This window comes from Phyllobates terribilis, unplaced genomic scaffold (genome assembly GCF_046119375.1).
Source record: "Phyllobates terribilis strain yellow unplaced genomic scaffold, ASM4611937v1 Scaffold_5__5_contigs__length_657084704, whole genome shotgun sequence".
NCBI lineage: Eukaryota > Metazoa > Chordata > Amphibia > Anura > Dendrobatidae > Phyllobates > Phyllobates terribilis.
This window is the reverse complement of record NW_027362765.1, coordinates 468,444,748-468,588,926: the sequence shown is the minus strand read 5'-3', so window position 1 is coordinate 468,588,926 and position 144,179 is coordinate 468,444,748. Positions and strand designations below refer to the sequence as shown.

At 44.5% G+C, this 144,179-nt stretch overlaps 1 protein-coding gene across 4 annotated transcripts; it reads right to left on the bottom strand.

Moving 5' to 3' along the window:
• Nucleotides 1-50,900: 50,900 nt before the first annotated feature.
• On the bottom strand, nucleotides 50,901-121,405 carry RHOBTB1 (Rho related BTB domain containing 1). Of its 4 annotated transcripts, XM_073685414.1 has the most exons (11): nucleotides 121,287-121,405; nucleotides 114,790-114,895; nucleotides 77,769-77,970; nucleotides 76,100-76,203; nucleotides 66,761-66,946; nucleotides 63,331-64,292; nucleotides 60,514-60,632; nucleotides 58,692-58,842; nucleotides 58,140-58,228; nucleotides 57,024-57,129; nucleotides 50,901-53,748 (listed from the first exon to the last, which is right to left on the bottom strand). In XM_073685414.1, exons 3-11 carry the CDS (start codon nucleotides 77,958-77,960, stop codon nucleotides 53,576-53,578), a joined length of 2,082 nt encoding a protein of 693 aa, XP_073541515.1. In that variant the 5' UTR covers nucleotides 77,961-77,970; nucleotides 114,790-114,895; nucleotides 121,287-121,405; the 3' UTR covers nucleotides 50,901-53,575. The 4 variants fall into 4 exon arrangements, with proteins under 4 accessions (XP_073541515.1, XP_073541517.1, XP_073541518.1 ...); XM_073685416.1 differs by lacking the exons at nucleotides 114,790-114,895; nucleotides 121,287-121,405 and adding an exon at nucleotides 91,748-92,318; XM_073685417.1 differs by lacking the exons at nucleotides 114,790-114,895; nucleotides 121,287-121,405 and adding an exon at nucleotides 86,530-86,730.
• Nucleotides 121,406-144,179: the final 22,774 nt, after the last annotated feature.

Below are 144,179 nucleotides of genomic sequence, written 5' to 3'. Positions count from 1 at the left end.
TGCAGCACAGGGATAGGATAACTCCCCACGGGAAGAGTGTAGCCTCAGGGCAGTGTAACAGGATGCTGGGGGTAATGGTGCAGGCGCAGCAGAAATCACACAGAGTCCAATAATGCAGTCCAGGGTCTTTTACTGCAGATGTTATCACTGACCCACCAGGAGTACAGGGTAGGAATGGGCCTGGGTGTCTGAGGGCATTCGGGCGGACCCCACTGGTCAGGGTGAGTGGGTAGGTCTACCGTTCCCTCTCTGCCCTTGCTGACTATCCCCCTTTTCGTGGTGTGATAGCCCATGTCCCTGAGCTGGCCGTGTACTACGCCTGTATGGCTTGCGACTCGGGCCTTAGGTACCTGTGGCTTCTCCGTGCTGTACCGGTCCCTCTGTGTGGCGAAGCCTGCAGGCTTCTCTGGCCAAGGGACCTGAAATCCCTCGCGGGTTCGTTATCTGCTGCCAGGCTTGCAACCCTGACAGCCTCGGACCCCAGTGTCCGGTTCTGTAGTTCTCTTTCTCAGCCAGGACCGGCTCTCGTCGCCTCTGTCCCTGGCATGCAGTTCCTCCTATGCCTCCCGGACTCCTCAGCTGCCGCTGACCTGTCCCTCTCCTCTAGGAACCCTTCTGAATGATTTTGAAGTGGGTCCTGGTCTCTCTAACCCTGCCCTCAGTTCCAGCTTTTATAGGGGCAGCCTGCTCCCCCTACTGGCCTGGGACAGAAGGTGCGGCATGCTAATTGTCCCTGACTAGGGAACCTCCCTCCTGCTCTCAGACACAGCCTTTAATACCTGTGGCATCCAGGCCTGGGGTGACACATTCCCCCCTAGTAAAATTTAGTACTCCGGGACTAAACAGGAAACACAAATACAGGGTATAAATGCATGACCAAAACACAACAGGGAAAGAAATAACAAACAACACCACATATTGAGTTCTTTAGGTCACAATGTGGTCTGTGACCGGGTGTCCATATCACCAAATAAGGCGCAGTTTTAAACGGTGCAGGGACCTGTCCAAAGCAAACCCCAAGCGTTGGCCCTGGGCGTGGCTGCAAGGCAAAGCTATCTACTTTAGACCACACGGGGCCACGCCAGACAGGTTTTTCTTCCGTGGCCATCTTCGCAAGAGGCACCATGTGCAACTATTTACAATGTAGTTCCGGTTATTCAGCGTCTATAACCTGTTAGTCCATGAGCTAGAAAAACTAGAAAAACATAATTAATAACCAGGGTACAGCATAGCACATTAAATATATACATTATCCATGTAGATCTTCCAGCGAGCTGGCATTTGACCCCTAGTGCTCCGGGTCGACCTCCGTAACCCACTGTCTGGTGGTGGTCTACCCTGGCTTTCCCCACTATCATTAAGGGTACAACTACTAGCTGGATTCACAGGCAGGGCAGGCAGCTGTCTGCAGGTTCTTTGCCTTACCGCAGGCATGGCAGGCTCACTGTCAGCAGAGGGTTGACTCTCCTGGCATGGGTTCTTCTGTCTCCGGGGCTGCTTGTTCTTCTTGTTCTTCCTGCTCTCCTGTAGGCTCCTGCTGGGTAGGTTGAAGGAAGTGTAGGACGGGTACCACTATCGCGTCGTTTATCTGAGTCCAGGTCCGGGGGAACTCTACGAGAACTGTGCTGATCATTACTTCCTTGTCCTCTGCGGGTTCAAGGTCATCTTGATCTTCACTTGGACTCTGCAGTTGCTCGGGGCACCGTTTTAGGTGGTCTCTGGAGACGGTGCTAGTGGTTTCTCCTCCATCCTTGGTAATCACACATACCTTCGGGTTATCGTGGTCGGACTGCAGTACTGTGTACGGGTCTCTCTCCCACTGGTCGTCCAGCTTGTGAAGCCTTCTATTCCGCTTCAGGACCTGCTCACCAGGATCCAGGGGACCAGTAGGGGCGTGTTGGTTGAAGAGCTTCTCTTGCTTTTCTCTCGCTTGAGCCAGACTCTTCTCCACACTCTCCTGTACCTTCTTGTACAGTAGCCGCCATTCCGAATCCCAGTCCACGTCTGGGGAGGTGTCCTCAGGTGTCAGGACTCCCATTTCCAGGTCGATCGGCAGCTTACCTGGTCTTGCTCGCATCAGGAAAGCCAGGGTGCAATTTGTAGTATTCACCGGGATATGGTTGTACAAGTCAATCAGGTCTGGCAGCTTCTCCGGCCACAGGCTGCGTTCTTCCAGGGGCAACGTCTTGAGGAGATCAATGACGATATTGTTCATCTTCTCACACAGCCCGTTGGTTTGCGGGTGGTAAGGCGTTGTCCGAATCTTCCTACAGCCGTCGAGGTTGCAGAACTCCTGGAATACTTCAGCTTCAAACACTGGACCTTGATCTGTCAAGACCTGTTCCGGATACCCGTGTGGACAACAGAAGTGTTGCTGGAAGGCTCTGGCCGCTGTTTGGGCTGGCAGGTCTTTAACGGAAACCACCACCAGGAACCGGGAGTAATGGTCCACAATTGTCAGGGCATAGACGTAGCCCGACGGACTTGGAGCCAATTTCACATGGTCCAGAGCTACCAGCTCAAGAGGCTGCCTGTGACGATAGGCCTCAAGGGTGTCTTCTGGCTGGTATGGTCCTTCCTTCTGAGGTGACATGGGCCGCAGTCCCTGCTCCACTTCTCTATGGCCCTTCTCATGCCGACCCAGTAGAACCGTTCTCTCAGTAGGAACTCCAGTTTCTTCCACCCGAAGTGTCCCGCTCTGTCATGCTAGGCCTTCAGGACCATTGCTGCATCTCGTCTTGGGACCACTACCTGCCAGGTCAGCTCGTGCGTCCGGTGGTTGACAAGCCTTCTGCACAGCTTACCCTCGTAGAGGAATAGCCTGCTTTTCTCCTTCCATATCTGCTTGGCTTCCTCTGGAGCGTCCGGGCCAGGGCTGGCGTCTGCCTGGGTCAACAGGTCTTTCACCAGGCGAATTGCAGGGTCACAATCTTGCGTTTTGGCCCAGCCGTGGTGGGGTAAGGAGTTAAACATGACGGTGGTTAGGTCTTTGTCTCTTACTCGGTGAGAGTACTGAGTGGCCCCACACCGGTGGAACGCAGGGAGCTCCACTTCCTCCAGCTCTTCCGAGTCTTCTTCTCCTTCGGGTAGGTGAGGCGTTCTTGATAGAGCGTATGCGTTGGCGTTGGTTCTGCCCGCCCGGTACTTGATTGTGAAGTCATAATTGGATAGCCGGGCCATCCACCGCTGTTCTAGGGCACCTAGTCTTGCATTGTCCAGGTGTGTCAGCGGGTTGTTGTCCGTGTACACAGTGAACTTTGCGGAGGCCAGGTAATGCTTAAACCATTCTGTGACGGCCCACACCACTGCCAAGAATTCTAGCTTGAAGGAGCTGTAATTCTTCGAGTTTCTTTCAGTGGGCCTCAGCTTCCAGCTGGCGTACGCGATCACCCTTTCTCTGCCCTGTTGGTTTTGGGACAGTACGGCTCCCAGCCCCACATTACTGGGGTCTGTGTGGAGGATAAAATCATAATCGGGGTAGGCCAGGATCTCATCCCCCGTGAGGGCCATCTTCAACTGGCGGAAGGACTCCTCTTCCGGCTTGTCCCACTTGAAGGGTGGCTTTTGGCTTCTGGATTTAGACTGGCCTATCAGGAGGTCCTGCACTGGAGCTGCTATCTTTGTGAACCCGGGGATGAACCTTCGGTAGTAGCCGACCAACCCGAGGAATTGCCTCACTTCTTTGATGTTAGAGGGGCTTGGCCAGCTCTTGATGGCTGTAACTTTGTCGGGGTTGGGGGCTACTCCCTCTGCACTCACCACGTGTCCTAGGTACTGGACCTTCGGTTTCAACAGGTGACACTTTGAGGGTTTCACCTTCAGGCCATAGCCTGCCAGGGCTTCGAACACCTCGGCCAGGTGCTGTAGATGGTCCTTGTAAGTCTTCGAATAGACATTCACGTCGTCCAGGTAAAGTAGGACCATCTCGAATTTTCGGTGCCCTAGACAACATTCCATCAGCCTCTGGAAGGTCCCTGGTGCGTTGCAGAGCCCGAATAGCATACAGTTGAATTCGCTCAATCCCACCGGGGTAGTGAAGGCAGTCTTCTCCTTGTCAGCCTCTGCCACAGGAACCTGCCAGTACCCGCTAGGAAGATCCAAAGTAGAGATGAAGTTAGCTTATTTTAGTGCGGCTAAAGACTCCTCTATCCTAGGTAACGGGTACGCGTCTTTATGAGTGAATCGATTGACCTTTCTATAGTCCACGCACATTCTCATGGTACCCTCTTTCTTTTTTACCAAAACTAAGGGAGCTGCCCAGGGGCTACAGCTATCTCTAATGACCCCAGCTTCTTTCATTTCTCTCAGCATGCCCTTTGCATTCTGATAATGTGCAGGGGGTACAGGTCGGTGTCTCTCTTTTATTGGTGGGTGGCTCCCCGTGGGAATGTGGTGTTCTACTCCCTTTACTCGGCCGAAGTCTAGCGGGTGCTTACTAAAAATTTTCTCGTACTCCTGAACCACCCGGTAGACTCCTTGTTTTTGGTGCAGGGGAGTGGAGTCAGCACCCACATGGAGTTTCTGGCACCAGTCCTCCTTGTGTTTCTGGGAGCCATTACCCTCCACCGGGGGAGATGGAGGCAAGGGTTCCACGACCCTGATAGCATTGTGTTGGACGGCAAACAATTTGGCTAGTGTAGCGTACCAGGGCAAGTATACTTCCCTTTCCCCGATATTTAATATCCGGACGGGCACCCTTCCATGGTGGACATCAACCACCCCCCTGGCTGTCAAAATGGTGGGCCTGCTGTCTGAGTACACGGGTTCTACCATGGCCTGGTAGTCTCTTCTTCTTAACCCGATCGCAGTCCGACACCAGATCATCATTTCACTTTTGGGAGGCATGGCTCATCCTCACTCTACCGATCTCACCACCAGACAGTTCTACCTGTTGCCGTCTCACCAGGGCCCTTATCTCCTTCTGGAGGACTCTCTGTTGGCTGGAGCTAGCATTCATCGCCACCTGCTGCAAAATCACAATTACTTCTGCAAGACAATTTTCAATGAGTGACTTTCACGGCGATCAATGTCCACAATGATCACTCCCTGTGTCGGCAGTTCAACCTTACCAATCTTGATGGTCATCGCTCTGAACCCCACCTGCGGCACGGGTTGGCCATTGCTGGAGATGATGCTTAAGTCATCGTCTGGATAGCGGGTTCTATCTGCGTCACTCCAGTACCGCTTGAAAAGTACGTAGGGGATGGTAGTCACTTGAGACCCGGTGTCCAGCAGTGCACTCATGGGGATACCGTCCAGCACTACGGGTAAGACCGGGCGTCCCCCCACGTACTTATTGCGCCAATTAGACAGGCCTGATGACCTTATGCCTGGGGGTTGGCCCTCTGCCCCAGGTCGGACCCATTTAAAGTACAGTACCTTGCTATGTGTCCTGGCTGACTGCAACGGCGGCAAATCGGCTGTCCATCCTCAGTGTAACGGTCTGCGGGCCTCCCTCTGAACGACGGGATCCTCCTCTGTCGACGCCACGGGACATCCTCCGGACTGGAAGCCAGCTTGATGGGTCCTGACGGGTCCACCTGTAACAACTGTACGGTCCTGGTCAATGCAGCAACACTCCTGGTTAGTTCCTGGACCTGATGGTGCAGGTCTGCAGGCGGGGATGGGCTTGAGACCTGCGCATCAGCCCCCACAAGGTCTGTAGGGTAGGGCGCCGCCCCCTGGTGGTAAGTGATGGCAGGGCACCGGGAAGCTACAGCGCCACTTGGTGCGGGTTCTCGGAGCACCCGGATGGCCCTATCCTTGAACTGCGCAAAAGTCAAATCGGGGTTCTGTAGGGCCATGAGGCGCAGCTGGGTTCTGTGGGTGCTGGACAGCAGACCTTCTATGAACTGGTCAGTTAACAGCTTATCGGTGTCCTGCATGCTACCAGGGTCAACTTGTTTGATAGCTCTCAGGGCTTCTTGCAGGTTCAAGGCATAGTCTCTGATACTATCCTGGGCTCGGTGCTTACAGCCATAGAACCGCATTTTTATTTCTGCTGAGGTACGAGTATCAAAGATACTCCGCAGGCGGGTCAGAATGTCCTTTAGAGTCCTTTTCTCCTCATCTGACCATGATTTCATTTCCCGCTGGGCTGCACGGGTGAGCTGCCCTGTCAGAATGCTCACTTTCTGTTCCTCTGTCAGGGGATAAACTTTAAATAAACTGTGCAGTCTTTCCTTAAAGTTAGTCAATGTATGGGATTCTCCTGAGTATTGGGGCAGCCAGGCTGCTCCGGGGATGTAGGGCATGGAGAACGGCATCACCGCTGCTGTAGCCACGCTGGTGGTAGAGGGTCCCTCCGCGTCCGTCATCTTCCTCCCCCCTAGTTAACCATGGCCTACCTTCCGTTGATCCTCTTCCATAGGCCGTGGCTCCGCTGGTGCTGCTCCGGGCGAGGACCTTGCGTCGCGTCCTGGTGACGTCAGCGTCGCTCTCTCTCCTTCCAGGACCTTGCGCAGCGTCAGTGCGTAGGGCGGGGCTTCAGGTCTCGCGTGGTTTGGATGTCCACGCCCCTCTTCTTCCCGTGCGGCGTCCCGAAGATGGCGTCCGATGGCGGGAAAGCGACTGAAGATGGCGGGAAACGGCTGAAGATGGCGGGAAACGGCTCCGAATGGCGGGAAATCTCTTTTTAAGGTACGCACACAGTCTTTTCAGGCGCGCAATACCCGTTTGTGGCGGGTTGGTCACAATCCTGTCGACTACGCCAAAGCTGACTCGTCCCCTGGGTCGTGGGGCACTCGGAACCGGGCTTCAGTGCGATGTTGGGGGGTAGTAGTTGCAACCCGATCCCATGGCTCAGGGTGGTCAGACCAAATGCTGTGGCAGTCTATTTGTAGGGTTTTAAATGTCCGACTACGCCACCCGTGGATTGCGGTCAGGGAGGACCGCCGCTGCAAGGCAGACCGCTGAGGCTGATGTAGATATGCAGCACAGGGATAGGATAACTCCCCACGGGAAGAGTGTAGCCTCAGGGCAGTGCTATAGGATGCTGGGGGTGATGGTGCAGGCGCAGCAGAAATCACACAGAGTCCAATAATACAGTCCAGGGTCTTTTACTGCAGATGTTATCACTGACCCACCAGGAGTACAGGGTAGGAATGGGCCTGGGTGTCTGAGGGCATTCGGGCAGACCCCACTGGTCAGGGTGAGTGGGTAGGCCTACCGTTCCCTCTCTGCCCTTGCTGACTATCCCCCTTTTCATGGTGTGATAGCCCACGTCCCTGAGCTGGCCCTGTACTACGCCTGTATGGCTTGCGACTCGGGCCCTAGGTACCTGTGGCTTCTCCGTGCTGTACCGGTCCCTCTGTGTGGCGGAGCCTCCAGGCTTCTCTGGCCAAGGGACCTGAAATCCCGGGCTTGCAACCCTGACAGCCTCGGACCCCAGTGTCCGGTTCTGTAGTTCTCGCTTTCAGCCAGGACCGGCTCTCGTCACCTCTGTCCCTGGCTTGCTGTTCCTCCTATGCCTCCCGGACTCCTCAGCTGCCGCTGACCTGTCCCTCTCCTCTGGGAACACTTCTGGATGCTTCAGAAGTGGGTCCTGGTCTCTCTAACCCTGCCCTCAGTTCCAGCTTTTATAGGGGCAGCCAGCTCCCCCTACTGGCCTGGGACAGGAGGTGCTGCATGCTAATTGTCCCTGACTAGGGAACCTCCCTCCTGCTCTCAGACACAGCCTTTAATACCTGTGGCATCCAGGCCTGGGGTGACACAAATAATCTTGCACTCACCTTGTCTGGTTGTGCAAGGCAAGCGCAAAACTCTGTAGACCAGAGTTAATTCCTCCAAATGGCTGCTGCTGCGACTGCTCGTTCCTGGACTCGAAAATGCCGGAACTGAAGACCATTGATTTCCAGAAAAATCAAGCGGCTCTACACTGTGTTCCAAATTATTATGCAAATAATATTTTCTCAGATTTTCCCAAATTACCTATATGAATTGCAGTCATTGTAATTTTCCAGTCAAATAACTATTAGAGTACAATTGAAAGGTTTTTGTACAAACTGCCTATGATAACAGTATATTTTTAAAAAAATAAAAAACTCAAACTGCACTCAAAATGCATGTTTCAAATTATTATGCACAGCAGAGTTTTCAACCTTTTCATTTTAATAAAGAACAAAAAAATGAAATTTTTGAAATTATAAGCATTAGCAGGTTATTACAAACTGAAATCAAGCAGTTTTCAACTCAAAACTTTATTCTAGGTGATGTTACATTTGCATATAGGACCGCTTGTTCGAAAGGAGCTTCTGAACTTTCTCGTCCATTGAATTTGTCAGGTTTTGGATGGTTTCTGCTTTAATTGTTTTGCATGAGGACAGAATACCCTCCCAGAGCTGTTGCTTAGATGTGAACTGCCTCCCGCCATCATAGACACTCCTTTTGATGATGCTCCAGAGGTTCTCAATGGGGTTGAGGTCAGGGGAGCATGGGTGCCACACCATAAGTTTGTCCCCTTTTATGCCCATAGCAGCCAGAGATGTAAATGTGTTATGTGCAGCATGAGACGGGGCATTATCATGCATGAAATGATCTCAATGGTCCAGACGGATGGAGTGGAGGATGGCTGGTTGATGGACACCCCATGCAAACACGGCTATGGCGCCAACAAGGAGGAGGTGGTGTAATGTTTTGGGCTGGAATCATGGGGAGAGAGATTGTCGGCCCTTTTAGGATCCCTGAAGGGGTAAAGATGAACTCCATAATGTATGTTGAGTTTCTCAAACAGCACTTCCTTCCATGGTTCAAGAAGAAGAACCGTGCATTCCGCAGCAAGATCATTTTCATGCATGATAATTCCCCGTCTCATGCTGCACATAACACATCTGCATTTCTGGCTGCTATGGGCATAAAAGGGGACAAACTTATGGTGTGGCACCCATGCTCCACTGACCTCAACCCCATTGAGAACCTCTGGAGCATCATCAAAAGGAGTGTCTATGATGGGGGGAGGCAGTTCACATCTAAGCAACAGCTCTGGGAGGGTATTCTGTCCTCATGCTAAACAATTAAAGCAGAAACCATCCAAAACCTGACAAATTCAATGGACGAGAGAGTTCAGAAGCTCCTTTCGAACAAGGGGTCCTATGTGCAAATGTAACATCACCTAGAACAGGGGTCCTCAGACTTTTTAAACAGGGGGCCATGTCACGGTCCCTCAGACCATTGGAGGGCCGGAATATAGTTTTAAAAAAAAAACTATGAACAAATTCCTATGCACACTGCACATATCTTATTTTGTAGTAAAAAAAACAATACAAGTTAAATCAACCGGTATTTCAATAGGTAGGTAACTGTACCCAATAGACAGCATAGGTCCTCAATAGGCAGGTAAATGTCCCCAATAGGCAGCATAGGTCCTCAATAGGCAGGTAAATATCCCCAATAGGCAGGTAAATGTCCCCAATAGGCAGGTAAATATCCTCAATAGGCAGCATAGGTCCCCAATAGGCAGGTAAATGTACCCAATAGGCAGCATAGGTCCCCAATAGGCAGGTAAATGTACCTAATAGGCAGCATAGGTCCCCAATAGGCAGGTAAATGTACCCAATAGGCAGCATAGGTCCCCAATTGGCAGGTAAATGTCCCAAATAGGCAGGTAAATGTCCCAAATAGGCAGGTAAATATCCCCAATAGGCAAGTAAATGTCCCCAATAGGCAGGTAAATATCCCCAATAGGCAGCATCGGTCCCCAATAGGCAGGTAAATGTACCCAATAGGCAGCATAGGTCCCCAATAGGCCGGTAAATATACCCAATAGGCAGCATAGGTCCCCAATAGGCAGGTAAATGTACCCAATAGGCAGCATAGGTCCCCAATAGGCAGGTAAATGTACCCAATAGGCAGGTAAATGTTTCCAATAGGCAGCATAGGTCCCCAATTGGCAGGTAAATGTCCCAAATAGGCAGGTAAATGTCCCAAATAGGCAGCATAGGTCCCCAATAGGCAGGTAAATATCCTCAATAGGCAAGTAAATGTCCCCAATAGGCAGGTAAATGTCCCCAATAGGCAGCAAAGGTCCTCAATAGGCAGGCTGTTTCCCCCTTATAATGCCATATGCAGGCTGTCCCCCCCTTATTATGCCCCATGCAGGATTTTCCTTTCTCCCACCATATAATGCCCCGTGCAAGATATCACTCCCCTGTCTTTATAATGCCTCATTCAGGATGTCACCCCCCCATATAATGCCCCATTCAGGATGTCACCCCCCTCCATATAATGACACATGCAGGATATCACGCCCCTGTCTTTATAATGCCCCATGCAGCACGTCACCCCCCCCATATAATGCCCCATGCTGGATGTCACCCCCCATATAATGTCCCATGCAGCATGTCACCCCCCCATATAATGCCCCATTCAGGATGTCACCCCCCCATATAATGACCCATGCAGGATATCACTCCCCTGTCTTTATAATGCCCCATTCAGGATGTCACCCCCCCCCCCATATAATGCCCCATGCTGGATGTCACCCCCCATATAATGCCCCATGCAGCATGTCACCTCCCCATCTAATGCCCCATTCAGGATGTCACCCCCCCATATAATGCCCCATGCTGGATGTCACCCCCCATATAATGCCCCATGCAGCATGTCACCCCCCCATATAATGCCCCATTCAGGATGTCACCCCCCCATATAATGCCCCATTCAGGATGTCACCCCCCCATATAATGCCCCATTCAGGATGTCACCCCCCCATATAATGCCCCATTCAGGATGTCACCCCCCCCCCATATAATGCCCCATTCAGGATGTCACCCCTAATATTATGTCCCATGCCTCCATACATTTAAAAAAAAAAAAATCCAATACTCACCTCCTTCCTTGCCTGCTGCCGCTGCTCAGGTCCGGACTCCAGTGTCTCCGGCGTTGTCCCTCTCTGCGCTGTCTGTGACGGCTCAGGGGAGGGCGCGGTGTAAAGACGTCACCGCACCCTCAGACCTGAGACGTCACAGGGAGCGCAGACCAGGAAGACAGCGGATCTGCGATGGCACGGGGAGAGGTAAGTATCAGGCTGCCGGGGCTCTGAGAAAGCGGGGGGAAGGGCGGGCGCTGACAACGCTCTCCTCTGCTCACAGCCCGGCGGGCCGGATAAAAGTCCTCCGCGGGCCGCATGTGGCCCGCGGGCCGTAGTTTGAGGACCCCTGACCTAGAATAAAGTTTTGAGTTGAAAACTGTTTGATTTCTGTTTGTAATAACCTGCTAATGCTTATAATTTCAAAAATGACCATTTTTTTGCTCTTTATTAAAATGAAAAGGTTGAAAACTCTGCTGTGCATAATAATTTGGAACATGCATTTTGAGTGCAGTTTGGGTTTTTTATTTTTTTAAACATATACTGTTATCATAGGCAGTTTGTACAAAAACCTTTCAATTGTACTCTAATAGTTATTTGACTGGAAAATTACAATGACTGCAATTCATATAGGTAATTTGGGAAAATCAGAGAAAATATTATTTGAATAATAATTTGGAACACAGTGTAGTGAGTGCTACTGTGGTACCCCAGGGGTCTGGTTACCACAGTAATAGAAATATTACGTCTGAGAGCACGTGGGAGGTTTCTCTGGTCAGGAGCCCTTAAGCAGCAACACCTTCTGCCCAGACCTGGGAGGGGAGGAATCTGCCCTTATAAACTGGGTCTGGGGCGGGATTAGTAGAGTCAGAGCCTGGAGAGGGAAAGTTACAGCAGGAGCTCTGTAGGAGCTAGGAGCAGAAGACCAGGGGCTGGAAGCTAAGCAGAGATATAGCTCGCCCTGGCAGAAGAACCTAATAACCGGACACCGGAGTCCGAGGCTGTGGGGGCGGATATTCACCCAGCAGCAGAAACCAGCCGGCAGGGGATTCCAGGTCCTCTGGCCATAGAAGCCCGGAGGCTCAGTCACAAGGAAGGGACCAGCACCGCCATCCAGGAGCGGAGGCTAACAGAAGGCCCCAAGTCACCGGCCATACGGGTGAGCACCACACGGTATACTCAGGGACGTGGGCTACTTCTACCCGCTTACAGCAAGGTAGCCAGAAAGAGTGCAGATAGACGGGGAGGCCTACAACTCCACCTGGCCAGGGGAACTCCTACTTGCTCGCAGACTGACCAGGCCCCTTATGCTAGCCACTACTCCCGGGAGGGTCTGCCTTAATATCACCAGTAAAGACCCTGAACTGCACTGCAAAGACTCTGAGTCGTTCCTGCTTCATCGTTGCACCAGCACTACTAGTGCTGGGACTCCCGTGCACTATCACCCCCACCATCAACTACACTGCCCTGGGGCTGCACTCTTCCCGTGGGGAGTCACACTACCTCAGCTGCATACACCATTAGCCCCAGCGGTCTGCCTTGCAGCAGCGGTCCGCACTGACCGCAATCCACGGGTGGCGTAGTCGGACAATTAACCTAAAACCCCCCACAAAATACCGCCATTGGCCTGACCACCCTGAGCCACAAGACCGGGTCACTGCCACGGATACTACAACCCCCAGAAGCCCGGTTCCTGGTGCCCCTCGGCCCAGGGGGCGAGTCACTACCAAGGATGTAGGAGATCTGGAGGAAATACGGTAGAAAACTGTATTAAAACATCTGCTACGCGTTAGGGAGTTGGTCCAACTCCTTCATCAGGCATATAATAACAGTGCGTCACCTCTGACCCTTATATAAGTCAGTGGTGACGTGATCAATCAGATACGGGGGAAATGCAATAAGTCAATATAATCCTCACTCATATATTACTGGTTAGATAAGCTAAACTATAAGAAAAATAGGAATAAATCACACAGTATCAACTTTCCATTAAAACAATAAAAAGATATATAACATCAAGTACATCCCATTAATTCCAATGGATCAACATTGTTTAAGTTTGACCATGTTGCCTAGGGTTCTCAATACATTTGTTTAAACCATCCGGTGCTAAAGTAGATAGTTTAAAAATCTAATAAGATTCTCTAATAATTAATTTCTTTAACCTACTTGGGGTATTTGTTTTAATATTATTAGTTATAAATCACTGGGATCTTTTTGATGTTTTGTTGAAAAATATTTGGAAAGACTGTGGTTAATGACTCCATTGCGGACATTGTATCTGTGTTTGTTCATACGATAGTGGGTGGGTTGGGTAGTTCTCCCCATGTTTTGAAAGTTACAGTTACACTGTAATAAATAAACCACATAGCAAGTGTCACAGTTTAAAAACTGAGAAATACCAAAGCTTTCTCCTGTGACTGTAGATTCATATGTTTTAGACCAATGTTTCATCATATCACAGCATTGGAATTTGTAGCCTCCACAACAGAAGGATCCATTTATCTAAAATGAAGACAAGTGCCCAATCTATTTCTTATTAAGGGATCCAGTGGATCTAATCCAACAAGGTGCAATGTCGTTTTTAAGATTCATATTTCTTCTGAAAATAATAATTGGTTTATCAGGTAATACAGTGGTGGCCAAAAGTATTGGCACCCCTGCAATTCTGTCAGATAATACTCAGTTTCTTCCTGAAAATGATTGCAATCACAAATTCTTTGGTATTATTATCTTCATTTAATTTGCTTGCAAGGAAAAAACACAAAAGAGAATGAAGCAAAAATCAAATCATTGATCATTTCACACAAAACTCCAAAAATGGGCCAGACAAAAGTATTGGCACCCTCAGCCTAATACTTGGTTGCACAACCTTTAGCCAAAATAACTGCGAACAACTGCTTCCGGTAACCATCAATGAGTTTCTTACAATGCTCTGCTAGAATTGTAGACCATTCTTCTTTGGCAAACTGCTCCAGGTCCCTGATATTTGAAGGGTGCCTTCTCCAAACTGCCATTTTGAGATCTCTCCACAGGTGTTCTATGGAATTCAGGTCTGGACTCATTGCTGGCCACCTTAGAAGTCTCCAGTGCTTTCTCTCAAACCATTTTATAGTGCTTTTGGAAGTGTGTTTTGGGTCATTGTCCTGCTGGAAGACCCATGACCTCTGAGGGAGACCCAGCTTTCTCACACTGGGCCCTACATTATGTTGCAAAATTTGTTGGTTGTCTTCAGTCTTCATAATGCCATGCACACTGTCAAGCAGTCCAGTGCCAGAGGCAGCAAAGCAACACCAAAACATCAGGGAACCTTCGCCATGTTTGACTGTAGGGACCGTGTTCTTTTCTTTGAATTCCTCTTTTTTTTCCCTGTACACTCTATGTTGATGCTTTTTGCCAAAAAGCTCTACTTTTGTCTCATCTGACCAGAGAACATTCTTCCAAAACATTTTAGGCTTTCTTAGGTAAGTTTTGGCAAACTCCAGCCTGGCTTTTTTATGTCTCGGGGTAAGAAGTGGGGTCTTCCTGGGTATCCTACCATACAGTCCCTTTTCATTCAGACGCCGATGGATAGTACGGGTTGACACAGTTGTACCCTTGCACTGCAGGGCAGCTTGAACTTGTTTGGATGTTAGTCAAGGTTCTTTATCCACCATCCGCACAATGTTGCGTCAATTTTTCTTTTCGGTCCACATCTAGGGAGGTTAGCCACAGTGCCATGGGCTTTAAACTTCTTGATGACACTGCGCACGGAAGACACAGGAACATTCAGGTCTTTGGAGATGGACTTGTAGCCTTGAGATTGCTCATGCTTCCTCACAATTTGGTTTCTCAAGTCCTTAGACAGTTCTTTGGTCTTCTTTCTTTTCTCCATGCTCAATGTGGTGCACACAAGGACACAGGACAGAGGTTGAATCAACTTTAATCCATGTTAACTGGCTGCAAGTGTGATTTAGTTATTGCCAACACCTGTTAGGTGACACAGGTAAGTTACAGGTGCTGTTAATTACACGAATTAGAGAAGCATCACATGATTTTTCAAACATTGCCAATACTTTTGTCCACCCCCTGTTTTAGGTTTGGTGTGGAATTGTATCCAATTTGGCTTTAGGACAATTCTTTCTGTGTTTTTTCATTGAAGACAAATTAAATGAAGAAAATAATACCAAGCAATTTGTGATTGCAATCATTTTCAGGAAGAAACTGAGTATTATCTGACAGAATTGCAGGAGTGCCAATACTTTTGGCCACCACTGTACATCTGATAAAATCAGATCATTTTTGACTCTTGGCCAGTACTTCATCAAAATATTCCTTATATTCTTGTCGGATTGGCTAAAAGTAGTAATGAAACTGTACTTAATTTTGCTTTCATTATTTGATTTACCTCCCATTGGTTTATTTTTTCTTTCTTTCGTTAATCGATTTGTTTCAATTCTTTTATTCGTTTGTACGCATCATTCAGAATTTCTTTGAATTATGTTTTTGTTGGCATATGCAACAGATTAGGACTTATTGTAAGTGAAAGGAGGACTTTATACTAACCAGACAGCCGATGGCGTAATTGTGTAAAGTTATATGCTTGCTGTAATGTGGGGAGGGAAGATCTCAATTGTTGGTTGTTTTTACTTCCTGTGTTTTTTTTTCCTGTATGTGTTATGTCAGCAGCACACGGACTGTGTGACACTGAATTGTATCTCATGTTTATCCAGTATGAAGTAAATACTGTTTACTCAAGATATCTTGCTGATTGAAGCTCTCGTAAGTACAGTGGTGACTGTAAGAAGATGCACTCTGTGACAGGTTATGGGCCCAGACACTACAGGCCCGCACTACAAGCCCAGGCAGCAGGATCCCGGTTTATAACCCCAGATAATGGAGCACACAGATAAGCTCTGTAAACAGAAGGAAATAAATCCAGATACAGAGTGACAAAGGAATTCATGATCCCAGGAGCTGGATATAATTACAAAGAATTCAACACAGGCAGGACATACAGGAACTATCAGCAAGAAAAAAAAACCAGGAGAATATCTTCAGTACAACTCTCTAAACAAGTAAGACTATATAAAGATGATGAGTAACACAGAACTGAAATTCACAGTAGCTAAACTGAATAGTGAAAATGATCAGTTATGGAAATTCAAAGTAGAGATGTTGTTATGTAAGGATGATTTATGGGAAGTAATTGTTACAGAAAGACCAGATCAAGATAATCAGACATGGGATAAGAAGAAAAGACAAGCGAGAGCCTCCATTAGCTTATTAGTGGATGATGCTCAATTAATACATATAAGAAATGAAGAAACAGCGAAAGGAATGTGGGAAGCATTAAGAAAACTGTATGAAAGACCTAGCTTGAATCACAAGTTATTTTTATTAAGAAAGCTTTACAGTATGAGATTGAGTGCAAATGACGACATGCAGAAGCACATATTCTCAATGATGGAAATTATATCACAGCTAAGATCTATTGGTGAAGACATTAAAGAAAGTCATGTAGCAGCTATATTATTGTGCAGTTTACCAGATTCGTATACAGCCTTGATAAATGCCCTTGAGATGAGACCAGAAACTGACATTACATTAGATTTTGTGAAAACAAGATTAATAGATGAATATCAGAGAAGAAAAGAACAAAGAATTGATTCTTCTACTGAAAAGGACAGTGAAATGCTCTTAAAGCTACAGAACTTAAAAAACCCTATAATAAAGAGACAAGAGAATGCTTCAGATGTAAGAAAAAAGGTCATTTAAAGAAAGACTGTACCATATGGAAAGCAGAACAACAAAAATTACAACATAAAAAGCATACACAGAAAGTAAAAAACACAATTTTCGATTCATGTGAGAATAATTGGAATGGCACATTTAAAGTAACAGACAAGAAATCGTCACTTGGTTGGTTTATTGATTCAGGAGCAACGAGTCATATGACAAGTGACAAGAATTTCTTTACTGATCTTGATTTAGATAAGAAAGAAGCCATTTATCTTGCAGATGGAAGCAAAATAACCGCAGAAGGTATCGGACAAGGTATGCTAATTTGTTCAAACAAGTTCGGACAAGATTCAAAGATACTTGTACAGGATGTGTTGTATGTTCCAAAATTGGAAGGCGGATTATTATCTGTGAAACGTTTAACAGCAAAAGAACTTACAGTAAAATTCAAAGACAATGAGTGTGTAATTATTGCAGGAAACAAGGTGATAACCAAAGTCAAGGCAGATGAACAATTATATCATTTTGACACACCAAAGGAACAGATGAAGGTATGTACACATGATCACAAAAACTGTATTCACATGTGGCATAGACGTCTAGGACATAGACACCCTGACAGTATAAGGGAACTACAGAGAAAAGAATTGACAAAAGATTGAAAGATATCAGATTGCTCAATTACCGTAAGATGTGAATGTTGTATAAAATCCAAAGCCACAAGGATATCTATTCCAAAAGAAAGTGAGATGAAAAGCGAAAGACCACTTGATTTGGTGCATACTGACGTATGTGGAGCCATGAAAGTGACTACATCAGGAGGCAATAGATACATGTTGACTTTTATAGATGACTACTCAAGATACACAGTCACATACTTAATTAAGAACAAAAGTGAAGTTTTTGATAAACTTGTAGACTATGTAACAAGATCAAGTAACAAATTTCAAAGGAAGCCAATTGTCATCAGAAGTGATAATGGAGATGAATTTACAGGTCACAGAATAGAAGACTACTTAAGACAAAATGGAATAGAACACCAGAAAACTGTTCCATACACACCTGAACAAAATGGAGTAGCAGAAAGGAAAAACAGAACTCTAACAGAAATGATAAGATGTATGCTGACGGATTCCAAACTACCAGAGAAATATTGGGGTGAGGCAGCAATGACAGCTACATATCTACAGAACCGACTTTTTTCGAGAAAACTGTCGAAAACTCCATATGAACTGTGGCAAGGTATGAAACCAAGTGTCAATCATTTAAAAGTTTTTAGATGTAAAGTTTTTATATTCATTCCAACAGAAAAACGTTCCAAACAGATCCATGGAAGGAATATTCGTTGGATATAGTGAAAATTGTAAAGGATATAGAATCCTATATGCCAAAACAGACAGAGTTACGGTGAATAACAGTGTGACATTCATTGAAGATTTAAATGAAGACATTATGATTTCAGTTGAAACAAAAAATGAGAAAAACAATAGTGACATAACTGAAGAAATATCTGATGAGAAAAAAGTAGAAATCTAGCGACCGTTACAAGACCAGACATCGCAGCAGCAGTAGGAATCCTGAGTAGAAAGGTATCAAAACCAAATAAAGCTGATTGGTATGCCGTGAAGAGAGTAATGCGTTATTTGAAAGGAACTAGCAATGTTAAGCTGAAATTACCCACAAGTGATAATTGCATTTTAACAGGATATGTTGATACAGATTGGGCTGAAGATCCAACTGACAGAAGATCTACCAGTGGACATATTTTTTTTCTCTCAGGTGGACCAATAAGTTGGACAAGTAAGAAACAGTCAATTGTGACACTGTCTTCAACAGAAGCAGAATATGTTGCTGCAGCACATGCGAGTCAAGAAGAACTGTGGTTAAGACAATTGTTGACAGACTTAGGACAACCACAGTTGAAACCAACAAAACTGAAAGAGGACAATCAAGGATGTCTTGTTCTTGCTCAGATGGAAAGAATCAATCCAAGAACCAAGCATATTGATGTGAAATATCATTTCTTGAGAGATCATCAGGAACAAGGAGTCTTGAAGTTAGAGTATTGTCCTACTAAAGAAATGACAGCAGACATCTTCATGAAGGCGTTGAATGCTGATAAACACCAGAGACTAATAAAAAAGTTGGGTTTAATTGAATAAGTCCTTACTGTTGAGAAAGGGTGTTGGCATATGCAACAGATTAGGACTTATTATAAGTGAAAGGAGGACTTTATACTAACCAGACAGCAGATGGCGATAGTGTGTAAAGTTATATGCTTGCTGTAATGTGGGGAGGGAAGCTCTCAATTGTTGGTTGTTTTTACTTCCTGTTTTTTTTTCCCTGTATGTGTTATGTCAGCAGCAAACGGACTGTGTGATACTGAATTGTATCTCATGTTTATCCAGTATGAAGTAAATACTGTTTACTCAAGATATCTTGCTGATTGAAGCGCTCGTAAGTACAGTGGTGACTGTAAGAAGATGCACTCTGCGACAGTTTTATCCTCAACTCTTTTCTGCAAGACACGTGATTCTTTGTTGAAATTCCAATCGTGTGTTTAGTTCTTTCAAATGCGCCAACATTGGCCCTATGGTCTATTTTTTTATCCACTTCGGGGAGTGTCCAGTAGAAAATTCCAAATAACTGTTCACATCTACATTCTTAAAATGTGTGTTGATGTAAATCTCATCCTGTTCATTTTTAGAGATTATTAAGTCTAAAAATTCAATACACGTTTCAAAATAAGAAAAGGAGAATTCCAATCCCCACTGATTGTTGAGTTGGTCTTCAAGTATTTTCGTCTCACTGGTGGTCCCTGTCCAAATGAAAAAAAAGATCACTGATGAATCTTTTGAAGAAAAAGATGTGACCCACCAGTAGGGAAAACTAAGAGTTTCTGCACAGTTTTTTCTCCAAAAACTTCTTAAAAAACCCAGTGTAAACATAACCCAAGAGCTTCTAATAAATGATTTTTTATTATGTGCTGATTTAAAAAATTATAGTATTTGAAGAGGGTGTACTTACAATTACATACTCCGCACAGTTCATCAGGAAGCAAATCTCCCGCTTTGGAAAATGTTCAGTAAAGATATTGTGGAGAAATGTGGACAGTAACATTTGGAAGTTAGCGCGCTCATTAAAGTCCATTGCATGCATTATCTGCTTTCACAATGCTGTTCCTTATGCCGTCTCTATTTTCCGCTCCAGCTTAAAGCTTTCACTGTAATGAGGTCAGTGAGTAAGAGAGTACAGTGCTGTCTGAGTAATTACTCGTAACTGCTGAGGATCAGCCAAATATGGAACAATCTATACTGCCAAAAGTGAATGTATGAGGATATTGCTGAATGCATATAGGCGTCTTATTTATACAGTGCCTATATTAAGTATTCACACCCACCTTTCCCCCCGGACATACACAGATCATCAGAAAAAGACTCTTTAATGTCAGTGGTAAAGCAAACATCTACAGAACTATTCACACTGATTACAATTATTACACCAAATTGATTGACTTGAGAATTTTTCGCCTCTGTCATTTTGTAACAATGTAAGAATTTTACCTATTGCTTATAAAGAGCCAACCTATGCCAATGCACAGCACAAAGAAGAGATTGTCAACCTTCATATCACTCCCATCAAATAAAATATCCCCATCTGGGGTAAGTTACATGGAAAGTAAATTATAGCAGTTGTCCGGGCATATAATAGTGATGTCATCAATATCAGATCGATGGGGGTCTGACACTTGGCAATCCCACTGGTCAGCTATTATCAGCTCTGGTGGAAGTCAGATATTGAAATTGAACAGAGTTGAACTTCAGGAGACTAGAAGCTGATCTGCAGTACCTGGCAGCGGCCACTACACATTAAACAGAGCTGTACATTGCGGCAAGGCAAATAGCTGATCGGTCGGGGTGCTGGCTGTCAGACCCCCGTCAATTTAATATTGATTATCAATAGGAGATAGATGATCAATGTCATATGCCCATAGAGCTCCTTTAACCTATCAGTATGTTTTTTGAGTTTTGGGGGAAACAGCAGCATCCGAGGAAACCCACACAATCTCTGGAGGAAGTCACAAACTCAATACAAATGTTGTTCTTGTTCAGAATACTATTAATATTAAATACTAAGCTGCATTGCTGACCTGGAACAAATGAGTGGTTTAGGCTAAGGGTATCTTGTGGTTTAAATAACTTCCATAGAACAGCTTATTTAACCTTTTAAGAACCTGGACATTTTTCATTTGTGTGCTTTTGATTTTTACTTCCATTCTTCCAAGAGTGATAACTTTTTTTATTTTCCATCGACATAACTGTATGAAGATTTGATACGTGCGAGACAAGTTGTGGTTGTGAATGACAGCATTCATTTTACCATATAATAGGAAAAAAAATGGAAAGTATACAATTAGATTAGAATATCCATATTACTCAGGTGAGGAGAGCTAGGCTCCTGCTCTCCTCTGTTCCTGGAACAGAACTTTTCAAGTCACGCAATCCAGATGGTTCCATAATTCCAGCCTAGACAGAAAACACAACCCACATTCCAAAAATACCCATTTATTAAACCTTATAATTTACTTAATGAAGCACTGCTAGAAAACTTTTCATTGGCTAAACCTGTGTAAATGTAGTGTAGTGTAGGTGCATTAATGTACACATAGATCACTGTCTTCCAGAGTTTCCAGCACCGATCCGGTCCTCTTTTGGGTCAAGTGATGGCTATTCTGACTTCCCAGATCACATTGGGCTCTATGTGCGAACTGAAAGTTGCTTTTCAATGTAAACCTATAGAACCTTGTTCTGAAGCTCCATAGGCTTACATTGTGAAAGCACTTCCGGCTAACATGTGCACCAGCAAATCAGAAGAGCTGTCATGTGACCCAGAAGAGGACCGGAGCGGCGCTCTAAACCAGGGAAGCGACAAATGAAACATTGCTCAGTGAAGGTGATATCGCAATTGGTTTTCACTTTTCTGAGAGCTGGACTTAAAAAGAATGTGCACATAGAGTCATTTACAGTGGCTCATCATATGCTTTATTTTTAAACCATTTTCAACCTCACCTCTTAGTAGAATTTTAAGTCAGGAATAGCACAAAACACTGTAAAACTAGAATACAAATGTTTAGTATGATTATATAGAACATTTTCATATAATAGTGGTGGTGGTGGGAGACTCACTACTGAGAGGAACAGAAGCAGCTATCTGCAGACCGGACATAACCGCAAGAGAAGTATGCTGCCTCCCAGGGGCGAAGATCAAGGATGTTACCGATAGGATACCGAAGCTCATCAGTTCCAAGGATGTCCACCCATTTCTTCTGATACATGTTGGCACCAATGACACGCCAAAGAAGGACCTACCGACAATCTGCAAGGACTTTGAAGCATTGGGGAAGAAAGTAAAAGAACTGGATGCGCAGGTAGTTTTTTCTTCTATCCTTCCAGTAGACGGGCATGGCGTCAGGAGATGGAGCAGGATCCTTGATGTGAACAACTGGCTGAGACGATGGTGCAGACAACAAGGATTTGGATTCCTGGACCACGGTGTGAATTACCTCTATGACGGACTCCTTGCCAGAGACGGACTACACCTCAACCAACCCGGGAAACACACATTCGCCAGGAGACTCGCAACACTCATCAGGAGGGCGTTAAACTAGAAGAAGAGGGGATGGGAAGAAAAACGCCGGACACGAACATGCAACCAGAGAACATACTAATGAAAGATATGAAGTGTGACAAAGAAGGTCCAAGACAAGATACTTGGAAGGGAGGTAAGAAAATTTCTAATACAATCCACAGGGAGAAGATTGGAACAAAACAAAATCGTGTAAACTGCGTGCTAGCAAATGCCAGAAGCCTGACAAGCAAGATGGATGAACTGGAAGCAGAAATATCTACAGGTAACTATGACATAGTGGGAATAACCGAGACATGGTTAGATGAAAGCTATGACTGGGCAGTTAACTTACAGGGTTACAGTCTGTTTAGAAGGGATCGAAGAAATCGGAAAGGGGGTGGAGTCTGTCTATATGTAAAGACGTGTCTAAAGCCTACAATACGGGAGGATGTATGGGAGGGAAATGAGGAGGTCGAGTCCTTATGGGTGGAGATACATGGGGCAAAAAACAATGATAAAATTATCATAGGAGTCTGTTATAAACCACCAAATATAGCAGAAGCCACGGAAAGTCTATTAATGAGACAAATAGATGAAGTAGCAAAAAATAACGAGGTGATTATTATGGGGGACTTCAACTACCCCGATATAGACTGGGAAACCGAAAGCTGTAGATCTCAGAAAAGAAACAGGTTTCTGTCAATTATCAAAGACAATTATTTGTCACAACTTGTGCAGGAACCAACTAGAGGGACGGCCCTTTTAGACTTAATATTAACTAACAGGCCAGACAGAATAACTGAGGTGCAGGTCGGGGGGCACCTGGGAAATAGTGACCACAACATTATACAATTCCACATGTGCTTCAGTAGGGTGCCCAGCAAGGGAGTCACAAAAACACTGAACTTCAGGAGGGCAAAGTTTGATCAGCTAAGAGATGCCCTTCACCTTATAGACTGGGATAGTATCTTTAGTAATAGGCGCACGGATAGAAAATGGGAAATTTTCAAAACAGTCCTACATAGTCACTGTAGAAGGTACATACCTTATGGGAATAAAAGGGCTAGGAACAGGAGGAAGCCAATGTGGCTAAATAAGGAAGTCAAGAGGGCAATGAAAAACAAAAAAAGGGCTTTCGGTAAACTTAAACAAGAAGGCAGCGAGGAAGCGCTAATATCTTATAGGGAAAAAAACAAAATCTGTAAGAAACAAATAAGAATAGCAAAAGAGGAGACAGAGAGACTAATTGCCAAGGAAAGTAAAACTGTTCTTTAACTATATAAACAGTAAAAGGATTAAAACTGATGGCGTTGACCCATTGAAAAATAACCTGGGTAAAATCATAGAGGGCGATGAGGGTAAAGCAAACCTACTCAATAGCTTCTTCTCCACTGTTTTCACAAAAGAAAACAATTTATCGGAGGAAATGCAGAGTGATAAAGTAAACCTTCCGCTAAATATCATCCACCTAACCCAGGAGGAAGTTCAGAAACGCCTAAATAATATCAAAATAGACAAGTCACCAGGCCCAGATGACATACACCCCCGGGTACTAAAAGAATTAAGTAATGTGATAGACAGGCCGCTGTATCTTATATTCAAGCACTCTTTATGGACAGGGACTGTCCCACTAGACTGGCGCCAAGCAAATGTGGTACCAATATTCAAAAAGGGGTCTAAAAGTGACCCTGGGAACTATAGACCAGTCAGCTTAACGTCTGTTGTGGGTAAATTGTTTGAAGGATTTCTTAGAGATGCTATTGTAGAATATCTTAATGATAATAACTGTCTAACTCCATATCAACATGGATTCATGAGGGATCGATCGCTCCTGCCAAACAAACCTGATCGCCTTCTACGAGGTTGTGAGCTCACAGCTGGACCGGGAAGAGTCAGTGGATGTTGTATACCTTGACTTCTCCAAAGCATTTGATACCGTGCCACACAAAAGGTTGGTATATAAAATGAGAATGCTTGGTCTGGGGGATAATGTGTGCAAGTGGGTAAATAGCTGGCTGAGTGATAGAAAGCAGAGGGTGGTTATCAATGGAGTAAGCTCAGGGTGTGTCAGGGTTACTAGCGGGGTGCCTCAAGGGTCTGTCTTGGGCCCTATATTATTTAATATATTTATTAATGATCTAGTGGAAGGGTTGCATAGTAAAATAGCAATATTTGCAGATGATACTAAACTTTGTAAAGTAGTTAATACAGATGAGGATAGGGCACAGCTACAGGAGGATTTAGATAAATTGGGGAGTTGGGCCAAAAAATGGCAAATGGGGTTCAATGCCGATAAATGTAAGGTCATGCACATGGGAAAGAAAAACAGCAGTCACCCATACATAATAAATGGGAAACCGTTGGGGAAATCTGACATGGAGAAGGACCTGGGCGTCTTGGTTAATAGCAAATTAAATTGGAGTGCCCAGTGTCAGGCAGCAGCTGCGAAGGCAAATAGAGTCATGGCATGCATCAGAAGAGGAATAGGGGCATATGATGAGAACATTGTTCTTCCTCTGTATAAAGCGCTGGTAAGGCCGCACTTAGAATATTGTGCACAGTTCTGGGCTCCGGTGCTCAGGAAAGACATATTGGAGCTAGAGAGGGTACAAAGGAGGGCGACTAAGGTAATAAAGGGAATGGAGGGACTAGAATACCCAGAGAGGTTGTCAAAATTAGGCCTATTTACATTGGAAAAGAGAAGGCTTAGGGGAGACCTCATAAACATGTATAAATACATCAGGGGGCAGTACAGAGATCTCTCCCATGACCTGTTTATACCAAGGATGGTGACAAAGACGAGGGGGCACACTATGCGTCTGGAGGAAAGGAGGTTCCTGCACCAGCATAGAAGGGGATTCTTTACGGACAGAGCCGTGAGACTCTGGAACTCTCTGGGAGAGGAAGTGGTGATGTCCAACTCACTTAATGAGTTCAAGAGAGGCCTGGACGCCTTTCTTGAGAACAATAAAATTACATCTTATGCTTAGTTAATTAATCCAGGGATTTAATCTGATTGCCAGATTGGTGTCGGGAAGTGAATTTTTCCTCAATGATGTAAATTGGCCTATACCGCATGGTTTTTTGTTGCCTTCCCCTGGATCAACGCTGCGGAATAGCTGCAGTGCACAAGAAATAGGCTGAACTGGATGGACGCTTGTCTTTTTTTGGCCTTATAAACTATGTAACTATGTAATTACATTTTTGTAACAGATTCCAAATGCTGTAAAAATGGGTCACACCTGTCTTTATTCTAGCTATTTTCCAGCCTACACACAGGGTGCACTTTATCAAGTGCGATAAAATAGCCATAAAAAATTACACACACAGCCTCACACAACATTCAGATAAATAGTACATATAGCGCCCAGATAGCCAGTGTCATACAGTGACCAGATACATCTTGTTGTACAAGGTCCAGATAACAAGTCTATATGATAACCACAGTTAGGTCCAGAAATATTTGGACAGTGACACAAGTTTTGGCATTGTAGCTGTTTACAAAAACATATTCAAGATACAGTTATATAATCAATATGGGCTTAAAGTATGGACTCTCAGCTTTAATTTTGATGGTATTCACATCCTATTTGGAGTAAGGGTTTAGGAATTACAGCTTTTTAATATGTAGCTGCCTATTTTTAAAGGGACTAAAAGTAATTGGACAGTTATCTCAAAAGCTCTTTATTGGGCAGCATGGGCTATTATTACCTCATTAATCTATCATCAGTTAAGCAGATAAAAGGTCTGGAGCTGACTCCAGGTGTGGCATTTGCATTTGGAAGCTGTTGCCGTGAACCCACAACATGCGGTCAAAGGAGCTCTCAATGGAAGAGAAACAGACCATCATTAGGCTGAAAAAAAAGAAGAAATACATCAGACAGATAGCAGAAATATTAATATTATTTGTGGCCAAATCCACAGTACGGTAAATCCTGCAAAAAAAAAGAGGAACAACTGAAGTCAGCTGCAGTAAAGGCCTGGCAAAAGCATCACAAAGGAGGAAACCCAGCGTTTGGTGACGACCATGGCTTCCAGACTTCAGGCAGTCATTGCCTGCAAAGGATTTTATACATAGTATTAAAAATGAATATTTTATTTATGATAAAGTTAATTTGTCCAATTACTTTTGAGCCCCTCAAACGAGGAGGTTTTGTAGAAAAATGGTTGCAATTCCTAAACATTTCACATGATATTTTTATTCATTCCCTTTAATTAAACCTGAAAGTCTACACTTCAATTGCATCTCAGTTGTTTCATTTGAAATATAAAATAGTGGCCTACAGAATCCAAATCACGAAGATTCGATCACTGTCCAAATATTTCTGGGCCTAATGGTATACGTTAGTGTATTCAGCGACTAAGTTACCGAATGAGGACCTACAATCAACAAGTCCACTGATTATAAAATATAAATAAGGGGTTTGAGTGGACTATCTAGATAAAATATAACTTGTATTAACAATACTAAAAATGTCTATATCCCAATGTAAGTCTATCCAGCAACTGCAATTAGCACCCTGGGATGCCATATTATTGTTGATTCCTGGATACTAATATGGCAATTTACAGTTACCAGACATATAGTTAATAGCAATAATTCTTGCCAATTTTTAAGATTTGTATATTATTATGACCATATATTGTACTATCACTAATATCTTCTATAACTGTCCCCCATATCAGCAGCATCTTATAATATTAATAGCAGCAGAGGTTTCTTCAAAAAGTCTCAGCATAAATAAATTGCAACTATTGCACCAGGGATTTACTATATTAGTATCCAAACTCCTATTTGTAAATACAATGTTACAATTATGAAACCTCGGTAGCTTGTAGGAGGGATCAGATATTGTCTTTATTTCCTACATCCACACTTGCTACCACCAGGTTTATGTTTCAGCCTGCACCTGCTGGTACCAGTATCACATATTGATTCATTGCCTTTAAATCTAACTCATGATTGTAGAAATCATTAGAACATTGTGTTTCTGAATTCTCATGACTGTCTATCTCTAGTCTCAACACGTTTTGGCCACCCACTTATTGGTGGGCACATCAGGAGACTGACACTGTATTTTGGCACCAGAGAATATGAAAAAACTTTTGCCGGTCACGATTTGAGCCACTGCAGTATTGACTATGAAATCAGTAGCGGACATACACAGTAGAGGGTCCCTGTGCAAGCACAGCATATGGGCCCCTTGCAGTCCAATAGTTCCTTCTTTGACAGAAGCTGTGTGCTGCTTTGGAGGTGGAAGTGGGCCCCTTTACCTGTTGGGCCCCGGTATACGCTGCACAGGTTGCATCAATGATATGTCCTCTCCCGTATGAAATATTGACATGTCTCATCTTCAAAAAAAGAGACCATTTTTCATTACTATATCCAGTTTGGGCCATTTTATCATCTGCTTATCATATGTTTTAATCATATGCAAAAAATAATAATAAAAAACTGATGGAGGTTTCTTATGCCTTCCCGCTGCCAATCAGTGAAAAATGGACAGGGCACTGATACAGTTCGGATAGCATCAGTGTGCTGTCTATTTTTTTGATCCCATTCACTTGATTGGGCGAGGTTGGTCCACAAATCTGACCAAAGTAGGATGTCTTCATTTTTTTTATTTGGGCCATTGGCCAGGAAAAACAAACTGGCATGTGAAAAGTCCAATGTCCAATGGAATATAATGTGTCAGCATGCTGTCTGAGAAAAGCACAAGTACGACAATAACAGACATATGAATGAGGCCTATGGTGTATATAGCATCTATAGAGGAGTATTTTTTCTTCTTTTTTTCCATAAAAATGAGACCAGTTTATGGTAAAAAGCAAGAGATCTAGCAGTCACATCAAAGAAACTCGACCATGGACAACATGAAGTCTGTATGCTCTTTGTGTGGATTTCCTTTTCTTACTTCTATTTCCTCCCACACTCCAAAAAAATACTAACTAGAGAGAGTATGAATTGATTTTCAGGACCTGGTTCACTGTTCACGTCAGTAATCTGTGGCTGCTGGACAGGAGCCCAGCCAAAATCTGCCCATATCCATCGCTCTTCTTTTGATGAGCCAGCTAATATATTATTTTGACTCCCTACTGGAGACAGAGAGTAATGACAATGTCTCTACAAGGCTGCAGATTATACAGTTGTGCTCAAAAGTTTATATACCCCGGAAGAATTTTTCCTTTCTTGGCCTTGTTTCAGAGAATATGAATGATAACCAAAAAATTTTTTCTCCACTCATGGTTATTGGTTGGGTGAAGCCATTTATTATCAAACTAATGTGTTTTCTCTTTTTAAATTTTAATGACAACCAAAAACATCCAAATGACCCTGATAAAAAGTTCACATACCCTGGTGATTTTGGCCTGAGAACATGCACAGAATTTGACACAAATGGGTTTGAATGGCTACTAAAGGTAACATCCTCACCTGTTTGCTTGTAATCAGTGTGTGTGCATAATAGCTGAGTGAGTTTCTGGGATCCAGACAGACTCTTGCATCTTTCATCCAGCCACTGACGTTTCTGGATTGTGAGTCTTGGGAAAGCCAATGAATTGTCAATGTCAATGGATCTATGGGAAAAGGTAGTTGAACTGTATAAGGCAGGAAAGGGATACAAAAAACTATCCAAGGAATTGATAATGCCAGTCAGCAGCATTCAAACTGTGATTAACAAATGGAAAATCAGGGGCTTTATAAAAACCAAACCACGATCAGGTAGACCAAAAATTTCGGCCACAACTGCCAGGAAAGTTGTTCGGGATGCAAAGAAAAACCCACAAATAACATCAGCTGAAATTCAGGACTCTCTGAAAACTAACGGTGTGTCTGTTTCAAGATGCACAATAAGGAGGCACTAGAAGAAAAGTGGGCTGCATGGTCGAGTCACCATTAGAAAGCCATTACTGCACAAATGCCACAGAGTATCTCTCTTACAATACCCCAAACAGCACAGAGACAAGCCTCAAAACTTCTGGAACAAGGTAATTTGGAGTGATGAGACCAAAATTGAACCTTTTGGCCACAACCATAAACATTACATTTGCAGAGAGGTGAACAAGGCCTATGATGAAAGGAACACCATTCTTACAGTAAAGCATGGAGGTGGATCGCTGATGTTTTGGGGATGTGTGATCTACAAAGGCACAGGAAACTTGATAAAAGTTGAAGGAAAGATGAATGCAGCATGTTATCAGCAAATACTGGAGGCAAATTTGCACTCATCAGCCCGGAAGCTGTGCATGGGACGAACTTGGACGTTTCAACATGACAACGATCCAAAACACAAGGCCAAGTCGACCTGTCATTGGCTACAGCAGAACAAAGTGAAGGTTCTGGAGTGGCCATCTCAGTCTCCTGACCTCAATATAATTGAGCCACTCTGGGGAGATCTCAAGCTCAGTTCATGCTAGACAGCCCAGGAATTTACAGAAACTGGAGGCTTTTTGCCAAGAAGAATGAGTAGCTTTACCATCTGAGAAAATAAAGAACCTCATCCACAACTACCACAAAAGACTTCAAGCTGTCATTGATGTTAGAGGGGGTAATACACGGTATTAAGAAATGGAGTATGTGAAGTTTTGATCAGGGTCATTTGGATGTTTTTGGTTGTCATTAAGATTTAAAAAGAGAAAACACAGTAGTATGACAATAAATGGCTTCACCCAACCAATAACCATGAGTGGAGAAAAAGTTTTTTGGTTATCATTCATATTCTCTGAAACAAGGCCAAGAAAGGAAAAATTCTGCCGGGGTATGTAAACTTTTGAGCACATCTGTATTGGCGCGATAAAAGCATCAGAAACAAATGAAAAATAATTAAAATTATTATTCAAATAAATAGGAGCTAATCTACAGTATCCGGGAGCGGCAACTAAACATTGTGTCAGAACGGTGGTTTGTGCACTGTTTACATCCGGCCAATGCTGGAGCTAGTAATAACTTATCAGAAAGGGTGTCAAGCATTGGGCCACCGCGATCTGATATAGATAGTTTATCCTAAGGACTGGTCTTCAGTATCAATGTATTAGAAAACCAATTTTATACTGTATATAAAAGTCCCAACAGGTAAAGGGTCATTCAGACGTCCGTGCAAATCAGTCCGCACTGCACGGACTGGCCACGAGTCTCCTGTCCTGAGCGTGATAGCCTGAAAGAAATACATGAAACTGTCACGCTCAGGTTTGGAGACTCTCAGCCAGTCCGTGCATTAGCGGACCTTACTCGGAACGTTTTGCACGGACGTCTAAATGAGCCCTAAGGGTAAATAGATGACGGGAGCTGTATAAAGTGTAATGTAACATTACACCTGCTCCTATTCATGTACTCAATTCTCCTAAGAATTTCCATTTCAGCTTATCTAAAATATTGTATATACTGCACGGGGGCGGCAAGGTTATTTCTTTGTTTTCAAGGTTGATGTATCACCTGTACAAAATAAAATACTTTACCCTGTCTAGATAGAACATTAACTAGATCACAAACAATTTACTGGCAATCCAGCGTGATGCCAAAACGTGGCCCATCTAGTGTTTAATAAACAGCAGCTCCACGGTCAGCTGAGAGCAATTCACAAGGCTCCAATATACCTGCTTTCAAAACAAACTTTCAAATGAGCTTGAACTTAGATAAATCTTGCGTAAGTGTTATGGGTTACCCAAGAGGAAGGTTTGATAGGGATGAAGAAAAAAAAAATATATAGCAGATACAATTTTATTGTAAATATGATGTATGTGCCATTTTCAGCCCGGTATCATTTTGCTGCCATATAAATGTGTCTGATATCGAATGAACTTGGTCAGTGTCTGAAGTTTCTTTGTTTTTGATTTTGAGCATACAGACTCCACGCAGAGTACACAATCTTCCTATTATACTGTGAGTTTATCGAGGGTGAACACCATAGTTGCCAACTCTTCTGGAACATCCAGGAGGCTCCTAGAAAAAAGAAAGAACTCTCGGAACTCCAAGATGAAATGGCAAATCTCATGATGTCAGCAAAAGCCTCATGGAACCTCCTGGAAAGAAGCGCTTACAAAAGGTTTGGTCCGTGGTGAGACAGTGCCCTGGTGTCCAATCTCACTTTCAGGGGTAGTGCATAGGATGGGGAGGAGTGCTAAAAGGCCGTGGCCTGGAAAAAAAATGGACAAGACAATGAAAAATACTTTTTAGCAGCATGCACCTCCTAGAATGCAATGAAAAAAACTTGTTAGCAGCATGCACCTCCCTGAATTCTATCACTCAAACTGGCCAAGTATGGTGAACACAAATACTTATAATATTTAAAGGGGCTCTGTCACTAACATTGTTGGCTTATCTTTGAATAGGCCATCAATGTTTAATTGGGGGTGGTACAACCTCTGAGACCCGTGGGTTATGGAGGTTAGACAACCGTCAGTGAGACATTGATGACCTATCCTAAATTTTATGCTTTCCAATGTTATCAAAATGGAGAAAATTGATTTGTGCAAAATTAATTTTCTGGATGGACCATATGAGCCACCTTGACTGTTGTGGAGGCCGAATCAATAGGTTGAAATTAATTAGGCTCAATATTAACATATTAATTATAATAATTAATATGAATTGTATCACTTAATATTGAGCAGAAATACTTATGCTGACACCCCCTATATACCGTATGAGCCCTCACACAGCCCCCTATATACAGTATGACTCTACACACAGCCCCCTATATTCTGTATGAGCCCTCATACATAACCCCTCCTACAGTATGAGCCCTCAAATAACCCCCTATACAGTATGAGCCCTCTATATACAGTATTAGCCCCCACTTAGCCTCTCTATAAACAGTATGATCCCCACATAGTCTCCCTATAAATACTATGACCCTCTCACAGACCTCCTTTATACAGTAGGAGCCCCCACATAGCTACCTATATACAGTATGAGCCCCCATATAACCTCCCTATAAACAGTATAAGCTCCCACAAAGTACATCCATATACAATGTGAACCCCCACATAGCCTCCCTATATACAGTATGAGCCCTCACATAGCTCTCGTACATATACACACATCCCACACATATTCACAAGTAAAAAAAACACATACTCAACTTGTTCCCGTTCCCCCGGTGCTCTGCTCCTGTCTTTGCTGTGTGCATTGATGCTCCACTCAGCAGACGCGATGTAGTGATGTCATCACGGCTGGTGTCTCAGTCGCACATGACGCGCCCCCTGGGCCGTGTGTGCACGAGTGTGGGTTACCCGGAGCCGGGTCTCTGGGGGTTGTAGTCTCCGTGGCGGTGACCCGGTCCCATGGCTCAGGGTGGTCAAACCAGTGGCAGTCTTTTATAGGGTTTTTGTGGTTTAATGTCCGACTACGCCACCCGTGGATTGCGGTCAGGGTGTACCGCCGCTGCGAGGCAGACCGCTGAGGCTGGTGTGGTGTGTGCAGCAAAGGATGGGATAACTCCCCACGGGAAGAGTATAGCCTCAGGGCAGGGAATGTGGATGATGGGAGTGATGGTGCACGGGCGCAGCAGGAACGACTCAGAGTCTTTGCAGTGCAGTTCAGGGTCTTTACTGGTGATAATAAGGCAGACCCTCCCGGGAGTACTGGCTAGCATAAGGGGCCTGGTCAGTCTGCGAGCAAACAGAAGTTCCCCTGACCAGGTGGAGTTGTAGGCCTCCCCGTCTATCTGCACTCTTCCTGGCTACCTTGCTGTAAGCGAGTGGAAGTAGCCCACGTCCCTGAGTGTACCGTGTGGTGCTCACCCATATGGCTGGTGACTTGGGGCCTTCTGATAGCCTCCGCTCCTCGATGGCGATGCTGGTCCCTTGCTTGTGACTGAGCCTCCGGGCTTCTATGGCCAGAGGACCTGGAATCCCCTGCCGGCTGGTTTCTGCTGCTGGACTTAAAGATCCTTGCAGCCTCGGACTCCGGTGTCCGGTTCTTAGATTCTTCTGCCAGGACGAACTCCGCTTAGCTCTAGTCCCTGGTCTTCAGCTCCTGCTCCTACAGAGCTCCTAGCTGTTACTTTCCCTGTGTCTGGAACTAACTCCAGGCTCTGACTCCACTAACCCCGCCCCAGATCCAGTTTATATAGGGCAGGTTCCTCCCCTATCTGGTCTGGGACAGGAGGTGTTGCATGTTTAAGGGCTCCTGACCAGGAAACCTCCCACTTGCTCTCAGACGTAATATTTCTATTACTGTGGTAATCAGACCCCTGGGGTGCCACATTCCCCCCTAGTAAATTTTAGTACTCCGGGACAAAACACATTTTTAAGAAAACACAAATACAGGGTATAACAATAGCATAACATATGTACAAGGACATTTTGTCTTTAAGGTCACGGCATTTCCGTAACCGGGTGTCCATATCACCCAAGGTGAAGTTTTAGAACAGAGTAGGGGACCTGTCCAAAGCAAACCCCAAACGTTGGCCCTGGGCGTGGCTGCAAGGCGAAGCTAATTACTTTGGACCACACGGGACCACGCCAGACAGGTTTTTCTTCCGTGGCCGTCTTCCCAAGAGGCATAAAGTGCAACTATTTACAATGTAGTTCCGGTTACTCAGCGTCCATAACCTGTCAGTCCATATAAACCTGAAGGGTAACTAGAGAAACATAATTAATAAACAGGTAGCAAATATAAACCATTTTCAACATTTGCAGTTTACAGGTAAATTCACATTACAGTTTAGATTCTCCAGCGAGCGGGCATCTGTCCTCTAGTGCTCCTGGTGGACCTACGTAACCCACTATCTGGTTCTGCACTACAGTGTATAGGAGGTGTTGCGGGTAGGCCTGGCAGCTTTCTGTGTACTCTTTGGCTTACTAGGGGCACAGCAGGCTCACTACTAGCAGAGGGTTGATTCTCCTGGGCTGCTGGTATGGATTCTTCTGCCTCCTGGGCCGGCTGCTCTTCTGACACTCCCTGTTCTTCTGTAGGCCCTTGAGGGGCTGGCTGGAGAAAGGTGAGGACGGGTACCACGACTGCGTTGTTGATTTGAGTCCAGGACCGGGGAAAGTCTCCGGGTACGGTACTGATCATTTCTTCCCTTTCCTCTGCGGGTTGAGGGTTCTCTTGATCTTTGTCAGGGCTTTGCAGCTGCCCGGGACACCTTTTCAGGTGGTCTCTGGAGACAATGGCTGTTGTCTCTCCTCCATCCTTACTGATTACACAGACTTTTGGATTATCATGACTTGAAGGCAGTACTGTGTACGGGTCCTTCTCCCATTGGTCGTCCAACTTGTGGAGCCGCCTCTTTCTCTTCAAGACCTGCTCTCCAGGTACCAGGGGAACAGCGGGAGCATGCTGGTTATAAGTCTTCTCTTGCCTTTCTCTTGCTTGAGGCAGACTTCGCTCGACGCTCTACTGTACTTTCCGATACTGCTGCTGCCATTCTGTATCCCAGTCTGCCTCTGGCGAGGTGTCCTCAGGTGTCAGGACTCCCATATCCAGGTCAATAGGCAGCTTACCAGGTCTTGCTCTCATTAGGTAAGCCGGGGTACAGTTGGTGGAACCTACGGGGATGTGATTATACAAGTCCACCAATTCAGGCAGTTTTTCAGGCCACAGACTGCGTTCTTCCAGGGGCAACGTTTTTAGCAAGTCTATCACCACCTGGTTCATTTTCTCACATAGTCCGTTGGTCTGAGGGTGATAGGGCATTGTTCTTATCTTCCTGCAGCCATACAGATTGCAGATCTCTTGGAAGACCTCCGCTTCGAAGGCTGGCCCTTGGTCAGTCAACACTTGCTCCGGATACCCGTGTGGACGGCAGAAGTGCTGCTGGAAGGCTCTAGCTGCTGTTTGAGCCGTTAAGTCCTTGACAGGGACCACCACCTGAAACCGGGAGTAGTGATCTACGATGGTAAGGGCGTAGACGTACCCAGATTTGCTTGGAGCCAGTTTCACATGGTCCAGGGCTACCAGTTCCAGTGGCTGCCTGGTGATGATGGGCTGCAGGGGAGTCTTCTGGCCGGCACGGTCTCTTCTCCTTAGGCTGCACGGGCCACAGTCTCTGCACCACCTCTCGATGGCTCCTCTCATGCCTACCCAGTAGAACCGTCCACGCAACAAGAACTCCAGCTTCTTCCATCCGAAGTGTCCTGCTCCGTCGTGGTATGCCTCCAGAACCATAGCCGCGTCTCGTCTTGGGACCACTACCTGCCAGGTCAGCTCATGTGTTCTAGAGTTGACCATTCTCCGGCACAGCTTCTCCTTGTAAAGAAACAGTTTACTTTTCTCCTTCCACAGTTGCTTGGTCTCCTCCGGAGCGTCTGGGTCAAGATGGGCATCAGCCTGTGTCAGCATTTCCTTCACCTGTCCCTTACATGGTGGGAATACAGGGTAATCCCATGACAGTGGAACGCAGGGAGTTCGACTTCTTCCAGTTCTTCTGGATCTTCCCCTACGTTCGGTAAGTTTGGCATCCTGGACAGGGCATCCGCGTTGGCATTTGAGCGTCCCGCCCGGTATTTGATGGTGAATTCATAGTTGGACAGGCAGGCCATCCATCTCTGCTCCAGGGCACCAAGTTTTGCAGTGTCCAGGTGTGTCAATGGGTTGTTATCCGTGTACACGGTGAACTTGGAAGAGGCAAGGTAATGCTTGAAACGTTCGGTCACTGCCCACACCACTGCCAGGAACTCTAGCTTGAATGAGCTATAATTCTCAGGGTTTCTCTCTGTGGGCCGTAGTTTTCGGCTGGCGTAAGCGATTACCCGTTCTTTCCCCTGCTGGATCTGGGACAGCACAGCTCCTAGCCCGATGTTGCTCGCGTCCGTGTGGAGGATAAAGGGCTGGCTGTAGTCAGGGCACTCCAGGATTTCATCCCCCGTGAGGGCCATCTTCAGCTAGCGGAAGGACTCCTCTTCCAGCTTTTCCCACCTGAAGGGCGGCTTCTGGTTTTTGGCCTTCCTGGATTGACCTATCAGGAGGTTCTGCATAGGAGCTGCCATTTTGGGGAAACCGGGAATGAATCTTCGGTAGTAGCCTACCAACCCGAGGAACTGCCGCACTTCCTTTATGCTGGAGGGTCTTGGCCAGTCTTTAATCACGGTGATCTTATCGGGGTCGGGAGCCACTCCGTCAGCACTCACCACGTGTCCCAGGTACTGCACCTTTGGTTTCAGCAGGTGACACTTGGAGGGTTTCACCTTTAGGCCGTAGCTTGCCAGGGCGTCAAACACTTCTGCCAGGTGTTTCAGATGGTCCTCGTAGGTTTTGGAATAAACGATGACATCGTCCAGGTATAACAAGACCGTCTCGAAATTCCGGTGTCCCAGACAGCATTCCATCAACCGCTGGAAGGTTCCTGGTGCGTTGCAGAGCCCGAACGGCATACAGTTGAATTCGCTGAGACCCATCGGGGTGGTGAATGCAGTCTTCTCCTTGTCTGCCTCTGCTACAGGAACCTGCCAGTACCCGCTAGTAAGATATAAAGTGGAGAAGAAGTTAGCAGATTTTAATGCAGCTAAAGATTCTTCTATTCTAGGTAACGGGTACGCATCTTTGTGTGTGATACGGTTGACCTTTCTGTAGTCTACACACATTCTCATTGTGTTGTCCTTCTTTTTCACTAGAACTAGTGGAGCTGCCCAGGGGCTACAGCTGTTCCTGATTACCCCAGCCTCCTTCATGTCCCGCAACATCCCCTTTGCATGCTGATAGTGTGCAGGGGGTACAGGTCGGTATCTTTCCTTGATGGGTGGATGGTCTCCTGTGGGGATGTGATGTTCTACCCCCTTTACTCGCCCGAAGTCTAGCGAGTGTTTACTAAAGACTCTTTCGTACTCCTGAACCACCCGTTAGACTCCCTGTTTTTGGTGTGAGGGAGTGGAGTCAGTACCCAAATGTAGCTGCTGACACCAGTCCTCCATTTGTTTCTTAGAGCCGTTACCTTCCTCTGGTTGAGATGGAGGCAAGGGTTTTATGGCCTTTACAGAATTTTTGTTTATGGTGAACAATTTGGCTAGCGTGGCATACCGGGGCAGGTATACTTCTCTCTCCCCGAAAATTTATGATGCGGACGGGCACCCTCCCATGGCGTACATCGACCACCCCCCGTGCTGTCAAAATGGTGGACCTTCTGTCCGAGTAGACGGGTTCTACAATTGCTTGGTAGTCTCTACCTCTTAGACCAATAGCTGCCCGGCACCAGATCATCATCTCGCTTTTCGGGGGCATGGCAATAGGGAACGGGTCACACATTCTCACGCTACCAATCTCACCACCAGATAGTTCCACTTGTTGCCGTTTCATCAGTGCCCGGATCTCTTTTTGGAGAACATGAAGCTGGCTGGAACTGGCGTTCTTGGCAACCTGCTGTAAAATGAGAATTATCTCTGCAAGACAATTTTCAATCACGTTAGTTCCCAAGGTTATTTTAGGGTGACTCTCATGACGGTCAATGTCCACAATAATCAGTCCTTGTGCCGCCAGTTCGACTTTACCGATTTTAATGGTCACCTCTTTGAATCCCACCTGCGGCACGGGCTGACCATTGCTGGCGATGATACTCAGGTCGTCATCTGGGTAGCGGGTTATTTCCGAGTCATTCCAGTATCGCTTAAAGAGCACGTATGGGATGGTAGTCACCTGTGACCCAGTTTCTAGTAGGGCACTCATAGGAATGCCATCCAGTACCACAGGCAAGATCGGACGTCCCCCTATGTATTTATCATGCCAGTTCGATGGGCCTAATGATCTTATGCCTGGAGGTTGGCCCTCTATCCCAGGTTGTGCCCGTTTAAATGACAGTACCTTGCCATATATCCGGGTTGATTGCAGCGGCGGGAGATGGGCTGTCCGTCCTTGTTGTAGCGGTCGCTGGGTCTTCCTCTGGACGGCGGGATCCTCCTCTGTCGGCGCCACGGGACGTCCTCCGGTCCGGACGCCAGCTGGATCTTTCCTGGAAAGGATACCTGTAACGACTGCACAGTCCCGGTTAATGCGGCAACCCTTTTGGTCAGTTCTTGGACCTGATGGTGCAAGTCTGTAGCCGGGTCTTTATCCAAAGCCAGCGCACCAGCTCCCACAGGCTCTGCAGACAAGGACGCCGCTTCCTAGTGATAGGCAATAGCAGGGCGCCGGTGGGCTACAGCGCTACCCGGTGCCGGTTCTCGGAGCACCCGGATGGCCCTGTCTTTGATCTTTGTAAAGTCTAAACCAGGGTTCTGCAAGGCCATTGCACGTAACTGGGTTCGGTGGGCGTTGGACAGCAGACCCTCAATGAATTGCTCAGTTAACAGTTCATCTGCATTCCACACACTGTCAGGGTCTGCCTGTTTGATGGCTCCCAGGGCCTCTTGCAAACTCAAAGCATAGTGTCTTATACTGTCTTGGGCCCGCTGCTTGCACCCATAAGGTGCTTGTATCAAAAGTGTCCTTCAGATGGGCCAAGATCTCCTTTACGGTCTCCTTGTCCCTGACTGACCAGGATTTTACTTCGCGTTGGGCTGCGCCGGTTAGCTGGCCTATCAATATGCTCACTTTCTGGCCCTCCGTCAGGGGGTATACCTTAAATAGGCTGTACAGTCTCTCTTTAAAGTCGCTTATGGTATGCGACTCCCCTGAGTATTGGGGCAGCCAGGCCGTTCCGGGGATGTAAGGCATTGTGAACGGCATTACTGCGGCAGCGGCCGCTCTGGTGGTAGAGGATCTCTCCGTGTCCGTCATCTTCCTCCCCCCTAGTTAAGTGTGGCCTACCTTCCGACGATCCTCTTCTGTAGGCCGCGGCTCCGCTGGTGCTGCTCCGGATGAGGACCTTGCGTCGCGTCCTGGTGACGTCAGCGTCGCTCTCTCTCCCTTCCAGGACCTTGCGCAACGTCGGTGCGTGGGGCGGACCTTCGGATCTCGCGTTGTTTGGACGTCCACGCCCCTCTTCTTCCCGCGCAGCGTCCTGAAGATGGCGTCCTATGGCGGAAAAACGGCTGAAGACGGCGGGAAACGACTGAAGATGGCGGGAGACGACTGAAGATGGCGGGAAACGGCTCCGGCTGGTGGGAAACTTCACCCAGGTAAGTGCAAAGTCTTTTTCAGGCACACATTACCCGTTTGTGGCGGGTTGGTCACTATCCTGCCGACTATGCTAAAGTTGACGCGCCCCCTGGGCCGTGTGTGCACGAGTGTGGGTTACCCGGAGCCGGGTCTCTGGGGGTTGTAGTCTCCGTGGCGGTGACCCGGTCCCGTGGCTCAGGGTGGTCAAACCAGTGGCAGTCTTTTATAGGGTTTTTGTGGTTTAATGTCCGACTACGCCACCCGTGGATTGCGGTCAGGGTGTATGATCCCCACATAGTCTCCCTATAAATACTATGACCCTCTCACAGACCTCCTTTATACAGTAGGAGCCCCCACATAGCTACCTATATATAGTATGAGCCCCCATATAACCTCCCTATAAACAGTATAAGCTCCCACAAAGTACATCCATATACAATGTGAACCCCCACATAGCCTCCCTATATACAGTATGAGCCCTCACATAGCTCTCGTACATATACACACATCCCACACATATTCACAAGTAAAAAAACCACATACTCAACTTGTTCCCGTTCCCCCGGTGCTCTGCTCCAGTCTTTGCTGTGTGCATTGATGCTCCACTCAGCAGACGCGATGTAGTGATGTCATCACGGCTGGTGTCTCAGTCGCACATGACGCGCCCCCTGGGCCGTGTGTGCACGAGTGTGGGTTACCCGGAACCGGGTCTCTGGGGGTTGTAGTCTCCGTGGCGGTGACCCGGTCCCGTGGCTCAGGGTGGTCAAACCAGTGGCAGTCTTTTATAGGGTTTTTGTGGTTTAATGTCCGACTACGCCACCTGTGGATTGCGGTCAGGGTGTACCGCCGCTGCGAGGCAGACCGCTGAGGCTGGTGTGGTGTGCGCAGCAAAGGATGGGATAACTCCCCACGGGAAGAGTATAGCCTCAGGGCAGGGAATGTGGATGATGGGAGTGATGGTGCACGGGCGCAGCAGGAGCGACTCAGAGTCTTTGCAGTGCAGTTCAGGGTCTTTACTGGTGATAATAAGGCAGACCCTCCCGGGAGTACTGGCTAGCATAAGGGGCCTGGTCAGTCTGCGAGCAAACAGAAGTTCCCCTGACCAGGTGGAGTTGTAGGCCTCCCCGTCTATCTGCACTCTTCCTGGCTACCTTGCTGTAAGCGAGTGGAAGTAGCCCACGTCCCTGAGTGTACCGTGTGGTGCTCACCCATATGGCTGGTGACTTGGGGCCTTCTGATAGCCTCCGCTCCTCGATGGCGGTGCTGGTCCCTTGCTTGTGACTGAGCCTCCGGGCTTCTATGGCCAGAGGACCTGGAATCCCCTGCCGGCTGGTTTCTGCTGCTGGACTTAAAGATCCTTGCAGCCTCGGACTCCGGTGTCCGGTTCTTAGATTCTTCTGCCAGGACGAACTCCGCTTAGCTCTAGTCCCTGGTCTTCAGCTCCTGCTCCTACAGAGCTCCTAGCTGTTACTTTCCCTGTGTCTGGAACTAACTCCAGGCTCTGACTCCACTAACCCCGCCCCAGATCCAATTTATATAAGGCAGGTTCCTCCCCTATCTGGTCTGGGACAGGAGGTGTTGCATGTTTAAGGGCTCCTGACCAGGAAACCTCCCACTTGCTCTCAGACGTAATATTTCTATTACTGTGGTAACCAGACCCCTGGGGTGCCACACACACTATGAATGGTGGAAGGAGCCGGGGGCTTCCTCCTCCACCATTATATTCACCACTATTTGCATTCTAAGGATGCAGATAGCCATGAAATCGAGATGCCAAGCGGGGGAGGGCGGCCACATAGACCAATGCTAGCTTAGGGCCGCACTATCTTCTTGATATAGTTTTTTTCCTGGAAACTGTCAGAAGATAATCTCTGTTAACTATTGTCTAAATCTCATCAAGAAACACTGCTATATCCATATGAGGATTTTTGCACTGTCGCCAGCTAAAATACCAAATCTGTACCAAAGCAATAACAACACAGGGTATCAAGTGCCAAATCTAGCTATGTTTTTCAATTACAATTCACTTGGGACTTTATCCCACAATTTCTGCATCTCCCTGGCAGGAAAAACGCATGTGGATTGTACATGCGTTTTTCCTGCCAGGTAGAAGCGTTTGTCAAGCGTTTTTGCATGCATTTTCGCATGCGGGTTATCAAGTGCTTTTCCAAGCGCCTTTAGCATCACTTGGAAAAGTGCTTGACAACTTGGTCACACTACATAAATCCATGCAACCGGCATGGATTTATATAGTGTGACCAAGTTAATAGTAAAAAAAAAGAATAAAAATGGTAAAAAATAATAATAAAAAATTATACTCACCTTCCGATGGCCCCTGGTCTCCTTCTCTGGTGTCTTGGGCGGCTCGCGGTGGTGTAAAAGGACCTTCCATGACGTAATTTAGTCATGTGACAGGTCACGCGACCGTCGACGTCAGTGGTCGCGTGACCTGTCACATGACTAAATTACGTCATGGTAGGTCCTTTTACACCATCTTGAGACAGGACGCACCGGAGAGAAGACCGCGGGCCATCAGAAGGTGAGTATAATGTTTATTTTTTATTTTAAATTCTTTTTTTTTTACAGGTACTATGGTACCCGGGTCTGGAGGAGAGTCTCCTCTTCTCTAGACCCGGGTACCATCCGCACATTGAATCGCTTAATATCCACATGTGCACATGTACTCATGAGGATATTATGCGATTCAATGCAAGTCAATGGCGGCAATTACGTCGCGTTTCCGCCAAAATAATGGACATGCTGCGGATTTTTCCGCAATGATAATCCGCAGTGGAAATTTCAGCAGCATGTGCACAGCACGTGCGGATTATCATTGGGGACCATGGTCACGTATTACCAAACGTTTTTTAAGCATTTTCGCTGCGGAAATTCCGTGGCAAAAACGCTTGAAAAACGCATAGTGGGCACGCAGCCTAAGACAAGGTGGACAGAGATTGATTTCAAACATCCCAAAAAATTATACAGCTATTCTGATGTGGATTATCAAAATAAGTACACCAGCCTTACGAATTCCTTAAAATCTATTAGATCTATTTGATGCATGAAATTTGTATTATGAAATCTGCTGACAGATCCAGTGTAATAAATGTTATTGAAATCATAAGAAACGAATAGAGTAGAAGCAGATGCAAGTGTAATCCATGAGAAGAAGTATTGGTAGATTGCCAAATAATTCTGTCTTATTCAGCTTAACGGGATCATTAATGACCATAAATCCACATTTTCCTGCAGAGCTTTCTCGGCAGTTTTCTGCTGCAGTGTTTTTACCGCAGTATCCAGCTCTGTATTATGTATTCCCAGGCATATATTGTATTATTTATCGCTGTTCTTTGAAGTAGCAAGTTCTAGAGGTATCAAATTTGAGATTTGTTTTTTTTTATATTAGATACTGAATATGTAGTAACAGCTTTGGTAACATTTCCCCCAATATTGCAATAAGAGGCAAATAGAATAATTACTTAGTAGCAATACGACATTTTAAAAAACAGTGACGCCATCCAATCCAACCCTGAAGAGGTTCTGGTACAATAATAGACTTCTTTAAATAAACTTATTAAAAAGATTGCCTAATAGAATTACACAAGTGGAAGTAACTGTACCCAAAAAATAGTATGGGGGTGTTATAGTTTCATGCGAAAGAGCTGAATATTCTAATATTATAAAGAAAGGGGTCAGTATGTTCTAAAGATCCCTTTTGGTGCTGCTGAATGGTATAGAACAGACCTGGGCAAAGTGCAGCCCACAGGCAGGATTTAAACAGCCACAGGGCTGGATGTGACCGAGACAGCTGATGTGCTGAAAACAGTGGCCCACGGGCCGCTACATGCCCTCCCCACCCGTGTCCCAATATTACCACTATCAGCAGATAGCATTGAATACATTGCTGGTGGACAGAGCTCACACTCTATATAGGGAAGCTATGTGAGGGCTCACACTGTATATAGGGGGCTATGTGGAGGCTCATACTGTGTATAGGAGGCTATGTAAGGGCTTATACTTTACATAGGGATACTATGTGTAGGCTCATACGATATATAGGGGGAGTGTCAGCATGCTTAATTCTTCTCAATATTAACTGATATTAATTATAATTATTATTTTATATCATATGTTAATATTAATATTGAGCAGAATTAATTTCAGCCTATTGGTTCAGCCTCCAAAACAGTCACAATTGGCCCGTCAGGAAAATGAATTGCTCACCCCTGGTATAGAGTCAACCGAGAGGGCAGCAGAGTCCTGCGGAGCATACAGTGAGGACACTCTGTAGGTTCTGATCACATTGACACCATGTCCCATCAATAGAATGGTGTTTATATGGCAATAATGGTGTAGTCTGCTCCACTTTCTTGATGTCAAAAGCATTGCAGCCTGAATGTTGGCCTAACAGATCCTTAATGTAAGTGTATACTAGGATCCGTCAGGATTCATATGATCTGCTTGTCATTGCTACATTAAAGAGGTTTTCTGGAACGATTATAAAATTATTGGTAGACTTTTAAGTCAGAGATTTGTAATAATATACAGTACAGACCAAAAGTTTGGACACACCTTCTCATTTAAAGATTTTTCTGTATTTTCCGGACTATGAAAATTGTACATTCACACTGAAGGCATCAAAACTATGAATTAACACATGTGGAATTATATACTTAACAAAAAAGTGTGAAACAACTGAAAATATGTCTTATATTCTAGGTTCTTCAAAGTAGCCACCTTTTGCTTTGATGACTGCTTTGCACACTCTTGATGAGCTTCAAGAGGTAGTCACCGGAAATGGTCTTCCAACAATCTTGAAGGAGTTCCCAGAGATGCTTAGCACTTGTTGGCCCTTTTGCCTTCACTCTCGGTCCAGCTCACCCCAAACCATCTCTATTGGGTTCAGGCCTGGTGACTGTGGAGGTCAGGTCATCTGGCGTAGCACCCCATCACTGTCCTTCTTGGTCAAATAGCCCTTACACAGCCTGGAGGTGTGTTTGGGGTCATTGTCCTGTTGAAAAATAAATGATGGTCCAACTAAACGCAAACCGGATGGAATAGCATGCCGCTGCAAGATGCTGTGGTAGCTATGCTCGTTCAGTATGCCTTCAATTTTGAATAAATCCCCAACAGTGCCACCAGCAAAGCACCCCCACACCACTTCCTCCATGCTTCATGGTGGGAACCAGGCATGTAGAGTCCATCTGTTCACCTTTTCTGCGTCACACAAAGACATGGTGGTTGGAACCAAAGATCTCAAATTTGGCCTCATCAGACCAAAGCACAGATTTCCACTGGTCTAATGTCCATTCCTTGTGTTCTTTAGCCCAAACAAGTCTCTTCTGCTTGTTGCCTGTCCTTAGCAGTGGTTTCCTAGCAGCTATTTTACCATGAAGGCCTGCTGCACAAAGTCTTTTCTTAACAGTTGTTGAAGAGATGTGTCTGCTGCTAGAACTCTGTGTGGCATTGACCTGGTCTCTAATCTGAGCTGCTGTTAACCTGCGATTTCTGAGGCTGGTGACTCTGATAAACTTATCCTCAGAAGCAGAGGTGACTCTTGGTCTTCCTTTCCAGGGGCGGTCCTCATGTGAACCAGTTTCTTTGTAGCGCTTGTTGTTTTTTGCAACTGCACTTGGGGACACTTTCAAAGTTTTGCCAATTTTTTGAACTGACTGACCTTCATTTATTTAAAGTAATGATGGCCACTCATTTTACTTTACTTAGAATTTGTATTATGGAAAGAAAAAAGCAGCTAACAGTCTTTTCAGTAGGACTATCAGCTGTGTATCCACCAGACTTCTGCACAACACAACTGATGGTCCCAACCCCATTTTTAAGGCAAGAAATCCCACTTATTAAACCTGACAGGGCACACCTGTGAAGTGAAAACCATTTCCGGTGACTACCTCTTGAAGCTCATCAAGAGAATGCCAAGAGTGTGCAAAGCAGTCATCAAAGCAAAAGGTGGCTACTGTGAAGAACCTAGAATATAAGACATATTTTCAGTTGTTTCACACTTTTTTTGTTAAGTATATAATTCCACATGTGTTAATTCATAGTTTTGATGCTTTCAGTGTGAATGTACAATTTTCAAAGTCATGAAAATACAGAAAAATCTTTAAATGAGAAGGTGTGTCCAAACTTTTGGTCTGTACTGTATATTGTGAGGTTAGTGTGGATGAAGAAGAGCAGGGTTACCTCGGAGCATGTGCATTGGCCATTTAGCACAGCGCCTAGAATGAGGGAAACTGAATGGGAGTGCTAGGATGGAGCTAGGAGGTAGAGTGGGCGGCATGATACAATAAGAGGAGAGTATGCTAGGGCAGGGCAAGCGCTGGCTTCTCAGACATGATGGTAAATGTGATAAAATGTGGTGCATTGAAATTTTGTGCTTGTAAGCAAACAGGTAAATGCTGCGGACATCTAAATTTTCAATATGAACATGAAAAAAGTATTAAAAACTAGAAAAAAAGTAGCATGTGGAGAGACAATAAGGCAACGTTCACATGTTCAGTATTTGGTGAGTTTTTTTACCTCAGTATTTGTAAGCCAAAACCAGGAGTTGGTGATAAATACAGAAGTGGTGACGTGTTTCTATTATACTTTTCCTCTGATTGTCCCACTTCTAGTTTAGGCTTACAAATACTGAGGTAAAAACAACGTGTGAACAAGGCATAAGGAGGAATTAAAAGTGGAGAGGCTTATTTATAAAAAACGCATTGGCTTATGGAAAACATTTGAAGGGTAGGCATCCGAGAAAAAACATCCAATTATTAAGTCTCTTATCAGAGTTTGATCAGAGAGTTATCAGTTTTTCTAGGATGTGGAGATAAAAAAAAAAAAAAAAAAGGTTCCTCCACCTTCTCCATTTTGTCAGTCTGTGAAAATCGGACCCTATTTGTATGTCATCCAAGTGCGGTCCAAATTTTTTCAATGACCCATAGATGTGCGATGCCGATTTTGATTCGAAACTCCGATCAAAATCGGACAGGTCTCCGATTTTTTCTGTGGACCACTTGGTCCGAGGAAAAAAAAAATCGGACATGGGCACAGCCCCATAGAATAACATAGGTTCAAGTGCTATCTGTGAAAACCACGGATAGCCATCATCCGAGAAAAACTGATGTGTTCATGAGCCCTAAGAATAATAATCGTGACACAAGAATGCTGTAAAATTCATCAAACAGCTCCTAGGTGTCACTATATGTTCCATCTATGTATGAATATCTGATTTTATTTTTCGTTCAAGATATGCATGCACATTTCTCAGCAGCAATCTAAAAATCTACATAAAAATCTTACAAACCACAGAAAACAATCATTTTATATTTAAACAAGTTTATTGATATTTTCTTTAGTTGTTTTATTTTTATTTTTTTTTTGCAAAATTAAAAACATAAAATAACCACAAAGATAAAGGCCATAGGCTGTCTTAACCAAATGAACCAGCCACTTGGTTAAATAAAACTGACATTTAAGATTACAACTGGATATTATTGCATATACCCCAGGTGCGTTCATAGAGTTGTAACATTTGGCAAGTTTACAAACTGAGCTTTGGTTGTGTAAAATCGACGACTGTTACTTTATTCCTAAGGGTGACGGCAGACATGAAGGTGTGGATTTAGGTGACCAGTCCTATATTTCAATAAGTCCCGGATCTCACGTAGCCTACATGAACATATATCCTTTTCTCAGTTCACTAACAGCCACGTCTTTCTGACACTCTGCGGAGCGCACGTTTTGTTGGTTATGTTTGCTGGTATGTTACAACAGGGTTATCCCATTTTGATAGCACCCGTATCTACAATGCTGAATGGTAATGGCATTGCCAACATTGAATCCCTGTCGAGAACCTGAATTTAATTAATGTTATGGCTTTCTGCAACTCTGGGGTAAGTAATGGATTTAGATTTCATCAGGCCTAACTTACAAGTCGGTACATCATTTTTCACCTGCTACAAATTGGTGCCAAAATTAAATTCTTCACAGGCAATCTGTCATGGTGAGACCCATTTACTGCTGCAGTATGTCCTATCATCATTCAGGACTTCACGCCATGGACACTAGACCTCCGGGTCCTCTTTCCGTGTACCATACCAGTAAGGTGGATGAACAATACAAAGGTCAGACATTTGTACATGGTCGTGAGGTCTGCAGCTATGAACCATGGTGGTATCAGGAGTTATCCAGCCATGGTCCATTATGTCCTTACATGACAGATTGTCAATACACATTGATACAGATATTTACCATATTTTTCACATGAGCATTTAAATTTTCACAAATGATTTATGCCATCTATAAAATTATTTACCGCCATTGACACAGCGACCAATCAGCAATAAACATTTAATGGCCTACTGCTAATTTAAAGGGATTGGCCAATACTTTTTTTTTATTGATGGTCTATGCTTAAGGTAGGCCATCAATATCTAATCAGTGGGGGCGCAACACTTGGTACCCCCACCGATCAGCTGTTACCGGCACAGGCCAAAAGTAAAGTTCTCAGATGTTGCCAGGAGCCGGCTAGTTCGTAATTTCTATTGTAGCTGTGGCCAAGTAGAGCAGTATCAACCCCTAAACAAGTGAACAGGGAGAGGATCGGTAGTACAATGCCAAAGCCATTATATGAATAAGGGAGCTGCTGTGTTCTGGCAGCATTCAAGAACTTCCAGCCGGTAAAGGGTAACAGCTGATCGGCGGGGGTGCCACATGTCACACCCTAGCTGAACAGATATTGATGGTCTATCCTTAGGCTAGGGTCGCACCACTGTATTTTCTCTTATCCAAGATAATTGGGTCGATTATGCTAATCACACTCTGATTAGAGTGTGATCATAGTGTGATCCGATTTTCTCGGATGAGAAGATGGAAAAAAAAATTTCTCACTCTTCTCCATTTTGTCAGTCTGTGGAAATCAGACCACACTCAGATGTCATCCGAGCACAGTCCAATGGTTTTCACTCGCTCATTGACTTGTATGGAAGAGTGTGATCCGAATATTGGATGCAAATCGGGTATGGTGTGATTTCTCCTTCAGATAGATTCGGTCCGAGGGAAAAATTGGACATGTGCATGGCCCCATAGAATAACATTGGTCCAAGTGTGATCCGATGTTTTATCGGATCGCACTTGGACTGAAAATATGCTTGCCTAAACCTGCCCTTAGGATCAATAAAAAAAGCAGTGGCCAACCTCTTTAAGACTTTTAAAGCATATTTCTGATTGATTGTTGTGGCTTAGCAGAACGCTAGTACATGACTGCAATGTCTATCATATATCTACATCAATAGGCGCACCGTCTAAAGAGAGAAACCTCATCCAGTCTACAGTGTAACTTGCAATTAATTTATAATATAATGCAAAGCTAGTCAAAATATTCCTGACCATGCAGCCCATAGAAATAATTTTATAGAGACATTTCAGATTAGTGTTTGTATTATTTTAGGTTTTCAAGTACACTTGTGATTAAGTCATAGTCTGCAAAGACTAGGGACATTTTTTTGTATATATAAAAGGCCACTAAGCCTAAAATACTTTACATTATATACAGAAGAAATGCTCATAACATTCGCAAACACATGGGAAATTGTCAGGAACCTGACAGATGCCCGTCAACTGCTATATATGTAGATTTAGGTTATGTTTGGAAGTTCCTGGAAAAAATAGGCACAATATTACAAATCTCAAGGTCCATAATTGTATGGGTGCGGGTAAATAATTGTATTTTGAGAATGTTAGCAGTGGTCTTTCCGTATAGGACTTGTATTTTAGGTTTACAATCTCCTTTTAGTGCCTCTCCACAATGGTGGTCCACCTTTCTATCAGGTTCTGTGGGGCTTCCATGACTATTGTGTAACACTTCTGACGATATGTTTCATGATATAGTGGACCGGGAGCAGCGTAGATCCTCAATAGTAATATATAGAATTAACACTGAAAATTCACACAACAACCAATTTAAATAAGTGAAGAAGAGAGAAGATAAGGAAATACTGATACGCGGGAAGCATATTCACTAGGTAATAAAGGGAAGGTTCATTTGCCCGTCCTGGGCACAGTGTCTCAACGAAATGCTATGAAATCCACTCGGCTACAATGTAAGTGACATCCCAGCATTTTGACTGAAAAAAAAAAAACACTCAGAATTTATAGTGAACCTGACAACAGTGGCCTAATGTAGCCACTTAATTAGGGATCTAATACAAGAAGAATGTACAGTACAGACCAAAAGTTTGGACACACCGTCTCATTTAAAGATTTTTCTGTATTTTCATGACTCTGAAAATTGTACATTCACACCGAAGGCATCAGAACTATGAATTAACACATGTGGAATTATATACTTAACAAAAAAAGTGTAAAACAACTGAAAATATGTCTTATATTCTAGGTTCTTCAAAGTAGCCACCTTTTGCTTTGATAACTGCTTTGCACACTCTTGGCATTCTCATGATGAGCTTCAAGAGGTAGTCACCGGAAATGGGCTTCCAACAATCTTGAAGGAGTTCCCAGAGATGCTTAGCACTTGTTGGCCCTTTGGCCTTCACTCTGCGGTCCAGCTCACCCCAAACCATCTCGATTGGTTCAGGTCTGGTGACTGTGGAGGCCAGGTCATCTGGCGTAGCACCCCATCACTCTCCTTCTTGGTCAAATAGCCCTTACACAGCCTGGAGGTGTGTTTGTGGTCATTGTCCTGTTGAAAAATAAATGATGGTCCAACTAAACGCAAACTGAATGGAATAGCATGCAGCTGCAAGATACTGCGGTAGCCATGCTGGTTTAGTATGCCTTCAATTTTGAATAAATCCCCAACAGTGTCACCAGCAAAGCACCCCCACACCATCACACCTCCTCCTCCATGCTTCACGGTGGGAACCAGGCATGTAGAGTCCATCCGTTCACCTTTTCTGCGTTGCACAAAGACACGGTGGTTGGAACCAAAGATCTCAAATTTGGACTCATCAGACCAAAGCACAGATTTCCTCTGGTCTAATGTCCATTTCTTATGTTCTTTAGCCCAAACAAGTCTCTTCAACTTGTTGCCTGTCCTTAGCAGTGGTTTCCTAGCAGCTATTTTACCATGAAGGCCTGCTGCACAAAGTCTCCTCTTAACAGTTGTTGAAGAGATGTGTCTGCTGCTAGAACTCTGTGTGGCATTGACCTGGTCTCTAATCTGAGCTGCTGTTAACCTGCGATTTCTGAGGCTGGTGACTCAGAAAAACTTATCCAAAGAAGCAGAGATGACTCTTTGTCTTCCTTTCCTGGGGCGGTCCTCGTGTGAGCCAGTTTCTTTGTAGCGCTTGATGGTTTTTGCAACTGCACTTGGGGACACTTTCAAAGTTTTCCCAATTTTTTGGACTGACTGACCTTCATTTCTTAAAGTAATGATGGCCACTCGTTTTTCTTTACTTAGCTGCTTTTTTCTTGCCATAATACAAATTCTAACAGTCTATTCAGTAGGACTATCAGCTGTGTATCCACCAGATATCTGCACAACACAACTGATGGTCCCAACCCCACTTATAAGGCAAGAAATCCCACTTATTAAACCTGACAGGGCACACCTGTGAAGTGAAAACCATTTCCGGTGACTACCTCTTGAAGCTCATCAAGAGAATGCCAAGAGTGTGCAAAGCAGTCATCAAAGCAAAAGGTGGCTACTTTGAAATACCTAGAATATAAGACATATTTTCAGTTGTTTCACACTTTTTTGTTAAGTATATAATTCCACATGTGTTAATTCATAATTTTGATGCCTTCAGTGTGAATGTACAATTTTCATAGTCATGAAAATACAGAAAAATCTTTAAATGAGAAGGTGTGTCCAAACTTTTGGTCTGTATTGTACATTATTTCACCATATATATTTTTATCTGTTTTTATAGTAAGAAATGACATCACTGAGACTGGAAGTGATATCATAAGTTTCAAACCAACAGATTGGCTGCACTTTTAAAAAGTTTGTCCACTACTTTTGCATCCCCGCGATAGGTCATCAATGTCTGATCGGAAGTTATCAGTGTTGGGGGTCATCTGCTGGACGTACTCACTTGCGGAGCTTGGCCGTCTACTTGTAGTGGCCACCGCAGAGTACTACACATCCGCCTCCTATTGATTTGAATAGGAGACGGATGTGCAGTACCAAGCCTTGGCCACTACAAGTAGACGGAGCAACTCGGCAAGTGAGTACTTCCTGCTGGTGACCGCCAACACCGGTGGGGGTGCTGGGTGTCAGACCCCGGCCGATCAGACATTGATGACCTATTGTAAGGATGTAAACGTAGTGGACAACCTCTTTAAGTTAAATTTACCAGGTAAATTAAATAACGCGTAGATTGGGAATGATCCAAGTCACAAGAGAACGTAAGATGAGATGATCCGACATTCCCTGTGTTTTTCATATTCACAGTATACATATATTATACAGTACGATTCTGTACAGGTTCACAATAAAACCACCACGAGACCGCACTGAAGGTGGAAGACCACTGTGTGATAAATGGATGGTATCACATGAGAGAAGTACATATTGTAGGTCACAACAACAGGAACACATTTTCTTGCAAGTAGGGTGTATAACGTACCCTGCATATCCCTGTGAATAAAGCCCTTCTATGTCGAATAGTCTAACCTAGCGTAGGCATTTCACATACAGAATAAAGTTAGATTCCAAGTAAGAGTATAAAAATGGTTCCCCATGAAGATGGAAACCAGATCACTGCTGAGTTGTAGTGTCTCTAGAGTAATTATTGACATTTTTCTAAGGTATCTTTACATTAGGAATATATGATTTTTTCTTTATTTTTCTTTGCTAAATTAATTATTTATGATCAGTTTTGATGTTAACGGCATCAACGATTCCTAATTGGATATACTTTTAGCCAGCGAGGATTGTTAACTTATGCAAAGCCACATTTTTTTTGTGTCTATTCATTAACCATTATTTTCGAGGTATAGCACAAAAAAGTTGAAACTTTAGGTTTGACTACAGTTAACTTGAAAATCCCCCTCCTTTCCAACTCACACTTTTAAAGGTGGATTTTAGGACATGCTCACACAGATTCTGCTCCAAAGTTCACATGAAGGAAAAAAAAACACTATATTAATAAGCATATTATTCATTTCAATAGGAAAATACCCCACATGGAAAAACATGCAACATGTCAATTCTTAAAGCATTTCTGCTTGAAAAAGCTGCTCAAAATTTGACATTTGAATCAACTGGAGCAGAAAACGCCCCGTACACAAAAAAACATGAAAAATAAAACACTCAAAGCTTAATTTTTTGAAGCATTTTTTTTTGTAAACTTGGATTTTTTTTTAGCCCCAAAAAATCCATGTAAAAAAAAAAACCTCCATGTGAACATGCTCTAAGACGTTCAGATACTGCTAGTAAAGCGGGAAGCACTTAATAGCGCCACTCTACACAAGCCAAGTGGAAGTATTGGGCCATATACGACCAACTTCAACCTCCAAGATCCCTTTAAATGTGACATAGTTGAATACTGAGGTTAACTGCAGTCAACTACATTTTATTTTTAAGGTTCAATATTAAAGGGGTTTTGGAAAAAAAACAAAACATTGCTACTTCCAGAAACAGCGCCTCATCTGTCTGTATGCTGTGTCTGGTATTACAGCCTACAGATAGGACAGAGCTGCAGTACCATACACAACCTGCGGACAGTTGTAGCGCTGTTTATGGCACAAAGCTATGTTTTTTTTTAATCTTCTACAATCCTTGTTTAGCTATAGGCTCTAGAGGAGTAAGGACTGGGCATCTGTTACTACAAGCGATAAAAATCGTGTCTGCCTTCTGCATTGCTTTGACAGATTTTTATAAAGATCCTGCAAATCATTAATTAAAAAAATACCTGAATCTGAAGAATTTCTGGTTTTCCACAAGTTTTACGCAGAAACGTATGCACAGACGGTTAGGTTTAAACATGATTGTCGAGCTTTCCACGACGTAGGTTAGCTTGACACTAGCCCGGATGCTACACAATGTTGATCCCGAGTTTTTTTTAAAAAAACACAGTACTAGCAGAGGTGATGGCGCTTGTGCTCTACAACATACTGTTACTGTGTGCGAGCACTCGGCCATGTATTGGCTTCGTCTAACCAAAAAACGAGACAGATCCCCGTATTGAAAACCACGTATGTCTCCTTAGATATGCTTACGGTGATCACAATGACCTTGCCAACCAATGCCAATGCGTTAAACCCTCTCCTGCTATACACGAGGGTCAGCACAGACCCTTGCCAGCTATAGCTAATAAGCTTTTTTTTTTTTGACCTGCTTGAAGTGAAATTGTGCTTTGATCTTATAAAAAAACAATAAATGCACACATGTGGATTCATATCAGTGCTTCGAAAGGTAACTACTGTACAGCTTATTTTTTTAACATTAAGACAATATTCATTTACATGTGTTTTCAAGTCATTGCTTAGGCGAAGGCCGCTGACGAGGAGTTCCAGAAGCACCACTTGCGCTTAGAGCGATGTTTGTTAAGGATGTGGTCTTCCTTTTCCCGCTCCTTCTTCACCCTCTGGTAGTGGTCTTCTTCTTTTAAGTACCAAACTGGAGGCCAACGATGTCTTTCGAAATACTCCTGGTTTTCTGGAGGAAGAGAATATTAAGACATGGCTTGTTAGAATATAAAAGGGCATAGTCAATTAGTCATGTGTCTTTAAAAAATGGCTGAGAGCTTGTAACTTCACTCTTCTACTTGTATGATCCTGCTATGAAAGGAAACTCCAGAGAAAAGGTGATCGGTTCATATAACTAATCCAGCCAAAGAGTATATTCACATCTCAGAAAGTGACGGCATAATTCCAGGATATCCCATTACGTAATGATCGCCGGAGTCCAACCGCTTTGGAGCCCCACCAATCTTGAGAATGAAGGCGCCACCACACTGTATCTGCTCCACGGCGGCACTTCCAACTACATGTCTCTGCAAGGAACCACAGCCAGTGCCACTTGCTTAAAGAAGTACTCCTCCCATCAAAGTTTTTATCCTCTTAATATATTGCAGTCATCATATTATATAGCTCTGTGTACTTACAATTGTTAATTTTGCCCTTTTACCCAGCTAATTCTTCTCTTTTCCATTAGGTCTAAGCTCTATGTAGAAACAGGAGTTACATTTTCCCTGTATAAGTCATAAGTCACTGCAAAAGTCCCTGGCAGGGGGAGGAGGTAGCAGCTGGGTCAGGAGTTGAAGAGGGAAAGGATAACTGCAGGGACAACAGACTTCCTGTTTCTACATAGAGCAGAGAAAAGAGAGGAATTTACTGGGCAGAAAGGCAAAATGAGCAATTGTAACTACATATTATACACTGCTCAAAAAATAAAGGGAACACTCAAATAACACATCCTAGATCTGAATGAATGAAATATTCTCATTGAATACTTTGTTCTGTACAAAGTTGAATGTGCTGACAACAAAATCACACAAAAATCATTAATGGAAATCAAATTTATTAACCAATGGAGGCCTGGATTTGGAGTCACCCCCAAAATTAAAGTGGAAAAACATACTACAGGCTGATCCAACTTTGATGTAATGTCCTTAAAACAAGTCAAAATGAGGCTCAGTATTGTGTGTGGCCTCCACGTGCCTGTATGGCCTCCCTACAACGCCTGGGCATGCTCCTGATGAGGTTGCGGATGGTCTCCTGTGGGATCTCTTCCCAGACCTGGACTAAAGCATCCGCCAACTCCTGGACAGTCTGTGGTGCAACGTGACGTTGATGCATGGAGCAAGACATGATGTCCCAGATGTGCTCAATCGGATTCAGGTCTGGGGAACGGGCGGGCCAGTCCATAGCTTCAATGCCTTCATCTTGCAGGAACTGCTGACACACTCCAGCCACATGAGGTCTGGCATTGTCCTGCATTAAGAGGAACCCAGGACCAACCGCACCAGCATATGGTCTCACAAGGGGTCTGAGGATCTCATCTCGGTACCTAATGGCAGTCAGGCTACCTCTGGCGAGCACATGGAGGGCTGTGCGGCCCCCCAAAGAAATGCCACCACACACCATTACTGACCCACTGCCAAACCGGTCATGCTGAAGGATGTTGCAGGCAGCAGATCGCTCTCCACGGCATCTCCAGACTCTGTCACGTCTGTGACATGTGCTCAGTGTGAACCTGCTTTCATCTGTGAAGAGCACAGGGCGCCAGTGGCGACTTTGCCAATCCTGGTGTTCTGTGGCAAATGCCAAGCGTCCTGCACGATGTTGGGCTGTGAGCACAACCCCCATCTGTGGACGCCGGGCCCTCATACCACCCTCATGGAGTCGGTTTCTAACCGTTTGTGCAGACACATGCACATTTGTGGCCTGCTGGAGGTCATTTTGCAGGGCTCTGGCAGTGCTCCTCCTGTTCCTCCTTGCACAAAGGCAGAGGTAGCAGTCCTCCTGCTGGATTGTTGCCCTCCTACTGCCCCCTCTACGTCTCCTGGTGTACTGGCCTGTCTCCTGGTAGCGCCTCCAGCCTCTGGACACTATGCTGACAGACATAGAAAACCTTCTTGCCACAGCTTGCATTGATGTGCCATCCTGGATGAGCTGCACTACCTGAGCAACTTCTGTGGGTTGTAGAGTCCGTCTCATGCTGCCACGAGTGTGAAAGCATAACCAACATTCAAAAGTGACCAAAACATCAGCCAGAAAGCATTGGTACTGAGATGTGGTCTGAGGTCCCCACCTGCAGAACCACTCCTTTATTGAGGGTGTCTTGATAATTGCTAATAATTTCCATCTATTGTCTATTCCATTTGCACAACAGCATGTGAAATTGATTGTCAATCAGTGTTGCTTCCTAAGTGGACAGTTTGATTTCACAGAAGTTTGATTTACGTGGGAGCTAATTCTGTTGTTTAAGTGTTCCCTTTATTTTTTTGAGCAGTGTATACAATTTGATGATTGCAATATATTAAGGGGATAAAAACTTTGATGGGAGGAGTGCTTCTTTAAATACATCTTTGTTGCAGTAGATGGCCGGGAATGCCCATGTGCAAACTGTGACGAGGCTGTGGCACCATTTTAACGGAGATAAGAGTGCTCCTTTAAACTTGATCTTTAATAAAATACTTATTTTCCAATATACTTTATCCATCTAAAAGTTTTCAAGACAATCATGGTTTCACTGTACAGGTCATGTGATGGATGCACAGATACCAGGATGATTATGCTCTGATGACAGTAATCTGACGAGTCCTGCTTCTCCGCGTCAATTACATGACACACTGAATAACTGGGAGGAATTGATGCCGAAAATATATTGGAAAACTACATACCATACACAATGAAATATCAAATCAGCACCTGCGACTGGTAAGGGTATGTTCACAAAGAGTATTTTGATGCTGATTTTTAACTGGATCCGCTCCGTGTGGACATACACTTAAACTTCTACTTTTCAGTCCTCTTTCCACCTGCCAAAGGCCTGATCATTTTTAAATGAAAAGTAAAGGGTTAAACAATTGCCACTAGATTGTCCATCATGTCTTCTTTATAGACTGAGCGCATTTGGTCATCTGATATTCCCAGACATGGCCCTGATAGTTGCAATGAGCAGAAATATCAGAAAGTGTGTCGCTAGCTTTATGGCACCAGATGTTGTGAGAGTGAAGAAAAATGAGTACGCTGAAAATGAAAACCATCGAAAATAGTGGAGAAATCACCTTGACAGATGGATGTTTGCAGGAGATGTTAAAAATAGAAATGATAGCTCGTCTACTGTGGGAAGTAGAGCAAAAATGATCCAAAACAACCGATCACAAGAAATAAACATATGAGCAAAAAAGATACAAAGTTACCAATATTATTTTGTGCACCATGTACTCTATACACCAAGAAGCATCTACGCGGAGAAGTACCTACCTGCTGATTTCGATTTGATTTCTTTTCTGAATTTCGAGCAGACACTGTTGTAATTGGTGCAGATGTGGTGCAGGCACCATGCCGCCAGCTGATGTGCATTGTGAAACTGTAAGAAAAAATGCCGCCAAGTCATAAAAGTGTGTACCATAAATTATTATTTGTTGTGAAATATACTGTAAACCACACAATCCATTACATGGGATCTGCATTAAACAGTTCAAAAGAAATGTGTCATCAGAAAATGAAATCAGCTTTTTATGTTAAATTAAATATAGATTTTTTTAATTTTTTTTTTTTTCTTGTCACTACATAAAAAAAAAAGATCTTGCAATTTTCACACTGGACACTAAGCTCAATACCAGACTCATACTTTCTATTCTTTTCAGCAGCAAAGTTTACCAAGGCATCAATACTCTGGTGGAGACTTGTTGAGTGAACTGGACAAGGACCATTGTGAAGGGAAGGGGAGGAGGTAACTTGTCACAACACCTTTTGTGCTTGGTGGATCCTGTGTTATCTACTGTATGTAGAGGTGTTATCAGTGATTGTACAGGAGGAGGAGGAGGTGAGCTGTGACATCACATATGGTGAATGGTGGATCCTGTCTTATTTATTATATATACATATATATATATATATATATATATATATATATATATATATATATATATATATATATATATATATATATACGTTTTTATCTGTCATAGTAATGATAATGGCACTGCAGAAAAGTCATCTGTGCAGATCAGGAAGTGTGAGTCTAGTATTGGGCTTAGTGAACACTGCAACATTTCTGATTTTTTTTATAGACAGTGATATGTAAAAAAAACCCATTATCAAATATGTTTTAAAAATACATTGAACATAAAAAGCTGAATGATTTTTACGGGTTACAGCGCACTCACATAAAAGCAAGATTTAACATCATGTCTGTGCCTGTTATGAATATCTATGTCTCTCTCATCCGATCAACACAATTCCAGGACTGCCTGATCTTTAGCCAAGATAATCTCTGCTGAAAGCTAACGCCATTACATCTGCTCTCCTCTCCCTGCCCTGCCGCTTGTACAGTAATATCCTGTGTGCTTGATGGAACAGAACCAGAATACAAACCTGAGCAATTTCCAGATAGGTCAGCACTTCCTGATCAATATCCACCCCGTTCACCGCAGCCTTGGTCAGCTCCTGCACAGCATGTTGTTCTGCAGGACAAAGCACATTTTACACTCGGTGACAACCATTATAAATAACAGAAATTCTTCTGGCCATGGAGAAATACATGCAAAGCAGATTTTATTAATACTCAACATGCAATATGACTTTAAAATTCACTAGAATTAAAATACGGCTATGCATTAAATAATATAGAACTGTGGAACCGGGTGGGTTAATTGTGGCACTGTAGCTGCACAGTTGGCTGGGAGTTGTAGTTCATTTTTATGTATATATTGCCAGTTCAATAAAAAAAAGTATCTATTGATGGGGTTGCCTAGTGTTGGACCCCCACCAATTTGATAATCTATTCTAAAGATAAGTCATCCATAGCCCCTATAACATTTCACTTTACTGCACTGAATTCCTACAGCCTATTATTGAAGCATTACAGTACAAATGGGAAATGCAGCTAAGTAGGTAGCCAACGTAATCAATCCTGAACCCCCTTACCAGTGAGAGCCACCAAACGTGGAAGGCAGATTCTGTTTGCCAGTGCAATCAGCTCCAGTGGGTCCATGTCCGATGTGCACGATAGCAGCTTGGTGTAGAGATAGTCTAACACAGATTGCATTGAAGATTTGCTTACATTAGGTAGGATGACCTGCAAACAAACACAAAACTCTCAATAAGCAACCATCCGATCAGAATAAATTACTGTACGCCAAGAATGTAATATTATACCCCTCTCAGTGGTCTGGAGTCACATGTAAATTTTAATGGGGAGCCTATCTGTACAAAATGACTGTTCACACCAAGCACAGGAGCTCAGTTCACTTTTGCTGTAGCCCAACAGTTCAGCGCACCTTCCCATCCATGAGAGCCCAACAGTTCAGTGCACCTTCCCACCTATGGGTGCGCACAGTTCAGCGCACCTTCCCACCTAGGAGAGCACACAGTTCAGCATACCTTCCCACCTATTGGAGTGCACCTTCACACCTATGGGAACGCACAGTTCAGTGCACCTTCCCACCTAGGGGAGTGCACAGTTCAGCGCACCTTCCCACCTATGGGAGCACATAGTTCAGTGCACCTTCCCACCTATGAGAGCACACAGTTCAGTGCACCGTCCCACCTATGGGAGAGCACCTTCCCACCTATGGGAACGCACAGTTCAGTGCACCTTCCCACCTAGGGGAGCACACAGTTCAGTACACCTTCCCACCCAGGGGAGCACATAGTTCAGTGAACCTTCCCACCTTTGAGAGCGCACAGCTCAGCGCACCTTCCCACCTATGGGAGAGCACAGTTCAGTGCACCTTCCCATCTATGGGAGTGCACAGTTCAGCTCACCTTCCCACCTACATATTTTACATCTATCTCTGTCCAATTACTCTTTAACAGACTTACATGAGCAAGAGAAGGGAGAAAACAAATGGAAAACAAGTGATTGGGAAAAGGTGGTGAACTGCTCGGTTGGCCACAACAAAGGTGCCCCAAGTGCCTGTGCTTGGTTTGAACAGTCATTTTGAAAGCAGGTCTCATAGGGTCTTAGTGTTTGCTTCTTCCTCTGCCCCTTTTGACACTTGGGCCACTTCCTTTAACTATTACTTGGTAACAATTCAGTTCCTCTGCAGAGAGGAGTCTCATGCTATGCAACAGCCAAAGGGCTGACCTCATATTTCCATGGGCCCCATGGCAGATGCCAATAGTATAGATACTTTTACCTCCGTGTATAGTATTATGCATTGGCACAGAATATGCATACATTGGCACAGAATATGCATACATCTATTAAAGGGGATGTCCCAAGATGAAAAGTGTAAGTCCCACCACTGAACCCCCTCACTAATCAAGTGTCCCCCACACAAATGGAGTAGTGCTTGCACAAAGTCTACAATACTGACGGAGAAAGTGACTATAGCACTGGTCTATCTTTGTCAGTGTCAAGATATTGAGTGGAAAACCAGCACACGGCACAGCTCTCCATTCAGGTGGTGGAACGCCGGACCTCCATGTTCATGATCGATGAGGGTTCCTGCAGTAGATACCATAATACCTATCGTGTGGAGATCTGGTGTCAACTCCTTTAAAAATAGATGTATTTTCTCTGTGAAAGTGGTTTCCATGTTAGTTTACTGGTCTTGTTTCTGACCTCCTGAACCCTGACACTTATAAATGGGGCCCATGTAATTTTTTTGCAGGCATCAGAGACTTTGTTGCAGAAAGTTACAGTTTAATAATACAATGAAGATATTCCAGGGGGTGCATAACTATTCAGCAAGCAAAAAGCTCCTATAGGAAGAGCTGAACACCCCCTAATAAATGTATATACCTCATTATTTGCACTTTCCACAAATGAACCTCCAAACATTGCAGCCATCCATTCACAGCTACAGATTAGGAGCGGCTTATGGGCATTGATGCTTCCATCATCCAATTTAAATGTCACATCTGGAACCAAATATAGAAAGATGATCACTAAGCCTGTAGCGACACGGCTTCCAGGAACACAGGGAACGGTGTCAGAATAAGAGCAAAGGCGGACAGACCGTGCTACCATTTCACAACGCTCCTGGGCATTAATTAAACTGAGCAGAAGCCCCGAGAGGTGTCAGAAAATCATCATCCCCCTGTTTATGCCTTTCATAATTAGCACGCAAAATGGAAACGGCTATATTTAACACTATATCCTAGCGAGGGGAGTAAGGACTAGTCTGTATATAATGAATGTAAATGTAGAGCAGCTTTTACTGGACACGTCACTTATGTACCAAGCTGCTGGTTACTACTATAGATATAGAATAGAAGGTGTACAGTATGATAGCTATTACACTCAACAGCGCCCCGGTTCCCGCCTGTTCATAGACCCGTATTGCATGCTAATCACCTCATCCTCTTTGTCTGACTGACTGACCGAAATGTTGAGAATTCACACATATTATATGTATAAAAGGTGATACACGTAGGACTAAAGTCAACCGATACTAGCGTAACCAGGCACCATCTAGTGTATAGTGAGGCCTTCCATGTTGTCAGGGACAAGAAGGATTGTGTTACACTCTCCCTATTAAAAACACATGTACTGTATATTGAGCCGAGCAGAGAATTCATGTGTATTGGAGATTGAGCGGATTCATGTGTATGGGTGCCTTGAAGTTAATGTGTGGGATAATATTGATAACAATTGCTCTACAGCCCCTTCACACTGGCAGATCCAGGTCATTAAATGACCGCCGATCTGGCCTCTGTAGACAAGGCATCAAACAATCTACACACACAGAACGATCGTCAATAAGATCATTCTGTGCCTATAGGACGCCGTATTATTGGCAACACATCATCTCTTCACATGGGGTGATGCGCAGCAGATGACGATGATTTTTAACCCTGATCAAACGACATCGCACCCGAGAAACGAGCCTTTTGCTTGTTCTTCCGGTGAACCTGTCGATAAGACACTTGTTTGCCGATAAATGGGTCATCCAAATGTATTAGACACACTGTCATTGTCTGGACTAAAGTTCACTTTGTTTGAAAAATGTTAATTTGTTAACTGAATGAAAGAGCTCTCAGTCACAAATGATCATTTTCTTTTAAAGAACATTCCCATTAAAGGGAATCTGTCAGCAGGCTTTTGCTACCTTATCTGAGAGCAGCATAATGTAGGAAAAGAGACCCCGATTCAAGCGATGTATCACTTAGTTTACTGGGTGCAGCCGTTCTGACACAGACTTCTTGAAGCAGAGCTGAGAAAGCAAACCCCGCCCACACCACAGCTCTCTGTGCACATTGTCTACAGACAGTGAGCTGTTTATCACAGGAAGGGGCGGAGTTGGACCAGTGCTCACAAGGCAGCTAGTCATAGCAATGATAATGTACTAGTGATAAAACATTTGCTGTAAGTAAACAACAGCACACAGCCTAATAAGTGACACATTGCTGAATTCTGTGATTTAACCCCTACCCCATGCTGTCCTCAGATTACATAGCAAAAACCTGCTTATAGATTCCCTTCAAGACAGTTTGTCCTTTTGCTCAGTGTCGTTGGATTAAATTGTGAACAACATCTGTGTAAAGATCATTCACCAGACTATAGTGTAACTGCTGCTCAGCCATAGACATCAGGTATGAATGATAAGTGTATGATTCCTATTGGTCAACCAGCCAGGGGGATACTCTAAAATAGTAAATTCCACTCAAAGTAGCACCAATGGTCACTGCTTGGATTCTCTAGTTTAAAAGAAACGGCAGATTTCCTTTAAGAAGATCTGTCACTTTCCATATACATGTAATAGCGCTATCTGGTGTAAATGCCACTGTTTTCCTGAATTTGCCATTCTTTTTTTGTATTGCTGGGCCTCCGTTTCTGACCTATGGCTCCATCTTCCTTATATGTAACTTTAGTCATTAGCCAAGGGGCCATTGTACTCAGCTCTTCTCTGTGGTCCTTTTCTAGTGGATGATGCCTCCTTGGATTATAAGACTAGATTTATATGTAAGGAAGGGGGGCCTTATTTCAGGAATGGTTGGTGCAAGTGCAGAATGAAGGCTACTTTTTAAAGAATCTATGTTGGCTAGATAAGAGCAGAGACAGTGATTGAATGGAGGAAGTTGCAATAACCTAAATTGTCAGTGGCTTCTTGGCTAGTTAATTGGTTCCCTCTAACTTACAAACAGAGTAAATCTGACAATGGGTATACAATAGGGAATATAGTTCCTCAGCATAAAAGTGTACAGGTAATGTATTCTATTCTTCCAATATTTTAACAGTAGTCTACTAAAATTTGTCTAAAACATAATTTACTATTTGTATTGTATATTTAAGATTGCAACTAGACACTATTCCATGTGTAGTGCTTGCAGTAAGACGTGTTCTTTTTTTAGTGGTTAATGACCTACGAGCATATGCCTTGAAAGATAATTAAAATACTCTGGAGGAAAGGGATTTGCAGTTTCAAGATAAATTATAAGCAGATATGAGTAAAAAGTGGGGTTGAAAAGGTGACAGAGCTGAAAAGAGGTCATCAGTGCCGCAAGGGCCTAAAAACGTGACCAGCACATGTACCAGATCTACAATTCCAGTGCTTGAAGAAGTGTTTTGCAAAAGGCACGGATGAATGGAAATCTAATCAAAAGAGAATCTGCTCACCAGAAAAGGTTGACTTGGAGAGACATTCTTTGATTCGATTTGCTTTCCTGACGTGAAACGCTTTTGTAATCTCCTGGTTCATAAAGGCTTCTTTGTTTGTGATGTTCTCTACCATCATTCGCAAATCAAACACTTCTAGAATTTCAGCAATTTGTGCTACTCGCATCAAACCTTTTTCATTTTCATCTAGCTGTCCTGTGTACAGAAAGCGCAATACAGTTTTAAAAGGCCCATATTGAACAGAGGAATCCATTCGGACCACAGTCATCAAACAAGTCCTATTAGAGACTGGGTTGACCATCAGTTCTTGGTGCATACTATGAAAGCCTTTGCTCCAAGACGATAAAGCAACGCAACCTTCCTCGTCGCAATCTGAAGTTAGTAAGGTATCATCGCTTCTTGAAATCCGAAGACAGGCATTTGATGGTTTCAAGGAAGCTCCATCGGTGTCCTCGTCTGTATCGAGGCTTAATGTCCGCAATAACAAATCTTTTGTAGGCTTTTCTTTCTTGCAGAACCTTTCCACGGGGTTCTGAGACTCTTCATGTTCCATTAAAAAGAGGTCATAAAATTTTGAAGAGGAGGTAGCTAAGTAAATTTTATGAGCAAAGACCTGTTTTTGGTCCTGGAGGACAAAAATGACATCTGCACACAGAGGATTGTCCAGTAAATCCCCAGCATCATTAATGTTAGACTCAGTGGACTCGGGTATCTTTATAACTGGCGGTGGGGATTTAGGGGGAAGGAATGGAGCTTGTAGCAATGGTCTCTGGACTCTCTTCAGATGGGACTTCCAAAACTGAAGATGTCTCCTCGAGATCAAAGCAGCCCTGATTGCATTGTCAAACACATCCTTTATCCCAAATTGGTCAAAAACACTGGTTTCATAATATGGAATCCCAAGTTCCTTTGCAACTTCTCTTCCTCTTTCTGGCGGCAAAATGTCTCCTCTTTTTATTGGTCTATAATAGAAATGAAAAATAACAATGAATGTAGTGTTAGAAAACTCCTCTCCTGAACCCTCCAGCATTAACATGTGCATTTACAAAGGCTTAAATTACAATGGACATTGTTCTGAAGTTTTTATTTTCTTAGGGTATGTTCACACGGACCCACCTGTGGCACTAAATGATTGCCGATCGGTAACCATTTAATAGCCGGTTTACAGAGGCATACAACGGTACACAACGCGCAGTGAGAAATATGTAATAAATCGTTCAATGCGCACAGGCTACCATGGTTCTCAGAAGTGCGAGTCCTCTATACACAACCCTGAACGATGATTTTTTGCGCTGCACAAAAGATCACTACACCTAAGGAGCAGTTTACTCATTCATTGAGTAATCAGAAACCTGCCTACACTAAAAGATTATGGTAAAATGAGCGTTCTTCACGATAATCCCACTATATAAATGCAGCTTTAGATCTATGCATCATGCCATTCCTAATGCAAATGCAAGAATATACTGACAGCTAGATGATGTATTCATATACATTGTGACTCTGTGGCAGCCAGACCAAGGCAGTGTGAACTTCCTCGTCCATCTCTTGAATGACGGCATTCTGGGCGCTTCTTGCCATTAGTAAGCCTCCGCATTTTTATGAGGTCACGGTAATGATTTTGCATGGGGCCTAGTGATGGGGTCTCACATGATGATGTAATGACATTGAGGGGGCCTAGTAATCGCAAGAGGCGCCCAGGATGCCTACATTTGAGTGCTAGTCGAGGATGTTCATACTTGCCTGGTACCGAAATGAACGCCAAATCAGGAAAGTGCATACATGTCAAACTCCGGCCAGTGGGCCAAATTTGGCCCACAGGGTGGTTATATTTGGCCCGTGACACCAGAACTGCAACCCCTATGTGGGGCCATTATTCTGTATGGTGGACTATGTGAGGCCCATTATTCTGTATGGAGGACTATGTGGGGCCCATTATTCTGTATGGAGGACTATGTGAGGTTCATTACTCTGTATGGAGGACTATGTGAGGCTCATTACTCTGTATGGAGGACTATGTGAGGCCCATTATTCTGTATGGAGGATTATGTGGGGCCCATTATTCTGTATGGGGAATTATGTGGGGCCCATTATTCTGTATGGAGGACTATGTGGGGCCCATTATTCTGTATGGAGGACTATGTGGGGCCCATTATTCTGTATGGAGGACTATGTGGGGCCCATTATTCTGTATGGAGGACTATGTGGGGCCCATTATTCTGTATGGAGGACTATGTGGGGCCCATTATTCTGTATGGAGGACTATTTGGGGCCCATTATTCTGCATGGAGGACTATGTGGGGCCCATTATTCTGCATGGAGGACTATGTGGGACCCATTATCCTGTATGGAGGACTATGTGAGGCCAATTATCCTGTATAGAGGACTATGTGGGGCCCATTATCCTGTATGGAGGACTATGTGGGGCCCATTATTCTGTATGGAGGACTATGTGGGGCCCATTATTCTGTATGGAGGACTATTTGGGGCCCATTATTCTGTATGGAGGACTATGTGGGGCCCATTATTCTGTATGGAGGACTATGTGGGGCCCATTATTCTGTATGGAGGACTATATGGGGCCCATTATTCTGTATTGAGGACTATTTGGGGCCCATTATTCTGCATGGAGGACTATGTGGGGCCCATTATTCTGTATGGAGGACTATGTGGGGCCCATTATCCTGTATGGAGGACTATGTGGGGCCCATTATCCTGTATGGAGGACTATGTGGGGCCCATTATTCTGTATGGAGGACTATGTGGAGCCCATTATTCTGTATGGAGGACTATGTGAGGCCCACTATTCTGTATGGAGGACTATGTGAGGCCCACTATTCTGTATGGAGGACTATGTGAGGCCCACTATTCTGCATAGAGAACTAAGTGGGGCCCATTATTCTTTTTCCTTTTGGCCCTCTTGTGTGTTTACATTTGACAACCCTGGACTAGTATGAATATTTTTGCTCTTCTCTAGTAAACAGCATTTACAAATATGCATTACAGTGCTCACATGGACCATAGACAGGAATAGACAGGCTCTGGTTCATTGGCTTCTTGGCAAATGCAGGGAGAAGGGGAGATGTAACTATCAGGTATTGTGAATATATAGATATACAGTATATAGATATTATCTGCCATAATTCTGCCTAATGATAACAAGATGATCTCTACAGAACAGGAAGTATAACTAATATTAGGCTTCAAGTTTCAGGATTTTTTTTAATATACATAGCAATATCAGAAATTAAATCATTATCAAAACTTTTCGAAAAAAAATAAGCTTAATATAAACACTTGGCTTAATCAATCGGTCATTTTCTGATGACACATTCCCTTTAAGAGAAAATAGAAATCAATATCAGCTCATGATTACGTAGTGTATACATCACCTCTTTAACAATGGGCTAAAATAAAGTATATAACTCACCTGGCTAGTGGTCGCCTTGCCCTGTTCACAGCTTCAAGATCGGCATAACGCAGGTCCAGCTGGCAGCCAACAAGAATGACAGGTGTGCGGGGGCAAAAATGCTTGATCTCCTGAGTCCACATTGTTTTCACATGGTTTAAGGAATTTGGATTTGCAATTGAGAAACACAGGACAACAACATCGGATCTGGAAAAGAAAGCACCATCGAATTAGAAATGTAAAACAATAAATCATTAAATTCGCTAACAAAAGGTAAGTCTATGAGCAGAAATCAGTTTTTAATATATTCGTAAGGCAAGCGAGAAGTCCAAAATCTCTATGAAGATCAATGTTCCCCAACTCCAGTCCTCAAGAACCACCAACAGGTCATGTTTTCAGGATTTCCTTAGTATTGCCCAGGTGATGGAATTATTACTTGTGCAATACTAAGGAAATCCTGAAAACATGATCTGTTGGTGGGCCTTGAGGACTGGAGTTGGGGAACACTGATGTAGACCAAAGTTTCTACACCAAGTTCCCAGTGGTTACCCAGAAGACAGCGGTAGCAAGAGCCATCACTTCTGCCGTACAGAGGACATATTTATTTTAGCCTTATAGATTCTTGACAAAAAATCAATATAGAATTAGTTTTTTCCTGGTGTGAATGCAACTGTTTTTATTTTATTCCTCTCCATTCCTGAGATATACCCCTTTTCCCTTGTATATAAATCTAATCTTTTTAGCCCAGTGGGTGTGACCCTCAACTCTTTATGGGAGTTTTCTTGTGAACTACACCCAGTTGGCTAAAAAGACTACACTTATACACAGGAAAGGGGGAGCCATATCTCAGGAACGGAATGGCGCAGGAACAAAAAATAAGCAACGCCAGATTCAGGAGAACAGCGGCATTTATGCTAAGTTAAAATATACATATTTATGGCAAATAACACGTCCATTTTAACTAAAGGAGTTGCCTTGTAAGGACAACCCCTGTCCATACGATTTATTGGAGCATATGGATTTCATAGATGGGGCCCCCTGACCTGAGTCAGAACAGGACCTGACTCTTGTGTTACTTAAATAGCCACCATGCAATGTTACATTACTTCCGCCTGGGGATTGTTTCCCGACTTCCGCCAGGGTGTAAAGAAACTGGACCTGTTGTCTCACTTTCAAAATTGGGTTTTCTCCAAGATAACCTCTTTATAATGCTGATTTCTTATAAGACCAGTAAAATGGTTTACATAGTCATTACTCACACTACATGCAAAAACAGACAAACGCCTATTAAAGGGACATATTATTATTATCCAGTCCTACTTGGGTCTGTATATTCTGATCCTGGCAAATAACATCCAGCATAAATAAGGATGTGTTATATTCCTATACAGAATTAAATCTATAAAATACAGTCATTTGGAGCTATTCTCAGCCTCCGCCACCGACAAGCTATAGTTATTAACAGTAGCACATTTTTTTTATTTTAATCTGGTTATCACCCCAATACTGTACCAGTTAATACATGCACAACACATCGAAGAACTAATTGCCTCGTGATCACACACCTTCATGTTCTTTTTCTAGATCTCAACAGAATGGCATGAAGATCACGCCAGACACAGTTTCTAAAAATAATATGCTAATACACCAACACTGCAGGTTTCTCCTTGTTAGAATGAAAAAAAATGTGTATATTTAGGCAAAATATAAAATATCTGAAGTCTCGCTGCTTGGGTTGCTTGCTAAGAGGGCACAACCTAACTAATTACAGGTTTTTACAGCAATAATTACCCTCTTAAATATAATAATGAAATGCCTTTGGCAAGGGTTGATGATTACAAATTTCTTATAGTCACCTAAATGGATGTTAAGAATATGAATATGGCTACAGAGCGGACCCCCAGCTATGGAGTAGGCCCCTCATTTAATATTATTTAGGTGATCAGCACAATCCATGTTCTGGGCTGGGAGGTGACGTAAGCGTGCCCATTACTAGCCCATATCACATGACCCCCGCTAGAACATAAGCGCTGATCTCTACAGCCCATTGCTAATAATCTACGTCATTTCATCCTCTATAATGGTAATTATAGGGAGTTGGGATCAGTAATACAAACCATTCATTCATGGCTGAATGCAAAGTTATTTAACTGCTCTATCGTCATAGAGTCAAGTATAAGTTGCAAAATATAAGAAAAAAAAATCTGGCACAATGATTTTCAATAAAAAGTGATTAGTCAGATTGTATGAAAAATCAGATCTGGTAAAAAGCAGGAGAAGATGAGACTAATAGTTGGTTTTCTAGGAAAAGATTCAAAACTTGTATTTTATTCTTTGAAATCACTAACATTTCTATGCTTGGAGTCTAAGGAGAGGCCCTACTCAGTGATTGACAGCTATCTCTATGCACAGTCATACAAGGAAAGCTGGGAATTTGTGTGTAGGACCGCCCACTGGACTCCTAAACATAAAAAAGCTTTGTACTTTATGACATGCATCCTGCAGATCAGGCACCATATTTAACATCACAGGATCTCTTTAAAGGAGTTGTCCACCACTTTAGATTATCCCCCAATGTATCCCCCCAGGGCCCGCAAGACATTTTGTAAATACCTTCCGTTGCAGATACTGCCTGTGAGCGACGCTATCACTGGCCGCTCACAGGCATCACGTGACCCCCGGCTGCAGCCGACTCTGACATCTGCTGATGTCACAAGTGCTGGCAGCAGCCGGGGGTCTTTGTCTTCCACGTTCCACGGTGGCTGCTGGGTTGTGGGCAGGGTTATCCCTGCGCGTCATACCCGGCATCCACCGTGCGCTCTGCCTCTCCCCATTCATTGGGAAAGTGCGCGGTGGATGCTGGGTGTGACGCGGGGGTTAACCCCACCCACAACCCAGCAGCCACCGCAGGGACCCCAGCGCTGAGTCACACCTCACTTGTCGTGACTTCAGTGCGGGGTCACATGATGCCTGTGAGCGGCCACCGATCGAGCCGCTCACAGGCAGTATCTGCAACGGAAGGTATTTACAAAAAGTCTTAGGGGCCCTGGGTGGATTCCTTGGGGGGGGGGGGGTAATATAAAGTACTGTACAACTTCTTTAAGAGCTAGCTAAAAGAAACTACAAAACTACTGTACAGTAGTTCTCACTCTACGTCACTCTTCTTATGTATGTCTCAACTAATTTCTGAAATATAAACTATTATTATGTGAGTATTTGATTTGACAAATATCCACCTCTTTCCTTGATAACTGGAGAATACAGAATCATAGAATTATATTATGCAAGAACACTCCGGCCCTCCAGCAAAGCTGCTCCAGAGGTCCCACTGCTCTTGTTGATTTGTTCTGCAGTGATGATGCATCCACCATATGCACGTGACTGCGGCAGCCAGTCACAGGCCTCAGCAGTCTTGTGCATCATCAGACTCTCGCCTACTGTGCAAACCTTCAAAAGGAATCTGAAGACCCACCTCTCCCGACGCGCATACTACCTGCAACAACCTTCGTTTCACCATACCGCTGCACAACCAACTCTACCCCCACCTACTGTATCCTCATCCATCCCTTCTAGACTGTGAGCTCTCGCGGGCAGGGTCCTCGCTCCTCCTGTACCAATCGCTGACTTGTATTGTTTATGATCATTGTACTTGGTTTTTATTATGTATACCCCTTTTCACATGTAAAACACCATGGAATAAATGGCGCTATAATAATAAATAAAATAATAAAAATGGTCGGTACATGATCACTGCATTAAAAGTCAGCAAGACTAACAGGACTAGAGGGACTACACTTTTATATTCTGCACTTCTTTCATATATTAATATAGTGTATTTCCTGCAGTTAAGCCTCCTTTTCTTTTAGCTTCCATTTTCATTCTCAGATTTCACCCTGCATTTTATTCATGCTATAAATCACAAGATGCATTAGCACATCATTACATGGGCAGCTAGAGACAGTACCATGTCTTCTTGCTGGGGGGTACAATTATTATCCTTCCCTCTATATTTAGGAGAATATAGAGGGAAGGATAATCATATAATTCCCTCTATATTCTCCTAAATTAGTTCATATATTATAAGTCAGGAGTCTGAATTGTCATCTCTTACATTGTATCCAATTCATGTAATAAGAGCTGAGTAATCATCATCAGTGACTGTGAAGAAGGTTTGTGTTACAGTCCATGCAATTTCATCACAAAGAAACAGACAGACAACATGAAGGTGTAATTGTTATGTTCTGCTACCAGAGCTAAGGAAAGAGAGGAGATCTGTCCCTACGATAGAACTCAGCTTAATCCCTACGATGTAACAGGGGACCTGATCCTGCGATCAGACCTGCTAAAGTCCTAAGCTAGTCTGTACGGAGACCTATAGATGTGGGGAAGGAATCCCTACAAGTACTAAGGACTGGGAGGAAAATGGGACACCTCCTAACAGAAATAGTAGCAGACAGACGAACAAACAAAATATGTAGAACATAGAGGTCCGTAGACCAAGCAAACTAACAGAGTTAGATACAGAGCACAGGCTAGCTAGAAAGTAGTTAAACAATGAAGTCCAGCAAAGCCAGAAGGGCGGAGCAGGATAAAATAGGCCAACAAGGTCATGTGACCAGCAAAGGAAAAAACCTAAGAACAAGGTTCTAACAGTAATTCCCAGGGGGTCACCATGAGATCACAGAACCCAACTGAGAAGAAATCCATTAATTTTCAGACAGACAGGGATGACTATATAGGATAATATTAGCTTAATTAAGTATATTGGGGAACTAGTTATAGAATGAATAAAAAATAAATAAATCACTGGACATCTTCTTTATGGTGGCACGCCATCACTGCTCCACACACACATTATATCTGTCCTTGGTTTTGTGACAAGCTCTATGTAAGCCACAATAAAGAATCACAAAATAAAGTGCTTTATATAACTGCTCTACATATTTCTATCCTCAACATAAAAAAGACTTCTAAAGCTATAAATATCAAACCCAGGCACTGCTCCAAGTGTCTAGGAGATATCCAATAACTTTTTTTTAATAAAAAAAAAACTTCAATCCAAGACTTTGCCCGGGGCTAAGTACTGATTAAGCCAGAAAGTGCAGAGAAAAGTACTTAAAAGACAAGTGCAATAAAGAAAGCCAACCTTTTTTGTATCCTTTGCTTGTAAATATTATCATGAGCCATCATAATATAAACCGCACAAGTTATTGCTTTGCCATCTCCCTACAAAAATGCAATGCATGTGCATATTGATGCTTTTTGATCCAGGTTATTTAATCCACATGCATTTTCCACTGATGGTAGGACGCTGTAGTCAGTCACGTACAACCATAGTCATCAAATGATGCTAAAACACGTATTAATAGACTGTAATCCTCATCATTGTCATAAACACCCCAAACATGAGTCAATGCTCCACTGAGCTAATAGTGTAACATAGAACAAAGCTTGGAAGATTAGGTTGAGAATGGACTCGACACTAATTGAATAGGTGGAACCGAAAGTCATTGTGACAAAGTGCTATTATGGGAGAAGAAAGATGCAAGAAAGTACAGCCACCACCCCTATGTGTATGACCATCGGTCTGGCTTCACTAACCCTTGGTGAATTATTTTAAAGCCTTCTTTGGCAAACAGCTTTTATGCAGTTTTATACTAAAGAATGGATAACCATGAATTGCATCAGCATGAAAAGTCAACCTGAGTGATGCTTGGTGTGTGTGTGTGTGTGTGTGTGTGTGTGTGTGTGTGTGTGTGTGTGTGTGTGTGTGTGTGTGTGTATATTATATTATATATATATATATATATATATATATATCCATGCAAAAATGGAGGCAGCACACAAAGTAGAATGCAGTGATAAGGTTTAATAGCCCATGTGGCAACGTTCACGTCCAAAATTATGGACCTTTCTCAAGCTTGAGAAACTATTGAGGGCTATTAAATCTCATCACTGTATTCTACTTTGTGTGCTGCCTCCATTTTTGCATGGATATCTAAAGGACTAGTATGTACCTGGGGGGCTTTTTTGCACCAAAAATGCTTTTTGTGCTGTTTCATATTTATATATATATATATATATATATATATATATATATATATATATATATATATATATATATAAACAATTTCTGGGCACCAGTTGCAATGCAAACGCAAGGTCCTAAAATATATATGCTGACATATATAGGAAATGGGATTGTCCTTGCGATACCCACAGATACTTCTTGTCGTTTTCTCTGGAAGATTCATGTTACTAGTGAAACTGAATGTTCAACATCAAAATTGAAGAATGAGTTAATCAAAATGCTTTATTAACCAAATACATTCCCGGGCCCTGTAAATGTATGGTGCTTTTCAGTTCTAGGACATTGTATATTCATTACTTGTTTACTTGGTATCAACTGTCGGCGTCTATCTCGGAGTCAGAGGTTACTACAAACATAAATGAAATGTGAAATACCCTATTTTTTACATGTTGTAAATCAGCTTCAAAGGTTACAGGGACAACGTTGCCCTTAGAGGGTGTCAAAGTACTTGCTTACGTTGCCTACAAAATAATATGATCACCAATGTCCTTCAATATCCCAAAAACTTATACTGGACAAGAGATCACAAAGGGAGGTTTCTAAACGCTTGTGCCAGAAATATAGATCTGTGTAATCCATATTAACTGTCTCATGACTCGAGATATGAGAGGCTCTAATACGACCCAAGAGGTGCCTGCTGTTGGGAACAGCTCTGCCTTTCTGCACGTAGATTCCAGACTATATTTAATCCTAAGTATACACTGTTAAGTAATTAAATCTTTACTCGTATTCGAGGAAGCTGAACCCTTATGGGGTCAACCTTCTGTCAACAGATTGCAAGTAGCACTTATTCCTACTGCTGACCCTTCACGTAAGCAGACTAGGGTCTGATGGCAGGTGGTGAGGATTTGGCATAAGAAGAATTAACCTAAAGGAACAGGTTTTTGCAGGTTCTGTGTATTGCTTTATCTTGTACTGGTCAGCGATAACTTTAAGCAAGAGAAAATAAAAGTGGAAACTCGGACATTAGTTTTGGAGAAGTTTTTGTTGAAGGGGAAATTCTCATCTTAAGCATTTACAGTAAATGCACTGCATATGCCATAAATGTCCGACAGGTGGGGGCTCTATCTATGGGATCTTGATAAACAAAAGTGGAAGCATCGCTCACTTATTTCCAAAATTCCTAAAAAATACACCTGTCAGATATAGGAGCAAACCATTTCACTGGAGCAACTCCACTTCTGGCCCTTTGAGGAGTATGAAACAGACTGGCTGACTGCTCACTTCAATAGTGCGTATTCATGCATTGTGACAGAGAAGTGAGCAGGCTCAGCTACTGCAGTGAGCTGTCAGTCAGCCATCTTTATACACATCTCTAATGACATGCCTACACGTGGCATAAACAAACGCTGCCAGGACCCAGAAGCAGCTGTAAAACGTATCGTATGGAGAAAATGCATCTCTGAGTACAGAGGAGGATCACCGGTCCATAATGTGAATATCAATTTTTTAAAAATGTTTTCACCTCCATGGGCCAATTAATAAGCGGTTCTACAGTAGTGGACAACCCCTTTAATATTGTCGCCACTAGTGACCTCATGGTGGCCGTCATAAACTTTTTTAAAATTCCTGAATAGCAAATCTGCCTTGTTCACATCAGAATACATTCCCTATACTGCTGTATACTTGTCATTCTGTCCTCTAGACGAGCAGGTGCAGCCGTGTATGTGGTGCTATGTATCACAAAAATAAGAACAAAAAAAAAATCTGGAAATATTTTGTAAATTCTTGACGTTTCTATAACTCACTATATGTTCTCTGCCTCGGGCTGTGACTTAGGAATTTACAATGTGCTTTTGTACAGTTTCCATAATACCTTAGATCACAGAACCTGCTTCTTCTCATTCACTGTTTTCATAACATTTTCCATTGTTGTCACTCTCCTATTAACTCTTTCACCGCCCAGTTTACATTTGCCCCCGTTGAGGTGATATATATATATATATATATATATATATATATACACACATGGTATACTGTCAAAAGTTGGTCTGGCAGACGTTTACAACATTATTCATCCAGTTCAATACAAAACACAGAACAAAAACAGCATTAGGGCTCATTCAGATGAGAAGACTGGAATACTGCAGTGCATTTTTTAATTTTTATGCTTTTATCAACACGCCATGCAATAGCCTGGCAAAGCATTTGGTATATGGAAAAATGAGTGAACTAAAGTTTGCTGAATCCTAATTCTAGTACAACTGGCCAACCAAATAGTTTGTATGGGGTCCTCTCGATCTGCCCAACATATGATGTCAGGGTAGAGAAATATTGGCTAGTTTAATTGTAAATGCCTGATCCTCTATGAGTGGTCAACAGAGATGTCTGACAGCAGCTTAAGCTTCTCTCCCCATACAGAACACTGAACACATGCATGCTCAGCTGAACTAAGTGTGCATGTGTATTGGCGAGTCGGGAGAGAGTTTATCCTTGTGCTGAATAAAAGGATCAGCCATTCCAATAGGTAGGATCCTTCTCTCCTCATCTGTCGGGGAAGAGTTTGGTAGTTTGGAGGCCCACAATAGATGCTCGGCCTTAAGAGAGGGATCATGAATATAATATTTGTCATAGAACTATAGAATGTTAGAGTTGGAGGGGACCTCCAGGGTCATCATGTCCAACCCCCTGCTCAATGCAGGATTCACTAAACCATCTCAGACAGATGTCTGTCCAGCCTCTGTGTGAAGACTTCCATTGAAGGAGAACTCACCACCTCTCGTGGCAGCTTGTTCCACTCATTGATCACCCTCCCTGTCAAAAAGTTTTTTCTAATATCTAATCTGTATCTTCTCCCATTCAGTTCAGTATTGTGCATGGCAATGGTGATATATATATACACACACACTATTTGGGGCCTGTAGAACGAGAGACTCAGGGTTATAACTTATTTGGGCACGGTAATGGCTGCTGCTATTAGTGCTCGTCATTCAGTACCTGTTACTTGCCAAAGGGACCTGAAGCAATAAGGAATATCTGATTATTTTTGGCAAGCATACATAGAAAGGTATATTCACATGACCTTGGGACTGTGCACCTATATTTATGGCAACTATGGATAAAAAAGAACAGTATATATCCTTTTCATGGAATTTCTATGTCTCTACCATAAAGTACTGCATATCGGATATGCCCACTCTGTGAAATGGGATCTTGGTCTCTGGTTTCAGCACAATAAAAGCTTGTAAAAGCCATTATCCTGTGGATAAAGTCAAATCTAACGTTGATTTACTCTGCTTGCTATGTAGGCAGTAAGCACTATGGTTTACCTTCCATAGGCAAAACGCCTGTCCTTGTGATGATCCCCAAAGGTGTCCCACAGCCTGAGAGAAACACTCACTTCATCGACAACGTCCCGGGAGCGTTCAAGAACCTGAAGAAGAGATATAAATATAATGATAGAGGTTTAGCGCTGCAGCATCCTCCGTCTGTTTAAGAATTCTGAAGATTGTGCACGATTTAACGTGGCAGCGCGAGATCTTTGCTGAAATGGAATATGCAGGACTAGTAATGAAAGGTTTATTTCAGGTCTGTGATCTGTACATTAGCTAGTAGAGATTAACCGGTACCATAATGTACAGGACAAGCTGGCTACAGCTAGAGAGCAATCCTGTAATACAAACACATATGCATAAACCATTATTCTTCTTTTCATACTTTACACTAATGTTCCGTAAACCTGGTGTTCTAATATTTTCATCCTGCCTAGACATAAACAACTGAGCCTAAATGAGTCTGAGTTGAATATAGGAGCAAGGAAAAAAAGCAAATCATAGGCTGAATTTTTTTAGTTTTGGAGCAGAAACTGAGCAGAAGCTCACTGATCGGAAACTCTCCAAATCTTCCCCCAAATCCCAAAACGTCTCAAAAACATGAGACCTGAGACTATGTTCAAATTAAAGTTTTTTTAAGCGTTTTTGGAGTGGTGACTCTCCGAAATGCTCCTTGAAAACTGCTTCAAAAGCTTTTGGAACACTCCCCAATTCATTTCTATGGGAAATACACTTTGCTAGTCCTATGAGCTTTTTTCTTGAAGAGGTTTTGAAAAGCACCTGATAGAATACAAAAGTGCACATCACTTTGATGAGGATCCTGAGTGAAAACTCTCCAAACTAGGCAATGTCCAATTTGAAGGCTGCAAAAACAATTCAGGAAAAAAACTCTTCAAAATCAATTCAGGGAAAGAAAAAGTAGTCAAAAAACTCCAAGGATATGTGCACACAAAGTCTTTTTCAGGGCAGATTTGAGCTTTCCCAGGAGAAGCCTCTTCAGGAAAACACCAGTGGTGATTTTCCTGAAGTATCTTTGGTGATTTTGCCCTCGTTCTTGTGGCAGCTCTACCACTGGCGTCTCTTACTGTACATAGAAAATGTGAGTTTTTGTCACATTGTACAAACAGGGGTGTGGTTATAGCTCGGTATTTAATTTATATAGCTTCCCATGGCCAGGTATCTAACCAATTGGACTCCGATCCTCCTTTGCACCCAACTACATTGAGGTTGTCTGACACTAGGTGAGGTTTTAATACTAGAGAACAGGACCGCCCAGGTTGGGTACACCTTGGCGCTGGTGGGATGGATTTTACGCCTTTTTTTGATCAAAACAGTGTTTAGTAAGCACCCTATATTATTTATATGCACTATTACTATTTACTTACTTACAGCAGGGTATATGTTCATTCTGTTCCCATCTTAGATTTTGTAAAAAAAGGACTGTGTATATACATATACACGCATATGCTTGATTTCATTTACTCATTAGAGTTAAGTGTCCAAAGTCAAAATGGTTACAGTAAATTAAACAATAAACTATGAGAAAAAGAGAAGTAATATAATCAATATATCTCCTACTTCTGCCATACTAGATATAAAAAGCAGAAGGACTATGATAACATGTCCTGTGGGGGGGGGGGAAGAGGCTCGGCACATAGAGACTTACCTCTTGACACACTCGATACTGATCGATTGCCCATACTGTAGGTACGTGGGTGGCCAGCAGCTGGTACTGAGTTAGTGTAGTGTTACATGCTCTTGCACAGATGAGCCGTGTCTTGCCCACCGCGTTATCTCCCACAACCACACACTTGATGGTTTCAACATTGGGTCTTTCGTAGTCCATATCAGTGTCCATTTATACAGCCCTAAGGAGAAGACAATGGTTTGATGAGTAAGTTAAGGGCGATACACTCCTAACTCTGTGAAGAGTTACTTTACAACTAAAGATGAGAGTTACTGTATGTTCCTCCTTTTATAGTGAACTGCCCCAAGCTGAGAAGTCTCGCTGTGGCAGGGCATACCTGATAGAAATAAACATCATGATACCATTTGTTTGCTTTAAACATACACCAGTCAGGACTATCTGGAATGTAGCCGATTTTCTGGATTTTGACTGCATTTACACAAAATATAAAGTGCGATATATATCAGAGATACAAAAGGTTGGTTCATTCCAGCAAGTATCTCCGCCAGTGCCACCAGACATGCTGGACCGCCACTCTACTCAACGCCTTACTGGGGTCATACAGTGACAATATCAGGGAGCATAGGATAACTCTTTCAGGGGTCCCAGAGATCAGATGATTGTCATCTATCATGGGTATATGTGGTTCTAGGGAGACTACAGTGTGGGCCTTGTTTGGTTGAAATAAAAATTTGTTTTTACGAAAAACACATACTTTTCATGAATAATGAGAATAATAAAAAATATTTTAATACTAAAGTAACATGTAATTAATTTTGGGGCCAAAATGAAAAGATTTTGGAGGAAAAATGTAAATATCATTAATAACCCAATAACACAACTCAATTCTACATATCAGGGCTGTGGAGTCGGTTAGCCAAACCTCTGATTCCGACTCCCTCATACATGGCTCATGTTTAAGTGATAAGTTTACTGTAGTACAGATTCAGCTCAGCTAAAAGTCTAGACCCTTAGATCAGGAATAGGACATTTCATAACTTTCCCAAATTCTTATGAAAAAATATTCCCCACAAACTGCATTGAACTACTGTACCCAATTCATTATATATTTTAGGAGTCGGAGTTGGTCCATTTTATACCGACTCCGACTCCACAGCCCTGCTACATATAAACTGCTTGATGAGCGTTATATAAATCTTATAATAGTAAGAACAAGATTCATAATAACTTTGGAAAAATTCTGAGATAAAAGCCATGATATACTGAACATCAAACTCTTTACGTAGGATTTAGTTTGCCTTTCTCTCTCCACACAATATTCCTGGGCTTTTACTGCAGTGCAGTAATTATATCTGTTAATTTTCTACACATACTCCCATAGGAAATAAGTTATTAAACCACTTCAGCTTCTCTGCTTTCTAGTCCACCCATCTATTCTCAGAGCTTGTTAACCGGCACCTAGAGAAATTATGCTAAAAATTACAATGCCTTATGAGAGGCGATCTTTGCTTGCTTTCTAAAAAACATGATCTGTACTTAATTTTTAAGAGAGGGTGTACTCACCCGAGCTCACAGTTAAAATAGCACAGTTATATGGAAGAGAGATATTATCAAAGAGACAGAGACCCAGACTTTAGCGCCAATTTTCTTATTTTTGTAATAAAATCCTTGCTTACATGCTGCTGCAGTAGCTCAGCGTGGAGTCCTCCTATTTATAAGCGGCAGGCTAGCCCTGCCCTCTTGACTCTGATTGACAGCTTTCTCCCTGTGCTGCCAGTCTGTGCAGGTGAACAAGGCTTATGAAAGCCAGCAGCTCATAAATATCTAGAATTCCACTACAAATATACATAAAGGAGATGACGCGATCAATCAAGGTTTGGACTGGCCCACTGGAGAACAGGAGAATCCTCCGGTGGGCCCCTGTGAAAGAGTAGGCCACCACCCTGTCTTATATGAGCTTTACTTGGCACAATATACTGGATCACTGTGTACAGAAAAAGGCAGCATCTCATTCATTTCACAATCTACCCAGTTCATTGTTATATAAATTTGTGATTGAGGATATTGTCACATTTGCATATACCTGAAAAGTGAGGCCCTGGAGTTGGTTACTGGTGGGCCCTTGGCACCCCAGTCCGATACTGAGTACAGAAGATAAACAGTGATTCTTCGCCAAGAAAAGAAGGAAGTGACCGCGCTATATCATTCTTCCTTTATTTTTAAGGACAGAATGACATTGTTAACAATACTATTACTACTTTAGGAAATGTTTTTTAATTTTCTTATTAATGCTTTTATTATTTTTTTTGACAATTATTTTACTAGATTTTAAATTTTCAAAACTGTAAAGGGAACATCTGCTGTAAAGTCTAATGAGCAACAAGACTTTACACCGGTCAATACCTTCAGGGCAATAATGCCTCAAGGCCTGTTATCTCGAGAAACTTTCCCAAAGCTGCTGACCTACATTGAATATCTAGTAATTTTACAGTTTGACAGGCTGGTGGCCTAGAAAATGGTCGTTGCCGGTTGTCGGGAGTGATGAAATGACTGGGGTAATTATTAATTGCTCAATATGGTATACCAACGGCTATCTATAAATAGGAAGTAGTATACAACAGTGGTCATTTTTGGACAGCTTATGAGTCTCAAGACTTTCAAATGTAAAAGCCACAGGGCTGAAAATAATGAAGCTAAATAGAGAATAGCATTGGGTAATAATGATCAACCAAGGCTAAATTTTACTCAGAAAAGTTCAAATGCTACAGAGTCAGAGGTGTAATCGGTAAAAAGTCAAGACCTCGAAGGCCACAGTGGACCTTCCAACACAAATCGAAATAGTAAAACTAGTGGTCCAGTCTATCTTAGGGGAATCATGTGCTAATTCCTTACCTAAAGTATGATATACAGTAGGAGAGGTTTCTCATGTATTCTCATAGTGGGAGGCAAGCCCTAGACGACTAATTTGGACTTTTGTTGGACACTCCAGTCTTCTGTATGTGGAGCAATACACTCCAAGGCATCTGTTGTTTTTAAGAATTTGGGTTTTGCCAATCCAATGGAAAGAATGGCATAGGATGCGGTCTCCAACTTTAACCAATATATAGTTATGATCTGAGTATCCCATCTAATAGCTGTAAGACATGCTCAACTAGTGTACACTTCTTCCTGTGGTCAGGATATCTTGGGCAGCATCAATAAATATTGCAGGTGTACCACAATAATAAATCTACATTGACAGACATTATAAGACTATTGTGAGGTTTGTCAATCTGTATCGAGGAGAAAGTAGGTGCAATGAGAGAGCAACGTGTAACTGGCTACACAATCAAATCTAATGACAAGTTTCAAGCAGAAGGTAAAAATTAGGTATAAGTGTCTAGTGTCACTGGCCATAATAATCACTATTATTAGTAAGCAGTACATTACAAGGAGTAATAGGGTCGTGCAATAAACTGGGGGTGTAAATGATGTGTCTCCAGGAGGTTTCCTAGGCTTCAAATATGAATGGGAAGTTTAAATAATGAGCAGAATAATGGCACAGGATGTGTAGACCTTTTTATTACTAATCCGTGCACTAAATAGGGACTTATTCCCTAATATAACATATTTTACGTTTGCACACACAAGGCTCTAGAGAGAAAATCCAAATCTTTTTTTTTTACAGAAATTTGCCACAAAATGAACCTCAAAGTGGGTAAAACTTTTGCAAACATTATGATCTGCCCATCCTGGGAAGCTCTGGGTAGATCAGATAGGGCTTAAAATAACCACCAAATGGGGATTTAAATGCATGGCGGAATGTTCTGTAAATTTTTAGCAAATACTCTGCCAATTACAATCTCAATAACTGGTATTAAAAACCCAGAGATCATCTATAAATGAATTAAACTCAGACCTCTGGCAGGACGAACCTTTCTTGCTCACCCATTTGGTAAAGTCTTTCTTACCACATCCAATTCTCCCGTCATTTCTGCTGTAGTTGCCCGGTAGTTGTCAAGAGCCAGAGTTGCTGGTATCGTGCCAATATGCAAATCAACGCTTTTGCAGTACAGAAGGCAAAATCACTGATTTTTACACGAGAATGGAGACCATGTGGTCACTTTAAGCAGACGATTTTTTTCTCTTTAATAATGGCTTTCTGCAACCATTTCTAATTTTATATATTGTTTGCTGCACAGTGAACCACATGTATGTACCGGTAGGTATGTGAGATCATCAAGGAACTTATTCAATTAAACATAATGTGAAGCTGTACATATATTCACAGAAATTGCATTGTCCATAAAACTAAAGAGCTACAAAGTATCTACCTGCAATCCAATAGTACTACATCTTATGACCTGATTATTTCCTTGTTTCCATTTCAGACTGTTCAGTCTAGGAAGATCCTGGAAAGCAGGATGTTTGTTTCGTCATTGAAGAAAAGGAACAAAGCCTGATAGGAAAATGTTTGTAATAAACTCATATTAGCTCTCAACGCCACTTTACACAACCTGATGTGCCACTTACTTGTAGTCTGTCATATTAACCAGTCTGTTGGACTACACATTCATAAACTCACAAAAAGCTGTTGGCTACTAAAGCACTGTGCTGCACCATAGCATTATTGTTACATACAAGGTAGCCCAAAATGTGCAGTAGTGCTCATATCCTCGTCCACATGACGATATTACAACAAAGAACTTCATAACACATTTACAGATGTATGTAAAGGTGTCTTTTGAGATTTATAATCTTTTTAACGTAAAAATAAATAAGTAAATAAAAATTATATACAAATATATATATATATATATATATATATATATATATCAGGTGAAATAAGTATTGAACACATCAATGATTTTCTATGTAAATATATTTCCAGCAGTGCTAGTGACATAAAATTCTAACCAGATGTCGGTAACAACCCATCCAGTCCACAAAAGGTAAAGGGATCAAACTATGGAAGTCCAAAACTTAAAGAGGTTTATCGACCCTGACCGATCATATATTAATGACCTATCCTAAGGATAGGGCATCAATGTAAAAGTAGCGGACAACCTCTTTAAGTTATGTGTAATAATGACAAATGACACAGGGAAAAAGTATTGAACACATGAAGAAAGAGAGGTGCAAAAAGCCTTAGAAAGTCATGACACAATGACATGTTCAATACTTAATTTTACCCGCTGTATATATACACACCTATACTCACTTGTTCAATCCCCGCTGATCCAGTGCTCATTAGTCGTCTATGCTGACATCCTGCAGCGATCACATTCTCGTATCAGCTGCAGCCAATCACTGACCCCAGAGGTCATTTGATATCCATCATTGGCTGCAGCGGTCACGTGAATGACAGTACAGATCACAGGAACAATGGTACTGGTACAGTAGGGGATGGAAGCGACAAAAAGAGTTTTTGTTGTTTGTTTTTTTTAACTCACTCCCTGCTCTTTTTTCTTTACCAATTCTAGAAAATGCCTTTGAATCTAGCAAAAGGTGATTCTTAGCCAAAGCTAACAAATTTGTATTAGGGTATGTGCCCACGTAGCGTTTTTCAAGCGGATATGCTGTGGAATTTCCGCAGCGTAAACGCTTGTGAAACTCTATGTTATCCGCCCCCATGGTCCCAAATGTGATTACGCAAGTTCAATGCCCATGCTGCGGATTTTTCCGCAGCGTTTCTGCTGCGGGGAAAAATCCGCAGCATGTTCATTAATTTTGCGTTTCCGCATGTGGAAATCACGCGATAAACGCACGATAAACGCGTGCGGAATTCCGCATGCGTTTATCCGGGAGAGGACATGCAGAAATGAAGCAGAAAATTTCTGCTTCATTTCCGCAGCGTGGGCACATAGCCTTAGGCTATGTGCCCACGATGCAGAAATGCTCCGGATTTTTTCCTGAGCGTTTCTGCATCTCCCTGGCAGAAAAAACGCATGCGGATTGTACATGCGGATTGTACATGCGTTTTTCCTGCCAGGGACATGCGGATGTGAAGCGTTCTTCACTTGAATTTCCGCATGCGGGCTGACAAGCGCTTTCCAAGTGATTTTAGCATCACTTGGAAAGTGCTTGTCAACTTGGTCACACTATATAAATCCATGCAACCGGCATGGATTTATATAGTGTGGCCGAAAGAATGGTAAAAAATAAAAAAATAAATCTATACTTACCTTCCGATGGCCCCTGCAGTCTTTATTCGATGCGTCTTGGCTTGCCAACAGCTCGCGGTACACTACACCGCGATCTGCCGGCAAGCGAAGACAAGCACACTGGGGGCCATCAGAAGGTAAATATAATATATTTTTTTTAATTTAATCTTTTTGTATTACAGGTTCTATGGTATCCAGAGACTCTCCTCCGGACCCGGGCACCATCCGCACATTGAAACGCATGGAATGTGCATGTACAGATGCAGTGATGCGTAATCCATGCGTTCCAATGCAAGTCAATGGCGGCGAAAATGCAGCGCTTCCGCAAAATAATTGGTAGTGCTGCGTTTTTTTCCGCAATTATAATCCGCAGCGGAAATGTCCGCAGCATGTGCACAGCACATGCGGATTATCATCGGGGAACATGGCAGACCTTCTACCAAGCTTTTAAGCGTTTCTGCAGCGGAACTGCCGCTGCAAAAACGCTTAAAAAAAAAACGCATCATGGGCACACAGCCTTAAAAGACTAAAAACACGCCCCTCTTTCATCAGCCGTTGATTGGCTGCAGCGGTCATGTGATATTGTTTATGACAGGACACCAGCGGGTGGAAACAGGGCTGACAACAAATCAGCCACTAGGCAAGTATGGATTAGTTTTACTTTATGCAGCACCCTGGGGCCATTGATATCCAGTTGTGGACATCCCCTTTAAGACTCACTAATGTATTTTAAAGATGTGGAGAAATGCCTTGTGAACAAGCATGTTATGCACGCTTATGTCACAGTACAGTCATTCTCAATAAGCCATGACACCGTTTCCTGTCAGCAAAGAAGGTACCAAGTCATTTCCAGTTTACAAATCGTGGGATGCCTGATGTGATTCACTAGTCGTGAAAAAATAAGACATTAAGAGGAATTAAGATCACCGGCATGCTGAGCTGTACCCATAGCAATGACATACATAATTATATATGTAGCTTTAATTGATCCCGTGCACTATGTTTACACTGAGCCGCAGGCAAATATTACTCAACGTTATGTTTCTAAAGAGAATAGGATGTCATCATTACTACAACTTGTTGTGACGAAAAACATTTATACATACACAATGTGAAACACGCTATTAACCCATTACTGAAATGTTTGTCTGCTTACTCTACAGTTATAAACTAATACCGACAACATGATGCACTATATACACACTCAGTACTATTATTAGTGCAAATCGGGTCTCATCAAAACTTTCAAACAGGAAGACTCTTCGTTGCCCTTGGCAACCAATCAGAGTTGAGCTTTCATTTGTGGAACTGCTCTGGAAAAATGAAAGCGGAGCTCTGATTGGTTGCTATTGGTAACAGCAGAATGCCTGATTTACCAACACTGCCTAACTACAGAAGTCATGAAATATGGAACAGATTTTGACAATGACAAGAGACTATGGCAGGTCTGCCAGGAAAGACCAACATGCAAGATGGCTCTGGATGAATGGATCGAAGGTTGAGAGTCGAGCACAGTACTCGGTTATCTCTGGCAGTCCCATGATGAATGAATGTAGCAGAAGTGCACATTCTTGACCTCCACTCCCTTCAGAGGGGGCTCTTGAGAGACTAGTTATCTGGATCGGTGGGGTCCCAGTAGTCGGGTCACCATCATTTGGAACATTATTCCCTATTCTATGGCTAGGAAAAAACTTCCAAATTTGTCACAAACCCTTTTGATAATAAACTGCACACGGAGGACTGTTTAAAAAGGAATTCAGACTAAAAATTATCTTTTGGTAGATCATAGATTCACTAAAGTTTTAAATCGAAAAGTCAAAACTGGTATACCACTGATTTCCAAAATGAATGGAGTGAAAGCCTTTTAACCATGCTCAGAGATATCCGAAATTGGAAATCTGTTGGGCAAGATCCAATTTTTATCAATGTAAACGTCTTATATATAACTGTGACATACCAGAAATTCATATTCACCCTTTTGTTTTCCAAATTTGACACTAAAAAGTGCTTTAAACACGTGTTTTGGTTTCAGAGCTTTGTTTCCATTGCATAATGAGTTACCTCTTTGTCTATGTTTTTTGGAAATCAGCTCCAAAATCCTCCTCAAGAACGCTTAAAAAACTATTGGAAAACTCCCCCTATTCTTTCCTGTAGGAAATTGACTATGTTGTTTATATTATAATAGCGTTTTGAAAAGGTTTTTTTTTTCCTTAAGACTTTTTGTAAAAATGCCTGGTAGAAAAAAAAGTGCATGTCACTTGATGGAATCTACTTCTGTAAAAAAAAAAAAACTGTTCCAAAACTCTTGAAAGCCACATCAGGCAAAGAAAAACTCCTCTAAATACTCCCCCACATCAGGCAAAGAAAAACTCCTCTAAATACTCCCCCACGAAAAAAAAAATTTTTTTTCCTAAAGTGTTTTTCAGCTTGTAAATCTCATTTGTTTTTGAAAGCCTCAAAAATTGCACGTGATTATAGTCTTAAACAACAAGACAGCCCACTTCTTGCCTTCCTAACTTCTAGATAGATACAGAACATACTAAAACTTGAAGTTATACAGCAGTATGTGAGTTAATAATGTCTGCTTTAGTCAGTGGGTACAGTAAGAACGACAATGAAAAAGTAAAGTTATTCACCTGTATGCCAAGAACGAGGAAAAACTCAGACAGTAGCTGTGAACACAAGGATTTCAGTCTTGATTGAATGGTCAGTGGCACCAAACTTCTGATCATGGCATTTCCTATGACTGGATGTTGCTACAGATCTCATCAGACTCTCATCAGACAGAGGCTGCTCCTTGAACAGGAGGCAGTCAATTGCCGTTCTGAGGTTGAACTTTAGTAGACAAGACAAATATGTGGGCTTGGATCCGGTCCTAGGAACTGACATCCCGTCCCTCACTGTGACTCACGTCTACAGATGACAAATCCAAGAGGGTTACAGGTGTGCCGCTACCTAGTCAGCACCTGACGAGATACCTGAGTACAAAGGTGCAGCGCCCAGTCTTTAGCTATTAAATGATCAACGCATTCTACATTAACAATTGTACATTCAGTAAATACCTCCATTGTGAGTACGTTAGTGAGCATGGATACCTATACTTATCAGTAATATCTATTTCAGGAAAGTAAAATATTTATGAGCACACTAGAGGTTGACTGGGAATTGAAAAAGTTAGGGCCAATTCACACATCAGTTTTTGTCATATGTGTACTATCTGTTTACTTCATGGGGACACATTACAATCAATGTGCCTCTCCTCAAGTCCTTTATTTCTGTTTTTGACGGATTTTACACAAAAATAAAAACAGAAACATGTCCTACTTTGAGCCAAGATGTTGATTAAAGTTGCCAGTTTAATTGAATGAGTCGGTGAGAAAAACAACTAACACTCGGATGTCATCCACGTGTCAGAGTTCTATCAGGTCTTAAAGAGGTTGTCCACTACTTTATCATTGATGGGCTATCCTTAGGATAGGTCATCAATATCTGATCGGCACCCCCGCTGATCAGCTGTTATCAGTGGTGGCCGCTGGCCGGAACGGCTCAATTGCAGAGCTGCTCTGTTGTCTAATAGTGGCTGCGGCAGGGAACTGCACATCCGCCTCCGATGTGAATAGGAGACGGATGTGTTGTACCCTGTCGCGGCCAGAAGACAGAGCAGCTTCGCAATTGAGCAATTCCGACTGGCGGCTGACGACAACGACACCGAGAACAGCTGATCGGAGGGGGCGCTGGGTGTCGGAATCCGACCGACCAGACGTTGATGACCTATCCTACGGCTAGGTCATCAATGAAAAAGTAGAGGACGACCTCTTTAACGGGGATCTGTCATCACATTTGAGCAATCTGACTTCTTAGTATTGGCATACAGGTTATAGACTTCTGAAAAAAAAAAGTCATACCTGTGTGCCTCATGGATGATGCCTTGTTGTGGATAAATCATCTTTGATCGCTTTATATAAATTACCTCTTCCAGGCTATGGGGCAGACGATGCCTGGAAGATAACTCTGACTCCTCTGTTTCTCCTCCCACGTTGTCAATGTGTCCCTGTGATGTCAGGTGCACGGCCAGAAATCCTGTGCCTGCGCATCCCAACTGAACTGCTGTTGCTCCTCTTCACTGTTCCGCCCTTCTATTGACATTGGCTCCACTTTTGTTCTGCGCAGGCGCTGGATCGTCACTGCAACTTCTCCTCCCAGTGTTCTCCATCGCACAAAAAAGGTGCAAATAACATGCTTACTATGGAGGGTGGAAGGAAAGAAGTCAGGAGTGTACCTTTTTTTTGCGTGCCGGAGAACACTGAGACCGGAAGTTACAGTGACTCAAAATCGCGCAGACATGTCTGATATTGATCCGGGTGTCAGATCAAATCGGTAATGCAAGTCTATTGGCCTGTGAAAAAAATCATATGGTATCCGAGTGCTGTCCATTTTTTCACAAACTATTAGATAGCAGAAGGGGGAGACATTTTTCTTTCACATACAAGAAAACTGATGAAAATCGAACCAAATTCTGATGAAAATCACTGTTGAAACTCAGTCTGTTTTTCTCGTAAGTGATAAAAAGTGACATCTGAATGAGGCCTTAAGCCCCCGTCACACTAAGCAAGATCGCTGCTGAGTCACAAGTTTTGTGACGCAACAGCGACCTCAGCAGCGATCTCGCTACGTTTGACACGTAGCAGCGACCAGGCCCCTGCTGTGAGATCGCTGGTCGTGTCGAAATGGCCTGGACCATTTTTTGATCGTTGAGGTCCCGCTGGGTAGCATTCATCGGTGTGTTTGACACCTTACCAATAACCTCGTTGGCGACTCAGAACTGAGACACATAGGCGTGCATTTGCGTTGCATCGTTATACAGGTCGCTACGGGTCGCCGTATCATTGCTGCGTCGTTGGGAAGATCTGACTGTTTGACATCTCACCAGCGACCACATAGCGACGCAGCAACGAATCCTGCCAGGTCGTATCGTTGTCGGGATCGCTGTAGCGTCGCTAAGTGTGACGGTACCTTTAGCCTGAGAGCAGAAAATGTGCCAGTGGTGATCTCCGCTGGTTAACTTTCATAGAATCATAGAATGGTAGAGTTGGAAGGGACCTCCTGGGTCATCTGGTCCAACCCCCTGCTCAAAGCAGGATTCACTAGATCATCTCAGACAGATGTCTGTCCAGCCTCTGTTTGAAGACGTCCATTGAAGGGGAACTCACCACCTCTCGTGGCCGCCTGTTCCACTCATTAATCACCCTAACTGTCAAAAAGTTTTTTCTAATATCTAATCTGTGTCTCCTCCCATTTAGTTTCATCCCATTGCTTCTAGTCTTTCCTTGTGCAAATGAGAATAAAGATGATCCTTCTACAATGTGACAGCCCTTGACATATTTGTAGACAGCTATTAAGTCTCCTCTCAGTCTTCTTTTTTGCAAGCTAAACATTCCCAAATCCTGCAACCGTTCCTCATAGGACATGGTTTGCAGACCAGTCACCATTCTGGTCGCTCTTCTCTGAACTTGCTCCAGTTTGTCGATGTCTTTTTTAAAATGTGGTGCCCAAAACTGTACACAGTATTCCAGATGAGGTCTGACCAAAGAGGAGTAAAGACCGATAATGACTTCACGTGATCTAGACTGTATGCTTCTGTTAATACATCCCAGAATTGTATTTGCCTTTTTTGCTGCTGCATCACACTGTTGACTCATGTTCAGTCTATGATCTATTAGTATACCTAAGTCTTTTTCACATGTACTGTTGCTTAGCTCTATTCCTCCCATTCTGTATATGCTTTTTTCATTTTTATTGCCCAGATGTAGTACTTTGCATTTTTCCCTGTTAAAAACCATTCTGTTGGTTGCTGCCCACTGCTCCAGTTTATTTAGGTCTTTTTGAATCCTCTCTCTCTCTTCTCTAGTATTAGCTATCCCTCCTAGCTTTGTGTCATCAGCAAATTTAATCAGTTTACCCTCAATTCCTTCATCTAAATCATTGATAAAGATGTTGAACAATACAGGTCCCAGGACGGAGCCCTGTGGTACCCCACTTGAGACATTCATCCAGCTGGATGTGAAGCCATTTACTGCAGCAAAGTCATGATGAACATACCTGTGACCTCTGCAGCCGATCACTGACTTTTTAGTTGATGCAGCATCACCGCTTCAGTCAGTGATTGGCTCCAGCACTCACATGGATGTACCACAAGTCATCACTACAGCAAAGTACACAAAGAGCAGTGGGGACCAGCAGAACCACAGGGTGGGAGTGACAGGGAATATAACATGCGACTTACCAGTTGTTTTTTCTTTGTAATTTTAACACATTTCCTGTATGTAAAGGAATTATCTGGTGGATCTCACTTTCTTGGCATTCACTGGACGGGACTGGCAGCGGGTCGCCTCACCCGAATTCAACAGCCTTAGGACTTGTGCAGACGACAATAAAAAATAAGACAAGTGCTATCCGTTGTTTTGACGGATACAACTCACCCCCATGTTATCCAATGAGGCCGTGAACGGGTCCAAGGAAAAAAAAACAAAAAACGCAGCATTCACAATTTGCCTCCGATATTTGGATCCCGCTCGGCCACTCAAACTCTATGGGTTTGTGGAAAACATTGGACCGCACTCGGGTGACATGGAGAAACTTTTTTTTTTCTCCACCTCCGAGGAAATCGGATTCCACTCTGATCAAACTCTGATTAGAGTCTGATCAGTGAGCAGCATAATCGGACCAATATTCTCGGATGAGAGAAAAACAGTGGTGTGACCCTAGCCTTATGGTTATGTATATGATCCTGTTGAGTTTGGGTCAGGAGACCAGCGTCCGGTGTGGTTATTGTGGTCCGTACTCAGAACGTGAATGTTGTACATGTGACACCGGCCTTAGGTTCATATAAATGATAAGACAGGACTGCCACAGTCACTTCCCATACGGGTGTCATAGTATACGCTATATTCTTATTCATACATGTTACAGCATTGCTACAATTCTATTTGTTCTATTCAATACTAAATAGAATAACAATGTGTATAAACATAAACACACACACGTGTGTAAAGGTGGATGTAATGATATTCCCTGACGAATATGGACTCTATTTTTAAACAATCATATGGCAGCGTTCTGCGCCTCGAGCCCCCTCACGCCTTTCTACAGAACGGTTGTCACAGCAACATACAACACACTCCATAGACACAACACAGCCCGAGCCTCCGAATAAACCTAGCGCTGCCATTCAGTGTACACAAAGACAATTTGTGGCACCATAACCCAAACACACACATGCATCTGATATCCCACCGCAGCCTCGTCAGGGTTAAGTGCCAGCAGCGTCCACTAACACACACGAAAAAAAAAAAAAAAAAAAAAACACACAAAGCCCCATTACATCCGCCTTGATCTGCTTTATTTCCTGGCTGAACTGATAACGCCTCTCTCCCTCTTGTGTTACCGTTATTTCAACGTGCCGCACATCAAAAGATCACCGGGTGATCAGAGAACGCAGGAATCCGAGCGGCACATACCTGCGAGTGCGGGATCCTGTGTACATGTATGTGCTGCATCACACAACATAGGCAAAGCCAGGATGAGCCGCAGGCCGGGGAGAAGTCATCTGGCCATGGTGGGATCCCACTCCAGCAACATCTGCATGGAGTTTGCACCTTCGCCCCGCGTTCATTATCGTTCGCTCGCACACTTATTAGGCTAATTGGCTTCCTAGGAAATTAGTGTGATCCCTGAATAAACAGTGATCTTCACTGGGGACGTAGTCAAAAATATAAGTGCATTTCTGTACAACGCTACGGAATATGTTGGTGCTATGCATATCATATATATATATTATAGTAATATCATACAGACCTGGTGTGTTCTCCTCCCTGGATCACTTGTTATCCCCGAGCCTCCAGCTCGCTATTGTTCTCAAGTGCTCGCTTGCAAGGATGGAGGTGCCAGGCTGAGTCTAGGCACAAGTTTGCAGAGCACCATCGCTCGATCTCATTGTCTCCTTTCTTTGCGATGACAATCCCTACCCCTATCCATCTTAAAGAGCGATCTTTACCCTTTTTAGCATCTCCACCCCCTTTTTTTTTTTTTAATCTCCGCCCTCCCGCAGATACTTTAGGGAAGAAAAAAAAATGTGAATCGAGCAGCGCAGGGCAGTCTAATGTAAGCCGACCTCCAGCTGCAGCAGCAGCAGCTCCGCTTCGTGACGTCGGCGCCCTCCCGTTCTATTTATATCCGCCCGATTGGATTTCATTCATGAAAAACAACGAGCGTTCAAAGCAGCGGAACGCAGGCGCGCGGCCGCCTCAGAGCGCGCCCCCGAGCGATCGGTCTGCCTGTACGTGCGGCGGCGGCTCCGTGCGGCTTGTAAGCCTGGCGGGCACAGTAATACAGCACGGTGCACAGCCGGGGCCGCAGGGCCGCAGGCGGCTCGTGTCACTTCAATGGAGTGACGTCAATGTAATGACAGCTTCTCCATTGCAGCGCACGTACTCCAGTCATTCTTTACCTCCCACTGCCCTGAGGAGGGAGAGAAGACAACAGTGGTCAAGTTCCACATCACTTCTGTCCCATGAGGCTTCCTTCAGACTGTTTTTTGGGGTCAGAGTTCGTTTGTTTTGGCTTGTAAGGAGCACCATGAATTTCATGTGGGTTTTTTTTTTTTTGCACTTTGTGCTTTTTGTGATTATTTTGTTAACGTATCTCCCCCCAACAATGCTAGAGCCTGACTGGGGGGGGGGGTCACAGAATGCAACCAAAATGTCAGCATATTGCTAGAATGGCGCGTTACAGCTGTTCACACGTTGCGTTTTTTTTTCTGCTGGCAAAACCTGCAGTAAAGAAGCTGCTTACAGAAAGCAGGTTTTGCTGCATTTTTTTTTTTTTTGCTGCATTTTTGTTAGGTACATTTGTGTCTCTTCTGCATGCTGATAAAGTTTAGTGCCCCCCCCAAAGAAAAAAACACAATGTAACTTCCGGAGTTTTCTGCACCAAAAACGCAGCAAAACCCGATACCTGCTTTTTTTGCTGCATTTTTGCACTTGCTCATTGCTTTCTATGGGTGAAAAAACACAGAAAGTTGTGACGTGCTGCAGTTTGCAAAGATGTGGCCGTTTTCCAAATCGGTCAGAAAAAAAAACAAAACTGTGTGTGTTTCTGAAATCTCATAGCTTTTGCTGGTACTGTAAAACACAGCTTAAAATCTGCATAAAAAAACGCAGCAAAAACGCAACATGTGAATGTATTGCTTATTGTTAATGGCCTAGTTAATGACCTATCATTGGGACAAGTCATTAAAGGGGTTGTTCACTACTAGGACAACCCATTCTTAATCTAAATGTTTGGCCCCATAAAATAGAAAAGCCTATACTCACCTCCGGTGCCGCCATCGTTCCAGCGGTGTCAGCACTCGCGGTCCCGGGGCTTTTGTGTGGATGTTGTGACATGTGATGCCCGGTGCCCAATCAGCGCTGACGTCACTGTCCCCACCTTCGAACAAATCGGACATGAAGAGGAAATGAGAGCGCAGCCCTGACTTCCTCATGATATTCGATTTGTCTGAAGGCGGAGCCAGTGACGCCAGCAGTGATTGGGCGCCGGGCATCATGTGTCATAACAACAGCACAAGAGTCCCGGGACCACGAGTGCTAACACCACTGGAACGGCGCCTGCACGGGAGGGGAGTATAAGCTTTTTTATCTCATCAGGGCCAAGTGTGGGGTATGAGAAGGGGTTCTCTAAGTAGTGGACAACTTCTTTAATTTCAGATTGGTGGTGGTCCGACACCCGGCACGCCCACCTATGAGCTTTTATCATTTATGTTCGCAGCTCGATATATACAATGTGCACAGCAAGAACAGCACAGCTCCTAAGGGCTCGTGCACACAACTGATTTTCTCGTACAAGTGCAATCTGTGGTTTTCACAGATAGCACTCGTACCCATGATATTTTATGGGGCTGTGCACATGTCCGATATTTTTTCTCGGACCGAGTGATATGCGGAAAAAATCTGAGAGATGTCCAATTTTGATCTGACTGTTGGATCAAAATTGACAATGCAAGTCTATGGGTCCATGGAAAAAGTCAGACTGCACTTGGATGACATTACAGACTGACAAAATGGAGAAGGTGGAGAATTATTATTTTTGTTTCCACATCTGAGAAAAACTGATGCCACTCTGACCAAACTCTAATCCAAGTCTGACCAGAATAATCGGACCGTTTTTTCTTGGATGTGGAGAAGTCGGTCGTGTGACGCTACCCTTACACTGTGTAGTGACCGTTTCCAAGTACTGCAGGATAGTCCCATTCATTTCAATGGGAGCTATCCTGCAGAACTCTGGAAAGGCCAATACAAAGTATACACTGCCAAAGCTGATACCAGCTGAGCGGTTGTACGTGTAGGACATCAGACTCCATCAATCTGATACTGATCATCAGTCCCTACGGAAAGCATCATCCATATCACTGTTCTGGATAATAAATTTATGTATAGGGTTAATCTGCAATTAAATAGCATTACAATGCTGTCTGTCCGTCTTACTTAAAGAGCGGCTATAAGGAGAAAATTAACTTATTCTAGGAGTCACTGGCTATAAGTCATGGGGGCATGCACGGAGCAGCTACAGTCATCACTCACAGCACAGCTCACTACAGTGTTGGCTGGGCCTGTAAGCAGGGCCGACGTCAGCACCCGGGCAAGTGCCACTCGCAGTTGGGCACCCCGCCGGGCTATGGGCAGAGGAGAGCGGTGCGCCCGTTCCCCCCCCAATCCCGTTTGCTCAGGGCCCTGGCAGCCGGATACTTGCCTCTTCCCGTGCCTCCGCAGATCCGCTGTCTTCCTGCTGTGCGCTCCCTGTGACGTCTCAGGTCAGAGGGTGCAGTGACGTCTTTCCACCTCGCCCTCCCCTGAGCAATCACAGGCAGCGCAGAGCGGGAAGACGCCGGCGACGCTGGAGTCCGGAACTGAGCAGCGGTAGCAGGTGAGGAGGAGTGAGGTGAGTATTTGATTTTTTTTTTAATGTATGTAGGCATGGGGCATTATATGGGGGGGGGGGGTGACAACCTGCATGGGGCATTTTAAAGAGACGGGGGTGATATTCTGCATGAGGCATTATATGGTGGGGGAAAGGGACATCCTGCATGGGGCATTATATGGGGGGCAGAGGTGACATCCTGCATGGGGCATTATATGGGGGGAAATGGACATCCTGCATTGGGCATTATATGGGGGGAGAGGTGACATCCATCCTGCATTGGGCATTATATGGGGGGAGAGGTGACATCCTGCATGGGGCATTATATGGGGGGGAAAGGGACATCCTGCATGGGGCATTATATGGGGGGAGAGGTGACATCCTGCATGGGGCATTATATGGGGGGGGGGGGGGACATCCTGCATGGGGCATTATATGGGGGGGGGAGGGACATCCTGCATGGGGCATTATATGGGGAAGAAAGGGACATCCTGCATGGGGCATTATTTGGGGGGAGAGGTGACATCCAGCATGGGGCATTATATGGGGGGGAGAGGCGACATCCAACATGGGGCATTATATGGGGGGGAAAGGGACATCCTGCATGGGGCATTATATGGGAAGGAAAGGGACATCCTGCATGGGGCATTATATGAGGGGTGACATCCTGCATGGGGCATTATATGGGGGGAGGGACATCCTGCGTGGGGCATTATTTGGGGGGGAAAGGGACATCCTGCATAGGGCATTATATGGGGGGGGGAGAAGTGACATCCTGCATGGGGCATTATATGGGGGGTGACATCCTGCATGGGGCATTATATGGGGGGAAAGGGATATCCTGCATAGGGCATTATGTGGGGGGAACAGCCTGCATGGAGCATTATATGGAGTGTTATAAGGGGACCAGTATCTTGTACGGGGCGCTATATGGGGGCCAGTATACTGTGTGGAGCGATTCGCCGGTTTCTGAGCTATTGTGGAATTTACAATAGATATCACTCCTGTAACGTAAGAAGTGAAATATTTGGCATTGTACTATATATATATTTCTCTGCGGTATCTGTGCATCATGAATCGTGGTATGTATTAAAGGGGCCCACTGAGACTCTTTCACCCGGGGCCCAGAAAAATCTGGAGCCGGCCTTGGCTGTAAGCACGCCCGACACCTTGACAGCTGGCTGTGCAGTACATCTGTGCAGAGGGAGCTATCAACCAAAGGGCCAGGACGTGTTTACAGCCACCTATAACAGTGTAGTGAGTGATGCTGTGAGCAATGACTACAATCGTTCCATTTACACCCGTATGACTCTAAGACGGCAGCTTCCGGGTGGAAATAAGTTAATTTTATCTTAAGGCTAGGGTCACACTGCAGTATATTCTCTCATCCGAGAATGGAGCAGATTATGCTAATCACACTCTGATCATAGTATGATATGATTTTCTCGGATAAGGAGAAGATGTAAGAAAAAATTTCTCCATTTTCTCCATTGTGTCAGTCTGTGGAAATCAGATTGCACATGGATGTCATCCGAGTGCAGTCCGATGTTTTCCATGGACTCATTGACTTGCATGACCAAATGCCATCTGAATATCAGATCAAACTCCAGCATACAGCGATTTTTTTTTTCCTCTGACCAGCCAGTCCGAAAAAAAAAATCGGACATGTGCACAGCCCCATAGAATAACATTGGCCCGAGTGTGATCTGATGCTTTGTGGGATTGTACTTGGACCGAAAATATGGTCATGTGCACAAGCCCTAATAGTGACACTTTCAGAAAGGCGGTCAGGAAGCATTATAACCCTATTTATGTGCAGATTAACCCATATCTAAATAGCGTTTTTCGAGGTGACAGGTTCCCTTTAAAATAAACAAGCATTTGCAATGATTTTTTGTGTAGCTACGCTGGAGTACTACAAGTACCAGTAGACATTGCAATAGTGCTGTTCTACTTTGGAGACCTTTTTATCCTTATGAAGAGGTGGTGAGAGGAAACCGCTGTTCAGAAACCGCTTATAAAGGTGGTGAGAGGAAACCGCTGTTCAGACTGTGACCATTTGTTGTGCGATGTGAGCCACAAGAGTGAAAACATGAACTAGTTGGCAATGAATTTCTAATAATACAGCAGGGCTCTAAGGGGTAGCATTTCTACTTGTGGAGAGTAACAAGCCTAGCCTGGCATGTCAGAGTGAGGAGACTTCTAGGCTATGCATGCTCCTCTGGGAAATTCAGAGAGGAAAAGGACTGGAACTCTAACGCCACCTATTGGAAGCAGTGATTCTAAAAGTCAATATATAATCTTTAACGAGCAATGTTTTATTGTTCATTACCTACAGTATCTCATTGTTGACTTACAGCTAACATCTGAACAGAGTATTTGAACAAAAGGAAAAAGACTGTAAAAATAAAGGGATTGTCTGATGCGGAAAAAAAAAAATATTTCGTAGGCCTGAATGTTTTCAAAATAACAAAGGAAGGTATACTCAATTTATATCACCCCTTTGCTTCTTTAAGCAACATCTTTTCTGTCTTGATGTCAACAGGACAGTAGAAGCCTGTGATTGGCTGCAGCGGTCAGGTAGTCATCAGAGAGACATTCGATTGCATGCTCTTTTAGGAAACTTCTCTTCCAAAGCTTGCGTAGACCTTCAGAGCGATATTGTTTTTTCAATATTAGATAGCCCCTTTAACACACTTTTTTTTTTGTGGTGGTTTTTTTGTTTTATGCATGCTGCATTTAGAAAAAAAAACAACACACTAAAAATGCCAAAATGCATCTAAAAACGCCACAAGAAAGCAATGTTTGTTTTGCATTTTATTATTCCCCTTTTCCTTCCTTATTGTGTAGATTCGCTTTTTTAAAATATAATCTACTATATTATGCTGTATATTTTTCATACGTTCCGTGCGTAAAATCCACAGCAAATAAAACAATGTGTGCTTTTACCCTATATGTTCTTTGCTGGAATATATATATACGGTGCATACAATAATAATACTAATCTTTTTATTTATATAGCGCCAACATATTCCACAACGCTTTACAATTCAGACAATTTACAAACATTATCGGCACTGTCAATGATCCTATATGATAATCTTGCAATGAATATGTTTAACAGGTAGTGAAAATGGAAAGTTATCATACACTGCATTGGTTGATCCTCCCCCACCATTAAACGGAGAAAAAAAAAATGACTTCCGGACTTTCTAGAAATGCCCAAAGTGTTAGTTTCTTTCTAAGAATGAAATATACAGTGATAATAAAAGTGATACCGAGATATCCTGTCTAGAATAGCACAGGAAATCAATTAGAACATCAGTAAATGCTTAAGTTCAGTTGCTCAAAAGAAGCCGAGATGATACAGGAAGGTCTGAATGTCAACTCTGTAGCATTTCTCAGAATCTTTTGAATACAGCAGAACATTTGTAGGCGTGCTCCACTAATCACATGAAAACTCTTTTTAGCGTGAATTTGTTTTTTTTTTATTCCATTAATTTTAACTATTTTGTGTAATACACAAAGAGAATCTGTCAGCAGGTTTTTGTTATGTAATTTAAGAGCAGCATAATGTAGGAGCTGAGACACTGAATACCATATTATATCAGTAAGGAGCCCTGGATGGGGACATTATAACTGCAAGAGACACGGGATTTGCAACATTATACCAGAAAGGGGCCTAGAAAGAAAGACATTATTACAGGATGGGGGCCACGATGGGAAAGATTTTTACAGGAAACAGCCAGTGGTGAACAGGCATGTCATTATAGGATCTAGGACTCCACAAGGGCCCTTACATCTGATCAACATGCAAGTGGGGGCCCAGGTCCAAATTTTGCATCAGGGACCATTGAACTCTAGTTACACCACTATCTGGAAGGCTTTTAAGAGAAAATGTACTTTAAAGATTGGGTCGGGAACCATAGCCAGAAATGAGACTAGTCTGGCTCTGCACTGGCCGACTCTTTCAAGTATTGCCAGAGATGATTGACAGGTCTCTCCTTTGTATGTACATAGGGAGAGACCTGTCATTCACCTGCTGTGGCACTGGGAATAGCTGGCCAGGGACGGATTTGAACTAGTCTCTTTTCCGGCTATGGTCCCTGGCTCGATCTTTAAAGTATACAACTCTGGAGTTATTTGGCTTGTCAATGGAAATCCCTGAATTTTCCCAAAATAAGGGAAGTAATATTGCAAGTCAATACTTTTTTCATCTGAATTAAGAAATGCAACAACCACGCAAGAAAGCTTTGTCTAAATGGTTCAATGGCTGAAAAACAATCCCTTTTAAGCGTAATATCTTGGGTGACTTGTGACTTTTTATTTCTTTAGTGCTCATATTCCAGAAAATGAGAGCTGTATCTCTAGGTGTTTTCCTATTTTAGCGTAACGATACATATTCACTATATAACTGAAGTGTAAGAGAGGCTGAAAACGCAGTATACACCCAGGCGTGCTCGTTTACATCTGCGTTTCTTAATTCCATTGTTCTGGTCCATCATAGGGAACAACAAAATTAATGGAAGTGGCATCACATGCTAGTCATTCGGGCTGGGAACACTTGGTGCATGATTCTATACAGATTACACTGTCCATCAAGACCAAGTGGGGTGGTGTTAAGCAGGGTTTGGTCTGGAGACCTGGAGCTCTTCTTGAGGATTTTAACTGACCTCGGAGCACTTGCATAATAATTTATCTAATGGAACAAACATATTTTTTTTTCTACATTGATAATTTAATCTACGGTCACACAGGTATGTTTGACAATGTCTTAAAGTGCCTTCCTTGGCTTGTATATGGTTAAGTAGGCATAAACCATTTGATAGACTCATTTTAAAAGGTAAGCAGAATAGGGAAGCCTATTGACAACAGGAAATCCTTTGAGTTACTACAGAAAGGATTTCCTGCAGTAAAAAGAAGCCCTCTTTCAGATCTTCTGTGTCTTCCTTCCATGACATATTCAGTATAACCAGTAAAAGGCTTCCCACATCCACTCATATTGGTCTCATTGAGAAGTGTTTTAGCAATGCAAACCACCATAGAAAAATAAAGTGTGGATTCACTCTTAGGCTATGTTCACACGTTGCGTTTTTGCTGCGTTTTTTTCCGCAGGCAAAACCTGCTCTCTTGGCAGTAAAGAAGCAGCTTCAAAAAAGCAAGTTTTGCTGAGCTTTTGCTGCTTTTTTGCTACGTTTTTGTCAGGGTACATTTGTGTCTTGTGCGTGCTGATAAACTTTAGTGCATAAAAAAAAGAACATGATTCGACTTCATTAGGTTTTGGCACCAAAAATGCAGCAAAACCTGATGCCTACATTTTTTCTGCACTTTTGCTGCATTTTCGCATTTAGCCATTGCTTTCTATGGGTGCAAAAAGCTGTAATAGATTCAGAAATATCTGTATATAGGACGCCATATTTACTAATACATCTGCCTCCTGGTCTGTGTATGTGCTCTGCTTTCAAACATTTCCCAATCGCGTTTTGCTTACAACTATGCTCTTGCCAGTTACTAATTAATCAATGGATAAAGTAGATGGGTGAGGTTACATTTTGGCACATTCCTAAATAGAGTTATCTCTGTCCAAACATATTGAAAGTTTTTGATTAACAAATTGGCTTAAAGATTGTTAGACAAAGTCCCATTTTTGCAGAATTTATTACAAAGGCATACTCGCAAAATCAGATTTCCATTTAAAATTGTGTCAGCTAATTTTCTTATGCAGATATTGAAAAAAGAAATAAAATATAGCAATATACACAAGAACAGAAAAACAATATTTATTTGTCCTAATGAGATTTACTGTAGTTCTAAGAAACGTAGAGGTAGCACCTCAGCCTCAATGCCTCCCAGGCACATAACACAACAGAAGACATTGGTATAAATCTGCCATTAGGTCTCAACCTTCTATCAACACATCTGCTTTCCTACATACTCCTCTGAAAAAAACTATTAAATTTAAAAAACGGATAAATCTCCAGCCGTGTTGTATATTTATAGATCTTAACTTTGTGGCAATATGACATTTTTGAGGTCATCTGCTCAATCCCAGCTATTGGTGTGGACAATGAGTCACTGATGTCTCACAGGTTTGTTCCAGTGGGTAATGTTGGTTCAGGCACGTTTTAATTCTCAGCTTTCATTCACTTGTGAGGTTGTCAGACGCTCACAGGTCAGAACAAGGTGAAAATGACAATAGAGAGATTTTTTGGAATGAGGCAGCAAACATTTGGTCAATAGGTGATGGTTGTGCCTTTTATGGGCTACTAACTATCCTACAGGTTACCATTCATTCTGCTATGAAAACAAATATTTGGCCAGATCGACATGTAAGTAAGATTCCAGTAATACCGTCCAACACCTGGTCACTAAGGTGCGTCACAAAGGGAATGTTAAGCTGAGCCTGTGGGAAAGAAAAACAAAAAAAACAGGTTCGCAACAGACCTTTGTCATGCAGTTGGTGCAGTTAGACAATATCTTCATGATGAATGTTCTCTGTTGACATGCCCTAATAGAAGAAGGGATTTATTTTATGGCATTCCATTGACGGTGCACGTGAATAACCACGTTCTGCACTGCATCATATTCAGCTGATACAAAAACTTAAAAAGCATGACCTGGTAGTCTGATTTCTCACACCACCAGTTCAATCAGTGGCCTACAATTTGGAGAAATTAGGTTATTTCCATGTGTGATCCATCTAAATCAGGAGTGGGGAACCTTTTTTCTGCCAAGGGCCATTTGGATATTTAAGCCATCCTTCGGGGACCGTATAAATTGTGCACCAACTCTGCCCATGCTTTCACTGTTGTCAGGACGTACTGTTTCATCGCACGCGCGTCAGGGTTCAGTAGTGAACACTGAGCGAGCTCACAGAGCAAGAGGATATTAAAAGGCCGGTGGCCATCAAAACACAGCTACCTGTCCAAGCAGTCCTGATGAATACTCTGGATGGGCTGAACCATGTCCAGTTCTGACAAATAAAAGAACTAGGATGAAAATCTATGCGAATGCCTGGATCTTCTTGACTTTATATCTATTTTCCACGCGCACCACTGCCAATAGTGTAGTGGAGATCACTTTGGATTTCTGCAGTGCAGCAAATGACTAAATAATACACTAAATTTCAGTGCAATGAATTTCATGCAGGACACAAGAAACACAGGTTAACTCATCTAAAAGAGACAAAATCTTTGATGTCAAATGACAAAATTCCATTAGTGTTTGTGCACGGACCAATTATATGCCAGTCAGAGCACCAACATAACTATGCCAACACTAATCAGCCAGTTTCAAGACAAAGACCCAGCTCTATCATTGCAGAAAAGAAGAGATTAAGGCTGTCTAAAACATCAGAGCGCTGCGGAAAGATCAAAGTTATCAGTTTATATTGTCAGACAAATGAAGTATAAAAATAGCCTAATTTCTGTAATTCCTCCTAACTGAATATTACGTTTTGTCATTAAATGAGAATTCTATTGAAAAAAAAGCAATATACAATATATACAGACATCATCATTTCACTCATGTAAGGGAGTTGAACCGAGAAGTAACATGGCAACCGCTTATACAAGACATGACTTTGAACTGTATTGCTTAGTTGGACCAGTGAAGTAACTGGCCATCATGAGTTACGTCACTCCCTGTTATGTTATGGTCATGCTGTTTAACCTGTTCTAATATGTTGTGATTGCTGGCCCTTCCAATAAAGTAACAGTATCCTTTTATGTATCAGGCACTTTGCATCAAATGCTTGGGTCAGACACAGTGATTGAGAGTTACGTGAAGCATGCATATCACTGAAGCCAGTCAAAAAGAACTCCTTTTGGTTTTTTTAGAAGCACTAACTTTAAAATGTTTATTCTATTAATATATTGCAGTCATCATATGGCACTGTGTACTTACAATTGCTCATGTCGCCCTTCTACCCAGCTAATTGTTCTCTTTTCCATTGGGTCTATGATATCATGTGATTAAAAACTGACTAGCTGAATCCTTCTAAGCTCTATGTAGAAACAGGAGGTAAATTTTTCCCTGTATGAGTCATAAGTCACTGCAAAAGTTCCTTGTAGGGGGAGGTGGGATCTGCTGGGTTAGCAGTTGACGAGTGGAATGATAAATGCAGGGACAAGAGACTTCCTGTTTCTACATAGAGCAGATAAAAGAGAAGAATTAGCTGGTAGAAAGGCAAAATGAGCAATTGTAAGTACACAGTGATATATAATATGATGCCTGCAATATATTAAAGAGAATCTGTCACCCCCTGTAATTAAAACAGTATGTGGGTTTTCTTGCGTGCCCCGGGATGGGAACACATCAGAAACTTGTAGGAATAAAAAGACATTTCATACCAACAAGACTTCTAATATGAGGCATACAGGTAGGTATAGATTTACATTTCTATCACCTGTATGCCCATATTAGAGGTCAGATAAATGCCAGGGGGTGACAGATTCCCTTTACGAGGGTAAAAACTTTGATGGCAGGAGTGCTTCTTTAAGAGACTGCAACCATTAGGACTGCCTGCCTAAAAATGTTCAGGTTAACCCTGCGGCTTCTAAGTCCGTCACTATGCAATGGAGATATTTAGAAGCAGAAAAATGCGACAGGTTTTTCAAGAGGCATCCACTTCAAGAAACGCTTAAACAGCATCACTGTATACACAGCAAAGTGGTTTTCCCATTGAAAGACCTTGAGAAAGCGCTGAGTGTGCGAAACGGCCTTAGGCTGTCTGCTCTACATCTCTCATCTGTGTGTGTATATGCACCAAATAAAGTGATTCAGATTATTTAAAGATTCAGTTGGGTAGTGCTGTGCCTGTTTCTCTGTTCTCTTCTTGGAATCTTCATTTGTATGTGGATTTTGAATACTGACTACCACTAGTTGATCAAAATGAGCCTTTTGCCACTGCTATTCCAATTGGAGTTGAAGGTGTCATAGAGGTAGTGCCAACTATTACTTCTATGAAAAGAGACCTAGTCCAGGGAGGCGTTTGCTTACTAAGACTAGTTGGGTTTCAGTTGCTGCCGTCATTCCTCCTGAACATGATTGACAGTCCCTGCGCTGCCAACGTCTTCACAGTTTGCGCTCCTTCAGGCACCTCAGTTCTGCAGGGGGCAGAGGGAAACAGAAGTGCCGGCATTGCAGTCATGGTTAGAGGGCGGGACTGCAGCTACACAGCTACAGAACCTGAACAAGTCTCAGTAAGTAAATGTGGCGCCCCTGAGGGTTCGGTCGCCACAGGGGTACTGCATCTCTTTAATGAGGTGTGGTATCTCTCCTTCGAGGTAAGGATGGTGCAGCTGTCAGGACGCCACCTCTGCATCCAACACTACACCTCTCCCACCTGAGGGGGGCTTATATGCACCAGGGTGCTGCCCCAGCCGGGATAAGAGGAGATGGGGGGAACCAAAGATAGGGGGAACCATGTAGTGGGTGAGGGTGGAGGACACACTTTTAGGATGCACTAATGGCATCATATTTAACCAACGGCCATCTTAGGTTCAAGGTCTTTGATTGTGATCTTCATCACTGAACGTGGCTTTCTGTGTGAGCCTGCAGCTGATGGGGACACGGTCCTCGTACTCTGGCCTTGAGTCGAGGAGCGGGCAAGAGTTAATGGCTGTCTCTACCCGGTCAAGGTCCTTACTTAAGAAGGCCTGGAGGGGAGCGGAGGAGTAAAGCTCCACAGGCAAAAGGATCCCAGGGGGATGCAGATGGAGCGGCATACGCCACCTGTCCTCACTATTCTGGCCTAGCCAGAGGGACTCCTGCTGCAAAAGGGGTACCGGCCCCCGATACCTGACTTTGTTACTTCACGTACTAGTCAGGAAAGCCCGGAAGGCTCAGTGGATCCCACCGGGTAACGGACGGAGCGGAGTCGCCACCCGTGCCCTTGTTCTGTGCATAGACCAGAGGGAGACCCGGCCTTACTACACACGGACAGGAGAGGACCTAGTGGAAAGTCTAGGAACACTCTGGTGCGAGGTCCTGACCAAAGCACCTGAACTACCCGGAGGTTGTCGGACCCCCGGTCCTGGTGGCCGCAGAGCGCCATGAGGAGCAGGGAGAAACCTTGCAGCTGCATGCTCTACCGTGAGTAAAACCTGGAAGACTACCCCTATGGCCTCCGGTCCTTTATTCCCGCGCTGCACCGCAATGCACCAGAATTCACTACTACTCCCTCCATCCGCGTCTCTGCCCTGAGGCCCTGCTCCGCCTGTGGGGAGTAGCACCATCTAAAGCTGCCACTACATCCCGCCTCAGAGGACTGCCGCAGCGCTGGTGGCCATCACCAGACACCACAGGTGGCGTAGTCAATATAACCACTCGATTACCACCGTCCCTCCTAGCCCTTATTTTGATGTGACGACCCTGGGCACGGGCCGGGCCTAGGCCACGACTGCATCCACCTTCCACCAGGAGGCCCGGTTCCGAGTACCCCCATCTCTCAGGGTGGGCTAGCGAGTAGCTAAGTAGGCGTCACATAACCACCTCACTAGACTAGTCCTGGTTCATTAGCCTAATGCAAGCTGATATATACTCTTTCATTTTCATCAAATATATGCAGTTGTATAAAATCTGAATAAAGGCGTAAAAAGTCATGATTATGACTTGTAGGATTGCTGCTTCCAATAGGTGGCACTATAGAGTTCAAGTCCTCTTTTTCTCTGAAGAGGCAATTTGCGTATTAAAAGGTCATGGTCACAGTTTAAAAGTGTCAGGGGACTATCAGGTTTATTTTAAGGTTATACTGGGCTTTGGCATAAAATAAAAGGTAAATTGAGCAATATTTTATATTTTGGCGTTTGTTTCGACCATGGGTGATGACACACAGGCACCATTGTGTTTTGAATGATCAGACCACAGTAGAAATACTTTGAGAAGCCCTGTTTTTTTAGTATTTGGGAAGGTCACAGTGCTATGTAACACTGACAAAAATGCCTCCTTGTGAACAATATAGAAAAGTACCTGATGTTACAAAGAATTATTTACATAGTATAAGATTTGCATTTTTTTGTTATGGAAAAACAATTGATTAAATAAATGTAGATTTCTTCTCACAAGATTTCAGATTACCAAGAAGCAGAGCTGATAAACAGCATTTCAAGAGCTATGCAGAATGACTTGTCGGCTTCCTGGTAAATTTTAGACCACAATGGTTATTAGAAATATCAGTACAAGCAAAGAATACGTCAGCAGAATATGCAGCAACGCTTTATACAATAGAAGAACTAAATCTTCTAACTATTTCATGGCATTTTCAAAAGTACAAAAATGGGGTATGAATGATGAAAGTGAGTGAAAATCCGAACTAGATAAAATAATGCTGTTTTTTTGTTATAGGGAGGATATTCCCTTATAGAATTATGAACTGTATACATTCCCATGTAGACATACAGTGGCATAGGTCTCCCAAAAGGTCCCATTGGAGAAGGATGCATAGCACATAGTATACATTACTTGCAGTGGCTCTCTTCTGTGCTTCCCTATAGAGTTGAAAAGTGTGTGCCGATGCACTATACCCTGACAGAGGGCATCCTTATAGCCCCTGGTGACTGAAGGAGCCCTATATAAGGCAGGAGATTTCCAGAGATATACTGTGACACAATATGCACTGGGCCTAAGAACATGGGAAAAGGCTGTGTGCTTTATGCAACTACTTTTTGTTGTGGACCATCTAGATGAGCCAGTTAACAAGGAATGAGCATTCATAAGAACGGTCGTCCCCGACTATCGGCCTGTCTAAATCACTAGCAAAGTTAGCAAAGTGCTTGGTTTTTAGGTGCTATGATTTTTTAATCTGTTTTAAAAATTGTTATTCGCAGCACGGTCCTGAGTAAACAGGTTATGTGCTGCCAATAACATGAGGTTGTATGGGCACAGAGCGATCATATTGGTAATCAGGCTTTGACTGGCCCACAGGAGAATCCTCTGGTGGGCCACCACCCTCTTATGTGAGCAGTACTTGGCACTATATACGTGAATCACTATGTACAGAAAAAGGCAGTATCTTATTAATTTCACAATCTACCCAGATCATTGTTATATAATTTTTTTATTGAGGATAATGTCACATTTGCATGTAGCTGAAAAGTGGGGCCCTGGAGATGGATACTGATGGGCCCTTGGCACCCCAGGCCGACACTGTTGGTAATCAACCATTCTGTTTGCACAGGCTGATGAACGGTCTATTGGCAGTAAAGGTCAGTAAATGGATGCCAACTGGCTTACATATAGCCGATTGGCGGTCATTTAATGGGATGGATCGTGGCGTGTAAACCCAACATTATTAGCATCTTTTGGTGATAAGCAAATCACATGGTGTCCTGCTCCTGTGTCCCATTAGAAATAGCAAGAGATCCCTGCAGGAAGGGTCCGATTCTCCTGCAGCTCCACCAAGTGGAAAAATAAGCATTACTCACAGACAGACCTGTGAAATCAATAAGCTGTCCAAAAGACTCACTGATGTGGCCGATCCTAAAGAATAAGAAATGGCGATCTTGAATAAAAGACCCTCCCGGGTATTTTATAATGTGGCTTTTAAACCAGACATCCCATATATAGGGATGAGTGGACCCGTGGAAGTTCAGGTTCTGGTACCCGACCCAAAATTTATTCCAAAGTTCAGTTCGGGTACCAGAACTGTACCCAAACTTGAACCAGAACCCGAACCCCATTGAAAAGCATGTGGACCCGAACGTTGCGCCTGGGTAAGGAAAAAAAATATCTCTCTCTGTGAAATTCACTTCCCCGGAACGCCGAACATTGCAATGGATTTCCGGGGAAAATCCATGTTCGGTGTTTAACACTGGACACTAACTGTCTGGTATGAATGCCGAACTTTTAACTTCAGGTTCGCTCAACTTTACCCATATAGAATCAACCCAAAACTAAATTACCAGCTTTTGCAAATAAGTTGTGAAATTATTTGTTCAATTTTACTGTGCCCTAAAATCTTTTCCTGTGCATTTGTAACATTAGGAGAATTAAAAAGCCAACTTTCCACCCGCCTCCTATATTCAATTCTACCCGTTATTTAAATGCATGAAGAAATTCTGGGCTATGAGAACATGGATAGAGCACTATTGTATATTAGCGCCCTCTAGAGGAAAATCATAATTACATGTGCAGGTTATGTCAGGTACCTTTATAGATGACTATTTAAACATGGTTTAATAAAAACAACATGACAGAATGCCAGATTGCCTAAGCTGTGTGTATAGTTCATCGGGTCAATAACCTGAGTCACACAACGGTCTTACAATGACAGTTAGAATATAATTAAAATCTAATTAGCAGAAAGTTTTGCACTTTAATTGAATGAAAACATCTACTCTTAGAATAGTGTGGGCGGCCCGGCAGATGAAAGAGGCACTAACCTGAATATTTTTCTTTCTTTGTACTTGCAGCCAAAGAACTGTACAACTAATAACTGTATGGGCCTTATCTTTGTAAGATAAATGTTTGTGAATTAGACACCCCACAATCATTAAGCTGTCTCCTTTTCTTTTGGATAGAATAACTTCATAGATAACTTGCAATTTTGGGAATAATGAAGAGGATCAGTGCAGTAGCAGGTAACCCTGTAGCGCCCTTGGTGCCCTTCCAGCCTCAGTGGCATAAAGATCCAGGTTTCATTTTGCCAGTGACAGAATACCCATTTGCAGGGGAAAGAAAAGGTGTCAGATGACTGATTTTGTCAATCAGCGTCCACTGATTCGCTGCAGCGTTTATGTTTAATCTGATCTGTAAGAAACAATCACCAAACTCTTAATTCTGGTTGGGATGAAATGTGTCCACCACAACCAATCTGTGGCCACTAATTGGCTGCAATATCAAATTTTTTTTTTTTTTTTGGAAACTGTGTATGTTCAGATCCTGGTACAGGGTTTAAAGGGTGAAGGCCAATACAACCCATTGGGATCTGGTAGATGGAGTGGATTGCGCTAACCCTGTCTGTGGAAGCCCTATTAACAGTTTCCAGTCTGCCACTAATAGTTCCTCCGTAACAATAGGTCTTTGACCTCTTGTCCTACTAGACTGAGTTCTACTAGATGTTCTAAAGTAAATGATCATTCATCATCCTCCGGGCTCTATTTACCCTCCAGTTGCCATTGGAACCACCTGTAGTAGATTAAATGGTCCTGGTCATCCAAGTGCACTGCAATCTCTGCTGGCTTCCTACCAGCATAGTTCTGCTCTGGCATATGTCTAGAATTGAGATTTTACTGTGAGGGATGATGCCACTAGAGAGGATGGAGCCTTCTTCATCACAGTGCAGAGAGCTCAAACCAGGAAGCAGCAGTGAGTGCTGGTAACTAAGAAGAGCGATGTACTGCCGGATGGGGATGTATATAGAGGGGCTGAGAAGAATGATGTACTGCAAAATAGGGCAATATACAGGAGCTGAGAGGACTGATGTACTGGAGGAGAGACATCTATGTAAGGGGCTAAGATAACAGATATACTGTAGGAAGGGCTGTATACTGTGGGCAGAGAGGAAATATGTACTGCAGGAGGGGGCTTTGTATATTGGGGGATGAGAGAACATTTATTCTGCAGGAGGCTGTATGTAGAAGGGCTAAGAAAAAAAATATACTGCAGTAAGGGGCTCTGTATACAGGGGACAGAAAAGAGGATATACTGCAAGATGGGGCTCTGTATAGAGGGGCTAAGATCAGTTGTGCTTGTTGCCTGGTGTTGAGAAACCAGTGACGTGAAACTACAAATGATGCTCTATTGATGCAAATGATTATCTTTTGACATATGCATCAATAGAGTGGAATTTGCAGTTTCACAAAACTGATCTGTCAGCAGCTAGCAACAAGCACAGCTTTATACTACCATTGTGTAGGAGGGCAGGAGAGTTGAGCTCTGCTAGAATTCAGCTGACAATTATGTAAATACACACAGGCAAATATACTGACATAGGTGGCAGAAGATAAAATTGGTCAAGCAGAGGACTGTTCAAGAACAGAGTACACAGAAACATAAGGTGAATTTTCTGATTTATTATTTTGCTGAAATCTCCAACATTGGCTAATGTATAGCCACACAATGGTATCACTCACTGAGTTATCAGTATAAAAAAACAATATCTTGTGGAGTATGTTGTATATATTTCAGTGGCCCAAACTAGATACTGGGGAGTTAAGGCCCCCATACAAATGATCAAATAAGGTCTGATGAACGGTCGTTCGTGGGTGAGTAAATTGTCCATTTTCGGGCCAACTTTCTCTGATGTGTATGGGGGCGTGGAGTTGACTGGTCATTGACTGAAACATATTGTAAGCCTGGGACAGAACAATCTGCTGAATGAAGTATGAGCAGAGTCAACTTGTGGTTTATTACATGTGTAGACAGATGGTATTATTGTGCTGGAATTATCGTAGGTTTTTCCATTCTGCTATTCATTTTACAACATAGCTTAGAGCCATAAAGTTAGATGGCAGGTCATTCCGTAAAGCAAATATACATTAATAAAGGAATAAAATATTTGCTGGGAAGGATAGTAAGGGGATTATACTCAAAACACCAAGATATATCTATTCACCATGCAAAATAAATAGGCAATAATAAGCATAAACCATAGCACAAGACTTATTGCATTATTAATTAACCCCTTCATGACCTTGCGATTTTCCGTTTTTGCACTTTCGGTTTTTCCTCCCCTTCTTCCAAGAGCCATAACTTTTTTTATTTTTCCGTCCCCATATCCATATGAGGGCTTCTTTTTTGTCTCACAGCCTCACCCGTGGATCACACAAATGCTGACGGACACCATTACAGATACCCTTGAAAAAGGCTGTATGCCGAAATGTTGGAATTATATCTGTTGTTCACTTGTCGGTCAAATAAATAATTTTTTGAATCCACCTTACAAAAGTATTTCATCTTCAGTGCCAAAAGTTATTTTTTTCATTTTGGATTACTGATACCATTTCCTTCAAAACACTGAAATTTTATTACTACAGTGCAAGTCATTTTCCTTTATTTTCAAATATGTGTATTTTTTTTTTTAATTGCTTTATTTTTAATGGAGCAAAAAGGGGGGTGATTTGAACTTTTGTGTTTTTTTTTCTTCTTCTGTTTTCCATATTTTTTAAAAAGTTTTTTTCTTACTTTCTACTGTATTTTTAATAGTTCCATTAGGAGAGTTGAAGCTGCGATTGTCCGATCGCCTGTGCTATACATAGCATTGCCTCAGCAAAAATCACAATCTTGCATGAACGCCAGCCATGAGCCGGCGTTCTCAGGAGGACCGTTATGACAGGCACGGGGGTCATCAGCAGACCCCGACTGTCAAGGCAACCCATTGGGGCCCCACTATTACGTGACAGGGGCTTTGATGGGCGGGATGAGAGACGCACTTCTGGCCGGCGTGTGTTAAATCCCACTGCCAGTGATTGACGTGCGAGCAGGGTAGTGACACGAACTTTGACGTAAATATTTGTCAAAAATTGTGAAGAGGTTAAAGGGAACCTGTCATGTTGAAAATAGTTATCTGGTCTGCAGGCAGGATGTTATGATCTCATTGATGTATATCTTTGGGGGAAAAGTTTCAGTAAAATTGGTATTTTATTTAGTAAAACCAGGTGTTTGTAAGTGTGTCACCCCAGGCCTGGATGCCACAAACTTGTAAGGCTGTGTCTGAGAGCAGGAGGGAGGTTCTCTGGTCATGGACCATTTGCATGCAGCACCTCCTGTCCCAGGCCAGTAGGGGGAGCAGGCTGCCCCTAGAAAAACTGGTACTGAGGGCAGGGTTAGAGAGACCAGGACCCACTTCTGAAGTATCCAGAAGGGTTCCCAGAAGAGAGGGACCGGTCAGCCGCAGCTGAGGAGTCCAGGAGGCAAAGTAGGAGCAGAAAGCCAGGGACAGAGGCGACGAGAGCCGGTCCTGGTAGAGAGAAACTACATACCGGACACTGGGGTCCGAGGCTGTCATGATTGCAAGTCCTGCAGCAGATCATCAACCCGCAAGGGATTTCAGGTCCCTTGGCCAAGAAGCCTGGAGGTTCCGCCACACAGAGGGACCGGTACAGCACGGAGAACCTACAGGTACCTAAGGCCCGAGTCGCAAGCCATACAGGCGTAGTACACGGCAAGCTCAGGGACGTGGGCTATCATACCACTAAAGGGGGAGATAGTCAGCAAGGGCAGAAAGAGAACGGTAGGCCTACCCACTCACCCTGACCAGCGGAGCTCGCCTGAATGACCTCAGACACCCAGGTCCATTCCTACCCTGTACTCCTGTTGGGTCTTTGATAAGATCAGTAAAAGACCCTGGACTGCATTATTGGACTCTGTGTGGTTACTGCTGCACCTGCACCATCACCCCCAACATCCTATCACACTGCCCTGAGGCTACACTCCTCCCGTGGGGAGTTGTACTATTCCCTGCTGCATCCCCAACACCAGCCTCAGCGGTCTGCCTTGCAGCAGCGGTCCTCACTGACCGCAATCCACGGGTGGCGTAGTCGGACATTACCTAAAAACACATCATTGACTACCACTGGTCTGACCACCCTGAGCCACGGGACCGGGTCGCCACTACTACTCCCAGCATTGCCCTGAAGACCGGTCTCGAGTGCCCCACGGCCCAGGAGGCGAGTTATAAGCATATTAGTCTAGTGGGCGGTCCTATCCAATGATTGACAATCTTCCCTGTATCACTGTGCCTTCACAGATAGCAGTCATTCACTAGTAAGACCACTCACTGAACTCCTATGCATACTAACAAAAGGGACTTCAATTAATAAAATAGAAGTTATACTGATTCTTTTGCAACAAATATATATCATTTTGCTTATATCTTATATCTAAACAGGGTCAAAATTATGTGCTGATTATTTTTGCATAAATATCAGATGCATTTTTATACTATAGGTCTCAAAATCTCACCCTACAGTTAACAGTGAAATCCATCAGATTCCATAAGGGGAATGCTAAGAGTTTTCTGAGTGCAATTTATGCACTAAACTGAATAATAACTCACTATACAGGGAGCTCTAAGAACCTGCTGGCTGCAAGTTAAAATATTTTATTATTTAAAAGGAAGCTATCATCAGAAAATTACCTATCGTGTAAATCAGGTTTTTGTGTTACAATTTTTGCCAATGTTATTTTTTTCATATTACAATCTTTATGAAAAAAAAGTAATCTTGCAATTTTCACACTGGCCACTGGGGCTATTTTAGACTCTTACTTCCTATCTTTTCAGGAGGAGTTTTCAGCAGGCTTCTGATCATCAGAGGCAGGATTCCAATGGCAGATAAAACTTCATAACCATATAGGTGCCATGGTGCATACATGTGTCTGTTGTCACAATTTTGTCAATGATGTAATCTGTCATCTTACACATGGGAATAACCTAAATAATAATAATATACTGCATTTTCCTTTATACTGCAGTTTTATCTTTACTTTAAAAACGTTTTTTCTTATTTATTTCTAGTTCTATGCAGGTAATTTGGAGCTCTGTATCATAAACAGAACTCTGACTACTGTAAAAGTAAACGGAGTCTGCCATGGCAAAATTAAATTCTAATGTAAGGACATCTACATGGACGACAGCTTGACTTAATCATACATTTTGTTTCCAAATATGTGGTCTAGATGTACATCTTACAACCTTTATGCCAATAAGGTGCTCAGAGAACCCCCCCGTCAGGCGGGTTCAGCTCCGCCCTCTGCTGCCTTGATTGACAGTTCTGGCTTCTTTGAAGCTAGCACTGTTTTGCCTAAAATCCTCTGAGTGCACCCATCTGCATGCGCAGAGCTGGCAAATGGCCAAATCCAGAAGAAGGGTTTTCTGTGCATGCCCAGATAATGTAGGGAGGTGCATATGTGGATGATTTAATTTGGGACTTCGCTAGCCCAAGTGAAGAATCAAGAAAACAAGAATCTTGTCATTCAAGAAATTAAGATGTAGAGCTAGCCTGGCTGTCTGTAAGAAGGTTTTCCATATGGTGGAACACCACCAGTGAGATATACTGAGTAGTGATGAGCAAGAGTGCTCGTTTAACCCTTTCGCCGTGCACGCTTGGGTGCTTTCTGAGTATCTTCGGCGTGCTCATATATTACATTCGAGTCCCTGCGTCTGCACGATTTATGGCTGTTAGTCAGCCTTAACACGCAAGGATTCCCTAACAAACACGCAGTCTCTGCATGTGCTGAGGCTGACTAACAGCCATAAATCATGCAGACGCAGGGACTCAAACTTAAAATACGAGCACGCCGAAGATACTCGGAAAGCACCCGAGTGTGCTCGACAAAAGGGTTAAACGAGCACACTCGCTCATCACTAGCACTGATCTTTAAAGAAGTTTTTCTGCACACCTAGACCACAAATTTGGCAGCAAAATATATTAATATTCTCACGGAAAGCTTTCTTGGAGATGAAATGTAATTTTACCCTCACAGACGCCTTTTGAAAACAGAACTTCTATAGATCTTCTATAGATTAAAAAAAAATTGTTTCTAGCTGCAGCATCATTAGATTGTTTGGAAATGGAATTTGTGGGTTCCCTCATGGAAGCTTCTCAGGCATGAGGTCTCCTAGGGCCTCTCACCAATGTGAGGACCCATCCATACTGCCAAATACAGGAGATCTGTTTTTCTGGAGCTTCAGTTGGGTTTAGTGCGGGATTGAAGATTACCTGTGAGCGGATTCATGCTGCCTGAGCTAATATCTAGCATACAGGAACCGCCTGTGCTTTACACCACCCATGGCTCAGGCAGCATGAACCAGCTGACAGCTTCCCTTGATGCTTTTTCTCAGTCACTAGTTTTTGCTCATAATATTGTTGGATACTATGTTTTGCAGATCTGTTTACCAAAAATAATCTGAATACTCTGTTACCACATCACAGACATCTATGCAAAGTGTTACATATCTGGGATGAGAAATGTTCTCTTACCACAAAAAAGAAAGAAAAACACGCCATCTTCAGGAATTCCTCAGGGAAAGGCAGTAAATGAATTATTCTCATGCAGTCTTCGTCCTTGTTCTTTATATATTGGTAGCTGTAAGGTGAAACAGTCTGTGAGCGACAGAGGAAACTCAGAAAGAAGTAATGCTCATTCTGTTTATATGTTATGAATGTTGGATCTATAAGGAACAGACAAATGGAAAACACAAACGGACATGTGAACAGAGCCTTACTGATAATATTATAATCATTATATAGACTAAAGTCATCTTAGTTTATGGTTCTGATTCTTCGTCCAAGAAAGTCTTTTTAATAAGTAAAGTTTACACTAGACAGAAAATAACCTCCCGTCCATGGTTACTTCAGTAGGATGAAGAAGAAGAGCTTCTCAATAGCTGCATATCTCAAAAGAAGAAAAAAGACTTGGACTGGTTAAATGTAGCCTATTGTCTATTTTTTCTCCCAAAGTGAGACATTTTTAATCTACCATACATAAATCTTATCCATCGCTAACTCTATACCTCCTGCTTGGTCCCAACAGACATGTGACTGCTGCAGCCAGTCACTGACTGCAGAGGTGATGTTTTGGTCACTGCTGTCACCAGGTATTAGCTGCAGAGGTCACATGCCTGTCTAGACCGAACTATAAGTATGGAGGAAAGTCAAGAAGGGACATTAGTAAGTTTAATCTCACTTACTTATTTTACAGCCTTCTGAGTATTTTTTGTTTTAGAAAAAAATCAGGGATGGACAGCTCCTTTAACCTGCTCCTGAGAGAGTACCATACTTCTTGTCTACCTCTATTTATCCTCTGTAAGGCCACATTCAGTATTTGATCAGTATTTTCCATCAGTATTTGTAAGCCAAAACCAGGAGTCGGTGATAAATACAGAAGTGGTGACGTGTTTCTATTATACTTTTCCTCTGATTGTTCCACTCCTTCTTTAGGCCTCATTCACACATCAGTGTTTCCAGTACGTGTGGTATGCGTTTTCTTCATGGATACCACACATACTCATTATAACCTATGGTGCTGTGTACTTGTCTGTGTTTTTATACTGACCGTGTGTCCGTGCAAAATACATGGTGACGTACGTTTTTTCCAGCAGCATGGATGACAAGAGCCAATACAAGTCTATAAAACACGTACAGCACACAAATGCCATCCGTTTTTAACATTGCCATAACATTAGAGGGTATGGACACCTTCAGGGAAAGTTTTTTCCTTTACTCAATTCTTTCTACTTTGAACTAAAAATGATCATTTCAAATTGGTTTCATTATAAAAGTTGCACCATTTGTCTTTCAAGTCCATTTTTTTCCCTTCCCATTGCTAGTTGCAGAATGGGATTAACTAAAAATCTGACAGTGAGCTCTTTCGGTGGGGGAGTTTTTAAACTCTTTTATCCATCTTTTTCTGAGCTCTTCACAGCTGATTTATGACGACAAACTACACCAAAGTAAAGCTGAACTTTCATGTGATTATTAATCACCCAAGAGAAGCTCATTGAAAGGGCAGGTGCAGACAAGTGTATCTTCTCTCATCCAAGAGAATCGGGCCGATTATGCAAATCACACTCTGATCAGAGTTTGACCACAATATGATCTGATTTTCTCGGATGAGGAGAAGCCTGAGGAAAAAAATGTCTCCATCTTCTCCATTTTGCCAGTCCGTGGAAATCCAACTGCACTCAGATGTCATCCAGGTGCAGTCCGATAGTTTCCACTGACCCATTGATTTATATGAGATCAAACTTGGGCATGCTGCGATTTATTCCTCGGACAGACTCTATCCAAGGAAAAAAATCTGACATGTGCTCGGCCTCATAGAATAACATTGGTCAGGGTGTGATCTGATGTTTTGTCGAATCCCACTCCGACCAAAAATACGCTCGTCTGCAGTGCACCTCCACAGACTGATAATAGAGTTATAAATTATTTTTCAGAATGTGCTCACTGATAGATGGTTAGTTAACTCACTCTTCAGCCAGCAATAGATACTGAAATGCAGAGGCTATAGAAAGGAAACAGTGCAAAATTTTGAATTAAATTCTAAATTATTTTTAGCCCAAAACATATGCATTAAAGTAAAAAAAAAAAAATACTCCTAATGGTGTCCATATCCTTTAAGCTATATTTATTTAAAAGGGTTTGCAGTTTTAGAAACTTTTGGAAATTTTACTGGTTTCTGGAAGGAAAAGCAAACCCCTCCATACTTTCTGAGAACACAGTTTGTTACATTTTGATAACAGACATCTAAGTTAAGTACTGTAGGTTTGGTATCGTAAAAACTCTGAATGGAAGAAGCCCAGACATGATTACAGTACCGTACATGTGCAGAAGTTGTCTCACATTCCTATCAGAGAATTCCATACTATTTCCTTTACAGAATTCAGATGAAAGTCTGATCTTTCACCGTGATTACGTTTCTTGCTATTACAATACAGACGTGAGACTGGAAAGGCGCCAACTCCGGAGTGAGCCAAGGCCATCTCATAAATGCACAAGAAATTGATCTACGACTTGCTTTTCTTTAAAGATACAGATGTTTAAAGAGAAGTTGTTATTAGAAAATATAGTCAGACGCTGGAGCATTCCTCGGTAGTCTGCTGTTCATACAGGTCACGTATGTCCTCATGCCTGCCTTTATTATTATCACTCAATACAGTTTATTTTCTACCATTAGTCAGACCTGATAACGAGACCCAAATTAATCATTCACTCTGCTATAAGTAGCACCATAGTGGCAGCCCAACATTTTTATTTTAAGATAAACACGGGCATGGATAAAGAACAGGCTGGCATCAGTCGTTTCTTAATACATTTCATTTCTTTTGGATCCATTCCTGGCTTAATAAAATCACTATCTATTTAGTGCCATAAACTAAACTATCTTATAATATGGAAATAAAATGAACATATACCCTAAGTAAAAAGCAATAGTGCATATAAATAACATAGTGTACTTAGTAAACACTGTTTTTGATTAAAAAAAAGCATAAAAGCCATCCCACCAGCACCAAGGTGTACTCAGTCGGGACAGTCCATGTCATTTTACATGCCCTATTGCTTTTTACTTACTTATAGCAGGGTATATGTTCATTGTGTTTATATCTTAGGCTTTGTCTGTTTAATGGCCAGTGTGAACATACTCCTACACGTTGCACGTATACCAACTTATACTCCAGTTGATTTCTTTTGGTTTTGCTCTAGTTTCTTGCATGCAAGGGCGTAGCCTCCCTTTCTTTGAGCTGGACATTACATTTATAAAGCTTCCAATGATGGGTGTCAATAGTTGGGTCCGTTTCCTGCTTGGCCCTTATTCACATTGAGGTTATTTTTGACACATGGTAAGGTTTTAATACTAGAGGTTAGGACCGTCCAGACTGGGTACACCTTGACCCTGGTGGGATGGCTTTTACGCTTTTTTTTAATCAAAAACAGTGTTTACTAAGTACCCTATGTCATTTATATGCATTATTGCTTTTTACTTACTTACAGCAGGGTATATTCTCATTTTATTTCTAACTTAGGTTTTGTCTGTTTAATGGCCAGTCTGAACAAGCTCCTACACGTTGCATGTATACCAACTTATACTCCAGTTCATTTCAGTTTATCTTATAATATATTTGAATTAAAAATTCCCTATCATTCCTATCCACTATCTAACTGCTTTTCTATTTTTTTTCACTTCCTTTTTGATGACGCTTTGTTTGAGAATTCCAGTGAATGTTGGGATACTTACACAAAGTTTCTTCAGGGGGCAGAGGCTGCGGTTACTCTACATAATGTAAACTATTTTCTAATATACTTGAATTAAAAATTCCCTATTCTTCCCTAACTGCTTTTCTATTTTTTTTTTAAATCTTTTTGATGACGCTTTGAGTATCTGTGCATGCTGGCATACTCAAATGAAGCGACATCAGGGGGCAGAGCCTGTGGTCATAGCCACGGCCTCCACCCCTCTCTAAAAATGAATCTCCACCAGTCCCTGCTCTGTCACTGTGCAATGTGCACAATGACAGTGCGCTGTCTCTCAGCAGTAATGAGCTGGCAACAGAGCACTTTGTCAGAATACCTGGCGTGCCACCCCCGCAAGTGATGTCACTGGTCTCTGCATGTCGGGTATTCTGACAACCCCTCTATGTTGCCGGCTCATTAATGCTGGTCTGAGTTGGCGACAGAGAGCGCGCTGTAATTGTGCACATCGCTCAGTGACACAGCAGGGACTGATTGCGCTTCGTTTAAGTGAGGGGTGGAGGCTGCATCAGTGACCACAGGCTCTAACCCCTGATGTCTCTTAATTTGAGTATCCTAACATGCATTGAGATACTAAAACAAAGTGTCATCAAAAAGATGGATAAAAAATAGACTAGCAGTTAGTTTAGTTAGGGAAGAATAGGAAATTTTTGATTCAAGTATATTACAAAATAGTTTAGATTATGGTATTAAATAGATAGGGATTTAGGAGGAAAATTGCTTTGGACCACCCCTTTAAACCTTAAAGAGGTTGTCCATCACTGCTCTCTTCTAATGAACAGGACTGGTGCACACAACGTCATCAGCGGCGCTCTATTAATGACACAGAAGTGTAAAGACCTGGACAACCACTCAACAGTGAAAGGAAGAAAGCTACATGTGAAGGAAAAACGCTAAGGAAGGTAATCTAAGAAAGACTGATTACAGAGAGTGAATTAGACACACCCTATTGATTATGGGTGTCATTATACATATGTAATTGCATTAAATGAGTCTTTTTTTAAATCCTAATCGCAATCTATTAATCTAATGTTGGCCAGCCCTTCATAAATAAGTTGTCTAATCATTTACTGCATTTATGGATTCACACAGCCTCCATTGAGTTCAACCAGCATATTTTGAGAGAACTGTAGGTTTGGAAAATTGCAACATTACATTACAACTATATAAATTCTAATCAGACAGCATAATATATGGCATTGTATAGAGCAAGGTAGACCAAAGGACCATGAGGGTCCTGGTGACAAGGTGCAAAAGGTGGTATCCCTTTTGTATCTGACCTGGCTTCAAGTGGACAAGGTGCATGAGTTGCATGGGACACTTGTTCACATGCAGCAAGGTCCGATACACAAGGTATACCACCCATAGTACCTTCTCACCAGAACCCTCAGTCATAATCCTTTGGTGTACTTTGCCCTATACCATGCCAGATGAAAGGTTTTCGACCCAAAATTTTGCTTACAAGTAAAAATATTTATGCATGCAATGTTTTGTTCTTGATATGGAAAATCAAAATTATTTGAGGCGAAGTTACAAATTATGGAGTGCCGATCTATCTACCTTTTATATGTTCTAATATTTGGTTGATCAAGTGGTCAGCTCCATTGGAACGTGCGCTCACATCTTACAAGGAACGATTAGCGGTTGTGCTACCTGGATTTTTTTTCGTAAGCCTAAGGCTGCATTAACACATCCATGTGATGTCTGTTTTTTTTTTATCGAACAGCACACATAAAATTTCATATATTTCATATATGTATACACATATCCTTGAAAAACAGATTTGTGTGTGAGATCCGTGACACTCAGAGAAAGTCCCATTCTGAGTATCACAAGTGGGCATTCAAGTTATACGGATCCATGAAACACTTCTGATTTCTTGCCGTTATGCAACCGTGTCTCATAGATCTGTTGCTTAGTGATAAATATATTTATAATAAAAGTATTACTTTTTAGGGGGTCTAATTATTGAGATGAGAACAAATACCCCTCTTCAATGAAAGAAAAATAGATGAGAAAAAAAAAGGATGCAACGTGGATGCCATACAAATGCACTTACGATGACACCTGAGAAAAAATGGTCCATTTCTCACGCATGGTAGAATTCACACAAATGTGTGCCTAATGTATGATTGTACTGACTTTCACAGAGTATAAGAAGCCCTTTTATCTAGATAATATGTAATAAAAAAGGGCTTCTCATTAAACAAGTAGGCAAAGAGCTCTTCCCCTGTATTATTCAGTGAGCTGTTTTAGGCATCCTGCTGAATGGCACTGCCAGGGGATGTGCCAGGTGATGCCCTATCAGCAATCTTCTTCGAGTCTGTTCTGAGCGATGCTCATTGGAGCAGAGCCACAAGCATGCGGCTATTCTGAAAGCTCTATGGATGTGCTATGCTCACAGCTGTCTGAACCGCAAGAACACATTACCAAAACTTTTCTGACAATTTCCAACTTTTCTTACATTACTCTATATAATCAGATATTTTTAATATCATTCTGCTGCAGTCATGTACAATTAAGCTATTTACATACGTGAAATAAACTACAAAATCAGCCCAATCTGATTCCAGGACAGTATCAGCTGCTTTATAGAAAGCCCATTTGCTCCCTGAGAACTATTATACAGCTGCTGTATAGAGCACAGTGTAAAATCATTGAACCATCAGCAACAAATGAACCCATTGAGATGCAGTTTGCATAGAGAATGCTTGTAGAAGCCATACCTGGTGTAAGGAGTCACAGAAATCTCTCACCGTCTGACTCTATACCACCTGGATCATGTGTGTACAATACCTCACCTATACAAGCTTTTACTCAGTCCAGACCCGGCCCCTAGCGAGGTGGTCACACCTACAGCACACCTACAATTTCATTTTCTCTTGCAACACCATGTAAACACAACTGGCTTAGTAAGTACACCTTATCAGGGTCAGCAGACTGTGCTCCAAAGTAGAGTCTCGGCAAACAAGCAGCTGTCACCTGGTGTGATCTGCCTGTAAGAGGGATCAATAAATGTGCTTATATATACTATACCTATACCTATACACACACATCAGATTTTCAAACAAGTCCTAAAAAGTACATGCAGAGAACCAAACAAACAGATCATAAACATTAGATTTTGTTATTTTTTTAAATAAGGAAAATGTTCCACTTTCACATTCGTGAGTGGCAAAAGTATATAAACCTTTGCTATAAGTACCTGGTGTGACCCGCGGCAGCCAGATGTTACTGCATAGTGGATGGATTTCTAGAGTCCACTATGCGTATCTGGGCACCTGCGGATCACCCGGGGAAACTGACATGCGGCGCGTCATTCCAGACTGCAGCATGCCAATTTCTCTTGTGGGTCCACATGTGGACTTTCCCCATAGACTAACATCAATGAGGAAAGTTCGCTTGTAAAAAAAAAAAAAAAATCGCGCCGCTCATTTGCATAAAATGAGGGCGGAAGCTGCGCATCTATTTCCCAGTGTGAGGCTGTGTGCCCACGATGCGTTTTTTAAGCGTTTCCGCAGTGGCAACTCCCCTGCAGAAATGCTTAAAAAATGCATGGTAGAAGGCCTGCCATGGTCCCCAATGATAATCCGCATGTGCTGTGCACATGCTGTGGAAATTTCCACTGCGGATTATCATTGTGGAAAAATACACAGCACTACCAATTATATTGCGGAAGCGCTGCATTTTCGCGGCCATTGACTTGCATTGGAATGCATGTAATCCGCATCACTGGATCTGTACATGCAGAATCCATGCGTTTCAATGTGCGGATGGTACCCGGATTTGGAGAAGAGGAGACTCTCCTCCGGACCCGGGTACCATACACTGTGTGCAGAATTATTAGGCAAATGAGTATTTTGATCACATGATACTTTTTATACATGTTGTCCTACTCCAAGCTGCATAGGCTTGAGAGCCAACTCCCAATTAAGTAAATCTGGTGATGTGCATATCTGTAATGAGGAGGGGTGTTGACTAATGACATCAAAACCCTATATAAGGTGTGCTTAATTATTAGGCAACTTCCTTTCCTTTGGCAAAATAGGTCAGAAGAGAGGTTTGACGGGCTCTGAAAAGACCAAAATTCTGAGATGTCTTGCAGAGGGATGCAGCAGTCTTGAAATTTCCAAACTTTTGAAGCGTGATCACCGAACAATCAAGAGTTTCATGGCAAATAGCCAACAGGGTCGCAAGAAGCGTGTTGGCCAAAAAAGGCCCAAAATAACTGCCCATGAATTGAGGAAAATCAAGCGTGAAGCTGCCAAGATGCCATTCGCCACCAGTTTTACCATATTTCATAGCTGCAACGTTACTGGAGTATCAAAAAGCACAAGGTGTGCGCTACTCAGGGACATGGCCAAGGTAAGGAAGGCTGAAAAACGACCACCTTTGAACAAGAAACATAAGATAAAACGTCAAGAATGGGCCAAGAAATATCTTAAGACTGATTTTTCAAAGGTTTTATGGACTGATGAAATGAGAGGGACTCTTAATGGGCCAGATGGATGGGCCAGAGGCTGGATGAGTAAAGGGCAGAGAGCTCCACTCCGACTCAGACGCCAGCAAGGTGGAGGTGGGGTACTGGTATGGGCTGGTATCAACAAAGATGAACTTGTGGGACCTTTTCGGATTGAGGATGGAGTGGAGCTTAACTCCCAGACCTACTGCCAGTTTCTAGAAGACAACTTCAAGCAGTGGTACAGGAAAAAGTCGGTATCGTTCAAGAAAAACATGATTGTCATGCAGGACAATGCTCCATCACATGCATCCAACTACTCCACAGCATGGCTGGCCAGTAAAGGTCTAAAAGAAGAAAAAATAATGACATGGCCCCCTTGTTCACCTGATCTGAACCCCATAGAGAACCTGTGGTCCATCATAAAATGTGAGATCTACAGGGAGGGAAAACAGTACACCTCTCGGAACAGTGTCTGGGAGGCTGTGGTGGCTGCTACACACAATGTTGATCGAAAACAGATCAAGCAACTGACAGAATCTATGGATGGAAGGCTGTTGAGTGTCATCATAAAGAAAGGTGGCTATATTGATCACTAATTTTTTTGGTTTTAGTTTTTGCATGTCAGAAATGTTTATTTCTAAATTTTGTGCACTGATATTGGTTTACCTGGTGAAAATAAACAAGTGAGATGGGATAATATTTGGTTTTTATTAAGTTGCCTAATAATTTGGCACAGTAATAGTTACCTGCACAAACAGATATCCTCCTAAGATAGCCAAATCTAAAAAAAAACACTCCAACTTTCAAAAATATTAAGCTTGGATAGTTATGAGTCTTTTGGGTTGATTGAGAACATAGTTGTTCATCAATAATAAAAATAATCCTCTAAAATACAACTTGCCTAATAATTCTGCCCACAGTGTAGAACCTGTAAAAAAGAAAAGAATAAAATAAAAAATAAATATTATACTTACCTTCTGATGGCCCAGGGTGTGCTTATCTTGGCTTGCCGGCAGATGGCGGTGGACTCAAGGACCTGCGCTTACGTCATAGTCATGTGACGGGTCACACGACCGCTGACGTCGGCAGGTCCTTCAGTGTACCGCGAGCTGCCGGCAAGCCGAAATGCATCGAATAAAGACTCCGGGGGCCATCAGAAGGTAAGTATAATATTTATTTTTTAACATTCTTTCAGACACACTATATAAATCCATGCTGTTTGCATGGATTTATATAGTGTGACCTAGATATCAAGCACTTTCCAAGTGATGCTAAAATCGCTTGGAAAGCGCTTGACAACCCGCATGCGGAAATGCAAGTGAAGAACGCTGCACATCCACTTGTCCCTGAAAAAATCCGGAGCATTTCTGCATCGTGGGCACATAGCCTCAGGGCCAAAGGCGGCTCCTGACCGTGTGCACATACCCTTATTGTTTCCGGTAATTGTTGATTAGTCCTGCACATCAACCTAGAATTTTGATCACTTTCCTCTCTACAAAACATCTTCAACTCTTTTATGTTGGTGCGTTTTCTCCCATGAACTACTCACTTCAGGTCCATTCACAACATTTCTATAAGATTAAGGCCACATGCACATGTTCAGTATTTGGTCAGTATTTTACCTCAGTATGTGTAAGCCACAACCAGGAGTGGGTGAATAATGCAGAAGTGGTGACGTGTTTCTATTATACTTTCCCTCTGATTGTTCCACTTCTGGTTTTGTCCTAAGGTAAAATACTGAACAAATACTGAACGTGTGAACGTGGCCTAAAGAGGTGGTTTGAAGGCAAAGTCATTTTCATTCTAAATCCCTATCTATTTTGTGCCATAATCTAGACTGTTTTCTAATATACTTGAATTAAACATTCCCTATCCTTCTCTAACTACACTAACTGCTTTTCTATTTTTTTTCCCTACTACCTTTCAGCAAAATGGCAGGGCACATACACGATAAGCTTCTTCATTCAAGGCTATGGGTATGTATTGAACACAAGTCCCTCATTGTGGCAATCTGTGGTGTCCCAGTGGTTGGAGTCATGCCAATCAAACCATTATCAACTATCCTGTGGAGTGATACTGACTCGCCCAGGGGAATATGGGGGACTCAGTACTCGGGCCTTTACCTTCTTGGGATGTCACGGCAGTCGGCTCCCGGGCCCATACCCTGGGGTCACTCTTTAAGAAGGGTTTGTTACTTGAAGGGATGAATAACAGTTTTGTCTCGTGACGCCACCTGTGGCTCCTGGTAATGAGTACCAGCGCTGCTGCAGACCTCTGGAGCAGATGTTATGGCAGCTGGGTTGGTGTGGCTCTCCACAGGCAGAGCTCAGCTCCAGGGCAGTGTAGGTGCAGATGGTGATGCTGCGCGTTGTAGTGCAGGAGCGGTAACGTAGCAGCAATAACCGACAGAGACAGTGGGGTGCAGTCGTCCGAGTTTATTCACAGTTATTCCTCAGGTTGCCTGTACAGGTGACAGCCTCCCACGTCGTGCTGCATGTACCAGGTAGGGGTTCAGCACTCCCTCAAGTATCTCAAGAGCGCTTAACGGGACCCCTCTATGTTCCTTTCTTAGCCAACTTCCCGCGCTGGGTCTCTCCCTCCTGCCCTGCGCCCCGCCACACAAAGTGCCGATCAGGTACCTTGAGATCCCTCTGGGCAACTTGGAGTTCCCGGACCTTACTTGGTGCCCTTTTCGGCGGCTTAGGTGCGGATGTGGCAACTGCACCTCCGGTTTTCCAGCTGAGACTTAAAGTAACTCGGCTGGTCCAGGGACCGGTCCCCTTCTTGCGGCCTGATCCCTCTACCGCCTGGCAGACTCGGGCGTATGGGTGCCGTCCTGCACTCACCGTACCCCCTGGGATCCCTTCAGTTCCTGGAGCCTACCTCCCTTGCTCCCACTCCTCTCTCAGTCTTGGGCATGACAGGCCAAGCCTGCCTCCCGAGCAGAGATCCTGAAGAGCCTCCGCTCCCTACGTCCTCACACTCTCACTCCCTCCGTTCAACTCCTACAAAGATGGCTTCCCTATATACAGTGCCTACAAGTAGTATTCAACCCCCTGCAGATTTAGCTGGTTGACACATGCGGAATTAACTTGGCATTGTGACATTTGTACTGTAGCCTGGAAGTGGGAAATGCACTGCAGCAAATTTTTTTTTTTTTAAAACGTTAAAAGTTAATTCAGAGTGTCATTTATTATTCAACCCCTCAAACCACAAGAATTCTGTTTGGTCCCCCTAAAGTATTAAGAAGTAGTTCAGGCACCAAGAATAATGAGCTTCACATGTGTGGATTAAAGATCTCTTTTGCCAGCCTTTTCTGACTATTTAAGACCCTCCCCAAACTTGTGAACAGCACTCAGACATGGTCAACATGGGAAAGACAAAGGAGCATTCCAAGGCCATCAGAGACAAGATCGTGGAGGGTCACAAGGCTGGCAAGGGGTACAAAACCCTTTCCAAGGAGTTGGGCCTACCTGTCTCCACTGTTGGGAGCATCATCCGTAAGTGGAAGGCTTATGGAACTACTGTTAGCCATCCACGGCCAGGACAGCCTTTGAAAGTGTCCTCCCGTGCCGAGGCCAGGCTTGTCCGAAGAGTCAAGGCTAACCCAAGGACAACAAGGAAGGAGCTCCGGGAAGATCTCATGGCAGTGGGGACATTGGTTTCAGTCAATACCATAAGTAACGTACTCCACCGCAATGGTCTCCGTTCCAGACGAGCCCGTAAGGTACCTTTACTTTCAAAGCGTCATGTCAAGGCTCGTCTACAGTTTGCTCATGATCACTTGGAGGACTCTGAGACAGACTGGTTCAAGGTTCTATGGTCTGATGAGACCAAGATCGAGATCTTTGGTGCCAACCACACACGTGACGTTTGGAGACTGGATGGCACTGCATACGACCCCAAGAATACCATCCCTACAGTCAAGCATGGTGGTGGCAGCATCATGATGCGGGGCTGTTTCTCTGCCAAGGGGCCTGGCCATCTGGTCCGCATCCATGGGAAGATGGATAGCACGGCCTACCTGAAGATTTTGGCCAAGAACCTCCACTCCTCCATCAAGTATCTTAAGATGGGTCGTAATTTCATCTTCCAACAAGACAACGACCCAAAGCACACAGCCAAGAAAACCAAGGCCTGGTTCAAGAGGGAAAAAGTCAAGGTGTTGGAGTGGCCTAGTCAGTCTCCTGACCTTAATCCAATTGAAAACTTGTGGAAGGAGCTCAAGAATAAAGTCCACATGAGACACCCAAAGAACCTAGATAACTTGGAGAAGATCTGCATGGAGGAGTGGGCCAAGATAACTCCACAGACCTGTGCCGGCCTGATCAGGTCTTATAAAAGACGATTATTAGCTGTAATTGCAAACAAGGGTTATTCCACAAAATATTAAACATAGGGGTTGAATAATAATTGATCCACACTTTTATGTTTAAAATTTAATAAAATTCAACTGAGCAACATAACTTTTTGGTTTGTAAGATTTATGCTTCTGTTCATAAAACCTACTCTTGTTTGCAGTTTGAAGGCTCTAACTTATTTGCATCTTATCAAACCAGCTAAATCTGAAGGGGGTTGAATACTACTTGTAGGCACTGTATCTATATATATATATATATATATATATATATATATATATATATATATATATATATATAAATGTATCCTCTTTAAGTGCTCCCCTGGTCTGCGTCCTCCACCCACACCCACTACATGGTTCCCCCTCACTTTGGTTCCCCCCACTCCAGCCAGGGACAGGGCAAGCAGAAGAAGTGTATAATGCCCTTCTAGCCGGCCTGGAGTAGTGTACTGTTGGGTGCAGGTGTTGGGGTCCCGGGCAGTACTCCATCCTTACCTGAGGGAAGGAGATGCCACACCTCTGGGTGAGGTGCAGTACCTCTGTGGCGACTGAACCCTCAGGGGCGCCACAATACGTGATACCTTGTTTAGATGGAATACCTCTTTAGGTGTATTTTTTTTCACATACAAATGGAAACTGCCAGACCTGTTTGACTAGTTGCATGCCAGATTGTTTGTACAAACAAAATGACCATTAACATATTTACCATTTTATAATAAGAGAGTAATTTGCTTGTACAAATTTACAAACATTTGGCTTAACATGCCATACATGTTTAGTTTCAATTAACAAAAATCAAAAAAATTCATCATGGTAAACCTGTTTTTCGACAGACAGCAGCCATCACGATTTATTGCATATACTTTTCAAATAATGGTCAGCAAAAAAAGGTCAAAATAGGCCATTTCTTCTGACTTTTATCTTGCGCTTCTGCACTTTAAAAGACTAGGTCTCACTAACTTTAAATTTGGGATAACCAAAACACTTTTCAAAACTGTATACTGAGGTGCAAAAAGAGTCTGAATTATAATGTATGCCTGTTTTTTTGTGTAAATTAAGACATACTTTACACAATCTAGCTTAGTAAAATTTTTCCATTGTCCATATAGGTTAAAGAGGTTGAGGAGTGTTGGGGTTTGAGTCTATTATGTTTGTTATTTTTATACAATGATGGGCTGTCTTAGGCTGTGTGCCCATGATGCGTTTTTCAAGCATTTACGCTGCGAAATTTCCGCAGAGTAAACGCTTGGGAAACGCTTGGTAAACCTTCCCCCATGGTCTCCAATGCAATTCCGCACTTTCAATTCTCATGCTGCGGATTTTTCCGCAGCGTTTATGCTGCGCTCAAAAATCCGCAGCATGTCCATTAATTTTGCGGAAGCGCTGTGTTTTCACCACCATTGACTTGCATTAGAACGCGCCAATTCCGCAAGACTGCATCTGTACTTGCGTAATTGGTGCGTTCTAATGTGCAGATTGTACCCGGGTGTAGAGGAGAGGAGAGTCTCCTCCACACCCAGGTACCATTAAAAAAAAGAATAAAATTAAAAATAAAGATTATATTCACCTTCCGACGGCTCCCGGACTCCTTCCCTGTGCTGGCTGCCAGTGTGACACCCCAGGGGTCTGGTTGCCACAGTGATAGAGATATTACGTCTGAGAGCAGGTGGGAGGTCTCTTGGTCAGGGATCCTATGCATGCCACACCTCCTGCCCAGTCCTGGGTGGGAAGAACTTCCCCTATATAAACCTAGGGCTGAGGCAGGGTTAGTGAGTAGAGAAGAAGTAGAGATAGAGAAGAGAAGCAGATATAGGAAAGAACATCAGGAGCTCTGTGGGAGCAGTGCTACAAGGAGTCAGGGGCTGGCAGCTGCAGAGCTCGCCCTGACTGAGAAGTTATCACTGGACCCGGAGTCCGAGGCTGTGGGGACTAACTCCTATCCAGCAGCAGAAACCGACCGGCAGGGGATTGCAGGTCCTCTGGCCCAGAAACCCGAAGGCACGGTCACACGCGTGGGACCAGCACCGCCGTCGTGGAGCGGAAGCTACTAGAAGGCCCCGAGTCACCGGCCATACGGGTGAGCACCACACGGTACACTCAGGGACGTGGGCTACTTATACCCGCTTCTAGCAAGGTAGCCAGAAGAGTATCGTTAGTTTTGGGAGGCCTACAACTCCGCCTGGCCAGGGGAGATCCCATCTGCTCAAGGACTGATCAGGCCCCAATCGCTAGCCAGTACTCCGGGAGGGTCTATCGTTGTCACCAGTAAAGACCCTGAACTACACCGTACCGTCTCTGAGTGGTTCCTGCTACCCCCATCATCCACGTCGGCTGCCCTGAGGCCATACCCCTCCCGTTGGGGGTTATACTATCACGCTGCACAATCCTACCACCGGCCTCAGCGGTCTGCCCTGCAGCAGCAGCTCCTTAGCTGTACTCAACGGGTGTCGTAGTCGTCCAACATCTACCGCTAATACAGCGCCACTTAGTCTGACTCCCTGGGCACGGACCGGATCACCGCCACGAGACTACAACCCTCAAGAGATCTGGCTCCGGGTAAGCTCCCGCATGCGCAATGCAGCGCGACACAGGCCCAGGGGCGCGTCAACTTTTGGCGTAGTCGGCAGGATCTCGTGCCCGCAACCACCGGGTACTGCGTGCCTGAAAAAGACTGTTCAAACTTACCTGTGGTGAAGATTCCCGCCATCCGGCGCCATCTTCCGCTTCCTTCCCGCCATCGGTGGAGTTTTCCCGCCATCCGGCGCCATCTTCAGCCTTCTTCCCGCCACACGTGGAGTTTTCCCGCCATTGGACGCCATCTTGAGGACGCCGCGCGGGAAGAAGAGGGGCGTGGACTCCGAAAGCGCGCGAGAACTGAAGCCCCGCCTCACGTCCGGACGTTGCGTAAGGTCCTGGAAGGAGCCCAGCAGACGCCGACGTCACAGGAGCGCGACGGAAGGTCCTCAACCCTGACGATCCACTGCGGAGCCGCAGCCTACGGAAGAGGATCATCGCAAGGTAGGCCACTGTCCACTAGGGGGGAGAAGGATGTCGGATACGGAGGAGAGCTTCACCGCTTCAACCCCCGCCAGCGCCACCGCTGTTGCGGTCATGCCTTTCACCATGCCCTATATCCCGGGGGCAGCCTGGCTACCCCAGTACTCAGGGGAGTCACATACTCTGCATGACTTTAGAGAAAAGCTGGATAGCCTTTTCCAGGTGTACCCCCTCACAGAGGAGCAAAAAGTGAGCATCCTGGTGGCCCAATTAACCGGGGCAGCCCAAAGGGAGGTAAAGTCCTGGCCACCTGGGGGGAGGACTGTCGCAGGGATACTAACCCGGCTGAGGGACACCTTTGATACCCGCACCTCAGCCGAGATCAAGCTTAGATTCTACGGGTGCAAACAGCGGGCACATGAGAGTATAAGGGACTATGCCCTGAACCTACAAGAGGCCCTGAGAGCCATTAAGCAGACCGACCCTGACGGCGTGGGAGACGAGGACAGGCTGTTGACTGAACAATTTATAGAGGGTTTATATTGCAATGCCCACCGAACCCAGTTGCGGGCAATGGCCTTACAGGACCCTCATCTGGGATTTGCACAGTTCAAGGACAGAGCCATCCGGGTGCTTCGAGAACCGGCACCAGGTGGCGTTGTGACCCACAGACGCCCCACTACCACTTACCACCAGGAGGCGGCGCCCTTGTCGGCAGGGCCTGTGGGAGCTGATGCGCAGGCTTTGAACAATGACCCGGCTCCAGACCTGCACCATCAGGTCCAAGAGCTAGCTAAAAGCGTTGCTGCGCTAACCCGAACTGTGCAGTCTTTACAGGTTTCCACTCCAGGGAAGATCCAGCTGGCATCCGGACCGGAGGACATCCCGTGGGGTCGACCAAGGAGGACCCCACCGGCCAGAGGAAGACCCAGCGACCGATACAACGAGGACGGACGACCCATCTGCCGCCGCTGCAATCAACCCGGACATATGGCAAGGTACTGTCCTTTAAACTGGCACAACCTGGGGTAGAGGGCCAACCCCCAGGAAAAAGATCACCAGGCCCATCGAACTGGCGCGACAAATATGTGGGAGGACGTCCAGTCTTACCCGTGGTACTGGATGGCATTCCTATGAGTGCCCTACTGGACACCGGGTCACAGGTCACCACCATCCCGTACGTGCTCTTCAAGCAGTACTGGAATGACTCGGATATCACCCGCTACCCTGACGACGACTTGAGTATCATCGCCAGCAATGGTCAGCCCGTGCCACAGATTGGATTTAAAGAGGTGACCATTAAAATCGGTAGAGTCGAACTGGCAGCACAGGGACTGATCATTGTAGACATTGACAAACACGAGAGTCACCCAAAGATAACTCTAGGAACTAATGTAATTGAAAATTGTCTTGCAGAGGTGATTTTCCTTTTACAGCATGTTGCCAAGAACGCCAGCTCCGGCCAGCAGCGAGTGCTCCAGAAAGAGATCCGGGCACTGATGCGACGGCAACAGCTAGAACTCTCCGGTGGTGAGATTGGTAGCGTGCGAATGTGTGACCCTTTCCCTATTGCCATGCCCCCGAAAAGTGAAATGATGATTTGGTGCCGGGCAGCTATTGGTCTGAGAGGTAGAGATTACCAGGCAATGGTAGAACCAGTTTACTCAGACAGTAGGCCCACCATTTTGACAGCACGGGGGGTGGTCAATGTACGCCATGGGAGGGTGCCCGTTCGCATAATAAATATCGGGAAGAGGGAAGTGTACCTGCCCCGGTATGCCACGCTAGCCAAATTGTATACCATCAATCAAGATTCCATACAGTCCGTAGAACCCTTGCCTCCATCTTCCCCGGAGGAAGGTAACGGCTCTAAGAAAACAATGGAGGACTGGTGTCAGCAACTACATTTGGGTACTGACTCCACTCCCTCACACCAGAAACAGGGAGTCTATCGGGTGGTTCAAGAGTACGAGAGAGTGTTTAGTAAACACCCGTTAGACTTCGGGCGAGTCAAGGGGGTAGAACACCACATCCCCACGGGAGACCATCCTCCCATAAAAGAGAGGTATCGACCCGTACCCCCTGCACACTACCAACACGCCAAGGGGATGCTTAGAGACATGAAGGAGGCTGGGGTGATCAGGGATAGCTGTAGCCCCTGGGCAGCTCCACTAGTCTTAGTCAAAAAGAAAGACAACACCATGAGGATGTGTGTAGATTACCGGAAAATCAACCGTATCACACACAAGGATGCGTACCCCTTACCAAGGATAGAGGAGTCTTTGGCTGCTTTAAGATCTGCTAACTTCTTCTCTACCTTGGATCTCACTAGTGGGTACTGGCAGGTTCCTGTAGCAGAGGCGGACCGGGAGAAGACCGCATTCACCACCCCGATGGGACTTAGCGAGTTTACCTGCATGCCGTTCGGACTCTGCAACGCACCAGGAACCTTCCAACGATTAATGGAGTGCTGTCTGGGCCACAGAAACTTCGAGACGGTCTTGTTGTACCTGGACGATGTCATCGTATATTCCAAGACGTATGAGGACCACCTGAAACACCTGGCGGAAGTGTTCGAAGCTCTGGCAAGCTACGGCCTAAAGGTGAAACCCTCCAAGTGTCACCTCCTGAAACCAAAGGTGCAGTACCTGGGACACGTGGTGAGCGCTGATGGAGTGGCTCCCGACCCTGATAAGATCACCGCAATTAAGGAATGGCCAAGTCCCTCCAGTGTAAAGGAAGTGCGGCAGTTCCTCGGGTTGGTAGGCTATTACCGCAGATTCATCCCCGGTTTCACCAAAAAGGCAGCTCCTATGCAGGACCTCCTGATAGGCCAGTCCCGGAAGGCCAAGAACCAGAAGCCACCCTTCAGATGGGAGAAGTTAGAAGAAGAGTCCTTCCGCCAGCTGAAGATGGCCCTCACGGGGGATGAAATCCTGGCGTACCCTGATTACAGCCAGCCCTTTATCCTCTACACCGACGCAAGTAACATCGGGCTAGGAGCCGTGCTGTCCCAGATCCAGCAGGGGAAAGAACGAGTAATCGCTTACGCCAGCCGAAAACTGCGACCCACCGAGAGAAACCCTGAGAATTACAGCTCATTTAAGCTAGAGTTCCTGGCAGTGGTGTGGGCAGTCACCGAACGCTTTAAGCACTACCTCGCTTCTTCCCGGTTCACCGTGTACACGGATAACAACCCGTTGACACACCTGGACACGGCAAGACTCGGTGCCCTAGAGCAGAGATGGATGGCCCGTCTGTCCAACTACGAATTCACAATCAAATACCGGGCAGGACGCTCCAATACCAACGCGGACGCCCTGTCCAGGATGCCAAACCTACCGGACGTAGGAGAAGATCCAGAGGGACTGGAAGAAGTTGAACTCCCCGCGTTCCACCGTCATGGGACTATCCAGTATTCCCATCGGGTAAGGAGTAAGCAAGCCGCTACGTTTAACCCCTTGCCTCACTACAACTGGGAAGAAACGCAAGATAGTGACCCTGCCGTCCGACTGGTGAAGGAGATGCTGACTCGGCCAGAGGCTCGCCTTGACCCAGACGCTCCGGAGGAAGCCAAGCAACTGTGGGCTGAGAAGAGTCGACTGTTCCTTTACAAGGGGAAGTTGTGCCGCAGAATGGTTAACTCCCGGACGCATGAACTAATCTGGCAAGTAGTGGTGCCACGGAGAGACGCAGCCATGGTGATGGAGGCATACCACGACGGGGCTGGACACTTCGGATGGAAGAAGCTGGAGTTCCTGCTGCGCTGGCGGTTCCACTGGGTAGGCATGAGGGGAACCATCGAGAGGTGGTGCAGAGACTTTGGCCCGTGCAACCTAAGAAGGAAGGACCGTGCCAGCCAGAAGACTCCCCTGCAGTCCATCGTCACCCGGCAGCCGTTGGAACTGGTAGCCTTGGATCATGTAAAACTGACCCCAAGCAGAAGTGGCTACGTTTACGCACTAACCATCGTGGATCACTACTCCCGGTTCTTGGTTGTCGTCCGCGTCAAGGACTTAACAGCTCGAACAGCAGCAAGAGCCTTCCAGCAGCACTTCTGCCGTCCACACGGGTACCCGGACCAAGTGCTGACGGACCAGGGACCTGCCTTTGAAGCGGAGGTCTTCCAGGAATTCTGCAATCTGTATGGCTGCCGGAAGATAAGGACGACACCCTATCATCCGCAAACTAATGGACTTTGTGAGAAAATGAACCAGGTGGTAATGGATCTTCTGAAAACGTTGCCCCTGGAAGAACGCAGTCTGTGGCCTGAGAAGCTGCCCGATCTGGTGGACCTATACAACCACATCCCGGTAGGTTCCACCAACTGTACCCCGGCTTACCTGATGAGGGCAAGGCCTGGTAAGCTACCTGTTGACCTGGAGATGGGAGTCCTGACACCCGAGGACACTTCACCAGAAGCAGACTGGGACACAGAGAGGCAGCAGCAGTACCGGAAAGTACAGGAGAGCGTGGAGCGAAGTCTCTGTCAAGCTAGGGAAAGACAAGAGAAAACTTACAACCAGTATGCTCCCGCTGTTCCCCTGGTACCCGGAGAGCAGGTCTTGAAGAGGAAAAGGCGGCTCCACAAGTTGGACGACCAGTGGGAGAAGGACCCGTACATCGTACTGCCCTCAAGCCACGACAACCCAAAGGTCTGTACCATCAGTAAAGACGGAGGGGAAACCACAACCATTGTATCCCGGGATCACCTGAAGAAGTGTCCCGAACAGCTACGGAACCCTGAAGAGGAACAAGAAGACCCTCGACCCGTAGAGGAAAGGGAAGACATGGTTAGTACTGTGCTCGGAGACTTCCCTCGGTCTTGGACTCAAGTCAATGGCGCAGTTGTGGTACCCGTACTCACATTCCTCCAACCAGCATCCCAAGCACCTACGGAGCAACAGGTAGAGCTGGAAGAACAGCTGGTCCAGGAGGCAGAAGACTCCACACAAGCAGAACAGGAGGATCAACCCTCTGCTTATAGTGAGCCTGCCGTACCCCTAGTGAGCCAAAGAGCCGGTAGACAGCTGCCCAGTTTACCCTTGACAGCTCCTACACCCTGTAGTTCAGGGCCAGACAGTCAGCTCCGTAGGTCCACTAGGGCCACTAGAGGCCAGTTACCCGCACGTTGGAGGATTTGAAGTGTTTAAATTGTTTTATTTGTGGTCACCTGTCTGTTACTTGTAAATAATTATGTGTTTCTAGTTATTTTTAGGAGTCCTTGGTGGATTTACCGGGAATCCTTGTACAATTGGTTGGAGCGTAACCTAGGAATGGACTAAAGACTGTTAAGGACTCGGGGCAGGACAGACCCCTACCTGGTTACGTCTCCCTGTTTTGGTGAAATGGACACCTTTGTTTTCTTCAAAACTGCACCCGGTTGCGGACACGCCGTAACCATCTTTATGTGTTTTTCTTATTGTATTATTATTGTTTATACCTTGTTATGTTTTTCTAAAAATATGTTAGTCCCGGAGTACTAAATTTCACTAGGGGGGAATGTGACACCGCAGGGGTCTGGTTGCCACAGTGATAGAGATATTACGTCTGAGAGCAGGTGGGAGGTCTCTTGGTCAGGGATCCTATGCATGCCACACCTCCTGCCCAGTCCTGGGAGGGGAAGAACTTCCCCTATATAAACCTAGGGCTGAGGCAGGGTTAGTGAGTAGAGAAGAAGTAGAGACAGAGAAGAGAAGCAGATATAGGAAAGAACATCAGGAGCTCTGTGGGAGCAGTGCTACAAGGAGTCAGGGGCTGGCAGCTGCAGAGCTCGCCCTGACTGAGAAGTTATCACCGGACCCGGAGTCCGAGGCTGTGGGGACTAACTCCTATCCAGCAGCAGAAACCGACCGGCAGGGGATTGCAGGTCCTCTGGCCCAGAAACCCGAAGGCACGGTCACACGCGTGGGACCAGCACCGCCGTCGTGGAGCGGAAGCTACTAGAAGGCCCCGAGTCACCGGCCATACGGGTGAGCACCACACGGTACACTCAGGGACGTGGGCTACTTATACCAGCTTCTAGCAAGGTAGCCAGAAGAGTATCGTTAGTTTTGGGAGGCCTACAACTCCGCCTGGCCAGGGGAGATCCCATCTGCTCAAGGACTGACCAGGCCCCAATCGCTAGCCAGTACTCCGGGAGGGTCTATCGTTGTCACCAGTAAAGACCCTGAACTACACCGTACCGTCTCTGAGTGGTTCCTGCTACCCCCATCATCTACGTCGGCTGCCCTGAGGCCATACCCCTCCCGTTGGGGGTTATACTATCACGCTGCACAATCCTACCACCGGCCTCAGTGGTCTGCCCTGCAGCAGCAGCTCCTTAGCTGTACTCAACGGGTGGCGTAGTCGTCCAACATCTACCGCTAATACAGCGCCACTTAGTCTGACTCCCTGGGCACGGACCGGATCACCGCCACGAGACTACAACCCTCAAGAGATCCGGCTCCGGGTAAGCTCCCGCATGCGCAACGCAGCGCGACACAGGTCCAGGGGCGCGTCACCAGCAATCGCGCAGGACTGAAGGACTTGTGCGGTGACGTCACAGTCATGTGACGGCAGGTCTTTTCAGTACAGCGTACTGCGATCTGCCGGCAGCCAGCACAGGAGCGCAGCAAGCCTGCAGGGGCCATCGGAAGGTAAGTATTGGTTTATTTTTTTATTTTTAACTACTCTCTCGGGTCACACTATATAAATCCATGCTGTTTGCATGGATTTATATAGTGTGACCTAGTTGTCACAAGCACTTTCCAAGTGATGCTAATCGCTTGGAAAGCGCTTGTCAACCTGCATGCGGAAATGGCAGTGAAGAACGCTTCATTTCCGCATGTCCCTGGCAGGAAAACGCATGTACAATCCGCATGTACAATCCGCATGCGTTTTTTTCTGCCAGGGAGATGCAGAAACGCTCAGGAAAAATCCGGAGCATTTCTGCATCCTGGGCACATAGCCTTAATCTAGAAAAAGGAACTAATAAACCCTTTGTGATGAACTTTTTGGTTCAACCTTATTGTTTTTCGGATAGAGGATAGCTGTGCACAACATTTTCTGCAGTTCTTTAATGCAGTTGTTTGAGCCATTGCTAGACGTTGATCCAGCATGAATAAGGAGTCTCATTGGCAGATAATAGGTCTAGATTTGAACTATCTCCAGACTCATTCTTGGTCTCCTCTACTCGTATATTTGACAAACATTATTTAGATATAGTCTCTATGGATCCTTTGCTAGTCTTCTGAGCAACCAGTCCTCACTATACAATTTTACTGCCACTAAGTGAAATATTTCACTTGCAGTAACTCCACTTCCTGGCCCTCATCCACAAGAGGCTCTTGACTCACAAGTCTGGCTTCTCCCAGTGAGGCTCCGCAGTCCATGCTATGCACTCACATTGCATTTGTGGAGTGAGGGACAATTACTTAAAACCTGACTACTCATAGCTTTTCACAGGCTCTCTTTGTCACTCACAGGTGTCCCTAAGTCTGTCGGCATGCTCCTCAATGTCTGACCTCAAGAAGAATGCTAAACGGCGAATGTGATGAACCTGTAGCCGCCATCTTGGTAATGATAAATCATATCCAGGGATGGCCACACTTCAGCAGCCCCCACCCTTGGGACCTTCTGTTAAAACGTCAACTAGATAGTTTCCCCCCATCCAGGCTCCTGTAAGATAAGAAGCCTACTTAACACTTGAATGCTAGGAGCTTCAAAGACTTCGAGAGGAAACACAGCCAGCAGGGGGGGGTGCTTCGTCTATCTGTACCTGACCATTTGTCCCATAGGACTAGTTTCTTTGTCTGTCACAAGCATGGAGGCATAAGATATAGAAACATGAAAAGTACACGCATGTTGCGTGGGATGGGCCAATAAAAAAATATCACGGCGTCCCGGAGCCATTGCGCACACAAGCCTCCGCGGTAGACGTTTGTACGTGCTCTGGAAGCCAAGATATAGCGCTGAGCCATTCCTGAGGACCGTATGGTATCATAATTGATATCAAAAGGTCGGTTACGGCGGCCCGAATCCATGGGAACCCCTGGGGGTATCCTGAGACCATCCCAGAAGAAGTTATTGGGTTCCTTAGAATTTGGGCTTCTGATCGAAGTTAGACCTGAGGGTGGAGACTGAGCCAGCTGACCTCACCAGCAGTGGGCGGGACGGGGCAGGTAAGATAGCAGGACAGACAAGAGATAAGTCAGTCTTGACCCAAGAGTGGTGTGCTGAACATCTGAGCACCAGCTGAGGCCACCAAGGGGAGGAGCAGTTTGACCATGCGGTGGTAGGCCTCAGCCTGTAACAAAGAACCGTGCCTGCGACCGCAGAATCCTCTCCCTGCGTCACAAGAAAATCAAGAAACCGGTAACTGATATGCTGTGGTGATTCTGTGTGTTGTATTCCATTGTTGTATAGTTTAGCCTGACCTTATACCTGTGTATATTTAGTTGTATATCGTGTATCTAGTGTATTATTATAATCAATTACCTCAAGTAATTGTGGGCCTGCCTTTTATTCTGCATAACGAACGCACGTCCGTGTGAGCTCGGCTCAAGCCAAAAACGCTACCCAGGGTTGGTTCCTGACCCGATATAGGCCCATTCACGGACTGGGCGTATATCTAAAATAGGGACTGGTGGCAGCATACCAACTGGGGATTGGGGAAGGCTGGTAGTGACGGTCGGAGGTTCAGATATATATATTCCTGGCGCGGCCAAGGAAGATATATATACCGCCCTCACTACAGAGGGCCCCGATACCCAGTAGGTTACAGGACAGTCTCTCTGGCGACCGCTTATCCTAGGTGCAGTTCCTTGACTGACCTGAGGCTAAGAGGGCGCTAGCGAGTTGTGCTGTGTAGTGACGTTGAAGGGATAACACACTACCGTGTTCCCTGCGCTGGTTGCAGCTACCTGGCACTACTTTCTCTAGGTGCAGTACCTTGACTGACCTGAGAGGTAAGGGGGCGCCAGAGAGCTGCACCCACCGGCCGGCTTTCATAACATTGGTGGCAGAGCGGTGGGATTGCAGAATAATAGTGTTGTGGGACCCCTACTCCCAGGCACTAAAGACTGCCAGTGGTAACTTCCACTGCTGGAGTCTTAAGGTCAGCCCAACGTTAGACGGTCAGGCTAAAAGTATAACAAGGTGTGTGCAAACTCAGGGTTGCAGCGGTGTCGGTTACCAAGATGGCAGACGGCACCAGGAGCAAGACCCTGCAGGAGGCTAATGCTACGGTCCGTGTGGCAGGAGGGGAGGACATTGTTACCCATGGCGAGGAGGAGTCCAGCCCGGGCACCTCAGGGAGCCAGTCCCCAGTATACGGTCCCGCAGTGGGCTGCCCACCACCTACCCAGCCCAGCCTGTCCAGATCACAAGCCCTTTTACAAGCGGCTATGGCAAGTCTCCAGTCTCATGGCGATGCCGTCTACAAAACCCTCCTGGCAGCATCAGAGAAGGCAGCGGAGGAGGAGCGTGCAGAGCGGGCTGCGGAGCGGGCTGCGGAGCGGGCTGCGGAGCGTGAAGCTGCAGAGCGCCGGGAGGCTGCGGAGCGTGAAGCTGCAGAGCGCCGGGAGGCTGCGGAGCGTGCAGAGCGAGCTGCGGAGCGCCAGCACCAACTGGACCTGGCCCAGCGGGGGCTTCCGCTAGAGCAACCAACCCATCAGGAGACCAAGTCGTCCAAAGTCCGAGCTGAGGACTTCCCTCTACTGGAGAAGGATGGGGACCTGGACTCCTTTCTGGTGGCATTTGAACGGACCTGTCTTCAGCACCATCTGGCCCGGGATCAGTGGGCCAGATACCTGACCCCCCGTTTGAGGGGTAAGTCCCTGGATGCCTTGGGGGACTTACCTGCCGGGGAGGTACAGAACTACGACTGCATCAAGCGGGCCCTGATCCGGCAGTACAACCTCACTCCCGAGTCGTACCGCCAGAAGTTCCGGAGCCTGCTGCGTGGCCCCAAGGACACCTGGACCGATCATATGCGGGCGCTGTTGAGAGCCGCAGAGCACTGGACCTCGGGTCTAGCGCTTACTACCCGCCAGGAGGTCCAGGAACTGTTCGTCACGGAGCAGTTCTTGTGGAACTGCCCAGAGGACCTCCGACAGTTCCTCCGTGACCGAAAACCAACAGGGGCTTCTGCTACAGCCGCCCTGGCAGACGAGTATGCCAATAACAGGGCGCCTGAGCTGAAGAAGTCTGCCAGCAGCACCTGGAGAGGGGGTAAGCCCAGTCATGCCCCTGTTTCCCCGGCCCCTAGAACACAAGGGGTGTATCCCCCTGTTGCCCTCTCCAGGCAAGGACCAGACGTAAGACGTTGTCATCTATGCAACAAACCAGGACACTTTAGGGCTGAGTGTCCCCAGCGCCAAAAGACCCCATCCCAGTCCCAGAGAGCGCCCAATGTTTTGTGTGTGGGAGGGGGTGGTGGTAGGTCCCTGGACAACATCCAACCCGTCACCATAGGCCGTTCTGCGGTCATGGGACTGCGGGACACTGGCGCTGAACGAACACTGGTACGGCCTGAGGTGGTGTCCCCCCAGGACTTGGTACCAGGAAAGACTCTTTCCGTCTCCGGGGTTGGAGGCGTGGAGCCGGCACTTCCCGTTGCCATGGTGTATTTGGACTGGGGTGCCGGAAGGGGGATGCGGGAGGTGGGAGTAACGCCAAATATTCCCGCAAATGTTTTATTAGGGACCGACTTGGGGCGTCTAGTATCGCAGTATGTACCCTCTGAACCCCCAAGTTCGGCCCCCCAAGAGTGTATTGATTTGTCTGCTGCTAATGCCAACCATGTTGTATGTAGTGTGGGTCCTGCTGAGGAGGAGGGAGTGAAACCTGAGGGTAACACCTGCACAGACACAACACAAACAGGGTTAGTGAAAGCAGGTGGGGAGTGTGGGGATGCCCGCAGAGGTGCTCAGCCGGCGTGCCGTGACCTCTTGTCCTCCGGTGAGGGAGGGGGCGGGCAGGATTCTGTAGAGGGAAGCTCAGGGATGGAGAGGGGGGCAGCTACCGGCAGTGTAGGGCTCCCAGGGGTATCCAGGCTGCTGAGTATAGGCCCACTGCAGGGGGAGGAACAGGCCATGGGAGGTGGGGGTGTCCCAAGAGAGGAGCCGCCAGGTAAGACCCCAGGGCAGGAGTTCCCCACATCCGAGATGTCCAAAGGCCTAGGAAGCCTGCCTGATCGGGCGGCTTGGTCAGAAACAGAGGGGAAGCGGGCACTACCCACGGTCACAGCGGTCATAGCCGCTGTCACCAGGAGTGGGAGCGCCGGAGCCCAAGGAGCCTTGCAGAGGTCCGACGGCTTCCCCACTTCTGACCAAGTGTCTGCCGGGTCAGACAGCGGCCAGGTGACATGCCCGGAGGGGCTGACAGAGGATGTGGCAGTTTCGTCGATTCTGGCCACATCAAGTCAGGAATTTCAGGCTGCGTTGGAAGCAGACGACAGCCTGAAAGCTCTCAAGGAACAGGCGGCACAGCCTCCCATGGAGTCAGACTGCGAGCGTGTGGTCTGGGACCAGGGACGGCTGTACCGGGTAACGGTCCAGCAGGGTTCACCGGAGGCGTGGCCCAGGGACCGACAGTTAGTGGTACCCTATCCGTTCAGGGCGGAATTGTTGCGGATCGCACACGAGATTCCGATGGCCGGACACCTAGGGATCGCTAAAACCAAGGCCAGGATAGCTCAGCATTTCTACTGGCCTGGGATGGGAGCCGCGGTGGGTGCCTACTGCCGTTTGTGTGACACCTGTCAGAGGGTGGGGAAGGCGGGGCCGCGCCCCAAAGCCCCACTGGTAACTCTGCCAATCATCGAAGAGCCTTTCTTGAGGGTTGCTGTGGATCTTATTGGACCTCTGTCCACTCCCAGCCACTCCGGGAAATGCTTCATACTCACGGTAGTGGACTATGCCACCCGGTACCCGGAAGCGGTAGCTTTGTCGTCCATTCGGGCCGACAAGGTGGCTACCGCCTTACTGGAGATCTTCTCCAGAGTGGGTTTCCCCCAAGAAATGCTCACCGACCGAGGGACCCAGTTCATGTCGCGGCTGATGGAGTCCCTCTGTAAGCAAATGCAGGTGCAACATCTGGTGGCCAGCCCGTATCACCCACAGACTAATGGCCTGTGTGAGCGGTTCAATGGCACCTTAAAGCAGATGCTTAAGATGTTGGTCGACTCCCACGGGAGAGACTGGGAGCGTTACCTCCCACACCTCCTATTTGCTTACCGGGAGGTTCCGCAGGCCTCAACGGGGTTCTCCCCCTTTGAGCTCCTGTACGGGCGACGGGTACGGGGCCCCCTGGCTCTGGTGAAGGAAGCATGGGAAGGGGATTTGGCCACCCCCGAGGTGTCGGTCATCGAGTATGTCGTGCGCCACCGGGACAGGATGATGGCCTTGGCAAAGCTGGTGCAGGACAATATGGCCCAGGCCCAGGCCGACCAGAAGCGGTGGTACGACCAGAATGCTTGTGAGAGGACCTACCAGGTGGGTCAAAAGGTGTGGGTACTGGTCCCCGTACCACAGAACAAGCTTCAGGCAGCCTGGGAAGGTCCCTACTTCGTGCACCAGAAACTCAATGCCGTCACCTATCTGGTCACCCTGGATCACGCCCGTGGAAGGAGGAAGGCCTTCCACGTGAACATGATGAAGGCTCATCATGAGCGGGAAGCGACTGCCCACCCAGTGTGCAACCTTCCCGAGGAAGGAGAGGTAGAAACCCTCCTGGATCTGCTCACCCAAGCCAAGGCGGGTGGGTCCATCGAGGATGTGGGGGTTGGCCACCAGCTCACGGAGGACCAACGGTCCCAGCTGGGGACCACCCTGCACCCCTTCCGGGGGCTGTTCAGCAGCCTGCCCGGAAGGACTGAGATGGCTGTCCACGACGTGGACACTGGCGATCACCCGCCGATCCGGCGTTCAGCATATCGGGTCTCTTTCGAGGTGCAGGGAAACATGCGCCAAGAGATAGACGAGATGCTGAAGCTGGGGGTGATCCAGGCATCCAGCAGCGCGTGGGCCTCGCCTGTAGTCCTCGTACCAAAGAAGGACCGAACTACACGGTTCTGCGTGGACTACCGGGGGCTCAACGCTGTAACGGCCACCGATGCGTTCCCCATACCACGCATCGATGACCTGCTCGATCGGATGGCCGGGGCTAAGTACCTGACCATCATGGATCTGAGCCGGGGGTACTGGCAGATTCCTCTGACCCCCGCGGCAAGGGAACGCTCTGCCTTTATCACCCCTTTTGGACTGTACGAGTCCACAGTGATGCCATTCGGCATGAAGAATGCCCCTGCCACTTTTCAGCGGATGGTCAATACGCTGCTTGAGGGACTTGAAGGGTACGCGGCTGCGTACTTGGACGATATTGCAGTCTTCAGTCCCACTTGGGAGGATCACCTAGAGCACCTGCGGCAGGTGCTCGGTCGGATCCACCGGGCAGGCTTGACCATCAAGCCGGAAAAGTGCCAGCTGGGCATGAGTGAGGTCCTCTACCTGGGTCACCGGGTAGGCGGGGGGGTTCTGAAGCCAGAACCGGGGAAAGTGGATGCCATCGCATCCTGGCCCACTCCTAGGACCAAAAAGCAGGTGATGTCCTTCTTGGGGACCGCCGGGTACTATAGGAGGTTCGTCCCACACTATAGCACCCTGGCCAAGCCCCTGACGGACCTCACCAAGAAGAAGCTGCCCGTCGCAGTCGACTGGACAGTCGCCTGCGAGACAGCTTTCGGGGCACTCAAGGCCGCCCTAAGTAGCTCCCCTGTACTGCAAGCTGCCGACTTCGACCGGCCGTTTGTGGTACAGA

Coding starts and splice junctions, on each gene's coding strand:
- RHOBTB1 (XM_073685414.1), bottom strand. CDS start 77,960: ATGGACACTGATATGGACTACGAAAGACCCAATGTTGAAACCATCAAG. Junction 64,293..66,760: donor GCAAGGCGACCACTAGCCAG/GTGAGTTATATA, acceptor TTTCTATTATAG/ACCAATAAAAAGAGGAGACA. Junction 58,229..58,691: donor ACGTTTGGTGGCTCTCACTG/GTAAGGGGGTTC, acceptor TTTGTCCTGCAG/AACAACATGCTGTGCAGGAG.